Genomic DNA, 144,179 nt, shown 5'->3' on the forward strand with positions numbered 1-144,179 from the left:
TGATTTTATCAGGGTGGCTATTTTTTACAGATTCTTGCCTGGTCTTTAAACAACAGAATATTCACGGCAAGATTTAGGACAAAATTTAGAATTTATTGCAGGAATATAATCCAGCAAGGCTATAAAAGTAGTTGAATGCCTGTGAAAGTATAGTTCTTAAACTGAATTTACCAGAAGTACTCTGTCAGTGAGTAGGCAAGTAGGCCAACAAAACGTCTACAAGAAAGATTACAGAGACAGTGAAAGATGTCCAAAAACTGCTTGAAAATCTGAAAAATCCTGCCATTACTGTGTTAAAGTTTATGAACACTAGAGGTTCAGCTGAAGTGAGGATCTGACTGCAGTCTGGTCTTCTGATCTGAGTATAGCACAGGTTTATTTTATAATGTACTTTATTTTAGTCCTTAATGTATCTATTAAATGAACAAATGAACTATATTTCATCTAGTGTCACCTCTTTGTCTATGTTTTGTCTGAATCATGCTCTCATCAATGTTTGCTTATGCTTTTAAACAAATATTGTTGGCATCAATGGAAGCAAATCCAGAGGAAATGAGTTTTGATTTTTTTCCTGGTATAGACAAAGCTTCTAAAAGTGGAGAGACAGTTTCTTCAGGCAGCTAAATTTGTTAATGATGAACCTCATTCACAGCACTCTCTAAAATCATGTTATCTTAAGAAATGATGTAATTTCTTCTTTGAAGATTAAAAATAAGAACATAATATTACATATAATTACAAAAACAAAATATAAAATGACATAAATAAATCATTTATGCATTCATTCTCATTGCTGGACACAGGACCCACCATAGTTGCTCACAGAAGAACTTTGATGCCTATGACATTTTGACTAGCACATTGTAAATTACATTATTTGAATGGCAAAGACATCAAAAGGTAAAGGAAAATGGCTATTTATAATGTAGGGGAATATTACTATATTCAAAGCTGTGATTATGATGAAACTATCTGATTTTCCATATGAAATAGGCACAGTCATAAAGAGGTTTATGGCTATATTCTGAACAGCTACTCAGGTCTTATCTAATTGGAAAGATGCATTGTAGGCAAACGAAATGGCCCAGTGAAATGTGTTTAATACTTGTATTAAAAATTGCTTCAGACAGGAATAGAGAGATAGCATGTCTTAAATGAGTAAGTAAAAAAAGTTTCTGAGCTAATAAATTAGTGAAGAACATCTGACTTCAATACTAAATTTTACCATCTAAAGACGTAACTCATATTGTGTTTTCAGCCTTAATGGATTCACTAAAATGATTGATCTTTGGTAAGTAAATGCATATTTTAGAAATTATTTTTCATTTTATTCTTTCTTCATCCTCTGTTCTCATTTATATCTTCAGTATATTTGTCCATACTCAGAAAAGGATTCAAGGACCTGAAGGGAATTTTTATTTTAGGTGTAAGCATCTACGTTTCAATGTGTGACTCTTGACATCAGCCATTCAGCTTCTGTGTGACCTTGGTGGGGCCCAGATGATGTCAAGTGAGAGATTCCTGATGGTCCTGGTTCTGCTTTTATCCCTAGTACCTCTTCTGACCATGCCAATAAGTTCTGTACCTAGTCTTCCTAAACATCATCAGAAGTAGTACACATAGTACATGTTCTGCCCCCACTCTCATCCTAGCTAATCAGGCTGGTAAATATTTTTTGAGCATATGTAATGAAGAGTCTTTTGGCAACTTTCAGGTATGTCTGATTTCTCCTTTAAACCAGTCAGGCCTGCACTTCTCATTTAAAAAAAGAGCTTTAAAACATTAATTTCTGTTAAAGTTTCAAGGCCCTCTTCTGCCTAAATAAATCTAAATCTACCTTGCCTACCTCCAAAGAACGTATCCTGAACAGGTGCCTAAAAGCTAAGTACTTCAAAATACTTCAGTGTTTTGGACTGCAACTTTCTCAGGCATGATACAATGAATAACCACTATCCCAGACCATTTTCAGAATCATTGCATCTCTGGTACTATTTACATTTTAAACATGACCTACATTCTGTTTTAATGTGATGCCAGTGACAATTTAACAACCACCTGAGGATCTGTCCACTTTCCATTTTACATAATGACACACACACAAAAAGCTTTTGTCTAGTCCCAGCCACTATGTTGAATAACCTTTCACTGCACAGAATATGCAAGTGAGTCTACTCTGGTTTTATTTTCGCACAATAAGAAGTGTTGCCTGAATTCAACTGGAGTTTCTTGGCAATGTTACAAAATTTTGGGTAGTAACTGAACTCCTAAATAAAGAATTAGATATTGGAGAAATCAAGCATGAATTGTGGTAGACAGCTTCAAGCCAGAAACTAGAGACACTCCTCTTTCCTTTGGAGACACACTGTGGCAGAGTGTCTCTGATGGATATTACTGTGAATTTAATTTGCAAATTAGTTGTGCAGATCTGATCATGTAATATAATAAATATTTTCTTTCAATTAAACGCAAAAGTCTTAAAAAGCCACAAAGATCAGATACTCATAATTATTGCAGGTATGCTTGCAATTTCAATTTAATTTATTAACCAATTTCATGTTGAAATTGGAACCATTTAGCAGTGTGATTTTCAGTTTTCATATCTGTACAAGGCAGAGAGAATAGCTACCATTTATTACGGCTATCTATTTACTTCATTACTGTAGATGAGCTTGGATAAGAGAATATCAACAGAGCACTTCTACTATTAAAAAGGTTGCTTTTTAGTTTCCCTCCTACCACTTTATGTAATATAATATCTAAAAATGCTCACTTAGGCCATCTGTTCTTATTCCTATTTCCAGTACCTTTTTTTTTTTTTTTTTTTTCTGTTTCATTCCCTTAGTTTAACTCGTTTTAGCAGTACTGGAGCTCATTCTGTGACATTTTGCTACAGGGAAAATCCATGTTTATTTCCATTTAATAGACCCAATCAAACAATGAATATGCAAATTCTGGAAATAGCAAGACTTTTGAAAAAGAGAGCTGTGGAAAAAAAAAAAACCTGTCTACTTATAAATACAGAATCGAAACGTTAGAGAGCAGCTGTAATGAATGTTACGACGCAGAACAAGTATTATAATTAGCCTCTAGATACTACAAAGGAATATACGAGACACTGCCCAGATCAACAAATAGAATAAAGGAAATATGATTTAATTACACTAAAGAATGAATAGCGACAGAACTAAAACTCTGTGAAGTTTTACAGATTAATAGTTTTTTCACTGCCAAAAGAAGTGATGACAAATATTTGCATATATATGGATGGCACCTCAAGCAAAAAATGGGAGATTTTTCTATTTCAACATTTTGCTTTCTATGTTGGTGAGAAGGACAAGAATAAGAGGCAAAAAACCTGGCCTAAGCTTGGCAGGCATTACCTTTGGGATCCTGATGCCAAGAATTTCCCAGCTGCTTAAGCAAATTTCTGCCCATACTTTGAAGCAGTGTAAAAGAACCAGGGTCGGGCGTGTGATCTGACAGAACACATCTGAAAATTCAGTTAAACCATCCATAAACAAAATGGAAGGAAGTAACGAAGAAAAATGTATCAAATGTATAAATAACTCTGCGTCCTTGTGCAGTCATTTCTCTGTTTAAAAGAGCCTAAGTTACTTGTTTTCCCAAGATTTCCTTTCACAGACGCTGCAAAGAGATTTTTTTCCTCCTCCTTCTTTCTGCAGGACTGTGACTGCAATGTCCATTAGGGAGGATTATTTTGAGAAATAGTCTCCCCATCTGTTGTGTCTTTTAAACAACGTTAAGTAGTATTTTTCCTCCCTGGAAAAACTGTCCACATATTCCATTACCACTGTGCAGCAACAGCCTGGAATGAACACCTAGGAAGTGCAACTGAGTAGAGCAGTCTCAGAGAACAGTGTTTGTTTCACTGAAAGTAAGAATGGTCTCACATTCAGATAGAAAATTATGCTCATAAAAACAAAGAGTGCATCTATTAACGCACTATAACCTGTGGCTTAAATCCCTTCATAACTCAGCAATGCACTCTGCCTGCAAGAAATGCCACTTTTTGTTCTCCTCTCTGGTGGAGAAGAGTGGGAGCTGCAGCACAGGGGCACAGAGGTGCTCTTCCTCATTCTGCAGGCAGAAATTGTCTAAGAAGCGCAGGGGTAGCTGCATGGTTCCCTGCCTGGGTACTTCAAAGCCAAAGTCTGGGCAGTAGGTGAGCTTATCTACTTCCAAGAGTGGAAAGAAAGAAATTTCACATGTCAAAAAATATCTCCAGGCCAGTAGGATAATAAGCTTTAAAACAAGTTTAAATTTCTGAATTTTTGATTTTCTATATCTTCACTGAGGTCCGTGAATTTTCAGTTTTGAATCTAAACTTGTAAGCTTTCTCACACCTCTTTGTGTTTTTCATAGAATCTGTTTCATAGGCCCTGATGAATAATAGATAAATAAGTAAATCTTTTGCTGGTGGTTATGCAAACATACTACCTCAGAGGCATAAAAAGTTGCTTGTGCTATTCGTCAGTATTGCTCCGAAATTTTACAAAACTTAGTTAAGAAGCAACTCTGAAAAAAAACAACCATTTCATTTCCTTTTGAATTCTAGTTTAAATAATGGTGCAGGTGCCTACTGCTAAACATCCAGATATAACAGCAGCAGGTTAGCCTTTGTTCCTGGATTCACTCTGACATTACTGTTGTTGACATCACCTGACAAAGATGAAAGTGTACAGTCCATTAGTTTCTTGGCTCGTTCTTTGGGAAAAGTATGAAAAAATAAATTGGTATTTGCTGAATGAAAAAGATCAAAACTTTCAGGAAAATAAATCCTGGTTGATAGCTTCTGAGACACTATTCTAAAAAAGGAGTGTGTAACATTTAACCAATAATTAAAAAGTACTTGAAAGCCTCCTTCTAATAGTTTCTTGCAGTATCAATTCACTAGTGGATTCACTACTGTGTCAGAGGACAGTACACAATTTTCAAGTGGATAAATTTTCAGATTCTCCCAATGCAGCTCCCTAGGACCCCCAGCGAGGTGGCTCACAAGGCAGTGCCAGAGAAAAGGGTCATTAATCAAAGTGGGATAAAAAATAATTTACTACGAGCATAATTAAGGATTGGAATGAATAGCCCAGAGTGATTGTGAAATCTCTGTCCTCAAAGTTTTTCTAGACCTGGCCAGGCAAAATCTGGTTTAAATTCAGTCAGTGCTGACACTGCTTTTGAGTAGGAGGCTGGATGAGAGACCTCATGCTGTCCCTTCCACCCTGTCACCTGATTTTATGAGTACATCCCAACAATGTACCCAGGCCTCAGGTTTCAGCCTGACAATAAGTTACATTTTTCTATGACAAGTTCTTAGAGAGATTTTGTGTTCTCAGTCCCAATTCTGAGAGCTTTATAGCGCTGAAAAGAGCCAAATACTAAATTCCTACAATTTCTGTACTTCCTGTCACTGTATGGCCTCAAAGGATCTCCTGAAGCCTCATTTCATCTGAGAAAATAAACTGTGGTAGCCAGTAAAGGGCAAAGATGTGAGTATAAGTCTTCACAGTAGGGGGAATGTTTCTTTCAGTATATACTTGACTTACTAAGTGACATATATGGATGATATAGAATGACATGACTTCATTTTCCCTTGATGAGTCACTGTTTGAAATATATTAGGAAGTTTATATTTTGGGGCATTATGATTCTTGAAAACTTAAAACCATAGAGAAACATTGAAACAGAAACCTGTTAACATAGGTAAATCTAGGATCTATTCTGCAACTGAGATCATCACACAATCTATATTTCAGTGGAGAAGGGATGATTCAGATCTCATTTTTTTGTTATTATGTGGTCCATGTCATTTATAGGTGCAAAGGAAGACACTATAAGAAAATGATGCTGCTCTTCAATGTTTACAAAACATGAACACAAAAAAGACAAGCAGACAAACAAACAAGAAAGAGGAATAAAAGCCTTAAAGTCTTTCACAGTCCCAGCAATTTGAAGAGATTTTCAATTCAGTTACAGTTCTGAGCATGTTGTAAGAAATACAGACCAAATAACATGGAAAGTAATAAAGTTCATGTTTTTCTTAGGAATATTTTCCTGAAAGTCATTACTTAGCAGTGGACTTTCATGTCAGAAACTGAACTTGAGAGACAGAGATGAAAAGACGTTATAAACTATAGCATCCTTGGGAATCACTTTTTTTTTCCTTCATTTTCTTTTGATCTCCTAAGCAACACTTCGAATTTCCCATTATTTTTTCTTCATTTGCTTTTGAGCTCATATGCCTGATTTCTTATTACCTTTAATATGTGTGGTTTTCCTCATTATTTTTTTCTCATCTAAATCATGAAAAATTCATCCTTTATTTTTGTGGCATCATATGTTTTCATTGCCCTTTAACCTATTAAATGAATGAATTTCTGCCACTTCTTACAGATAAAAAGATACTTAGGAGACCACCCTTTTACTTTTGCGTATAAAAGCTTAACTGAACAATTCTCCATTTAATTTCAGCCCATTATTTAACTTATACATAACACTTATCTATCAGTCATAGAAAGCAACAACGAGGAGACCTCATATATATATTTGATGTCAGCAAACCCTTCCAGTGTTCTGGGATTCCTACCATAGGGAATTTTTTCTGAGTTATCCAAAGATAATTAATCTAAGAAGCTGTGAAAAATCTCTATCATCCTACAAAACAGAAATACCAGCTATTCTCTTCCTCATTCCACCAGTACATATTCAAAAATTTCACATAATTTATCTCAGACTGAATTGCATTTACCCTATTTTTTCACTTTTTTTTGGAAAACATTTTTCAAGACTTCTGGCCATTCTTTCTGAATGTCCTGAAAGTCATCATATTTTTTCAGATACATTTCTGGTTTTTTAAGGTCTAATCCTATTCCCTACCACGCCTATCTCCCTCCTGCCTCTGGTTTGACATCCTTACTGAATATACGAAGGATATTATTTGTACTATCATCCAGATGATTAACATATTTAGTAATAAAAAGTACAGAATAAACACCTGATGAATCCTACTCAGCACCCATCTTCATTTTAAAAGCAAACCACTGAAAATAACTGAGAACAAACTTCTAGAACTATCCCTAGTTTGCTTATGAGAATATCATACACAATATGAGAAGTCCAGAGTCAAAATGTGTATGCCTTGCCTGCTAGCACGTGTGGACTGTTTTCAGGTATCATTTCCAATGTGTATTTGCATCCACTGTATGGAATGTGATCCTTCAAAATGCCGAAACTTTGTTTATAGAGATCAAACGAGCTTACCCTGAAGAGAAAACAGGGTCATACTATGAGACTTCTTCAGCTTTATATAAAGGCAAAAACATGAACAAAAAATAAACCAACCTCGTAACTCAAACATAGACATGAAAAACAGATGTTGAATACTGTATTGATAACTATTTGTACTGTCGTGTATCCTTACTCTTGCATAATTAATATAACACTTTAGCACATATTTTTTCTGTTTTTTTCTTCTTAAAAGGACAGAATAGACTGTTTCCTTTCTTCAGAAAAAAAAATTCTTTATGGTGTACTACTTCCATTATTGTTTTGGAAGAAGATATCAAAAATCATTTATAATTATACAGAAAGGACATAACATTCTCTTGGCAAGGCTGCCTGTAAGACTTCCAGAGCATAGGCTGAAGAGACCTCAGTAGTCTGGATCTGTTTCTGATGTAGGCATTCCCACTCCACTCAACCTGCACAAAAACATATTTGTGCCCAAATGTGTTCTTACACAAATGGCAGGAAGTTTTTCCTCACGTTTGCTTGGGGACGAGATACTGCCTCGCTGATGGAAATAGACACTGAATATTGCACTCATAGGAAATAATGATACATCAAAATAGATTTTAAGATTATGTAAACTGTCTAAAGGAAATACCAAATCCGGCATGGAAATACAGAGCTTTTTGCTCTGTGTTAGTGAACACCAAGTAAAATGTCAAACCTACACTGTATGTCAGATCAGATTTTCTATACAAAGAGACGACAACCACAAAAAAAGTCAATGAGGCTGGGTCTGATAGAAAGAGTGGCATGTTCTGAATGTTTGCTATAATACAGACATTGGAGACTGGTGTCTTAAAATACTGATGAACAAAATCAAGTTTTGTATTTCTAAATCTCACCTTTTTACTTTTAGATCTCACTTTCCTGGTGTGAGAGAAAATCAGAAACAGCAAAAATATCTTTACTGAGAAAACAGTGATTACAATTGTGAAAACTGACATTCTGAGTTTGAAGTGTTTTCTGTTGAGTAGGACTTTTCTTGCATTAATGAAAAAAAAAGGCTTCACCTCCTTGTGCAAAGTAAGACCTGGACTTAGATAACCATGATGTTATAGACAGCAGTGAAACATGCTCTTAATTCTCATCAAAGTTTGTGAGACTTGAGCTTGAGCTTTATTCTAAGCACACATTTCAAGTTGCTTCCTGTGGCCTCTTGTCAGGAATTTGCAGGCTTTACTCTTCTGAAAAACATATATATTTGTGGAAAAACTGATAAAATAATTCTTTCTGAAAGGAGTAATCACTCTTAAGATAGCCAAGGTTTTTTTCTTGTGCAGAAACGTAGTATCTGGTGTTGATGTTGTTCTTGTTGCATTGGGGAAATTGGGGAAAACTAATAAATGAATGAACCGTGTTTTCCTGGTCTATGAGAACTTTTATTCTTCATCTGGGAATAAAAATAATATTGTAGATGTGCACCATTTAAATGAACAGATTTAGTATCCTCAATGGTGCTATTCTTTTTTGGTAAGAGTAAATAAGAAAAATTCTTAAATTTTTAATTATCCAAAAGCATAAAAAATCATGCTCTATAAGGAAAATTAAAAGATTGAATTGAACACCTAGAGAAAAAATGCAGGACTTTATTCCTCACTTTATCATTCACCTATACCTTAATATAAAATAGAGTGATGGTGAATGCGTCTAATAGAACGGCAAACTGGCCATTAGCAGTATGAAATAATTAATCCTGCCCATTGTGAGTATACACAAATGAAAATATATTTGCAAGCATATTGGTCCATCAAATGTGCTGTTTCTTAGATGATTTCAAGAATAACTGTTTGGTTTTATTCCAATATTCAAGTACCAGAACAAAGTTCTTGAAAAGTACCCTTTCAAAATTATTTCCTCAAATTTCTAATATGTCTTTCCCTTTGGTATTCAGTGCTGCTTCTGTACACATTGTATTTCTTCCTCTCTCATTGCTAAATAGAGAATATACGCAGTTACAAGTTTACTTATGCCATGCAGGTACTGAAAGATAACTTCCACAAGAAGTAGGCAACTAGGCTGTATGACCATTGATCATAATCATATTTGAAACAATTGAACTAAACTCATCCCACTGAAAGTACTTATTATGTGAACAGGGTTCCTTCATTCATCCATGTAAAGATTCTGGCATCATTCCAGAAGTGACAACAGCATTGCCTGTCTGCTATACATCACTCTTAACTCTCAGGAGTGAGAGGCCAACTCTAGCATTCTTGTTTCCCCTTCACCACGGTGCTTGACTACAGGAAGCAGAGACTGCCTTCCTGGGATGGTTTCAAAAGCCACTGGTCTTAAACTTAGAAATTTAGCACAAGATATGGGGAGAAAGCTACAGTTTGAACATAGGGTTTTGACCTAAGCTCTTTATATAGTATAAACACACTCAAAATACTGTGTGCAAGAAACCCTGCTAATACATATGAATATATATATCAATATATGGCTCCTGAGAATCATGCTTTTTTGAAACTCTTGTGGAGCAGAGACTTCTCTTAGACATTAATAAAACTGTTCAGAAAACAATTATTGTGTTCCTCAAAGTATCTTATGGTGATTTCTTCACATAAGAATTTAGTGTAGTGAAACTGGGTCATCCAGGTTATATTTCAGGATAAGAAAGCTTTCTCAGGTCAGTGGCAGGGAGATGGGGAATGCAGTTTGCTGAAAGAGTTTTATGATAAGAGAATCTTAGATGTTTACAGCACAAAATAGCATTTGTTAAGTCTGTTGCTGGCAGGAGCTTGTAAATCTAAGTACAGTGAGAGAGCTCTTAGCCAAAAACTTGTTTTCTTTACTGTTTTAGCACAAGATCAAAGCATATGAACAAACACAGTATTTTGGGTTTGTGTTTTGGTTGTATTTAGGCTACCAGCATTTCTTGTAAGTCAAATACTCAGAAAGTGATTGCTTGGAATAGAAACCTCATGAAACAGTTTAAATAAAAATCTTTCTGAAAAAATATTAACTTTGCACAAAAACTTGAAGTACCACTGTATACATATTTTAGAAAATAATTCCCAATTTTTTCTTGTTAAGCTCTAAAATAATTCCTTAAAAAGTAATTTCACAAGCAGCACAAGATTCTGATTTTTTAAAAAATGAATTAAGTTGAATCCTCTAAGAAGTTAGTTTCAGCTTGATGGTTTTATTTAAAGAATTATTATTTTTGCCTTTTTAGTTTTATTTTTTCTTTTATTCTGACAGCTCAAGTGAACCATCTTAATTCTAATAAATAGCACTGAAATAATGCTTAAATGATACCTTTTCAGTTAAATAACAATATCCACCTGGAGTCCTACTTTGCCAGTCTAGAATATCCATATTCTACACAATGATATGCAATTTGTCTGACTCATCCAATATTTACCATGGAATAGTAGCAATGAGATTCAATATTAAGAAGTGACTATTTTTAGTTATATAACAATAAATAATTAGATTTAAGTTACATTTGCCAAAATAGACAGATCTGTATTTGGATACATGATGCACTATAGTTTTGAATTCATCTACTTACTACTGATATGTATGTATAAATTAGTGTTGTTGCAATAATGTTCAGTTAGGCTTGATTAAAAAAACTCTTTGAAAGGCCCAGACTTCATGTCCATTAAGAAGTCAATAAACATCTCTAAACTACAATTTTAGTCTAGCACCGAGAGCACATTTTATTCAGTCCACCTCCATACCACTCCTTCACAAAATATCTGTATTTTGTGCACATGAATTAAAGGAAAACACACACACGCCCTTCCATATACAACCACAAAAACATATGTACATTAATAAATGTACAAAAACATGAGCTACCTTTCTCCTAGGAGTTTTGCAAGATTCATTTTTAGTTGTTTCCATTTTTTAATATACATTTATACCCCTATTGATGAGCAGAAAATATATTTGAAGATCGGCCATGGGAAAAGTGAGAGATTGTATCAAATCCTAGAACTCCACCTAAGAAATATTTTATATTGGATTATATTTTCCTCAGGAATTCAGTATTAATATATTTCCCCAAGAGTAGAATGTGCTAGGACAGTCTTGGAGGAAACCAAAATAGTATCAATGTTATTGTTACTACTATAAAATCTATATTTTTTTATATATATATAACTAGGTTATTTTATTTCTGAATAAAAATAATTTGAAATATTGCATGTATTTTTCTAAGCATCAAAACATCACTTAATATGTAATTAACAGTCTCCTAAATCATCACTAGACAATTTAGCTACCTAGACATTTCCTTCTTTTGTCTTTAGGAAACCATCCTGAACATGACCCATAAAAACCAGTTACCTCTTACCCAAATCTTATGCCATTTGAGAGATAGTGAACTTAGCATTTTATTTTTGTTTTTTGTCTAAAGCACACAAGGAGTTACAAGCTGAAACAGAAAACTTCCAGGTACGAACATGTGATAAAAGAAAAAATAAAAAGTAATCTTTTTTGTGGGTAACTTAGCAGTATATTGACATTGACAGTGTCCTTTTTTTATACCTTTTCTATCTTTTATAATACTTTTACTTTTGCATTTACTTTTTCACATATCTTTTGTCTTCTTTATTAATGTATGATGTAATATTTAATACACAAGAAAAAATAATTTTAGAGTAATGAAGAGCCATGGTTTTTGGGGGCTTAAAGATACAAACACCTTGGGAAATCAATGGGAGCTGAGAATGTCCTTGTACATGGACAAGCCATCTGCCAAAGTATAGTAAGATACTCCTGTGAATATTATTCTGGTCTGGTATAGAATGTATGTTTTTGGAACAATCACATCTGTGTTTAATTATTCTTCATGAGACATTTTTTCCATGAAAAAACTTGAAGTCATTTGTGGTAAAGATACCACATTTCTGCTCAGGGGCAAATTTCTATGTGGGTTTGGTTTACCACACAAAAGGTGTCAGGAAGGCATTTCATACTAGGCAGTGTCCTCATGTAAATTTGGTCCTTTGTGATAATTTATTATGATGGAATTCTAAAACATCACTGTCTGACCCCAGCTTGTGGTCACAAAAAGCAGAACCCTATGCTTCAAAGACAACATGTGTTCAAATATAAAACAGCCTATTGGATTTTTGTTTTCTGTGACAGTTAGATCTGCTATGGATAAACAAGTTTTTTCCCAGCAAAGGTTATCATCATAACTAGAGATTATAATATTGAAATGCATTAAGCATAAAACCTCGTTTTGCTTCCTCTTCCTTCAGGCCAAGGTTGCAGAGAACTGCAAAGACAATTTTGCATTTGAAAGTATTACAGCCAAAATTGTTATTGCTTGATTATTGGTGGATAAGTTTTATGTATCTAAATGATGTTAGCTCTGATATCTACTATCTAGGAGCACTGAAAATCCTGACTTGGCTTTTATGTGGTCCACTGCCTGTATCAGGCCGAAGACCCTAATTCCCACTACCTAAACTGGTGCCTAAATGTCAGTTGCACACATCTGAAAATAAAATTAAAGTACTTGCATCTGAGATGAAAAATTGATCATAGAAAAACTGATCATAAAATGATGATGCAAGTTTTAATATGCAGAACAATCTACACAATCTTCAGTGTATGCTTGTCCATCAAAACCCACTGATATCCAATTAACAATGTGAATAGAAGTTACAGCTAATAAAATACCTACAGGAATAATATTATCAATGGGCTATGTCTCTGTACATCTTAAGGAACTCTAAGCAGTCAAGGATTAGTATTACAGTACCTAACTCCCTTTGACACACCCTCTATGTGATGGGAAGCCTGAAAAAAACCTCTTAAGATTTGACACCAACAGTTTCTTCTTCTATTGTAGACCCCTTGCCTCTCTCAAGAATAATGAGCTGAACCTCTGGAGTGAAACTGCATAACAATATTGCAGGCAGTCCAGGAACTATTTTCAGACAAGGATGTGAAACATTTTGCTATGGGACCAATTTCAGTAAATAAAGTGCAATGTAAAGCTGATATTCCCTATATTACAGCAGACATAGTTGCTGTAGGTAAGACAATAACTATTTGCACAGTTCAAATTCTTAGCTATCAACAATTTTGATTTCCTCATCAAAATACACACAGCACTGTTAACCTTCAAAGGAATGTTTTGATAACTGATGAGATTACAGCATTAACATCACAGAAGTGTCATTTTCACATGTAATGAAGTGAACCACAAGCCAATATTTGAATATTCATACCTATGTGTGTGTACATATATATACTGAGAGAAAGACAGGGAGAGAATTCGGAATATTTTATATATTTCTGAAGTGACTGTATTCATGATTTGTTGAAGTGACTTAATTAAGAATAGGACCATTGACTGGAAATATTAAGAACCAGGTTCATAATTTGTTACTTTGTTTGGAAACACTGATAAAAATACAGTGAATGTTAGATATGGGCTTGACTTACCACAGAACTACCCAGGGGCCAAGATGTATTTCATTCAGATAATAACATCGATCTATCGCTTAGTGTTGTAGTTAAATACATCGTGTTTGGAAATGAAAAAAAATAGCTTGATAGCTGAAGGCTGGATCCATGTTTTTTGAGACTCTGGGACAGCAACTACTGTAACTATCTATTTTTGATGGATAAACTTCATTCTGCATTTGGACATTGGGAATTACCAGACTGCCTTGGGTATTGGCAAGTTTGAGCAGGATCCAAGTGTCCAATTTGGTTCAGACTAGACTCAGTCCAAAGAGAAAATTTGATGCTTTTATTCTATTAGAAGCATTTCACTTTCTCTCTATTTAAGTGTTCTTTAAAAGAATTATTTCTTTATTTCTCCCATGAGTTTTAGAAAGATGGGCTTTGAATTGAAACAGTGTGAGGTCACAACTCCCAGTTTCTGATGATTATGTTTGCACATCAATCTCCCATTTTATAAACAGCACTGAGGAGGCTTCATGCTGTCTATATTTGTTTTGGTTTTAGGCAGAAAAAGTTGGGGAGATAAAAAATTTGTTATTGTAGGTCATGGTCCAAGTACCTGTTTTAGACTGAGGTGCTTTTACTTTGGGAAATCATGAGATTCCCTGATTTTTTTACTTCACTAGTAGCTGCTAAATTGCATTTTTGGACAATGGAATTTGGGATTCTGGTTCCAAAATTTGGCAAGGTCCAGCTTTTATACCGATCTAGTGTTTCCCCTCTGGCCAGGAAGCATTTCCTGTGCCTGTATAGCCTGATTTTATTAGGGGGAGGGAAGATAAAAACCTTGCATATTCCCCCTAATCCTATCACACACTAAATCACCTCATTCATACGGACTCCACCAATGCTGCTTTCCCCATTTCCTGAGTTACTTAGCAACAACCATCCCTCCCTTTTCCACTCCCCCATCCATCCTTTCATTTTTTTTCCCTTTGCAATCACGATTTCCAGGCTGTTTAGAAAAATGAGGATGCTCAGCAGCATAGGGCAAGCTTTTCCTTCCAACCTCCCTTTTCATGCCTGCCAAATCCTTCTCGCCTCCAAAATGAAAATCCAGGCTGCCTGCATATGTGTAATCAAAGGTTAAAAAGCACCCCGGCTGACACCACGCATGTGTTAATCTGTGCTGCAGCAGAGTGCATCATTTCCACTTTGACCTCAGAGTTAATCTGCATTCAGGCAGAAGCTCCATTGCTTTATTCTTTCTTTTCTATTCTTTTCTCTCGTTTACTCTTTCTATTGCTTAATTGGATTTTGTTGCATGCGTGTGAACGGTTCTGTAAATGTATGCATGTGTATGTATTTCTTCTTTCCTTGACTGCTTTTATTCAGTGAGTGTCTGTGGCTTTGTTTTTTTTTTCTTTTCTCCCCATTATATTATTCCCCTAGATTTGGAAGCTGCTGCCTGCTGCCTGAGCTGACGTTTTCTGATTATATCTGCAAAGGGCTTGTGCAGATCTAATTTCTGTCCCCCTGCATATTAATTCCTGCAGCTGGGCGCAATGTATCATCCCACTGACGGGACCTGGTAGGGAGGGGGGAGAACCACTACCAAAAAAAAATTAAAGAAGGGGACGGATCCATCTGCAACCAAGAGGAAAGGGGAAAAAACTGGGGAGGGGGGGGGGGAGAAAAAGAGATGATTCCTCCAAATCCAACAAGCCTGGGGAGCACTGCATTCTTGAATCCTGCATTTTCTCTCAAAATGATGGTGTGGGCACTTCTGTTCCTCTCTCTCATCCAGTGGTAAGATGTGCTTTCTGATTCTGTTTCTGTTTGCGGGGCGGGGGGGGTGGGGGGAGAGAGGGAGGGCTGGGGGGTGAAGAATCTGTTTGCAAATTTGCAGAGCTGTGGTGAGAATGCCGAAGGTTTGGGTAGCGGCATTACATTCATCTATCTCCTAGCAGCTGAGATCTTACAATGTTTTATTTCTCTTACAATTGTTGTCGCTCTGAAATGGACAGGGAGGGTAAGCAGCGGGTGTGTATGATGGTGGTACATGCCGGGTGTTTCATAGAATTTATGCCATATTAGCAAAGCCTTTTATCTCTGAATTATTGTTTGCTACAGTGCATGGAGTTATAATACAGCTGTGTTTTGTGGGCAGAATGTCAGTGCATTCATGCTTGTTTTCACCTAAGCAGCCCCATCATGGCTGTGCCTGGGCTGTGGGCTCCGGAGCGCTGTACGTGTGTTCCGTCCGTGAGGAGCCGGTGCAAGGATTCGGGACCAAGGACAGGGATGCAGATCTCTGCACAACCCTCCCGAGGCAGGCAGCCAGGTGCTGCCTGCATCTCCCACTTACGGAAATGCTTTTAATACTGATAGAACAAGCAGTGGGATGTAATAGTGTTCGCTGATCATATGAGATGACTGTTTACAACAGCATTTACCCCCCACCCTGACACATGTACTGTTTGAAGACAACCTGTGCATGCTGCATATGTGTATTGTACACATAAATGTAAAGAAGTAAAAATCTTAGCAGAGGAAGGAGTTTATGTGTAGATGAGTAGAAAGTAGAGGGGGGAGTGAGTATTGCTGCAGTGCCAAGCATTACGCTGAACCAGACATTCTTGCAAAAAAATTGTGGACTGTGCATTTAACAGGTTAGATGAGAAAGTAGCATTGCATTGTGAAGTGCCTGGCCTTTCAAGTGGCAACAGACTTTTCCTCACAGCTGCATAAGCCATGTTGTCATTGATACATTAGAGAAGTTAGTGCCCACTCTTTTCTACTATTAATGCTGTATTCATACAGGCTCCTCATTCAAGTTTACCTTCTTTTTCTCCCCTCTTTTTACCTGGACACTACCATACTAAAAAGTGGGTTATTTCTGTTTGCCTTTCTATTTGCTTAAGAAAAATCAGACTTTGTAGCTGCAGTTGTAGGATTTTAGTTCTAAGTAAAATAAAAGGTCAAAATTATTAGCCAGGGAAAATAAAAGTTGCTGGCTTTTAGAGTAACTTTCCTCACACAAAAAGGACTTGGTGAAGAATTTCTGTGAAAAGAAATTTTAAACGGTTAAAAATGGACTAGAAAGTGAAATAAAGCTTGGTGAGCCTACCACGAGAGATACTTTGTCATTGGGAGTAAGATTACAGGTGTAAGGTATCTCTGATTCTTGCAGAATCATTTATGATTACTGTGTGAATACAGCAATGGAAAATGAGCTTTTGCAGTATTTCATGAACACAGGGTCTCAGATTATTTTGACATAAAACTTCCACTAAAATAATCCCAGATATTTATTTTAACACGCTTCCTTCTTTCCACTCATCTTTCAGAATAACATAGCCCGAGAGGAACTTTGCCAAAATTACTTCATAAGCTTTAAAAGAAACTCTTCATAATGTAAATTAAAGTTTTCTCAGCAAAAGGTTGTTTTCTGTTCATAGCCATCTGATAGCAAAGATGGTTTCCTCTGACAGCTTCCTGACCTCATGATTTTAAAGAATAAACAATATTCAGAGAAACAACATTGAAAAGCTACAAGTAAAGGGGAAAATTACCCTTAGTGCTTTACAAAAGTATTTTAAATTAGTCAACATTCAGACACAATTTGAATTCTAATAATCAGGACACTTTTCTCCCTCTGTTCTGGAAGAAACTTTACTATCAGTTTTGGAAACTCATGGACCAAGACACAGTTAGAAAAGTTGAACTTAGATACCATTTATTTATAGCCAGGATGAAAGGTTTTTTTGTTAAAAACTCAAACACTTCAGAAGGAAGGCAATATAATTGTATTATGTCACTTGCCTTGGACACTGAAATTCTGAAAGGCCGATGCAACTGAACACTAACATATGTGCTCCATATTATGCATGTGAATAAATGTGTTGACATCAATCAGAACACACACAAATGTTTAAGTATTTGCAGAATTTGATCAAAGTAACTGAACACATAAAAATTGATTACCAGTATTGTACAGAAGTTTTTCCCTTATTAATACAAAAAATTACTATATAGAGAAATTGTCGCAAAATTGTTGATATTTAGAAGATCAGAGAAAGTTAAAGCATCATTCAGGCATTAATGGCAGTAGCTAAAATTCTGGCATTGACTTCAGCAAACCATGATTTGAATGAACTCAGAACAAATGCCATATTCCAGCACTGCAGTATTTCACCTGTACAACAATTTTATGTGTTAGTTTTATTACATGCACAGAGTACATCCTTACAAATGTGCACACTAAAGTTTTAGGAAGTGCTTTCTTCCAATTTGTTTCTTGACATTCATAACTGTACTGCAAACTTCTTGCATGAAGTTCCACCACCACCTTATCACTCAGACTAGTATAACAGCATAGTGCAGTCCATCATATTGACTGAAGCTGTGTTTCAGTGCAAATGAGTCAAACTAAACTCCAAATTTCTGAAAATTGTGCATCAAAATCATGGGGTTTAGAAACACTTTAAAAATGTAAATAAAATAGTTTGATATTTGCACACTTCAATATGGGGTTTAATTGGAAATAAGTATTTGATTACACTTATTGAACATGTAATAGATAATTAACACGTTACATGTAATAGAGCTCACTCACCAACAAAGTTTCGGATAGATTTAAAGCTATACTCCACACACTATTTACATGTAAGTTTTATTAGTTATTTCTGCATAGTCCTTAGCTTTAACAAATTGTCATCAAAAATCATATGAACACAGTGCAAAGTAATGTCCAGATGTGAAATGTTGGACACTAGCTACTTTTACTTTTTCACTCGTTAGTGCCTAAATAGTGTCATGGCAATGTTTCTGTGCTGCAGCTAGATACCTAAAAATGAAAATTGTCAAGACTGATCAGAAGAAAGCATAAATAAAGCAATCATTTTAGCACCAAAATACTTCAGTGCATATGTCAATATATGTATTTTTACTAGTAAATTACTGAACATGGGAGTAAATAAAATTGTTTTGTTCTTGCAAAACACTAGCAATGTCAGTTGGGTTCCTGCACTGTGAGATAAGTGATATAGTAACAATGATTAAAAGAGGCATGAATATCACTGAGCTGAACAGTCATTTAGAATTACTGTAAAGGTTGCTAACATCAGTTTGGTATTAATTCTGTGGCTTTAGTTATTCGTACACTAGCTTCCAACAGTATCACACAGTGTGTAGCACTAATATTAAGTCAGAGGTCCCACTGAAGCCACTTGTAGCATTATTAGAATAAGATGTTGCTCAGCAAGAGACAATTTCTCAACTAACAAGAAATGGTTTCTTTTACAGAAGTGTCATGACAGAAGACATGAATCTAGGTGCTATTAAATGATGACTCTATCCTTGTCTATGATACTATGAAATCGAATAGTTAGTGCTGACTGGCCTATATACTACAGTGCTTGTTTCAGCAGAGCTGAAGCTGTGTGGACACAGGATCTGCACTCGACTTGAACATTTCAGGGGTAGAAAGGAGGGTGAGACTGCTTTTGAGTTTTTCATAGCCTGCTATCAGCTGTAATGCTGGGATACAAACTTGAAACAACTATTATTGTAATAAAAGGACTACTAAAACCACTGATCTAAAGTAGATTTGACCAATTAAGTAAAATTATCACCCTCTCATTACTAATGTCTTGATGGGGCAAAAAGATTACAGACAGTTTCCCTACTTGCAAGTATATAATGATTTGGAGACGTGTATTAAGCCCTTTAACTACTGCTTTAGACTATACCCACCTAATCAAAACCTGCATGCCAAAATTCATGCATTTCAAAATACTCTAATGAATGTGCAAAGTGATGTTAGAAAGTCTTTCAGAAAGTCTGAATCCTTAAAAATCCGAGAAGTGAAACTTCTTAATAAAAAAACTATAGAAACTAAGTACAGTAAAAATAGCTTAGGAAACGAATCTACTCTTTTAGAGTAGTATTTCCCATACGATTCATATTGTACGTCTTCTTCATGGCCATCCAAATCATGCTTTTGGGTCTTAAGTTTAAACTGTTCTTGATTAGTGCTGATCTGGAAAAAAGATCTCATTGATTTGGATTGTGGTCGCATTGTTTTCCTCTTTATGCTACATTTGCTCTGTTGGCATATGTCAAGAAATTCTGCAACAGTTGCACAACAATTTAAAAGGGAAGAAGACTCTGATAGGAGTGAACACATGAAGGGAAAAGAAACAAATGTCTGGTCAAAGGAAACTGAGTCTAAATATCAGTCCCAGTATAATTAAACTCTTATATACTTTCTCTGACACTTTCTCTCACCACTTTCTCCAACAAAGAACTGAATTTTGAATTGAAAGCATGAATTATTAAAGGATTAGATAAAGCATTAGACACAGGTGAGCAGTAACAGGTGCACTTGCATAATTATAGCAAGGTTGATTTTTTTTTTCATATTCTGCCTCTTATGCCTTTTTAGAGTATATCTGTACTGATCAGTACAGTACCTTGCAGAGACAGAATCACAGAGTGGTTTGAGTTGGAAGGGACCTTAAAGATCATCTAGTTCCACCCCCCTGCCATGGGCAGGGACACCTTCCACTAGCCCAGGTTGCTCACAGCCCCGTCCAACCCGGCCTTGAACCCTTCCAGGGAGGGGGCAGCCACAGCTTCTCTGAGCAACCAGAGAATGCGTTCAAGTAGGCTCTAAAGCAGAGGCAATTTTAAGGTCAGTACTTCTGACTGGCACTGTCCTGCAATGTGGAGATGCACTAGCTCATTTGAAGCTAGCTCAGTACCCTGCAGCCTTTCCCTTGTTACGTCCAGCCACTCTAGCTATAAAAGCTCGATATATTACTAGATTCAAAGATTCTATTAGGATGATAATTTGACTTTTTTTTTTAAACATTCAGCAGAATAACTAGAGTGTACTGTGGTTCTCTACTTCATTGGTACAGTCTGAACTGCTGCTTTACAACCTGCTGTACCTGCAGCCCCACTTAAAAGTCTCATACAGAAAAAAAGGTAGATCATGTGAGAGTGGCAGTGAAAAATACAATGCTAGCTGGGGGCTTGCTTAATACGAATTTGGGCTTAGAAAATATACACATTAAAAAAATTATTGACATAGGGATGTTAGAACTGAAGTTTATTTTTTTTTATTTTTCATGATTCATAGCCTATCTAGTGTTGTACCTTTTTTATGGACATTTATTGCAATATAAATTCCCTTTAACACAGACGGTAAGGCTTGATTGCCTATTTTCCCAGTTATGTCTGCTAAGAAATCAACACCCTATCCTATACCTAATGCTGAAAATCTCAGCAGTTTTAGGAATCTCCTCACATGATGGGCCTAGTTTTATCCTCTCAGTGATCTCTGACCCACTGAAGTCAGTCTGTTGCTGAAGGAAAAGCCAGAACCTATACAGTATTAATTCTTACAGGTAGTTATATGTTCATAAGTAAGAACTGGGAAATAACCCAAAGTTAAATTATAACTCAGTAAGAATCTTCAAGAAGTGTTTCTTACACTGCATAATGCTTTTACTTTTTGCAGAAAGCTCTCAACCTACATTCCAGCTAACTGATTTACAATACCTCTAAAGACTTTTTTTCTTCATTCCATCTTTTTTATTCGATATAGAAGATTAGCTTGAACTTTACACTCCACTTCAACCCACAGACTGTAATGTAAATTGATCTTAAGTGGCACACAGGTTTTGTCCTGAGCCCCTGGACATAAAGGAATTTCTCCACTCAAGAACAGAGCTTGTTTTCTGTGAATGGAAGTCCTGAACAAGAACTAGGGAGACTTTGTGGCAGTAAAAGAGACATGTTTTTTTATCTCTTTTTAGAAAAGATATGACAAGTGATGATAGAAATAGTTGTCCAGGTAACTTCACTGGAAGTAGTTGTATGCTTCTGGGTTCAAAGGTGGAGGTTGTTTACTTAGAACAAGATACATTCATTATATGATGCATAAAAAGACTGCAGAAAGTACCAGGAAAGAACCATAAATTGCAGAAAAAAAGTCCATCACCATAGTCAGGTAACTATATTTATTATTAGGTACGGAAGAGCCCGTTTCATAGAATGAGACTAAAACCAAACTTATTCAGCACTTACGAAATTAGGGACTACAATTGCCCCGAGTGAATATATCCAAAGCACAAAAAACAGGGTGAAGAGCTATTTTAGCTGAAGGGGAGATGAGAAAGGAACAGCATAAAGTGTAAAATTCTAAATGCACTAATTTTTCTAGACTTTAGACTCAATACAATGAGTGACTTCTGATGACTTAAAACTTAACATTCATTGCCTGCTTCCTTTTGATACTGGGTTATAGCCCAAATTGTCACGATGCTAATAAAAAGCATACCATGAGAGCCTGGATTCACCTAGTGTGCACACCTGTAGAGGCGTATTGTCTTTAAAGGCATTTTATTTAGGTGAGGTCCTGGCTCAGAAGAGCTCCGGTGCAGTAAGTAGGAGCTTTCCTGTTGTCTGAACTGGGTCCAGTTTCTATTTGTGATGTCCAGAAGTAACCTGCTTGTTTGATTCGTCCAATTAAGAAGAAATTCAGCTTTGCACTAAACCAGAAGGTGGAGAAAACGGCATTTCATTTTATCTTTGGAAACAAGAAAATAATATTACTTGCTTTTAAACTTGTCATATGAAGTGGTTAGAAATTCATTTATATCAGAATGTGTAACCATCTCCTTCAATGTGAGAAATTTACAAAAAACTATCTTTTTTTTTCATCCATATGAAAAAAGAGTGGGAAGAGGGAGATAGTGGGTACATATTTTCACAAGTCCCAGCACCTGCCAACTGGCTGAAACAAACTGAGGTAAAAGAGGGGCGAAGGTGGTAGGTTGAAGAAAGCTATTGAGAGAACAGTGAGGATTACATCTAGTGTGATTCGGGGGTATTTGTATAGTTGACAGGAAATTAATATGCGAGTCTTGTCAGACTGAATATTGGGTATTCAGTCTGACACACGGTGATATCCTCTTATTTATATAACTGGGTAATATTTTTAACACAGCTACTGTCAAAAAAGGGAGGCTTTAATGCTGCTGAAAACCACCAGTGACTGCATAAGCAGAAGAGAAATATAGCAAACACCTTCCCATGTAAATGACTACCTCAGCTGCATAATCTTTCTTCATGTGATGTCCTAAGCAACATGGAAAAAAGCTGACTACAGAAGCATTACTTCTTTTCTCTTATATAAAGGGCATAGAGCACCCAATGAAACTATCATTGTCTGCCTGAAAACCTATGAAAATGGTTTTCTTTCTAATCAGTGAGGTAATGCAAAGCCCAAAGATTTACATAGATTCAAAACGAAGAAAAATACTTCAAAGTCCATTAAACTCAGTGGTAACATTTCGTTACAGGAAATCTCTAGCTGCATGTTTCTCAAGCGGAGAGCTTTTATCAGGGAAGCATCATTATACTCTTGCCCTGATCTTTTGCTCTTAGCTTCCACTATTGACATCTGCCAGATGCAAAATATGTGGTACAATATATAGCTGATGTAACCCAGAGTAATCATTACATTATGATTACTGCAAAGTTATAGCAGATAATAGAACTTCAGTAATTTATACAAGAACCTCAAATCAACAAATGATTAAGGAGAAAATCACTAATGTGTAAGTCAGATTTTCTTGTCTACAGGATCAGTTCTATTTTTTCAGATTTAGTGGAAGGACATTTTCACACATATTCAGTAAAGTACAACACAATGCGTAGGCCTAGCTGTGAAATTTGGCCATTGTATATGAAACTAAATATTACTTTTACAAGATAGAACTTTCATCTGTTTGGAGACAGCCAGCAAAACATTAAAGAAATAGCATTTTTACAAAACCTAAGCCAACATATACAGATTATTACCAAAAATAAAACATCAATATACAGAAAAAAGCTGGTTTAAAAAAATGAAGGATAATAATGGGCATTTGGAAAGAACGGAACTAGAAGAAGATATCTACTTTTTATGCTTGCATTAGCTCTTTCCAAATGAAGCATGTAATCATGTATGAAATTGTATGTTTTACTGAATGTCATCCTGGACTTTGGTGTGAACTCTTACGGTGAGAGGCTAGCTTTTTTCTGAGCTATTTATCAACTTAAGCTTTTTGAATACTCCATATTCTACAGAAAAATACCTATGGTTCTATACATTGATGAGAAATGCATCTTAAAGAGGATCTCATGCATACCCCAAATAACATTCTGACAGAATTCCCTGGAAAACAGTGGGTGATATGAGAAAATGAATGTTTTCCTTCAGTAGTGATTCAACATTATATTGTGTAACACAAATAGCGTGTTTTGGTCATATGAAGCTTTTGTTAATCTGTAGTAAAATATCTTCAGATCTAAACAGAAATCTGCTTGCTGCAACAGATTGAGGATTATCTACAGAATTCCACTTTCATTTAATTCCCTTATTTTTCAAGAGAGAGAAAAAGATAGAAGGAGGAAGAATGAAAAAGACAACAATTAAGCACAATTAATATTAATGAGATCATGTTAGAAAGCTTTATGAAACTAATCAATATATTATTCAATATATTATTAAGTGATAATGCACTTCTGAGACCTACTGATCTATACAAATGTTTGATAAAGCTGGAAAAAGTGTGTCACCAAACCAGCATGAATTATACTCATAAGGTCAGATAAAGAGATCAGTCATCTCTTGGCCATCTTATGAAAGGGTGGTATAGGATGTACTCTGCTTTTCCTCTCCAAAAACTGATGAAGACACAAAAGACTTCATGCTGTAGATTAACACTAAAAAGGTTTCAATCAGGTATACAGCAGATACTGATTCAGGCAAAGGAGAACAGCTCATCAAGGAGCCTGCAATCATCTTTCCTCTTCAGCTATTCTGAACAACATCTCTGGTTTTCACTTTTACAGGCCTAAGAGCCATTCTTCCAAAGTTTAGGCATTCAAACTGCTTCCGTGTGTAGAAAAGTCATCACCTGATCCAAAAAAATCAGTAACAAAATTCTATATGCAGATCATTAGCTCATGCTTATTTGTGGTAATGGCCAATATTTTTGAAACAATTGTGAAACCATTGCCAAAACAGATATCACACCAAAGGCAAAGAAGCACACATATCTCAGTGAATGAAGAATGCCACCAAATAATTGATATACAATTAAAATTACAGTCAGCTTGACTTTCTATGGATGATATCACTGATAACTCTTAGAATTACTTAATACAGAGAGTAAGGACTTCAGCTATGAGCCCAGAAAGGCTGTACAGTTACTGTGAATAGGAGGCAGAACTGCAGAAGATATGGAAGCGAATTATGAAGGCTGGAATTATACAGCATTTTTAACATAGCGACAAGAAGCCTGCTATTACTTCAACAGGAAACCAGTGCAGGGATTCAGAAAGATGAGCTATTATGATCAAATTAACAAAGATGACAAATGCAGGGCAACTCTTTGCATGAAGTGAAGATAGCCTGCGTATACGTTTTGGAAGTTAGAGGCAAGGGAAATGTCACACTCAAATGAGAACAGAAGTGAAAAAGCTGGTAGTAGCTCCCAGTTATGAAGTAAAAGGAGAGAGAAGCAGACAAAGTAACTCCCTTACCACAATAAGTAACTGTGGTTGGAGGAGTGGTCATGCTGTAAGATGACATGGAAAAAAAGATGAGGTGTGTGGTCCTCGTAATAATATCTGCGCTGCCAAGAACTGTCTTAGCAGCTGAACTTGAAGACTGTAAAACCACCTTTTGGCTTCTATATACATAACTGAAATGATAAATTTTGTTCCCACAGCCTGTGAGGGCTGTGAACCCAAATATGTTAGAGTATTAAAATTTGATTTTGTAACATAGTAAAGGAATCACTATTTTCTTGGAAGGTACGGATTTGGAAGACGTCAAGGTTACCAGTGGTAAAACACTTGGAGTTTAGAATACAATCACAAATATTGCTGCTCTTTTAATGATCCAAAATAATTAACTAGTATCAAAGATGCATTGCACTGAATAAACATACTGGATATTTGTAAGCTCTTTGGGGCAAGGACAATCAACATTACATCAATAACATTTTTTTTTCCATTTTATTTCCCTAGTTTATAAAGGAAATGCTAAAAAACCCACTAAGCTGCTTTAAAGATTTAAAGCATGCACTTAAAATAACTTAAAACCTTAATAAAGTTCTAATGCAGCACATAAGATTAAAGTAACCACAAATCTTTAGGGCCAAATTCTTAACTTTTAAGTCCAGCATAACTAATAAGGCTCTGAACACCATATTTAAGAGGCAACGGTGAGCAACATGAAAATATTCTTCTCTGCCACTGGTTATTGTGATACAGATTTACAACGCTGTCTCCTTGATATTAAAAGGTTGTAAGATACCTCTATTTCACCCAGGTAAGGATGGTGTTTCTTTCTTCTCATAACATTCCACCACTGCCTCCAGAGAGACTTAACTTCTCATAAATTAAATTAAGCTATTCCAAATTATTTGCTATTATTATCCAACCACTTTTAACCACTTTCATACCCACTTAATATACTTTAACTACTTAATATCCAGTCAGTTTTACTCTGGGTATACTTCTTAATAAGGATTATTTCTATAATGAGTTCCAGAATTTACTATTCAGTCATCTAGGGATTATATGTGTGAAAACAAACTCTGTATGGATTTGATTTTAAGAGGGAATAGGAATAATTTTAGCCTTACAGATTTCAAAAAATGGATTTTATTTTAAGCTTTGAAATAAAATTAATCTTTGGGCAGAAACCAAGAATTTCAACTCACTTAGTAACTTTGAAAAAGTTCTGAGTATATGATGGCTTTTGGAGAGTATTAGAAGAGAAAATTGTTTGCAGTTTTAATTATATAATTTGTTAAGGAGGAAAAAAAAAGAGGAAACATACTATATCTGGATAATCAATTCTTCTGTAATGGTCCTCAAAGCACTGTCTCTTTCAATCTCTCTATAGTAGATAAGCAGCAGAGGTGATTAAATTCATTGCAGTATATATTCAGATTAAAAAATGAGAAACATTTGTTATCTGCAATTGTTACCTGCATATGCAATGTTCTGAGCTCCTCAATAAAATACTAATGAAAGGATTTAATGAAAAAACCCAGAGGCTTAATACTCAAATTATGCCCAGCCATAAATAGTATGTATTTTAAATACAACTTCTCATTTTAGTTTACCTGCAAGAATTCCAGACAGCATGTGAAGAGTGCATTTCTTTAGCAGAGACACATCTGCAATAACACCTTGGGAAACTGAGGCAGCTAAACTGGGGTTCAATTCTGCATGGAATCTAGCATTCAGGCCTTCATCAAGGAAAGCACTTTCACTTCTGTTCAAATGTTTACCAACATGGTTTTCTGCACCAGGATCAGAATACTGAGCACTTGGCAGTATGAAAAGCATAATCCTGGAAAATGACAGATATAAGATAAAAATCCCAATATTGCCAGCAAGTGTATTCCAGTTATGTCCTCTCTTCTAAATTATTTCACTGGTAATGTCTCCTGGAAAACTGTAGAGCTTGGAATAGCACCTGTTCTTTATTTATCAAATTATTTTGAGGTATATTTGCCACATTCCCCAGGGATTCAGGAGGATAAACTGCATGTAGAAGTTTTGCTTCAGTGGCTTCCAGTGCAATTTCTTCTCATCAATACTCTGCCATTTTGTGTAAATCTGTAGCTCACAAAAAGCTGCTGGAGCTGTAGCAAGGGAAACTGAAGATTAATTTATCCATGTGAGAAATATGCTGTGATTAGTAAAACCTCCTTATCCTCCCTTACCTTCCATTAATTTCAGGGGTTTGCCCTCTTTCCAAATTTTCAGGTCTCCATTCTCACCTGATGGTCCCATCTGGCATCTGCTCGAGTCATGAAAAGACTCTTCCTGTTTTTAAAAAGTTCCTGATTATGTAGTTTGGATAAGATCCACAAAGGACCAACAAAATCCATGAAGCATCATGGTGTCTTCTCTATAGCAACTAGGGTCTGAAACCATCTTCATTTTGCCATTTAGCTTATTCTTAGCTGCCATGATGCTTTGTGTGGCTGCCCTAAGTATCTTAATGGATTCTGCTTCAGTGCTCACAAAAGTACAATCTCCGTAAATGACACATGTAGCTGGTGCTCACACCTCTTAAACGGAGCCCCCACAGCTGGGAATGGACTAGCTCAAGATGACCTGTTCAGATGGTAGCAGCTGCCTATCACTACTAGGTCTTGTACTGATTCACCCTTAAAGCTTTGCTGACATGCCATGGTGGATGATTCATAGAGCTCTGAAAAAGGGCCAAGAAAACCTGCTGGGGATCTGGAAATTGTGGTCTGAATATGTGGATGTTTTGGTGTACATCTGAAACAGTCTCTGCAGCATGTTTAGTGGATCCTTTGACTTAGCCACAGTATAGAGCTGCAATGAAGATGAGGAGAAAAAAAACCTATCCTCTTAGATAAGCTTTTGAACTGAAGGAAGCATTTTTACCTATGTATGTCTTTCCGTACTTTGTACCACTCTCTGTAGTATCTTCTGCACTCTGTATTCCATTGCTAAACATATTTTGAAACTCTAGTTACATGAGTCTACATCTCCTAGACCTTAATGTGGTTTCTCCCTCTCCAGGAATTTCAGAAATAAATCGGTCATAGTTGTACCTTATAAACTTGGTTTCCAATGCAGTTTTTCAAAATAATGTTTTTGTAATATATTTATGGCCACATCTACTGATATTTCTGACCCTTGTAGCCAGTTCCACACATTAATCAAACCCACTCTTAGCTTCTGCTTGTACTCGGTTATAGTTCTGATTCTTGCCCTCTTTTTGAGTTATGAGGCATCCATCTTCATCTCTGAATACCATCTACTTATAAAATAAGTTTCTAGTAGCTTTCTCTTTAAAGGTTCCTTTCCTTTTACAAAGACAAACTTCTCTGATCATAGTAAGAACAATGACAGTTTATAAAATAAAATTATACTATATTGATGAGATAGTCAAAAAAGGTATGCCAAAATATTTCTGAAGGAAAAAGAAAAGTCTGGGAGATATATGTTTGTATGTGTGTGAAATACAAATTGCTCCTATTTTCCTGGTGTTTTGACTAGCATTAATAGTCACATTTAAATATAAGGCATGGGAAGATAGGCTTTGCAGTGATCATTATGCCTAGCCCACTCAAATGTCAAAAATTTCAGAGTTAGGTAGAATTTGCATGTTATGTGCTTTACATTTTACTTATTGGAGACTGATAGGCCAAAAAGAGAGAAATGACACTGACTGAACACATACACAGTTTTTTCTCATTAAAATAAAGTTACAGAGTCACCGTATTATTTATTAGTTAACACCATTAAAACAACTCACCATTTTTCAGAAAAAGATTTTGAAGGTCTTGCATTAAAAGCTGAATACACTTAACAGTGAGATTTTCTTCCTATGGAATAGATATCCAGAGTATGTATTTTACATCTTTTACTGTACTCCTGGCATTTCTTTCTGAAGTTATGTTCCAAAACATTTGTCATAGTAGGGCATAAATAGGAAAGGAAGATGTAGCAGCTTTGCATCCATATTTACCTTGGAAGGAACATTTGTGAACTGTAGCATGTAGCCCTGCAACACAACACTGCCATTGCTAATGACAAGCCATAATCTTTGCACTGAGCTTGCAAGGCCTCAGGACAGAGGGTTGTCAGGCCTGCTGGGTCTGAACTTTTCTTGACTTGCCCACAGCTTTGTTTTACTTAGTTTAGCTACTATGGCAATTTCACTAATTGACCAGGCATCTATGGCTAATTTGACTTTTTGTATGGTACACCCATAGTTTTATATAGACAATAGTAACAAGCAGTGAGTCTGTGAAGAATGAGTTATCTGCATAGTTATGTAATGCAGAGAAATACAAGCCTAGTATGACAGCAGGAGCCTTGAGAAGTGGATATGGGATGCAGTATAGAGGGGTACAGGCATGGGGTGACATTGCCATTGAATAACCCCGCCTGGGTGCACATTACAGCAGAGGTGCTGACGATCCTTATCCAGAAGCTAGGATGTTCATATGCCCCACAGAATTAAGGAGATGCTGACACGAAGCCATCCCAATAGTACCAACCACCAAGGAAAGTCCAACAGAATTCCACAACAAAACCAACATAGGCCATTTCATCAAAATAAATAAATAAATTCCATAGGGGAAATTCAGGCACACTTGTTGACAATTTTCCTACTCAGCTGACATAGAGACATTAGCTTGCCACTTACATTCTTAATGTATCACACATCTACCCTGTTATCAGAACTAAATTCTACATCCACCCCTGCACAGTCTGTTTTATGAGCATGAGTGCAAACAGCGTCTTGCATGATATGTTGGTTTATGTGGGAACACATGGGTTACTATTGGTTACCATGCATTAAAAATGAAGTTAAATCAGAAGCATTGTTTAAAAAAACCCAAGGAAAACCAGTTTAATTTTCACCATTTGCTTACACTCATTTTGTGAATGAGTTAGCTTCATAAGTTAAAGACATGTATCAAGCAACTATTTTCTGTTCATTCAGCTCTTTCAAGACACATTTCTTTCTAATAAACATTTCAGTAATGATACTTCCATGATCTGAAAGAAGCAAGAATTAAGAATATACTCAGAATAAATCTATACTTGTTTTAAGTTTATTTTTGACCGGCTCCCTAATCATTCAGGGTTTATCTGACCCACTTGGTTTACCAAAGATAGGGCCTAGAATGTTGCTGATAAGTACGATGGAAGTGTGATTCCCAGCCATGCAATGTCATTTCCTAAGGCATGGTTAGTGATTGTTTCTTCCTCCATAATGAGATGGCTTACCATCATGCCTAGTCTTCATCAAACACAAATAAAAAGGCACATTTATGTGCCTATTTATGTTGTAAAAATGGTTTACACTTACATGCAGAGATGATATAACTTGGCTTATCATAGCAAGTAGAAGGACACTAATCCTTTAACTGGGGTAAGCATTCAATGTTCCTGACTCCCAGCCCAACCCTAGGAATACCACATTATAGAGCTTTGCTGTGTACTGAGACGTAGAAGACAAGAACGAAAACATTCCCTGGCAGATTTAATTCTAATGAGGATTTATATTAGTTTAACTCAAATTTTAAAGCTCACATCTGTAAACAAATAAAGGTATTCTAAACCTCAAAAAAAGGCTCAGGAGGGTTACTCAATAAGCAAAACTGCTGACATTTCTAGCACCTCACATGTTTGTTTTTAAACATTGTCAGATAGTGATGTGAAGATGACTACATCATGAATGATTGACTGCAGAAGTGACTTCCTTCTGGGTGAAATTACCATGCTGACAAAATATAAAAAAAAAAATTGTGCAAGTATTTTGAAAAGCCATGAATATGAGTACCTCATAGGGTATTACAGAACAAGAATCTTTATGTCATTTTTCAAATCTAATTGAGCAATAGGATTGGGGTTTTTGAGCTAATGTTGTTTAAATAGAAGGCTGGAGGGCATCCATGTTTTCCTAATCTTACTCACTGAGAACAGAATTAAGCTTTTTGCTCCTCTTGTTAATTTATAGTGAGATTTTAGAGCAATCTTTTCTAAAAGTAATGTACCTTATTGGAGAAGAGAAATTACATATAATAGTAATAGATGACAATTCCATACAATAAAACACAGCCAGAAAAAATGAAGAGAACTCACACTAAAAAACACCTAGTTGGATCACATTTCAGTAATGGCTATTAACTCCTTCTCTTGAGCTCTCCCAGGTACAGTGGAAATCTATAGGAGCTGAGTAATAGCAACAGGCAAAAATCATGCCCCAAGTGCCTTAGATTTCATGTGCAGAGACGCATAGAACAGTTTTAAAAGAAATTTAAAGAGGAGAGAAGGGGCTGGGAGGGGAGGGGAAAGAAGTGAAGAGGATAGGAAGGTAAACCAAAAAATAAAACTTCGGAGGCTCACCTAATTCCAAGGTTACATCTTTTGCAATTAGATACAGCTAGAGAATTTCAGATAAAGTAGCAGATCAACTCAAGCTAACCTGGTGATGCAGAAGAATATGTGAACATATTTCTCCCTTTTCTGTTTGTTTCTATCTAATGCTTTCCTTTGCTTGCCACTAAAATGAGTAGCCATAACCACAGTAAAAAGAGATACATGAGTAGATTATATAATGTCCAGTAAACAAGATGTAAGGAAACATATTCATACAAGCTTCCAGCTCAAAAAAAATTTGAAATAATCATCTTAAGTTATGGAGGCTTATTTGAATCATCTGGTCACATCTTAGACTCCTCCAGAGTTCTCTTAAGTATAAATGTTGCACTTCAGGCTCAGGCTGTTCAAAATTATGATGTGTGCTTGTTTCTATAATTATCTCTCTTGTTCCTTACTGGCTATACAAATTTGTTTCACCCCTCTACATTTTGCTATCCTCCCTGGGGGCAGCATATATTTCATCTCCCTGCCCGCAAGTTTTATATTATGGTGTAATTCAGTTTTGGACAATTCCATCGGTCTGTTCTGATAGATCTGAAGATAGAAATCCCTTATTAACTTATTTAACCAATGTGCCTCAACTTTCTGCTGGAGAAATGGATTCTAGACTGGGTGCTACATTTCAGCTTTTGGTTCTTTGCTAGGTGCTAACACTGGTCCCTGATTCTGGTAATTTTGGTGACAATTGGCCATGAGCCCTTGTGTTGGTACTAGAAATATTTAAAAAGGGACAATAATCCTCATGCTCACTCATGACTTGAATCCAATCAGTTGTGCACTGCAAAAATGGCACGGCAATTTTTCAGTACAGTGAACTAGAAAACAGTAAATACTACAAACCACAAGTTTTACTGGTAGCACTCTCAATAAATGCACTCCAAAGGGCTTTTTTAAAAAGCATTTTCACAAACTTACAGGAAGGAAACAAAACTTAAACCAAGTTAAATTTTCAACTTTTCTGAGTAAACACTTTCTGAAGTAACATTCAGCTGAATCTGCAAATATGGAAAGGAGATGTTTTAACTATAACGGGCTAAAATTTATGATGTGATAAGGTGCCGTAGCTAATGTGAGTGCACGTCTTGGGAAAGATGTAGAATGCCTGGAAGATAAACAAGTCTGCTATGATTGACAGTTTTATAGCGACTAATGCAAAACCATCATCGCCATGTAACATTTTAGAAGTCTGTGAAGAGGTTTAAGATTTGGGCTGCTTTACTCAAAATGGCTGACAAGTACTAGTGAGGATACTCTGAGTTGCTGAATAACTAGAAGGCAGACTGTAAAATCCACAGCATGACAGTTAGGTGCTGCGTTGCCAGGTATCATCTCATTCAGTGGAAAACAGTGTAAATGTTCACAGGAATCTGACCGTCCTTTAAATCTCAATGTAGCGATAGTTTTCAGAAATGACTGATTGCTGGCAATCTAGGGCCTTCATGTACTGTAAAGACGACTGAAAAGTTATCTGCTGGGAGTACTCGTCTGTGCTACTCTAGTGATTTCTGGGTCTTGAATACCCATTTTGAGACTTGTGAGCTCAGTCCCTACTTAATCTTAGTGTTTCAGCTGTAGTGCTTTATTTATGAGAAGTGTAGTATTATTTTAATAATTTCTTTCTTGTACACTTCAGTACCTCTGTGACTTAGGAATGACAGAAAAACTCAGCTTTGTTTTGTTTTTAAGCAGTGATCACTTCATGACAAGTTTTTAAATACACAATTTGAATAATTCACGGACTGATAGCTGTAGCAGTAGCAGTTGCATAGGAAATAAACTATCTTCTACAGCTGACCTACCTAAAATCCAACCTACCCAAACCATGAAGTAGAGATAAAAACTATTCTTTCTCATGAACTTCCTCAGCCTCCCTCGCTACATGACTATGTCAAGTGGTCAAATTGCAGCTAATACTCCCTAGAGACCAAGTCTGAAAGAAGCTTTTCTGGAAACACTGTGAATCTAGTATTTCAGGCTCTTCTGGAACAAAGCTCCATCCAGGTACCAGAATTGCAGTCTCACCAGACCCAGAACTCTAGGTGGAGGGAGCAGGACAACAAGACACTTTCTTTGTGATTTCTTAGCACAAACTGCTCAATACAGTCTCCATTTCCTTTTATGGAACTTCTGATAACTGGGAACTTCTTTTCCTCTTTAAGCAAAGCATTATTCTTCGTTTCCATCTCTGATGTGGGAATTGACTTGGAATGAGATTAATTTTCACATTTCATGATTTGCAATCCTGAGAGAAGTGAAGGTTGGGTATTGTGATGAACATTTAGTAGTAAAAGAGAAAATAGGTATCATGGTCCTTGTCACAGCCTTAGGATTTAAACAATACAAATGGACAGAATAGAAACATGAACAGGGAGAGAGAATTCAGCACACAGCTTTGTGAAAACATTTTCTATTTCAACTGAGATAGCTTTACTTAAAATATGATTGGCAGTCAAGAAGAGAGAATATAGATACAGCTAGATTTCCACAGACACTGTAATCTCCTGCAAATACACTATTCTCTACATACTCATATGCCACATCTGCATACAGCATCTCTGTATCCACAGTGGGAACTTGGAATATGTCCTTCCCTCGCAGTGACCGAATTATCATAATGAATAATGTATGGCCTACAGATTAGGGTAATTTTTTATGCACATCAGAGAATGAATTTAGCTTGACTGTTCATTAAGTTAAACAGTGCTGTTAGGTAAAATAGAAAGCCTTGTTTCAGTCCTTCACTGAGAGGTAGAAAACATTGGTGCTTTAAGTGGAAGACTCACTTCCACTACTGTATGCATGAGTAGTTTAGTAAATCTTTGCTGTAGGCTCCACAGCTTCTATAGCCTACTTGGTATAAAAGATTAAATTGGTCATATTCTTTTGACAAATAAACTTAAGTTTTTAATTCAACTAATTAGTTGTTGGTTATTCAGTACTGCTATAGGTCTTTTTCTTCAGGGACTTTGTGGCTACTATGGTTCTGCTTGTAAACAGCTATACAGTAGCAGGCAAATTCCAGGGATAATTGACATGTGAAGTTTCCTAATAGAACAACTTGGAAATAGTTAAAATTCATTTTCTGTATTTAGAAAAGTTAAAGGATGGAGCCACAGCAGGTACAAATTGGCATATCTTATTTAAAGTCACCAGACTTACAGAGATTTTGACCAGCTGAATGTATGACCTCACATCTGAATGTTGAAAGACTGAACAGTCATGGGAAGTTTTTGCAACAGAGAAGAGTATCATTTACCTTCTACTACTTGTAACAAGTTGTGAAAATCATGTTCTTGTGGATTAGGAAATATGTACCTTATTTCAAAGGGATATCCTTTGTGAGCTATTACTCACTAGTGAAATAAAATGTGCTCAATCTGTCTCTCAGTTTAGACTGAAAAATTATCGCTGCTGTCTGTGATTTTAAATAATATATACTGTCTCTTTACCAACATATGGTATGTCATTCCAAGAAATGCTATGTATGATTATTCTGGAAGTTACATTAGAGTGTCTGATATAGAGATGTCATGGAACAGCAGAGATCATCAAAAGTTATAATGCTGACTTTATGTTAGCAATTAACTAAAAACACAGTAGTTTTGAATTAGAAAATCTACCCTTTATTTTGAATTTTGAACTAAAGAATTTAAGTCAAAGGGCTTGAAAGGATAATAATATAAGACAGCTAAATACCATCAATATAATTATTTGCTAAATTTTACTAAAGTGATGATTATTTTTACATAGGTATCAATCTTACTTGCACGGAAACGAAAGCAAAAAAGAAAATAAATCATACTGAATCTATTAAAAAGAGGAACGGATTCCTAAACTGTAATGAGGACTTCCATGGTTTTAGACTGCTAAGAGAACAGTGTATCTGCACATTAACGAAACCTTTGACTAATTGGCTTTTCTGTGTCTTCTAGATAAGGTTCAGAAAAGAAGATGGAAAAAAATTATTTTCCTAACAGATCAGTGATTTTTCAGCAGAGATATCCTCTGGGACTGATTGAACTAATCTTCTACAATTTCAGCATATTGCCAGTATAGAAATAATGCCTTTAGTGCTAAGGGGTCTGTAAAAGAGGCTATGCCAATGACATAGAACATCTTGTCACTAGTACTTTATCCCTTGGTTGGTGAACCCAGTTCTACCTGCAGTAGGTATCTCTGCCACAGAGGTTACACTTTCTCCATGAGTGATTAAATGTTGCCCAGATGGTACTGCAAAAAACTTATGGGTGATGTGTACTAGCAAAGATCTGGAGAATCTAGTTGTGAGTTTGTGTAATCTCTGTGCTGAAGTTACACCTCACCAGTGAGCTATATAAATGTTATAAATCAAGCAACAACTTCTTTAATGCAGAATTAGGATTAGTATGTGTATTTTACAGTGAGGAAGACAAGAAACATAAGTTAAAACTCTTTTTAGCCCCTGCCATGGTAAAAACTCCATTGGCAAAATGAGGTTTGTATGTAATGGTAGATTGAGATACCAGTTCGTAGATCTTTGCACATTTTATCAAAAAAATTTTAAAAATATGACTAAATCTTGTGCTGTCATCCACCCCACAAATATTCATGTAGTCCAAATTAATGCACTTCCTGGTCTAAATTAATAAATGATTATTAGCATGTAGTGATTTCTGCCCTCTGTCTAATTTGTGAAGAAGTATTTCAAGTAATATGACACATACAAAGAGCCCCCCTTGAATGTTCGGCACGCTCATGGTTATGTATACATGTACGTAATTAATTACAATCACAGCTGCCTCACGCAGGCTTAGGTGGCAAACTGAGCAGGGATTGGACCAGATGACCTCCAAAAGCATGTTCTAACTTTAATTACTTTACAACTTGAAGTTTCAAGATTAGGTTCTGACCCTCTTAAGCCATCTCTTTTCCAAACAAGGAAACTGAATTTATGTAGAGCAGTCTTGCACACATGGCATTAATGTCAGAAGTGAGAATATCTCAAACAGATTTTGTATTAGTGTATGAAGCATTAACTTTCAAAAAATTATACTGTAATCTGCAAGTAGGTAAATATGTGCTTCTTTGCATACCTATATTACTAGATTTGAAAACTTCTAGCAGTCATAAAAATAAAAACATATTTCAGTATGCATTTGGGTGTAATCTGGGCTTTATCAAATCTGTTCTGGACATTAAAAGCACTTGCAAAATTTAGGCCATATAATCAGAAGGATTGATCTCAAAGTTTTAAGGAGATGAAAAGGGTTTTGTCATTATAACTTTCATTAGTATTAATGGCGTTGCACAGCTAAAGCCCTGCTCATCTGGATAGAGATGCACCTCTGATTGTTCTGGCTAGTAAGCAGTTTTACACAGACAATTGGATACCCATGCTAACTTATGATCCACTTGGAATTCATATAAAAGCTGGAATTCAGTGGTCTTTTTCCCTAGTTCCATTGGCTGTGTTCCCTCTCCTCTCTCTCATACTAATCTCATAAAGCATTTGCTGTTTTTTGAGATTTAGAGTGCCAAAATGGCTTGAAATGGCAGATGAGCAAACAAATAGCTATTTCTTTCCTACAAATAATTACCAAGAGGAAATGGAAGTTTTAGTCACTGTGGGCTGCTGTTCAATAATGTCATTCTAGATTTGAGACACATCCTAGACAAACATACTTTTTCATCACTGTCAAGACTCTGCTAACTAGCTGTTTGACTTTTGAAGCTTTCTCATCACATTAGTATTAGGAACACATTATCTTTGTGAAAGAATGTATTTGATTTACATTTTCCATTCAGAAAAAATATTCTTTTTTGAGAATGGATATTTAATTGGTTATAAAACAGGAGTATGGCTTTTTATATATAAAGTTGGGTTTTTTCAGTCACTTTGCATAGACTGAAAACATATAAACTAGTGCCTTCTGTTTGCAAAGACTTTATTTAGAAGGATTTCCTTTCCTCCAGGAGGGAGAACCTCACTTCAGTTATGTTCCTTTGAATTACAGTTAGATCTTTGAACTCCAGACAGCTGAATAAACAAATTTTCCCCACCGATTTAATTATCCTGGCCTGTTTGTCAGTACCAGTAGAATACTATATAGCACACTGCCAATTAAAACTCCATTCCTGACTGCCAGCAAAACACTACAGGTTCAGGCCTGTGTAGCCAGAGGGAGGAGGTTGGATTGCCTGTTCTTGATCTGGGAAGCTGAAGCTCCCGGATGCGTGTGGCTGGCACAGGGTGGGTTAGGTGGTGCCTGGAGGCTGCAGTCAGGGGCACTCAGTACACGAAGTGAAGGCACAGATTAGCCTAGCTTCACTAGCAGCTTCCAAGCTCAATTCAGTATAATGCAAGACTGGCTCTCATGCGCATGCTACGCATTCCTAGTTATTACAGCCCTATGCGCAGGCTCAGGCAGCTTCAAATTTCACTGTACTTTCAGGACCTTCTGGGAAACAGTGTTATACAGAGAGGCATAGATGTGCTGTGGCTCTTTCCTGTTAGGCTGTGCCCATGGGGAAGAAAGAAGCTAAAACCTCTTTCATAGTTAAGTTGTATTTGTGCAGTTGGCTTACAGCTCCCAAATGCCCAACATGGGAAAGCCTCCAGGCCATCCACTCTTCGTAGGTATAAGCAGGGCGCAGCAGGATAGCACTGTAGGGAGGAGTGAGCAAGAACTGAGCTGAGCAAAAATCTGCTCTCTGAGACTCCGGGACTAGTCATCTGTTTACTATTGCACCCACGGCCATGGTCAGCTGTGACTGCTTTCAATCTTGTGTACCAAGCATGAGTTCCAGCCCCCGTGACAATCTACTTGTCTGTGTTCTTTCCTACTTCTGTACAGATTCTGGCTGAAATGGGAAAATAATGAAATTTTCTGCTTTTGACCCATTCGTATCCAAACTCCACCCATTGGCTTAAGACATTTGTAGTATCATTAAGATTTTTCATATCCAGCAGTGCTGAAACCTTGTCACAGAAGCAGGTCAGGAAAGAAGGGCACTGGCATATTATGCAAAAATTTACAGTTGCCTAGCACCATTCAGCTGACTAGCACTGACATTCTGAAATGAAAATATCTGATGATGTCATATTCTAAAGTAGTTTCTATGTTCTCCTCTAGAATGGGAGGCACAGATTTGAAGAAAACAAAACATCCATTGAGGCTAGTCTACACTTTACTGATTCCTAACTTGCCCTTTTTACTGTGCTAAGCAGGTTGAATTATACTAGATCTGCTGTCATACTGCTCAGTAGCAGAAAAAAATGGTAGACAGACCTTTTATCCTCTCTGGGTTCTAGTTAGCAAAAGTGAAAACGAAAACAACTGGCAAAAATTTGTGCTGAAGTTTCCAAATGCACAATAAGCTCAAGTTCATCAGAGTGGAGAAAAGCTGTGTGACAGTTTGTTTGAATGAATCTAATTATTGGTCTTGTCAGTAATGTGTTGCATCAAATCATTCTCTCAAAGAGAAATAACGCAACAACCCTGTGTACATACTAAGTGATATTTTGGTGGAGAGTTGCATAAGCTCAGCGACAATTAGATTTGTTTCATAACAGGTCCCACCTGAGTCAGAGAAAAAATCGGCATGCCAAAGGTGATAAGCACTGGTATTCCTTCAAATAGGCAGAGTATGATCTCAATTGTACTAAAAGGAAATGTTGCTAAAGTGAACTGTAACCTCAGCTGTTATGTGACATCTTTACTGTGAGTGTCCTTTTATAAAGCAGGCAATTTTTCAATGTTTTGTACAGAACTATTAAAACCTGAATTATGTGTGTATTGTCTCTGAAGAGGTTACTTACAAATTAGTGTTTTTCAAGGCTTTCCATTTCTTCATTTTTATTTCTTTAACAGTTCCACCCAAAAGGGAGATGATGATTATGAAGATTACACTTCAAATAAGACTTGGGTTTTGACTCCCAAAGTCCATGAGAGTGATGTCACTCTTATTTTAAATGGCTTGCTGGAAGGATATGACAACAAGTTGAGACCTGACATAGGAGGTATGTTTTTACACCATTTTTGATTAAGCAGTGAAAAGAGAGCATTTTCATACCGCATATACACAGGAAGCAGAATCCATTCAAAATAGTTTGTGAAAACAAACTACAATGTAGTAAAACACCAGTGGCATGAAAAGTAGTCACGATTTTGGAAGCTGACATAAATTAAGATTACTAAATCTGTTCTGAGGTATCTAATAAGACTGTTGTGATTTGATGAATCAGGCTGCTCGTAACGATGCACCTGCACAGGAAGTGTGGAATTTAACTTTTGGGAAATGAAAAAGCAAGTTCTTATCTTTTTTGTATATCTAAGTGAGGGTGTTAGAGAATCACAAATAACATATTGAAAAGGAAGGCCAAAATGAGGATAATGAAGTGTGATCCTTGTGTGATGTGACGGACACAGACAGAGCCTCTAACAGCAGCAGGTCTGCATTGACTGATGCAGCATGGGCCCTCACCTGCACAGCAGGGCCAGAAGTCACTGGGGCACAGAGGAAGAGGTTCACAAAAGATAACTGCAGTCACGTAAGGCCAACCTCCCTAGATTTCACCCACAGACAGTATAAGTATATAGACCCAAGCTGGGACTCATAACGGAAGTCTTATTTGACTGAATCACCTTTTATAGGAGCCTTTTATAGGAGCCTTCCTCTCCACTGATTATTGAGGGAGCTCGAAGAGACAGATCTCCCTGAGCTGCTGCAAGTCAGGTTGCAAAGGCCCATGTGTGCACAGAACAGACAGACAATACCTCTGTAGAAGAGGATATAGCAGTAGTGAGATTATAGAAAAACGTAAAGAGAATTCATGGATGAGGCAGGCAGAGGAAAGCAGAGAGCAGCAAGGTTAATGAAGGAAGCTGTTTCTATCGAGTTTATAGAGGCTTATAAACTAAGGAATTTTTCACAGTGAGGGATAACATGAGTATTTAACCTTCAGTGTATGTATATAGTGTAAATTAGCAGAGGAATTTGTTTTATTCTTCCAATCCAAGACTTTAGAGAACAGAAAAAAATTAAGCATTCATAAAAGCATCTGGGAAAAAAAAAAAAAACATGTTTTAGTCAAGGTGTATAAGATTAAGAAAGCTACAATAGAGTAATTTCAAAATAAATTAGTCTAACAACTGTTTTTCATTCCTGCTTTAGAGCCTTGAGTATTATTTTTGCTTTGGGCTCATGAATTGTTACTTACCTACAGCCATGTCTGCAGGCAACAGCAGTCATGTTGCAGTTGGCATCATAATGTAAAACGAGTGATGCAAGACATCACAAGAAGAATAAGTTTGCTTTCGTTGATAGCGTTTTGACAGATATGCTGCTGTGCCCTGACACAAAATACACACACTCTCAGTCAGATATGACTCACTCTAAGGTAACAACAGTGGTTTCAGTATTTGTTCTCATAGTGAATTTGTTCTGATAGAATAAATGATATAAGAGTTGGTCTCGGAGTGTCTCCAGCTAATTTCAAACTGGAGACATCGTTGCAAATTTGTATTTATCGTATATGCACATTTAACTGTGAGGTAACCATAGCCATACAAAAGAGGTACTATAATTTTTTGCTTGTGTTTGACTTTCATGTAGTTGATTTTGACCTTCACTCCTGTTACTGGTTCTTGTTTCTCTTACAGTTAAACCGACAGTAATTCACACTGACATGTACGTAAATAGCATTGGGCCTGTGAATGCTATCAATATGGTAAGTAAATGATTGCCAGTTTTTCTACAATGTTCACATTGTTACAAAGCCCCCATCATTTTTGACATTACAAAGCTTCCATTAGTTTTAATGTTGTGCTATACCTATATTAATTTTTAAATCTCGTTATTATTACTATGGAGGTGAGGACTATGTGAATCTCTACAAGACAGGGAAAATGAGCCCTCTGCTGAAGAAAATGTATTAACAATAGTTTTAACATATCCTCACACTTTTATGTGCTTGACTTTCAAGTGCTTTGTGACAGTTTAACTTGTATAATACTGAGCTTCCAGATTGCTAGAAAATTAGGAAAACCATTCACCAGTGATACTATCACTCTTGCCACCAATACAGAAAAGGAAAAAAAGCCTAGATCCTCTCTCCTCTCCTCTTTTCAAAGTTCCTACAGAAAAATTTATTTATATCTTTGTACAGGTGAGGGAAAGTGGTCTAGCCTTAGCACAATGTCTACTTCGTTCTTGTAGTTTTCATGTGCAGAAAGAAATCTCAGATTGCTCTTTTCCATCCTGTAATTCTCTTTGCAGCTTCTGGCTGCCCAGTGGTGCCAGGGAAAGTGAGGCCTCACAACTTCTGATATTAACTGGGGGGCACAGACAATTAAAACAGTCAAGTCAGCTCGAATTTTTCCTGTCCTAGATCCAGCGGAATAAGTAATTGTTCTCTGATCTGTTCAGGTGGGGGTTGAGGTGTAGGGACACAGAATTAGAAAGGTGCATATACCACTCAATTGCATCTTAGTTTTACGTTTCAGTGTGAAAATAACAGAAATTTTTTTTTAAACATACTATTTGATAAACCATGCCCTCAAAAATTGACAAAAAAATTTTTATCAGTTCCAGTATCATCTTCTGTAGTTCACATTTTTTTTCATATGAAATTAAGGAAAGCATATCAGGAGTTATGTCAAATGCTGGGTGCTATGTTTTCATCAGTATTTCTGGTTAACACAACAGGAATATACAATTGATATATTTTTCGCCCAAACGTGGTATGACAGACGTCTGAAGTTCAACAGCACTATAAAAGTGCTCAGATTAAACAGCAACATGGTTGGGAAGATCTGGATACCAGATACTTTTTTCCGAAATTCCAAGAAAGCTGATGCTCATTGGATAACAACTCCTAATAGGATGCTCAGGATCTGGAATGACGGCAGAGTGTTGTACACATTGAGGTATTTATACCTGACTTTAATTTCAGTTTCTCTAGAGAAAGCCAAAGAGAAAGGTCCTGTGAATTCAGGTCATTTGACATTAATCTGAAGGAAAAAACACTGGGTTTTCCTATTTACTTATGCATACAACTCTGAAAAAGGAAAATGTTTAGCAGATATTACTTGCATGCAATTTATTTTATAATGTAAAGAGTTTTATTTCTTCCTATAGATTGTACTGTCTTGCTCCACAATACTCACTTTCATATACTAAAATCAATATAAACGTTGTTATAGTAATTCATCTTCATTTTCACATATGTTTTATTGTTTGCTACTAGTTTGTCCTTTTTATTGGGTTAAACTGATGAATTCAAAATATCCTTGAATTAAGTAGATGGTATAAAAGGAGGTATTATATACATCAAAGGCCCCTTATTCTGAATTGATTACCATTTAACTAGATGTGGCTCTACCCTGCAAGAGCATTTTATTCCTCAAATATCTTTTGAAAATAAGGATTATCATTTCAGCATTGGTCATTTAGGGTTTAATCCAAAACCAACACATATGCCCTGTTCCACTAAAATTTTCATGAATCTGAACTTGATATGCTCATCTCCAGATTTCTCAGTCACGTGCATAGCTTTTCTTTCAAGATTACCTTTAAAAACTGTCTTTTCAATAATTAAGTTATGCATATGCCTACATTTAAGTGTAACATATGCAATATATGACAACTCAAATATATATTCCCAGTGACCATAAGATACTTCCAGATGTGAAAATCCTAAGTGCATTCTTCTTTTACTTTTTCTCACATGGGTTATAATATTTGGTTCTATGTAATATGTAGATAAAGACAGCATTTGTTCAAGAGAATTTATAACTCAAAATGAGAGTACAGAATCAAAGATGTTAGATATAAGACCATCTGAGTTTTAGACTGCATTTTTTTCAGTGTTGTTTCTGCTTTTGTTTTATTGGGTGGCAGAAATAAAATTTTGAAGAAAAGTACATTCATAATTTTAATGAGTGTACTTTTAATTTTAACTTTGGTTAAGACAACCTTTCAATGTTGCAACTGTCTGAATTACAAAAAGGAGTTTTATTTCATAGTTACTTTACATTCATTACACATTGCATCACCAGAAGAGATAAGAGAATAATCGAAATTGAAATCCAGTGCAAATCAAAGTCAGTCTGATAAAGAAGATCCTAGGTCCACTTTTGAAATGTTAAATTTGGACTTAGCTACACCACTCTGGATTTTGTTACCTTTCTCTTCAAACCCCTCAGTTTCTCTCATTAGAAAGAGATATTGACTGATAGAATTTAAAAACAGTTATCTGTTATTAATGTGTGCTTAGTTGTTCTAGCGAGTCACAGCAAGCACCAGTAAGGATTCAACCTGGATTAATCCAGAAGTGTGATAGCATCATCACAGATCTGGATTTCTGTCCTCAAAAGAAGAGGGCTCTGGAAGAGTTGGTTGATTTTCTCAGTCACCTCCCCCCAGGCTCAAGAACAGTCCATCCTGACCAGCGGGAAATCAAGCAAAGTTAGCAGGCAGGCTGCATGGATCAGCACAAAGCTCCTGACAAAACACAAATGTGAAAAGAAATTGTACTAGAGGTGGAAGCAGAGACAGGTGACCCAGCAGTAATACAGAGATGCTGTCTGAGCACTCAGGGACAGGGTTAGAAAAGTTCATCTGGATTCAAATCTGACTAGGGACATGAAAACAAGAAGGGTTTCTACAGATACATCCTCAGTAAAAGGAAGACTAGGGAAAATGTAGGTGTGCTGATGAATGGGAATGGGGACCTTGTCAGAAGGGACACCAAAAAGGCCAAGGTACACAGTGCCTTCTGTGCCTCAGTCTTTACTGGTAAAACGCTACTTTCAGCAATCCCAAGTGCCTGAGACCAGTAGGAAAGTGGAGCAAGGAAGGCTTACCTTTGGCAGAGGAGGATCAGGTATGGGCTAAATAAGTGGACATTGAGGTGGATTGAATATGCCTGAACTGCCAGGCTCAAAGGGTTAACATCAGTGGCATGAAAGACAACTGGACAGCAGTCACTAGTGGTGTATGCCCCAGTTTTGTACTAGCCCAATACAGTTTAACATCTTCACATCTTCATTAATAACTTGGATAATAGGACAGAGTGCACCCTCAGCATGTCTGCAGAAAATATAAAACTGGGAGGAGCGATTAATATATCATAGGGTTGCGCTACCACTCAGATGGACTTCAACATGCCTGAGAAATGGGCCAAGAGGAATCTCATGGCGTTCAACAAAGGAAAATGTCATCCTGAACCAGGGGAAGAATAAGCCCATGCAGCAGTACAGGGTGGGGGCCAGCCAGCTGAAAAGCACCTTGCAGAGAAAGAGCTGGTGTCACATCTCTGACACCTGGGGATCCTGGTGGACATTCATCACGAGCCAGCAAAGTGCCCCTGAAGCAAAGGCAAACATCCTGGATTACATTAGTAAGACTGTTGCCAGCAGGTCGATGGAGATGATCCTTCTCTTCTGTCCAGTACTAGTGAGACACATCTGGAGTGCTGGGTCCAGTGCTAGGCTGCCCCGTACAAGCGGGATATGAGCCTACTGAAGCAAGTGCTATGAAGGCCCACTAAGATGCTGAAGGGCTGGGAGCATCTGATGTGCAGAGAGAGGCTGAGGGAGCTGGTGCTTCAGCCCAGAGTAGAGAAGGTTCAGAGGATCTTATCAATGTGTGTAATGTGGGTGAGGGTAAAGAAGGCAGTGGATGGAAGGGGTAAAGAAGGCACAGACATAACCTTCTCAGTGGTATCCAGTGATAGGACAGGAGGCAATGGGCACAGGCTGAAGTACAGGAAATTCTGTTTAAAGATAAGAAGAAATTTTTTTACTGTGAGAATGGTCAAACAATGGAACAGGTTGCCCAGAAAACTCCATGCTTGGAGATGTTCAAACCCTGGGTTGTGCTTTGTGCTAGGGAATGAAATCTACTCAATTCCACAAGAGAAAACAAATAAAAACCAGCAGTAAATCTGAGCCTATCCCAAATTCAAACAGTGTTAAATATATTCACCAGAGAAAAGGCAATATTGAAGAAAGAACTTAGTCTTTTTTTTTTTTGATCCATATTATGATTATCTTGAAATGAAACTGAAGATGATGGAAATGAGAAGACAAAGGGCAGTAACAGCACACAGAATCAGCTCTCTTCTGTGTCACAAACAGAACTTCCCTTAGTTTCAAAGGAGATTAGATTTATTCCTAAATCCCTAATGCAGAAAAGTTTCCTTTTGACTTCATTAATTTGGTGGCTAGTGGTCACAGCATCCCTCTGCATCCCACAGTATGAGACTCAGGGAGTCATTTGCATGCAGCACCTATATGCAGGAGTCAGGGGACAACCCCAGCTCATAGGATTGCTCATTGGGACATCCAGGAATCAGCAAAGATCAGAAAACTACAGTTTTCCTAGAGACTTATGGAACAAATAAACATCAGTCTGCCTTTTTTTCCCCCCTCCTTTTCCTTTTTCCCTCTCTCACCACATCTTTTCCCTCCTTTCTAAAGTCCAAGCATCATGCAGCTCATGGCAGGGCTGGGGCAATGTATAGGCTAGCAACAATTAATGGACCAAATGAAAAGTGGTAGATATTTTAGCAGGCATATCAGGGGATACATCTCATCTAATTTTGGCTTTCTAAAAGTACATATCTCTACCTAATCTATAGCACCTGCACCACCTGAGTTATCGTGAAGGTTCTCCTGATACTCAGTGGAGAGAAACACCTTTCAGTACATTCTTCTGATTTAAATGTCTTATTTTGGAATGAAATTAAGTATATCCTCAGAGTGCCTTCCCACTAGCTATGAAGGTAGTCTAGATGGCTGTCTTGGATGCAGATGTCTAAATTTGGACTCCCATCCATCATTTCTGAAATAGAATTTTTGTCACATAAAATACATTTCCTTAGTGCATTATGGCATGTTGTGACACAGAGATTTGTCACTGGTCATGAGATGACCTGTATATCTACTTATGGATTTGCCAGTCATGAGTAATGTTGCCATTTCAGATGCATAGGAACAGAACTTTAATACCTTATTCTATTACACAGTCCAGAAAGTAAATGATCAGGGCCTATTTAACCAAAAAAGAAACGCTGCTTATCAGTAACCATGATGTCTTCCTATGCTTGGAATATCTAAATGAAGACATACATATCAATATTTTACTTTTGCTTTATCCATATATATATATATTATATTTGCATATTTCATAGTCAGGTTCCATATTAGTAAGATGTAGTTTTCAGGATAAGCTTCTCAAGTACGTTCTGTATATCCCCATCTCTTTCTCCTCAGGCTGACAATCGATGCTGAGTGTCAGCTACAGTTACACAACTTCCCAATGGATGCCCATTCCTGCCCCCTGGAATTTTCAAGCTGTAAGTAACATGCTTAGAAATATCCCTTTTCCGACCCACACTGAACCATTTATTATAAATTTATATTTACATACTTGGAGTCAGCAAGAGTTATGTTCTCAACTAGACATAGTCCAATGGTTTTCAGTTTTATTTTGAACTTATTTGCAAGTGCATGAATCATATACATTCACAAATATAATTGAAGAATGTTATATAAAAAAGGATTCAAGTTCTGGGACCTATGTGATTAATTTATGCTTATATCTTAGCATAACAGTAGAAATTTTTACTTTCAGCATCGAAGTGTCATGGCCTGATACCTTCCCCTGTGCATGGATGTTTTACTATTGCAATAGCTGGAGTGAAGAGTTTGACATTTTGCAGTCAGGTCAATGTGTGAATTCCAGGTCCAGCTGCAGACTTTTTGGCATAATTGAAAGATGGGCAAAACTGTATCCTATTGGGTCCACAAAAGTGTAAAACTAATTTTTGAAAAATTTATCTCAAGTGCTATTTTAATTTATAATAAATAAAATAAAATGTGACATTAAGTAAAAGGCGCTACTAAGTAACTTGAGAAAAACATACCTATAATTTACTTGTAATATGCTTCTCCAGTTTTTTCCAGAAATAGAAAATAGTATTTTAACTCCCCAAAGTACACTAAAAACCTAGCAATGACTATGAAACAAAGCATTCTGTATTTTCCATTGCAATAAGATGGCTACCCAAGAGAAGAGATCATTTACCAGTGGAAGCGCAGCTCAGTGGAGGTGGGGGACACCAGGTCCTGGAGGCTTTACCAGTTCTCCTTTACAGGATTAAGAAATACAACTGAGGTGGTGAAGACTACTTCAGGTAAGACAACTGATCTGTTTACTTTCAGATTCATTTAGGATTTTATTAACAGAAAGAAAGAAAGAAATATCCATTTAGAACTTAGTATTGGCACTTCACTGAACAATTATAGTCTTTTAAATACCTGTGGAACCATCCAGGCTTTAGTATTTCTGAAGAAGAACTCACAGGAAGAAAAATAAGTTGTCATCTACTGTCCATTCTTGTCCTCCAAGAAATACGTAGAACTGTCAGAAGAAAGCCACTACTACCTGGGGTGGGTGTAGAAAACAGCACAGCTAGCCACTAACTGATAATCTGATACTGATGTGAATACTTTTCAATCCCCTTCCAACTTCCAGAAGCAGAAAGTAAGAATGCACAGAAATGAAATTTGAAGGCCCAAACTCTTTACTACAGCACCTCCAAGTTTATTTTGTACCTTAAGACAGGTCACATTCAACTCTCATTAAGGATAAGAGTCTTACAAATCAGTCTCTCAAATGATTTTCCTGCACATTTCTATCTCCTTGGAAACAAGTAATGGAATTTAAAATGATAAATGAGAAAGTACCCGGCATTTAATAAATATAGCAATTTTAACCCTACTAACTAAGCAGAAAAATGCATTCTTCTAGACATATATATTGTTTTATTTCTCAGTGGAAAGAAAATCAGTGAATATAAAAAAGGATGTAAAGAGGAATTGCATATTAATATTCTTGTGTGTTCATAATATCCCTTGTCTTTGGTTTCTTACTTTCAAAAAAACCAGTGAAATGAAAGCAGTTTTTCTTTTCAGATTGCTTTTGATTTTTACATTATTTTATTTTTCTGGTAAATATATTGATTTAAATTCAGACATCTGTGTTAATTCTTCAGAAATATCTCCATTTTATTTTTAAAAGGTCAGCGTTGCTGTTATATTCAAAAGGAGAGTGAGATACGGTAGAGTTGAGAGGAGCCTGCTGTGCATTACACTGGAGCGCAAACAAAGAGGTCAAGAATTAATTTAAGTTCCAACTCCTGAATCACTGGACATTAAGCACCAATGACATGTTTAGTCTTATGAGCAGGGTAAAAATGGAATGAAGCCTTCCAGCTGTAGCCACATTTGTCTTATGGCATCTTCTGCCATTTTAGCTGAGGAAGATATTTAGTCAGCTATTCAAGAAAGCCTTGACCTTTCTCATTTTCCCAGGAAAATAAAAATACAGGTGCAAAAGAGGACAAGAGAGCAGCATGTGTGTGAGCCATAGCTGCTAATAACCACCATTATACATGACATGGTAGAATTGCTCTCAAAGCAAAAATATAAATAACGGCACATCTCACCTCAGACTACCCCTGCAACAGGCAAAACACAGAAGGCAGCAGTGTACTCAAGTGCAGTCTAAGGTTTCATCCTGCCCAGGTTGGAAACTAACTTTATTTCAGCCTTAATTCGAGTTTCTTTTTATTTGCTCTTTTTCTTTCCTTTTCTGCTTGAGCCCTTCTCTAATATTTTTCTTTTTCGCCAGAGATAGAAAGTAATAAAATCTTAACATGCTACAAGATTCATATCCACTGATTCAGCACATCTTGCACTGGTGAATCAAAAGCACTCCCTAATGTTCTGCTAATGTGAAGAAAGTGCATACTGGGAAACAAACAGTAAAACACAGAAAGCAAAAAGATACTTTCCAATGCAAAGAAAACGTTTACTTTTTCAGGGGATAGCCATTCAAGCTTGTAGTACTCACCTGGAGTACTACCATAATGTTGCATCAGTAGCTTTTAATATGACGACACACACCAGCCCTTTTAATTCGCTTTTAAAAAAAATAATTAGCATCTAGCATGCACTTTAAAGCAGCAAAGAGTCACTCTAGTCATCACTTGATTCCTAAGAAGAAATGCTCATGAAAGCTATTCAGCCTGCTGAGCTGCTTTCAAAGACCTGCTGAGTACAAAAAATTGGAAAAATGTCCTGTGTATATATTTCTTCTGCTGCAGTTATCTTATGTTTGATTTTCCTTGCTCCTCTTGTTTTTATGACCACAGATATGCAAGAAAATTAGATTTTATTTTGATCTAGATGCAGTATATAAATAATTAGAAGATGGAAAGAAAAAAAAAAAAACCAACAAAATAGGGATTGTAATGAATCTGGTCTATCTCCTACAAATATTTTGCTAAAGCTGGTGGAGCTTAAAGAGTGTTCATTGCTTCCCTAAGTACCCTATTAGCATGCTGGGAACTACATTAAGTCCAATACTCCTCAGCCAGACCCATAGTCTACCTAAAATTACTCTTACATGCACATGTTATCAATAGTTTTCCCAAAAGAAAATAAAAATATTCCAGACTTATAGATTTACTATCAACCTACATGCAGCCTGAGTACGCAAGTCAAATGTTTGAATGCCCATATACCCATGAGACTTTATGCAACTAATTGCAGTGCTGTGTATAATAGAATTTAGGTGCAAACTAATGACAGTAGAACTGCCAATGCTTTGGTGGGGATATGAACTGAGGTACAGTAGAGGAGGCAATGGAAAGATTAATGAGATGTTGGAAATAGTACTATACTATACTTCTAAGAACTCTTCCCCAAAATGAAATTTAGATTACTACAGAAAACAGAGAAATGTGAACACAAGAAGGGGGACTTAGAGACTATGAGATTGAATAGTTACAGAACACAAGGAACCTGGTAGTAGAGTTAAGGCATTTTAAACTGGAATAAACTTTCCATATCTGCATTTACTCCATTTCAAAACAAGCTCTTGTTTTCAGCTTCATGCCTCCCAGTGACTAACACATTCTAGTCCTTGAGGGCTATGCTTGCTTGGTGACTGGAGCAGAAAAGAGAATCAGAAAGGATGGCTGAGACTTGGTCATTACAAACTCCGTTACCCCTCTTTCTGTCATGCCATAGCTGAACTTTTGAGATGTGGGCTGTTACAGGCAGAGAAGAACAAGGACTGTTTGAGTGTAAGCTTCATAAAATCTGACGGACTTGCTGAAGTGACCACATTTATCTGCTGCTCCTCCTTTACATGCGCTGCAGAAATAGAAGATTAACTGAAAGGTTCAGATGTTGGAATTCTGTCCCTGATCAGTTAGCAAATCCCAATAACAGCAGAAAAAAGCAACTGGAATATTACAAACCATCCTGTTTCTCTTATCTGAAGTGACTCATCCTGAGTTGTCAGCTTGTTTCTCTCTAAACTGAGCATTCACATGTGACTCTAATTTTCTTTGAAAGTCACAGACAAGCAATAAGAAATGACTTAGCTAATGGAATCCACTGTCCATTACTAGTGGGGACTGTTAGGAAAAGTTAACTCTCAACCTGCTGCCCTGGGAACATTTCATTAAAATGACTAAAAAGTCTGTACATTCAATAATATATTATCTGTATATTTTTTTCCTTCTTTCACAACATCCTCTGCTGTGAAAACAGCAGTGGTTTAGTTTAGATTATTTGTGGTAAAGTGCATGTTAAGACATAATATCGTCTGAGTTATATAAACAGTTGACCTCAAACACTGACAAACTGAGATGGGTTTAAGATCTATTGTATTATTGAAGTACGTCCGTAATTACTGCTCAAACAGGGCATACCTCCATCATTTATTAAGAAACTACCATTTCTCTTGTGTGGCCTTTTTGCTTACAGTGTAAGGCCCCATCCACTGAATGATAGTGAGATTCTCCAATAAAAAAAGGATGAGCTAATGGAAAAGTCTAGAGAATAAAAATTCACCTACTTCTGAAATTTGGATGGATGCTGCCATGAGTAGTCCTTACAAAGAAAACATCAGAGTTACAAAATCCTACTTCAAACCTAATGCTCAGGTTTCATAGTAAAGCCAGTTGCTTTACTGACATGGTCAGGGTTCATATTATGCTTACAATGTCTTTAGTTATTTAAGAGTATGTGATTTATTAGACACATGGTCTATACATGGGACAAATGTGAAAGTAGCTGGCGAATGTGGCAGAAAGCAGACAGCATAAAAAGAAAAAGTTGTATCATACAATAAGCAGCAATAATAAAGAGAAGAAAACAAAAAATGACTGCTCTAGCACAGGACATACTTTCCCATCCTCCATATTCTCCATATTCATTTCATATTGCACAATACATTTAACTTGAATGTCAGTTCTTATTTTTTGCTTTAAAAAACACTCTATATGTAATTTCTGACCTTTTATATTCACTGTGGATTAAAAATAAGAAACAATTTAGGAGAGAAAATAGTCCAGCAAGTCCACCATTTGTGAATCATATCAGCAAATGCTGATGTTCTTCACTTTTTGGATGTCAAAATGAAAATATTATAGAACTTAGCTAGAATCACATTATAGAACAAAAGGTGTCTACTGCTTAGAAGGGACTTCAAGAAAGTTTTTCTAGGGAACTCTCTTAACTCAGATTTGACTAAGGAGAAAGATAGGCTTTAATATGTCTGATTGTTACTGCAATGCAACAGGTGATACAGAAGTATAAGATCTGCAAAATATAATGCACAAGTGAATGACACCAATCAGGAACACAGTCCACTTTGGGAACAGGAAAATTCCAAAATTTTTAGTTACTTTAAATAAAGATTGAAAGATTGTAGGAAGGAAATAATCAAATGCACAAATATCAAAAGATCAGTTAGTTGTGCAAAAAAATCCTGGGAGCTGAGTAGTCCACAAACACACAAGAACAGAGAACATGACACTGTTTGAAAAAAACCACCTTTTCTGGAATGCACTGCTCAGAGTGTTGTGTGTGAGCTTGGGAGGAATATTCACTGCTCTAGTCTGTAAAAAACTGATGTCAAATTGTTGCTACAATCTGTTTGATTAAAAAAAATTCATTTTTAAGTGCAACATTTTAAGAAAGACAGGGGAGTTCAGGAGAGTTAATAAGTAAAGGGTTTAAATAACATGACCTATGGAAATATTGCAAAGTATGGAACTAGTCTGGAAGAAAATATTGGTGATCAAAGGAGTAAAACAAACATACTGTTTTAAAACCATAACAATAATCAGCACTGGCACATAATACTTAGGGAGATTGTAGAAACCCTAAAAGCAGAGGTTTTATGAAATCCTACCTCAGACCAGGAGGAAAGTACTAGCTTATATCTTTAAATTCTTTCCATCAATAAGTTTCTATGAATTCTATAAAATTACTAGAAAAACTCTAGTTTTCTACTCACTATTCCAGTGTTTTTGAATGTAAAAAATACTGTACTATGCAAAACAGTTTGTGAATGTGTAATTATTCAGGACAGATGGAGCTTCTGTTATTCCCAGTTCATTTCTGTGACTGGGTAGTTCCTTTTTTAGACCAGACATTGTCTATTGCTTATTCACAGAGCCCATCCTGAATTTTTAATTAGATACAAAGGCATTATAAGAGTAATCAATAAATAGCAATTCAACAAGCTGCAGAGACTGGTGAGCCAATATCTGTAAATTCCTTTTTATTTTCTTCCTGTTCTGTGTTTTACAGAGCTAATCGGAGCTGTGCAGTAGAGACAGTGTATTGCTCATAATTGATAAACAGTGTCAAACTGGTAATTAAATATTTATCTTGCTATGCATCTATTAAACCACATAAATAGATCTGGGTCTGATTTCTGTTTTATCAGGAAAATGTGGTCAAGGCTATTATTTTGTGGAAGAGGACATATTTGCAGACTTTTAGAATTTATTTTAATGCTGTATCATAATGAATTGAACTGTTGGCAGGCATACAGTCCCCAGAGGTTTCATAACGCTCAAAAAACCCAGGAGTCTTCTCTCTGTGTTTCTTTATTAAGTCAAAATATTACATGACAGGTGCATATCATATTTGAAGATCTGTATTGGGAAATAGGCCTGACATTAAAAAATGGCCATAGGTGAATTGCTGCTGTGCCTAGAAATCCCTGACAGCTCCACACACAGCTCTAGGTCCTGGTATGGGTTGATTATAGCATATGGCATCATCAGGGAGATCCCTCTGAGAACTGAAAACATTCCCTGTCTGAAGATTTTGATCTAGTGAATAGGTACAAGATACTAGTACCTGCATTTTCTTTTGACAGAATTTATACATTGTATCCACTTTGCAGAGGAGTAAATGATGATCCAAGCTTTAAGTCAGAAACCCCAGACTACTATTAAAGTGTTCTGTGCATCTTTGTTGTTCTCTTTATGGTTGTGGAGGATATTTATCTCAATATCCTTGTTTTTTGAAAAGCTATATTAAATTATTACCTTAAACATACTTGCTAAAAGAATACTCTCTGTAGGAGAGTGAAACATTTAAAGCAGTAGGCAGACCCAGTGGAATGAAAGGCCTATTTTTATATTTGCTGCTTCAAAAGAAATCCTCAGCTCTAAGGTAATATCCTTAAGATCACCCTAAAATATCTTAATAGTAATACCTTAAGATTTTACTCCTAATATAAGTATTCTTGTCATCTGTCCAGACAGAGAGCACAAGGGAATATTTTTGCTTATAAATATTCCTTTTTTAAAAGTTTTATTTAAACTGTCCCTTATTAACTCACATGAACCACTGTTTAACCTTACTGTACCAAACATATCATTATTTGATAGAAAATACAGGAGGAGTCGAGTTGTTTAACTTTCATATGCTACAATTATGAAGGGTTACAGACAATTCTGTGAGCAGGAGGAGGATTTTTGTTATGCTGGTAGTTTACAACAGCTTGATATTGCTGTCGGGATAAAACCAGTCTAAGGTAACTACTCGTGTATATTTTTTTGAAGTATAATGAATAATAAAAATTTATCAATTATGAATAACAAAATTTTCTCAAATAATCCAGATCTGTTCAGTCATTCATCAAACCATAGCAATTAATGAACATTTGCTAGAGGTATAACTGTTGAAAAATTTGTTAATTGAAAATAATTAGTCTACATTTCAAGATCATGTCTTCAAAGAGTAAAGACATAGTACAATTCCCTCCCTCCCATACCTGTTGTATACTCCTTATTTTCTCATCCAAGTTGGTTAATTGTGTGATAAATGAATATTTATAGATGAATTCACATGACTGCATAAATTAACTAATTCAGCAAGTAAGCTTTTTGCTTCCTACATGTCATGCCAACATCCAGGATCTATGCACGTGAACTTTTTTAGAACTGCAAAATCAGAACATCTTAGAACCATTTATCCTTATATAATCCCTGTGAAGCAGGTAAAATGGCAGGGACAAGCTGAAGGCTTCCTGAGAAACTGGACAATGAGTTGCAGAGAAGAGGGACAGAGGCCTCTCCTGAAATGGCTGGGAGGGACTTGAGTCAACTGTCTTTGGGTCTCTTCTGTACTGGCTGCTTTAGCCCTTGGCAGCATCCCAAAAGACCTGAGAAAATCTGCACAGCTGCCTTCCCACTTTCCTTATTCATCCAAACACCTCTCTGTTCATCATCTGGTCTGTAGCTCTTTTTGAAATCACTATGGACCCATTCCTGTGACAGCAAAACAATAGGAAAATCCATGCCACCTTAACAGCATAGGCTGAGGAGCAGGGAATTAAACCAAGTGACATATCCAGCAAGAAAGCCTGTGGATCCAAGTATACATATAATTGATAGCTAGTTTTGGCCTGTTTTTCTGCTCAGTTATGACCACAATAAAAAGGATCTTTCCAGTTTATGTGACAAATGTAGTTGCACCCATGTGAAATACATTTTAATAATGTTGTTAGATGCTGTAAGACTCCTTGGAAAGAGCTTGACGGTAAGCAGTGAGAACCGACAAGCCACAGCAGTAGTGATAGAGCTGTGACTGAGGATTGAAGGGCCATCACCGCTTTGGTGTTAATGCAAAAAAGCATCCAGAACACAAAGAGTCCCTAGCTTTTCTCTTTCACAGTAATGGGCTAGGTCTTCGTGATTTAATGGGCAGGAAAAAAACCCCACTATTCCCTTGGAATCAATACATTTAAAATTCTTACAGATTGAAAGAATCTGTTCAGGTTTGTATCTGTATAGCTTCAGGTTTAGCCATTCAAGTTCACCTGCTTCTAACTAATCATATAAAGAATTGAAAGGCTCTTTGATGATTACTTTTTATCTTTTGAGAGGGGTTAAAGGCTTTCTTAAAATTCCAGTGACAGTAATTCGGTCCTTTTTACTCTCAGTTTTTTCTAGACTCAATGTCAGCTCAGTCACCCCAACAAAGTGAAATCATGACTTTCCCTGAAGAAAAGGGTTGTTGGGGCCTGAAACCTCTTTCAACCCTTCCCAGTGTGACTTCCCAATTGAACAAAGACTCTTGAGGGTCAAGTTTGTTTTTCTGAGTTTCTCTTTCTGAAGGTTTGCCATATCTGAAAACACAGCTTGCTACAGTTTAGTGAGCTTTAGAAAGGTCAGGTAAGGATAAAAAGGATTAATATACAAGTAACCAGAGAATAAGGGATAATGTGGAATCTTACAAGCATTTCTACTGAACCTAATGCAGGGTAACTGCAAAAGCACAGATGTTAAAGGTAACATTAGTCTTGTAATAAATATAGTTTTGTGGATATAACAGAACAGTGGCTTTAAGAAATAATATTTGTTCATTTAATAGCAAGAAAGTAATTAGATTTTTTGGAAGCTTAAATTATTGAAAAATAAAGAAAAAACATAATTTTGAATGTTTTTAATTTTATGATAAAATCACCAAATTAATAGTGATTCTATGTCTTAAAGCCTTTACTGCAAATAAATAAGCATATAATTTTCATGATGCCTCTAATGCCCCTATGAATATATTTTCATAAGTGCTGATGAGTCTTTGAGACACAAAGCATACTAACATCCCAACTCCCTTTTTAAATTCCTGCTTGGTAATGAAATCATCATACTCCATCCACTCTCTGACTTTCACAGAAACTCTTGCAATATCACAAGAGAAAATCACTGTAATTCCACTCTTTGCAACTGGAGCTAGATCTAATTATAATGAATTGTGGTGAGATATCTTTGGTTCAAAAGGATTAGACACAATGGCTTAGTAGTTAAAGAGCAATGTATATTCACAATTATTTTAGCATTAAAATAACTTTGAATATTAAGCATTTTTTCAGAAGAGTTTTCTTCATACTGAATAAGTATGCTTAAATTATTGATTTAATAAATAAATGTTTTAACATGCTGTTTAAATAATTAAACTTCAAGCAATCCTGTGATAAATTGGCAGGTTCCTGAGCACTTTAGCCTTTCAGCTGTAGAGTCACAAGGTAATCTCTGTAACTGATGGTCCATTTCCTCACTGATGTTTCACATTTTTTTCCCTTGGTTTTGCCTTACTCATCATCTTCCTGCTCCTTCAGTGGAGAAAAACAAATTCATTAAGGATGTTTGAATGTGATAACAGCTTAATATTCATGATATGTATAGTGTAGGGAAAGTTAATTTGAAATAAGTTTGGATTTGCCTGGGGCACATATATGTCCTAAATAATAAACATATGCCTCTAAGGCTGTTCTTACACAGTTAAATCCCATCAGTTTGCAAGTGCAATTTCTAGTTTCTCAATCTCATGTCATTACATAGCATTTTTAGTAACCTACTTATCTAAGATGCTGTTTTGTTGGGGGAGGTTGTCACTATATTTGAATAGATATAATTAAAAGGCAGAGTGGAAGTTAGACATACAAGTCTGCATAACAAGTGTATCCAAGTCAGGCAGCATTGATAGGAGCTAATATTCAAATCCAGCCAAATATTCCATGTAAAAAGCAAATGAAACTAACGTAACACCACTAGGTTTAAAGAGACCTTCCCAGTGAGCTTTGATTTTTCTTTTTTTTGTATCAAGGAACACAGGAGAAACAAAAAGAAAATAAGAGTAGGGTGTTAAATGAAAATGTAGGGTGTACAAACTTCTAAAACTCTCTCCAGTACCTAGTGATTATAAAATGTTTTACTTACATTTTTAGATATGTGTTATCTACAATTCCATAAAACCATCCTATAATGCTTACAACACATTCTCACAGAGGAATATAGTAGCATAATGTTAAGCACAGTAGTAATGTTCAAATATTTGTCATTATCATTTTATGTTTCACAAATATTAACTATCTCATTTTTACTATTAAAACAACTTCTTAATTGTAAATAGCGTGTTTTAACATTGCCTTTTTAAACAAGGCATAGTCGTCCTCATTTTGATGTACATTATAGAAACTATAAATATGCCACTTATCTCAAAAAGTGATACAGTCTATTAAGTGAGTTGTTACTCTCAACAAGACTGCATAATTAAGGCTAAAAAGCTGCAGGATAAAATTTATGTAATAATACTTTCTTGTATCATGCCCTACATAAGATAATTTAAAAATATTTTTCAAGATTTAATGAATAAAGTACCACAACACCCTTTGTGTGTCTTAATGCTAGTGACTAGAAATGACCATGAAACTAGTGAGCGAATTGCTATTTGTTCTTTCTTGTATATAGTTCTAAGAACTGAGAAAATGATCAAAAAACTTGATTATTGTAAATAATGTGTTCTTGTTGATTGTAGCTCTATTTCTTTCTCTTTTAATCTTGAAAATATGAGTTTGAAGAGGAAGTAGAGTTGTACTGTGTAGGTAATAATCAGTCATACAGGTTGCTTCTGTTCTGTGAGTGTATAGGTTAAAAAACCCCAAACAACTCTCTTCCCTTGCCCCTCTCCAAAAACCCTAAATGAGTTCACACCCTGTCCATTCAAATTACAGATAGCAGTAACTATTTGACCTTACTTAACATCCCTTCTGTCGTTGTGCAAAATACAAAAATATATAGTCAGTAAAGAACCTTTAGTGATTTCTTAGATTATTTTCTGCTGTTATCCAGCAACATTTATTTAAAAACAAAATAAAACAAGTTTGAATACTTCCAACCACCCTTGTAGTTCAAAATTTCCTTTCTTATATCACTATAGCAAACTGCTGGTCTGGAACAGAGCTATTAGATTGCTCCAGTTGCAAAATCATAAGGTGAAACAGCAATGTCTTGGAACTGAATAGCTTAAATTTGGCTGTACAAGTACAATAGCAATAACCAGGGCAATTCATGACAACATACTGTCACTCCAGCTACGTTTGCTCTAGCACTAAGGATTTGAGCTATACAATAAGAGTTCTCAAATAATTCTCATGATTGGTTGTCATCCTGGGAAAAGCAAGAATATTATTGAATATGGAGAAAAAAAATTACTTTTCTTTTTCCTATTATTATTTTTTTAATTTTATTTTTTTTAATAATAATTGTCAGAACCTGTATTACTAGATTTAGCAACACTGCAGAAAAAAAAGAAATAGCCATTCAAGTATAGGTATAGGAAGTATATGATATCCTTCAGTTCTGTTGACAAGAAAAGCAGAGAATTTCACCAAGAGAATTTATTACTAGTAATAGTGCAAATATTAAAAACCCATTATGGCTCTGTAAGTCAGAGAAGAAAAGTGAAAGAGGAAAAGATCAACCCTCCGTATAGTGGAATATGGAAACATGACATTTCTCTGAACTCATAAACTGGTTCACTTTATGTGCCAAGAGCAAATCCCACCAGTGCCCCAGAGAGGAAAGGCACCACAGTATCCTCCCACGGAGGGTATGGCAGTTTGTGTCAGAACATAGTCTTGTTGGTCATGGTAGCATTATTTCAGGGTCTTGTAATGACTAAGACTGTTGATGTTGAACTTCTTACCAGCCATTTGATCTAGGATGACCCAGCTGGCTTGTCATTAGATGTGGTAGTGCCTATTCTGTGCAGGAGGATGAATCATTTTATAACTGCAATAGTCACCACAGTTCAGATTATGTTCTGAAGCAAGTCAATATGAAAGCAACCAAAAGCAGACATTCCCCTGCTGAGTTTGCCAGCTTTGGTACCCACCTCTTCTTCATTATGTAGCTTTATAATTAACCATACCGCCTAAATATAAAGCTGTGCTGATGAGACTATTGACTTGGAAGGAAAAAAATTTCTACCTCTTGTCTCTTTCTCTCTGGACTACCTAGTGCCATGTCCTTAAAATCTAAAATGGATTTTTGTTTCCTGGAGTGATAAGAGATTTTCTCTAGGGAGAATTAAGTAAGTTCTGTGAGCAGAAGGGATGTTTTATTATGGTTTGCATCTCATGGAAGAATTCCCTACTGCCTAACGAACATGTAGATGCCAATATAAGCTTTTTCAGCAACTGAAGCATTCCTCACAGGTGTTCTCTAGGTCACTTCCCCGAAGTCTAACAAGAACCAAATTCATGCCTTAACCTTTACTGGGAGGAAGAGTGTATGAAGTGGCTGATGTTGTGGGAAGCAGTATGGTAGCATTACATGAAAGTCCCTCAAATCCCTCTACCTGTCTTTGACACTTTGCTACTTCTGTCTTAATAGTTATAACTGATCAATATTTTCAAAATTACAAACAATGAGGGCCTGAGGTAATATAACCTTTATTTCTCTTAGAGGAACAGGATGAAAAGCAATATGCTTCTCTGAAGTTTTAACAAAAGCTTAGACAGTACCAGTTTTGAGGTTTATAAAAAAGTGCTATTCATTATTTGTTTCATTTTTAGTTACATTTCAGAAACCACTGTAATTCCAACCTCCAGGTGGGACTTAAGCTCTACAAGCCAAAATGAGAATATTGGAAATTAATCTGAAATCAGGAAACAACAGACGTTCAGCCTAATACTTGCAGGTTTTACGCACAGTTCATATAAACAGTTTGGATTTGGTGTGTGGAATTAAAGAGATAGCAATTTTCTAATATATACTGAACTTTTATATGAAGATTCTCTAGCAGGCTTGAGAAAAAAAATTTTACATAGAAATGTTCTTAAAGTAATATTTGACTCCAGCACCTCTGAAAATGAGAAAATTCAGCCCAAGCTAAACCTCTTCATATATGGACCCTACACTTCAGGCTTGGTTAGTTAGATGAGGGAGCTTTATTCCACCTGGTACTAACTAAAATCAAAGATAAATGTATGATAACTGTTAATATGCCTATATGAATGCAGTGCCGCGGGTACTACCTGTGCACAAAACTTAAAATATGATCTAAAAATAAATTTAAAGGAAAAAGCCTTTCAGAAAAGGGCAATGAGGAATCTTATTTTTGATATGGCAAAGCTGTAATTCTGTAATTAACCTACTTGGGGAACGCAAACTTGAGGGATACAAACTCTTTTTACTTCTAAATTCTATGACAGTGGGATTTTAATCCAAGATCAGGGTTGCTAGCTCATGGCAATACAACTAAGCAACAAATTGTTTCATGTTGAGAGCTGCCCAGAGAACTTTTTTTACACCAGTGTTCACATTTTCAAACATTCACTTTGCTTAAAAAGGTGTTTACATAGAGTTGTTAGGATCAAGAAACAGGGAAGAAACTATATCAGTAAAACATGTATTTTTCAAAAACTACCATCAGTCATCTTCTTTTGAACTTATTCTACTTCTAGAAATAATAAAATGTTTAAGGTTCATCTGGCTGGGAACTGTTGGGATGCAATTTGAAAACACTGCTGTCATTTCCACAGTAAAAACTGAAAGTCATGACAAAAAACCAAACCTCCGACTTCTCTTTTTCACTCTACTGAAGTATTTTAAATTCTCTCTTGGCTCTGGCTACTCTTCTCTCCCACCTGCCGTATGTGCATGCGAATGGCGAAGTGCTTGCTAGGGCATGGGGCCAAGACAGCTGAAGGAGAAGGGAGGCCTGCTGCTGGGCATGGCGCCCTGCAGGAGGAGTGCTGCATTTGCCTGGTGGGAATGTTGGTTTCTTGAAGGAAACTGGATGGCATTTCCATATCCACATCCCTTCCAGGAAACTCATGAGCTCCTTCAAAGCAAATATTGTTTTGTTGGGTGTAAGATGTTATTGCTTGCAATTGCTTTGCCTCTTGGGTTTCGAGTATCCTTCTCTCTTATGGCATCTGAGGTAACATCATGACTGACCTTGTCTCATAGAGAATCTTTATAACAAGCTACACCTGAAAGAAATGAATGACCACTGCATCATTTCTGCATCAAACCTATCATCTCAACCCTGAAGTCTTTTATAATAGCAACCTCTACAGAAAGATAAATGCAAAAAGCACTGGATGATTCTTTTGAGCATATTAACCTTTTCTGGTGTCTAGCACCCGTTGCAGCCTTATGTCTCTGTGGAGTTACAAACACAGCAGCTGAACTTCTAAAAAAATATGTAGGAGACCTTATAGAGATCTAGCTTCCAGTGACTTCATATTACATCACCAATGTGTAGGGTACACTCCAGCCTACACGGTAAAGCTCAATCCACGGTTCCTTCACCACAGTCCTGTTGGACTCCAAATACATCCTGTGTATGCCACACTGTTTCAGCTCCAGAATTGCTAGTTCATTTTTAAAAGCTTTCCAGGACATGGCATTTTCAAATTTTAAGAGAGGAAAGTCTTAAAAAGACATAACCCGTGGGATTCGCAGAGTTATAACCTCATTTTTATGAAAAGATTAAGAGGTTGCACTTCCTGGCCTGAAAACATACAATGCAATGGTATTCACACTGCGACATGGAATGGAGGCTCCCGGGGGAACCTGTTTTGTAGTCGCTGTGAACATTGTCCTGAATATGTCTATTTGAGAAATAAATACTTCTTCAAAGGTCTCCTCTTGAAAAGGGGAAGCCATTTAAATACCTTGTAGGATTTGGACTAGGGTGATTACATACACCTAGAAGCTCTACCTTTGTTCCTGTGAAGCTGGTAACTGAAACTTCGAGATGGTATCTGTAGTCTTTAAAGAATTTTTTTTACATCCTAAGCTTGATCTGTTTGACTTCGAATGGCAATACTGGTTATAAATTATTCATAGCTGTCTCTTCTGAGACATGATCTTCAAACTAAGCATCCTCTTCACCTCTATTCTTTCCTTCAGGCCCGTTGCATGCAGGTCTGTGGCCAGCCTTACCCTTGCTCTTGGTATTATCATTTTAGAACATCTTCTCATTGGTTGCCATTTTTCATAGTTTCTCTCTCTCTTTCTCTCTCACTATCTCCAACATCTTTTACTTTCTTAACTCTACATTTATTTACTATTTTAACCATAACCTAGTTCCTTCTGCTTCAGTGACTTTATTTCTTCTTATTACCTGATTTTTAAAAATATTTTTTCCCCCTTCTAATAGCTAAAGAGATTCTGGGTTTGACAGCTTTTTTTTTTCTTTCCTCCACTTTCTACCTGATGCCAATAATATCCTCCTAGAAAGCTAAGATGTTAAAAATACACCCAAACACATTTGCCACCTCCTTTCTTAGCATATAAGTGTTCTATTAGAACTAGTTTCTTCCATTTCATTTCCTCACCAATGACACCTTAGACTATTTTGCAACACCTACTTTTGCCAGAGGATGTTTCTGCTGTTACATGTTAGCTGTGATTGTGAACAAGATTAATTTGCACATTGCTGAATGTTTGCACCTGGCTTCTGCAAGACAAAATGCTTAAGAAACCAGAAACAATTTGGAATCTGAACACAGAGCAGGTACTGTCCTCAGGCAAACAGATAGCAGGAGAATGAGGATACTGTTTACTTCTCAAACATTAGTCCACAATAGCCTTTTTTAGAGGAATGTCTCAAATTGGAAAGAAAATACATTTGTAATGTTTTTATTTTAAAATGTTCTAAGTAGTTATAAAAACCTACAAGAATGACTCGGAATATCTTAGTTTTAATAGGCGTACATGTGAACTCTGGGGCACTCTTTTCCAGGTAATTCGTCAATCTCTCACAGCAATATAATGGATATAATGGAACAAAATGTCTCTGAAATTCTTCCACATTTCTCATTGGAAAAAATACAGTTTTTAGAGGTAAATGGCTTGCCTAGATGTTATAGTTTTAAAGTATGCTTCTAACAAATTTTAGATGTTTACAAAATGTTGACAACAAAAAAGTTACTCTCAAACAAGTGAACCTAAATACAGATCCAGATTCTTCTCATGAAAATTATTCCAAGCTTTTGTGTGTAGAATTTATGATATTTTAGAAGCTTTTTAAAAGTCATGTATGTAATAATTTTGTAATGTACATGACTTCACATCATGTATAGTACATAAATAAATGATCTTTTATGAAGCTCAGTTCATGGAGAACTGTAACTCTAGAGCTCTAAATCCTAGTAGTCACCAACTATCTTGAGGCAGATGCATACTTTCCTGAAACATGTACATTAACGGGCGTAACCTGCTCCAATATATAGCCATTTACATGTACAGCAGGAGAAAAGTACAGCTCATGTGGGAGAGAATGTACTTGTGTGAGACAGCACGTACTGCTCAAAAAGTAGGTAGGCAGCAGATATATATTCACTGAGATAGAGAAGGCTGCTCTTCCCATGCCTTGAACAGACCATGCAAGATAAAGAAAAATGTTTTGGTTTTTTGAGCAATGTAGACCTCTGGAATAGCCAAACACAGCATATTTTTCAAGATTCCTATTTTTCAGATTAGAAAACAGATTTCGAGTCGCACTCATTCTCTTAGGTCAAAAGGTGCTCTTACAACTCGTCCAAACTGGGTTTACTCTGCTGTGGAGGAATTTTACAAGCCAAAATTCTGGTTAGGACCTATGAAACAAGCTTAAATACATACATGCAGACATGCATAAATTGGCAAAATATATGTTCTCCAGAACAACCAAACTCTAGGAATGTACTAACCATGTGTTATTTTAATTCCTGGTTTTATTTGTGAGAGTTAAATGCAACTGGACTCAACTTATTTGTAGAAGTTAAATGCAACTATCCCAGCTTCAATTCTAGGCAGTTATATATTAACAATGAGAGAAAAACAAGTACACTTTCACCCACGTTTAAAAAACCCTAACACAATCTACATAGACCTATCACTATTGTCACTGTAAAATATCTGGGGAAGAGACTCAAAACTGTAGTAGCTTTATCAGTTATAGGCATAGGTGGGAAGCTTCCTTGTACTTGATAATCTAAGAAACCAGTACTTCTGTCAGACAACTGTTTCTATGTGTCCATATCTCAAAAAAAAAAAAAAAAATCATTCCATTCATAAACAGTAACATGGCATTAGATGTAAGCAGAAAAGAAAAATTACTCATCCCATAAATGAGTAGTACTGATGCTGGGAACCCTGACAGCAGCTACATTTGGCTGCAGGTTCAGAAAGGTGTCAGACATTAGCAGAAGGAGCACAGAGCTCACTTTCCTAGTATACAAACGAATCATACATTGCTACATACAGAGTGAGATTACCATGGTAATCACTGTTATAATTTAAAAACCAGCATCGATGAACACTAAAACTTCACAAATAGTTACAAAATGTGTATTATTCTTCTCCCTTTCACTTTATGTATGATACACATACACAGATATGTTCAAGACTCATTCAAACAGCAACTCCTCCTCATTGGCGTAACTAATGTACATGTTCATCTGCTAATGCAGATGAATACTAGATATGCACTGGAATTCCTACACAAGTACTAGTAAATCTTAAACAAAAAGTTAGCATTAGAGTGCAGTTTAACAGGGTGTGTGAACATTCTCTCTTCCTACCTGTGTATCTGGGTAAACAACAGGTTTCTGAAGAGCTTAATATGTCAACAAGTAGAAGTGGAAAGCTGACTGGGAGGATTCCCTGCAGAATTCTGCAAGCTTTTCAACACTGAAAGCCTTTATGGCAAAACCATGAATTTTTAAGCAACAGAAATATCTTTTGCTATGTAATCTCATTTTAAGTCAATATTCAACAGAGGCAAGTAACAAGTTTAAAATGCACTTACGTATTGCTGCCAGCTGTGTCTGTTATTGATAAAAGAAACAGAAAATTGTGGACTGCCTCTCAATAGCATAATCACTACCTGGTTTATGCACTTACTTACATTTTAATTAACTACTAAATGAATGATTTGGTTACCCTTCAACTACATAAGGGTATCCTGTAAGAATCAGGAGTATCAGGAAGTTCAGAATTACCATAATCATTCCAGAACCCATATCATTCAGTGGTTAACCAGATCCTGAACATGGACAAGTGTTTCAGTGGAAGGTGCAGGGATCCAATCCTAGATGGCAGTGAAATAATCTAATGCTCATGCATGTGTCACCTTTAATATTCTTAATTTTTTTTGTAAGCCCCAGTGCATGAGGATTTTTATTCTTTTCCAGAATTCTATTTTCTGGGGTTTTTTTATCATCTATAGATGTCACCTTGTTTCCATGTTGTATAAAAAACTTTTTCAGAGCATACAGCCTGCTTTTTTCTGGCAACCCAGAAAGATGACAGGACATGAACAGGACAAAACTGAATAAAGTTTGGTTATTTTTTTGTATTTTAAGAAAAAAGAAGTTTGGAAAAATGAAGAAAGTTTCAGACCAATCCTTATAGCAGTGATTATGGGCTCTGATTTTAAACAGGAATATTTGTGAGTTTATTTTATATTGCTTCTTTGCATGACCATGCGTACATTGGTACTTTTTAGTAGTATCACCAAAACCAGAATAGTAATAAGAAAACATTTTCAAGTTTTCTTTTGTGTGAGAAGCCAAAAAAAATTATTATATAATAAGTATAAATATAAAGCCTACATATTATGTAATTACATACAATATAATCCTTTTTCAACCACTCCCATTAAATATTTCCGCGTAAGTTTAGAGCAGAATCTGGCAGATGTTGTTGAAGCACATAGTGTGCACGTGTTCCAAAGAACTTCCATGGGAGGAAAGATGGGTTTGAGAGAAGAGAAATAGCTGTCCTACAGCTCTACAGCTGTTCAGTGAGAGAGCTGGGACTAGACCCGAGATATCTTGCCTGCTGCTTCCGTGTTTTAATCAATGATCCACATTGCTTCTTTGAGATATTTTTGGGGCTATGTTGTTTTCCAACAAGCCAATTTACTTTTTACTATGTATCTTTGTCGGGTTCTTGTGCTCAGAGTCATCCTCTTTTATTACTGAGCTGCCCTAACTCTCTGAAGCCCATGACATTTGGTAGCTGATCACACTGAGCTCTGAAGAAAGTTGGGTTTGATGTGTACTACTTTTGCTCCTTGATGTTTTGCCTTCCAGGATCTCATACCCGGGTGAGTTTTAGTCTTTTCTTGGTTATTTAGATTGGTTTCCTGGGGGTTTGAAACTAAATATTCGCTGATGCAATCCTCTAAAATATTTAAAGGAAGCAAAAAATAAATAGAAGTCCTAAAAAAAAAAAAATAGTGCTGGAAGTCAAGCAATAAAGCATGTTGTATTCTTCCCAGCATCCCTTGGGCTCTTTGTTTATGGTACTGTCTTTCCAGTAATCTCCCTGTGCATTCAGTGGAAGCGAGATGCTGGTGTTCGAGTGGTACTTTCTTGTATAAATATTTCTTCTGCTGGGGGGTTCAGAAAGAATGAATCTATGAAATCTGTAGCTCCCCTGCAGAACATTGCCTCCATGCAGTCATGCTTTCTCCCCTCTGGAGAGGAAGTAGAAGAAAACATTAAGTTTTATTGCAGCCTCGGGTTATGTAATACTGTCTCCTGGCTCTGAAAATAACTGGAAACATCAAGATCAAAGATTAAATGTAGTGTATCCTCAAATTCCTCTTCTCTCAGAATGAAAGGCTTTCAGAGGAATTCGAGAATGACCTTTGCCATGCAAGATGATTTATAAAGATGTAAAAGCAAATATGAGAAGTGGTGTTTTATGAACTGCTAGTTCTCTGCAGTCATTTCAGCAACCAGGACTTGCACAAAGCTCGTTAAACAAAACTAATTTCAAGGGAGTTTTCTAACATGTCTGTAAGTCTGTTGTTATTTAGACCAAAAATATTAAATACTTTCTTTTCTTCTATTGTGGTGTTCAGCAAATAGGCCTGTATCTAATTTTCAACCACTTCTGAAATTTTAGGAAGCCTACGGTAGAGTACATAGATGGTGTGTGAGTCTCTTGTTCAGCCAGTGTGGGAGCAGTTCTGTCCACAGACTCATCCATTGACCACAAACAGAGCCATGATGTCTAGTATCAGATTAGCTGAGATGACACCATGAAGGGAATTGGTCCACCTAAGATCTGACTCCCTTTGGGAGTTGTCTGTCCCTTTTGATTGACCATTTCCTTTTAACTTTGTTATTTCAGGTACTTAATGTTAGCAATTTTTAACCTAGGCCTCAAAGTGCCACCTTTAACTTCATTCCCATTTTCCCATCTTATGTTTATTTTATTACCCCTGGAGTTGCCCACACTCCCTTTTTACACAAATCCTTTGCACAGTTGTCTAGGAAGTCCAAATATGTACACCCATGATACAGTATAAATACTGTACTTTACAACTCATGTAAAACAAAAACAGACACCATCTTGTGCGTTTTACCTTGATGCAAACGGCTGAAAATTTCAACATGATAAAATTTACATAGCTTGACAATTCTTCTTTTATGCCGCTTCATAATCCTGATAGTGTGTTCGATCTAAAGTACCAGGGATGTGGTGTATTTCATGCTTTGAAGTACGGAAACAAACCAGTTATTTCCAATTCTCCCTGTATGTAAGAGCAGGCAGGATTGGATGTTGCCAGAAAGCGGGTATACCATCTGGATTCCTTGAAATGAATGAAATATAATAAAACATATTTCTTATTTGCTTACATTGGTGATTTCACTGTATCTCAAAACCCTTGTTAGAATTATAATGATAATAGGTCAAATATTCAAAATTAATCAAGTCATTAAACATGATCGGAATCCTTAGCTATAGGTGCATCATTTTTTTGAACCAGACAGCTTTTCTTTAGGTATTCAGATAACAACCAGACATCCGAAAGAGCCAAGGACACAGGATTCCTGACTGCGTCAGGCACAGCAAGATTTCTAACAGAACAGCACCCCAACTGGTTGTGTTGCCAGGAAATTCTGGCTCTCTACCTTCTCATGTTACTTGAGATTTCTGTTATCCTCACATTTTCTTCTCTCTTTGTTCCAATTTTCTATCACAGTAAGTCAAACAGGTTATTTAGAAACCTAACCACTCCTAACCATTCAGAGAGGAGATGCTGAGCTTTCATCCTGGGTTGATGCATCTTAGGCAGGAGGGGAGTGGGAAAGGGAGCAGAAGGTTCTGTAATTTGCAGACTATTTGCACTGGAGCATAACGGTTTGCTCACAGCAGTTGAACCTATTATATCGTGCTGCTGTCATGTCTGAACACTAATCCTGCACACGAAAAATCCTTGCTAATGTCAGTGTGTAGTAGCTTAGCCGCCTTCAAGAACAAACAAAAAAGATCAGTTACTTGTAATTATGTCCCAAACTAGGAAAAAATCATATGTAAATATATAGGGTCAGTAACATTCATTTTCCCTTCGAACTTCTAGTATTCAGAGATGGAACCTTAGAAACAAACACACCTAAGTTTACCTTCAGTACATTTCCACATACTGATATTTTTCAGCAACAAAAAATTCTTAGGGTGGATCTTGCCTCTGTGAATTCAAACGGAAGGTGGGAACAACAGTAATAGATTTTAATTACTGTCTAGTGTCATTACATTCTTTCCTCCTATAATTAGAAACTAACGAGAAGCGGAACACATTCTGTCAAATGAACTGAAAAAACAGCACTTCAAATGGAATGAGTAGCCAAGAACCAAACAAAATCCAGAACTGTTGGGTATAAAGTCATGTCATACATAAAGAAATTTCATTTGATTAGATGACTGTAATGATTCATCTCATTTTGCACGTTTCATCAGCTGGGGTTGTCACTTCACACAAACATAAACTAATTCCAGTTTTCTTTTCCCTGCTCCCGAAGGAAATCAAGGTGTTTGATGTCAGACACATTCACACACAGACATAAACGTTACTCTTTAAAACCAGAAAAAAAAGATAAAATCTCCTCCCATTCCCTGCCCTCCACCCCACTGTTCAATGTGAATCCCAGTGATAATCTTATACAAATGGACTATAGCGCAAGTTTTGTCAAAGCCTTAATATTGTTTTACCTCATTACATAGTCAAGCTATAATCATGGTTTAGAAGAGGATATTTAGAATTGGGGTGAAATCAGTCACTACAGTTGCTGTGCTGTATCAGCAATGACCACTAATTACCCTGTTCCTTATGTAATGCCCAGGCAGAGCGAGTGCCAACAGTCAGGCGAAGAATGGCACCGCTTCCAAGTGCTCCAAGTTTGTTGCAAGCAAATATCTACAGTGCCATTGGCAGATTTTCTTTCTTTCTTTGCCCTAAAGGCAAAGCATTTTATTTCACATCATGACTTCCCTATGACACAATAATGGTATTTTGCTGCTAAACCTCAGAGGGAAAGAGATTGCAAACATTTTTGAAAAGGAAGAGTCTTAATTATTTCTTGAAACTGTCTGGCCCTTATACAGTCTAAAAATGAGTCAGTGAAAGAACAAAAAGCTGTGAAGGACAGAAACAATGAAAAGGGCATTTGGCAAAGGATGAGATAATGAGGAAGTCTCATGGTCAGATATCTAGATGACAGTGTTCTTTCTGATTTTGCCTTTTCCCAGACTTTTCACTTCTGGCTGTGGACACCAATAAATCTCATAAAATATCATCTTATGATCAGCATTGTGATCAAATTGTAGTCCTATCTTTATGAAAATTCACTCATGTGCCCAGTGATCAAATACTTTAGCTGAAATTCTTTCCCTGTGATATACATAAAAACATATTGCACTGGAGGAGCCAATATCATCTCTTCGTGTGATAAATGACCAATTTTATAACTACTATTTCATTAGTACTGAACTAGACAGATTTAAGAACTTTCTGATCTGCTGAAAGAAGAAAAAAACCCTATCAAGAATAGGTTACTTAAAAGTTTTCTACAAGAGAATAATTTGAATAGGTTAAATCTGAGCCCTCATAGAAAATTGTGGTTTTAGAGAAAATATTATGTTTTCCTCATACGACTGTAACAGTGCAAGACATCTCACTGAATCGCATTTCCAGGCTGACTCAATACCCTCACCAAGACAGTAAATGCCAGCAGAATTCCAAATATAGACCCTGTCAAGGCAAGAAGAAAGATGGGGGCAAATGCCAAATGAAGATGCATCAGGACAAATACATGACTATTTACATGATTTTTCATCCTAGATTAGAGCTGCACTGTTCAATGCAGTCCACAGTCTGACACTGGTCTGATTTGGGAGAAAGAGGTCTGATCCTAGTCTCCCGTTCTCCCCTTTTCATGCCTTTCTTGGGGGCAGTAATCTGCATCCAGGCACTGCTGAGCACAGCATACACCAGAGCTCTGGTACCACCACCTGTTTTGATAAGAAAGAGAAAAGGCTTTTTCCATATTTTACCTTTACTTTTTTTAATTTTTTTTTTTCTTTTAAATTTGCTTTTTACACTTGTAGCAGCTTTTGGGTAACCTGCTGCCCTCCAGTGTGCCAGAAGTGGATGAAGGGCACACAATATGAAGGAAATTGATTGTTTTACAGGCAACGCCCCACAAGCTTACCAACTATTTATTTATTATTTATTACTGCAGAATATCTCTATAAAAATGGCACCAAACCTGACTCTTTTTAAAAGAAGGATGCATTTAGGATCCTTTTGGTCCCATTTGCTATTACTTTTGTAGTCAGTACTGGTCCAGTAGGTTGGCATTTTAAGAGCTAGAAAGAATTAGAAGTTCATCTGGATTTGGGTATGCAGCTCCAGCCCAGAAATATAAGGCACTGAACTAATACATAGCAAGATGCAGTAATACCAGCTCTAAAAAATAACAGATGTTTTTCACATGTTCTAGAAATCTGAATATTGCAGATTTAGCCAATAAACCCTTTGGGTCTGGGATCATCTTGTTTTATGTGTGGGTACATCACAAAACCAAACTAGTCAATGATTAAAGCCTTTCAATTCTGTTAAAATATTTTAGATCTTTTTAAAAACATTTTTTTTTAAATTCATCATGAGTGTCCTTTTTAAAAAAATATTAAATTTTAAAATTATTAAAAATAAAAAACTATTAATTCAGAGTGAGAATTTACTTAGAGTACTGTCAACAATGAACTTACAACAAAGGTCCTACCTTAAAGGAGGTATTTATAGAAATCATATGTTATATTTTAATGGTATTTCCATGTACCATGACTAAAACCAAGGAAACACATCTTTTCCATTAAACTACTATTTACCTGTTCATTCTTTTAAAAAAACCAAACAACAGTGCTAGCTGTCATCCCTACCTAACAGAAAATGAGACTGTTGGCCATGCTAACAGTAAGAGAGTGAGAGAACAAGGATGTATCTATTAGTTATTTATGAGGAAAAGAAGATAAATTCTGCTGCCACAGTTGTTCTTCATTAACAATTTATGCAGTTTATACTCATTACTTGTAGCACAAAGGTGATGTTACTTTGGTAATATTTTTATCATACAAGAGCTAGTTTAGTTCTTAGAAGTGCTCCTCTATTAACAGAGCCATAAAACTCAGTTATGTCATTTGAGTGTTTGTATAAACACTCAATGGGGAGAATAATTAGAAATTTTTAAAGATTCGGTTTTCCACTGGCAGACTTGCAATTGTTTCTCATTTCTATTCTGAGGTGATAGTGCCCTCATGTGGCACGATTGTTTTTATTTGCTTTTTTCCTATGTATACCTCATCCAGAAAGACGAATTGGATAGGGTTTCCCATATATAAGCAAGTCATTTATTTATGTACTTGTTTATATGAGTTAATTTTGAGAAAAGGTTCCATTTCTATCTATATTTTCATATGGTTCTCTAAACAAAGCCTGTTAAAGTTCTTGCTCTTTTCTGCATGGTTTCTATGTAAAATTAGGAGAGAAAAACCCACTGGAAATGTGGCCAGCTGGTGCATGTCTGGGTCTGTATGAGCCATGTGGCTGCTACTGGCTGTGCTAACAAAATCGTGCCTATTAGTTACCATATAAACAGTGACCTACATTAATCCTAGTTGTTAGTCATTTATGAGTCCTTAAAGAACAAATGATGGCCTGAAATTTTGGGAAAGTTCAGCTCATACATTACTCTTCTGTCTTTATTTTTTTTTTTCTTGGCAGTTTCACAAATCCATCTAGTCGAGGAAAACTTCAAGATTTAAAAAGATATACTAAACATACTTGGTAGCGTTTTTCTGCCAATTATTAATATGAATATCATCAATATTCTCCTATATAATTTATTTTCTCCACGGATTTTTACATTTTAGGCATAAAAAGTGCTAAACTATAAACAATATCAGAATTACTAAAACACACATTGATTTTCATACTACTAAACACTGGCAAAAATATTTAAGGTAACCAAATACTCAAGGAAAATCCTGTCCAGAGCCTGGGAAGGAACACATCCAGTTCCTGGGGGAGAAGAGCTCCATGATAAGGCTCCCTGACACCATGGAGTCAGCATGAGGTGAGGAGATCATGTGCTGTATACTTTCAGTACACAGAGAAAATCTGGAGATTTTTAGGTAGTGGACTGTATGATGGAACAACCAAAGTTTGAGAAGAACAGAGTCACCTCTACTATCCATCTGGTTTTTGCTATGCCCTTCAGAGTGGTATGTAGCTTTGTAAGAAACAGAGATGGCACAAGGTTAGTCAGAATAAAGTCTTCTTATAAACTCTCAAAAACTTCTTACATCTATGGACACATGTCCATGCACCCATCGGTTGTTTTCCAAAACTTTTAAGTTAGCCATGAAAGATTTTCACAGAAGTACCAACATGTAAAAAGGCCAACCCTTCACCTAATTTCCCTGTTCAGAACCCCGTATCTTTAACAGAAACAAATCACTGAATTTTCTCCACTCCAAAACTATCTATGAGAATGAATTGAAATTACATATACAAATAACTTGATCAGGTGGCCAACATACAAGTTTTGAAGCTGTTCTGCAGTTCTTTTAATAATTTAAATCCAGCAATGTTTTAAACAGAAAACAGAATCTTATAATACTAAGTGTGAGACAATCTCATCTATAAGTGTTGCTACCTGAACTATAATTAACACACCAATTTCCTGTGATGTTAGAAAGCTGTTCTTTTCTCTAGCATTTGTACTAGCTTCCAAATCACTTCTGAGTACAAATTAGAGGCTTGTTTCCCCAGTACCTTACACTTTGCAGTCACTTAAACATGCATAAAGAGAGTACTAATGGGTATAATTTCCCATTCACTTCGCACAGGTATAAATGATTCCACAACCAGGAAGCAATGAAGGATCACACCCACTGTGCTGATTAAATCAGTTAAGTACAGCGTACATTCCCCCTGGCTATGCTTCCTGGCAAGCTAATTCCTTCTATTGAACCTCTGGGACTTAGGCCAGGATGTATGCACAGATGGTTCCTCAAATCAGGAATTCTCTTCCCCTACTGTCTAACAGAGCCTGAATCCTGGTATTCAAACTACTGTATCACACAAGTGTATGGTAGGAGGAGCGTCCCAATTTCCAAAGTTCGCATAGACTGCTTTGAGTCTGTGTAAATTAGGATGGCACAGGAGTATTAGAAATAAAACTTCTGTAAGGGCTTACTAAGGTCATGATCACTGGATACTGATGGTATGCATCTTGTTTTCACTCTAGAAGTGACTTAAGGCCCAATGCACTTTCTCTGTGTGCATCAGGGATTATTGCCAAGAGAAATCTTCAACTTCCCATTCTGAACGGGAATGAAGTAGCTCAAGTCAGAACCATGCCCTGCATCTTGTGATCTTCCAAACATAATTGGCAGGAATATGTATTTTGTAGAAAACATGATATGAGTATTTATACATGAGGATAAACATGACCTGGATAGCATTTTCCCAAGGGACTGCCTTCTGGTTTAAATACATGTCACTGAAGAAACTGATTACCTGGTTATTGTATCTTCAGACGAAGAAGACTGTATCTATCTATCTAGATATACAAACATAGATGAATACAGAGGAATAGGAGAAATACATATATTCATACAGAGAAAGAAATGAGGATGACTTGCTATGCTCTTCAATGTAGTAAGATTATTTTTACTAGGGAAATTTTTTAATTTATATTTAAGAGCTGAAAATTATACAGGTATTATTTTCTAGACATATGTAATAGTGAAATATACCTTAGAATGGGTGGCAGGACTGTAAAGTCTCTGGTGAAAGGCTAAATGATACAAAATCTTCTAATCAGGGTGCCAAATGTTAAGTACTTAATATGTTGTCTTACAAAGATACTGCCAGGTTGCATTATCATTCATTTCTGGACAAATCCAAAGGTATATTAGCCCTCTGAACAGCAATCTGTTGAAGGAAGTCTGAGAAGCTTTCTTGCTGCAGTAGACAATATTGGATACACAAGAGCCAGAGCACAGGGAAAGATGATGAAGTAATGATGAAAAGATTATCAATTTGCCAAGTGAGGGCCAATGAATGACATTGTGCTAAAGATCAAGTCTGTCCATTTTTTACTAAAATAATGTCTTAGTTTGACAGCTTCATGCAGGCATCACACCAGGAGTGAAAAGTAACCTCTGGCACAGAGATAATCTGAAAATAACAGCGACTATTTAAACTGGGCCCAGCTGAAGAGAAGTCCATGAATAGAGTCAGAAAAAAAAAAAAAAAAAGTGGATAAAAACAGGGCTGGGGCAAGATTCCATCGTGAAAGATGTGACTAATGCAAAGTACTGTCAAGTCCATGTTCCACAGAGGACTTAGATGCATTTTACGTTTTGGATGTATGTGTTATGACAACTGATGTTAGGTCCTAAATTGCACATCTTTGGTCTTGCATTAATTTGTATGCTCAGAGTACTTTTCTTATTCAAAATCTCAGAAGGCCTGCTGTTATAGCATTCCAACATCACTGATGTAAATGAGGCAAAACCAGCAAGACGCTTCTGGAGCATCCCACCACTTAGTCTTGTTTCCCTTAATGCTTTATTTACAATTGTTCATATTACTTCAAGGCTGGAAGAGATACTCAATACATTACAGAATTATTGGTTTGCCTTGTCTCGGCACTTCCTAATTTATATTTGTTATTCTGTTACCATAAAAGCCGTTTTGGCTTACAATTCTCACTCTTACCTTGAAAAAAATCATCCATACACCCCACTTCCCAAAATCCCAACCAAGCAAGGTACGAAATAAACAAAACATCTCTGTGGTATTAACATTATTCTTTTTTTTAGTAAGATTCTCTGAAATAGTGGAATTTACTCCACAATGCAACAGTGTCTGCAGCACCAGCAGGCTTTCAGATTAAAAAGCAACATGTAATTTAAAAGAATTTATGCATCCTTGAATGAGTCTTCAGACTGGTCAACTCCACACTGCCTGGCAAGTTAGAGTTGACACTGAAGTTTTTACTTCCTCTGATTCAACTTCTCCATTAGCAGAAACCTTAAATCCCATATAAACTATATACGGTCTCTTATTTCCTTGAGCTTTCAGTAAAATGTTTCCAATTCTGCAAGGCATGAGAAATAAGGTCTGTCAGAATAATTCTGTGGACGTTGTTTGTAAATATCAGGAGCTGATACCGTGTTTCCTAGGGATATCATTCTGAAGTGTTTGGGATTTTTTTTACACATATGCCCATTAGGAAATAAAGTCTTTGCATAAAGGAAGGTGCAATAACATTTGTGAGGGTTGAACAGAATCCAGAATAATTACATCACTTTTTAACTTTTTGGAATATGTCAGTAGAGATAGGTTATTTCTAAACATAATTGGTTAAGAAGCCCAGTATTTAAAAAAAAAAAAAAAAAAAAAAGCAGAGGGAATCGTGTGCAGTTAGATATAAAACACTTCCACCTGGAGTGTCTCCAGTTCATGTAGCAAATGCTCTGTGACAGGACACTGCTGTTGCCCTATGGAGAGGGACTGTCCTCCGAAGTGCATCTTTGAGATGACAGAGAATTCAGAGTAATGTTTCAGTGCTGCTGAATGAACTGAGGCTTTTACAAGTTAGCTAACATTTTAAAAGCTCTTATGCATTACATTTTGAACAAAAAATATTTTTATTTTAAAATAATGCATAAAATATTGTAAACATATTCTTGTAATATCTTACCATAGAAAAAAACCTCCTCTGGATTTATCTGGGTTTTTTTCTCAACACAAGTGCTGAGTTTTGGATCTGACTCTAATATGTAGTGCTGTCTTGTGTACTCGATTCAGGTATTTTCTGTTCTTATGAATAAAAGATCCTACAAGACAAGAGTGCTAGAACTACCAAAACAGTTGGGCAAAAAGACCTGTCCAAGTACAGGACAAAAAATATGGAGAAAATAGTTACCTAGGATCTGATGTATCTGTTCAGCCACTCCAAAAACGTCTATAGCAGCTTCAGAAAAAGAAGCAGTAGCAGAACGAAAACATCTGATTTTTTAAATTTCAACTCTGAGCTAATCTTTTATACCTTTTTATGTTGTCATCTATGTTTGGGTTTATGTTTCACTTCTTTCTTCTGGTAATTTTTTGTCTCATTAAAATAATATAAGAACACTGAGCATGAAAACAGCTCAGTAATACAGTTACTGCTTAAAGTAATCTCTACCATAGTATAGCAGGAAAAAAAAATTGAAATACTAATGCTATTAATAGCATATATGAAGCATGATTAAAAGTTTCCCAAAATTGACAAAATAATCACTTCTCAGGAAGTTAATACATGATCCAGAGATGAAGAATGAGTCGTACTACAATTTTATGACTTAAATTTTACAGTGTTCCTGATCAGTGGTGGGGTTTTTTTTGGTATATGAAGGACATACACATGTAATGCAAACTTATCTGTGAATTAAGGGGATAATCAGACTGTCATTATTATAACTGATTGTTCATATTCAGCCATATCTCCTTATAAATCACACGTATATAATTTGGTTTTTAAGTTTTTGGTTTAATTATAATTAAATTAAAAGCAGTTAATCCCTGGGATATGGACATTCACATTTAAAAAAAATATATATATAACAAAGAAGCACCAGCTGAAAAATGATCTCTGAAGTTTCTTCTGTGACCAGGTTCAAAGGGATTATTCTGGGGGAAATTAAAATTTTAATTATGCCTGAAAACAGAGAACTCAATGTTAACTAAAGGTACTGATCTAAGCAGAATACACATTAGCCACAGAGTCTCTTTGATAACACTGGAAAACTATCTCACTCTAAATTTGCAAATCTATTCTGTTTCAGTTTGAGACTTCTCTAGGCTGCATTTCACTGAATTGCAATGAAGTCTTTTGTAGCCTGGGGTTCTGTAGTTCTTTTGCAATCAAGATTTCCCAGGAGTGCTGTAATCTGAAGTAAAGATGAGAACTAGGTTTTTTTTAGTTTAGAAAAAGTACATCAAAAACTGAAGCTTTGCTGTATTCCTGAATCCAGCTGGAATTTACTTAATAGTTTGAGAGGGGAAAAAACCTGGAAAAAGAATCACAAAACTACTGAATGGAAATTATGTGTTATGCACACCAGAGTAACATAGAGCCTGGGTTTTTGGGGCACTTAGGAGATGTGGGTTCAAATCCTTTTAGAGGAGATAATACAACAGAAGATCTGCAGGCAAATAAAAAATTAATTATTGACACAGCGTAGCCCTGAAGAATAGTTGAGAACATGAATAATTTAGGAAGTACATCTGAAAGCATGCATTATTTGACAGCAGAGCTGAGAGCATGCTAACAGGGCCAGCATGGTGACTGGAGGTTTGCTGGACCACTACCACTCACTCAGTTGCTTAAGAGGACTGTACAGGCATTTACAAGTTACGAGGAATGACTTGGGTAGAAAGAAGCCTGGTGCACTATGCAAGGGAGGTTACCCTTGAAATCTTAAAATACAAGTTACCTAAGTGAACCTGCAAGACTGTTTATTTTCATAGTGTGGAAAATCCACCAGTTCTTGAGGTATACCAGTGTTGAAAATGTATGCATGTGTTTGCCATCAATATATCTGATGAATCAGTTTAATATTTAGACCCCAGACATAGAATAGGAAAACCCTAGCTATTACACAGAAATTCTATGTTGGGTTTTAAACATGTTATTCTATCTCAGTATGCTTTTCTTTTACAGGAGACTATGTAGTCATGTCTGTTTACTTTAACCTGAGCAGGAGAATGGGTTATTTCACCATTCAGACCTATATTCCCTGCACACTTATTGTTGTGTTGTCCTGGGTCTCCTTCTGGATTAATAAGGATGCAGTTCCAGCCAGAACATCACTGGGTGAGTTGGTTTTTCTTCCTGCTTTTATTTAAGCATTATGATGTTTAATTGACACCTCAATTTAATTGACACCTCAATGTAAATGTAAGAGGAGAGACATTTTCACATGAGCTCTCCTCATTTAGGCAGATGTAGTACTTTCCAAGGAATAACACAGACTAAACCATATTTGCATCTCTTCCTTTTTACTATTCCAGATCCTAAATCTGAGCATTGTAGATGTCTACAATAAAAGCTTCTGCATCATTCTGACAACAGCAGTACTTTTCATAATCAAGAGGATGGGGAACATTGCTTGATTAGAGGCAGGGATGCATTAGTTTAATTTGCTCTACTTCCACATCACAGTGACTAGCAATTCAAATTAAATAAATACCAAGAAGGAATCAATCTTTCTGACTGTCTTGAGCTGTAGTGGGAAAAAGAGGAGAATGTACCATCCTGACTTCTACTTCAGGGACCAACAATCAAATGTAGCCTTCAGGCCACAAAGTCAACTGAATTTGGTTGTATCTAAAATCCTACACATGAAAAGATGACATGCAATTAATCAGAATTAGCAATTTCTACACATTTAGCAACTGTTCCACAAATAAGAGAGAGACTAAATTAACCTTGCTTGTGCAAAGCAGCTGTAGCTATAAAAAATAGCAAAGTAGAAACATTCAACTAGAGAAAGTTAAATACATTTTCTACTTCTGCAATAAATCCACACAAGTGAGAATCGTTTAGTGTTTCCTCCTGCATTTTCATTTCTTCACAGAACTACAGCACAGAGTACTGGAGTGCAAAATGAGAGACAGCATTTTCATTCCAGAACTCCCTTGAAAGAAACACAGGAATAGAGAACCAGTGGCTCCCATGATAAAGTTTTAAGCTTTTCATTGCCTTTTTCATGTCCTCTCTAAAAAGAGGTTATAAAATCTGCTTTAAAAAAATTATAGAATTAATAAAGGCATTCAGCTGTAATTTTAAATTTTACTTAGATATGCAAAACAGATTGGTCCCTCTGTTGAGAATTAGTTTATTTGTACCACTGAGGAGGTAAAATCAGTGGTATGAAATTTGCTATATAAAATGTGATGGATTTTAACTGTTCTGATGCATTTTTAATGTTCTTCACATCATAGTACAGGGAATAATATTCTAAAAGGAAAAGAGATGGTGAGGGATGTCACAATACTTCTCAGTTATAGACTACAGTCACTTATGAAGGCCAGAAGAGATACTGCTGTGGCACAGTGAGAAATCTGACCTCACAGTGTTATAATTGTAAGGAGCCCTGAGAGACTCCCCCTTCCAGCTTTATATGAAGAAATCACTTAAATAACAAACAGCAGATATTTGTGTGGGATAATATGTTTTGCATACAACTAGAATGCATTTATATAATCACAGAATCATCTAGGTTGGAAAAGACCTTGAAGATCATCTAGTCCTACCATTAACCCAACACTGACAGTTCCCAACTACACCATGTCCCTCAGCGCTGTGTCAACCTGACTCTTAAACACCTCCAGGGATGGGGACTCCACCACTGCCCTGGGCAGCCCATTCCAACACCCAACAACCCATTCTGTAAAGAAATGCTTCCTAATATCCAGTCTAAACCTTCCCTGGTGCAACTTGAGGCCATTACCTCTTGTCCTATCACTTGTTACTTGGTTAAAGAGACTCATCCCCAGCTCTCTGCAACCTCCTTTCAGGTAGCTTTAGAGGGCGATGAGGTCTCCCCTCAGCCTCCTCTTCTCCAGACTAAACAACCCCAGTTCCCTCAGCCGCTCCTCATACGACATGTGCTCCAGACCCTTCACCAGCTTCATTGCCTTTCTCTGGACACGCTCGAGTAATTCAATGTCCTTTTTGTAGTGAGGGGCCCAAAACTGAACACAGTCATCGAGGTGCGGCCTCACCAGTGCCGAGTACAGGGGCAAGATCCCTTCCCTGTCCCTGCTGGCCACGCTATTTCTGACACAAGCCAGGATGCCATTGGCCTTCTTGGCCACCTGGGCACACTGCTGGCTCCTGTTCAGCTGGCTGTCAATCAATACCCCCAGGTCCCTCTCTGACTGGCAGCTCTCCAGCCACTCCTCCCCAGCCTGTAGCGCTGCTGGGGGTTGTTGTGGCCAAAGCGCAGAAATTTAGGCAAGAGGAAGGAAAGAGTTTCATTTCTTTATGTAGCACACGTACAAATCTACACACGTTTTGTCCTGAAGTTCCTGCTGGATTACATGCTTTCTTAAGAATTTTCATTAATTTCTACATCATATAATGGCTGCAGGTGTGTCTCTTACTGACATTGGTATCATTACCCTGCAACCAAAAATAAGAAAAACTTATCCCAACTACAAAAAGTTTCTTACTTTGAAGAATGGAGTAAAGCAATTCTTATTCTCCACCATGATTTTCTCACTCTGACACAAGTTCTCTTCTCTCTAGCTCGTTTAAGGGTTTGAGCACAGAAACCCTAAAACTAAATTTCTTAATTAAAAATAAAGGCTGTCTAGAAGTAAACCACAAAACTAAAAAACTAAATTAAGTTTCTTAGAATCAAAATCCATCTAACCAAAGTATTCTGCAGAACTGCACTTGCAGTGACCATGCAAAAACATTTCAAACCCTGTGTTAATCCTTGAAGCTCTCACTGAATCCATATTTCACTACTGGAATGTGCTGTTTAATATCTTTGCTATATGTCTGAACTCCAGGCATACTTCAAAATCAGTCAGAGAAGTAACTGGCAAAATCAGTTTGTCACCTGAAGTAATAATAATTCTGTTGTTTTCTATCTCTCTACCAGGTATTACAACTGTCCTGACGATGACCACCCTAAGTACAATTGCTCGTAAATCTCTTCCCAAAGTCTCCTATGTGACAGCAATGGATCTTTTTGTGTCAGTCTGCTTTATTTTTGTTTTCTCTGCACTGGTGGAATATGGAACTTTGCACTACTTTGTCAGCAACAGAAAGCCAAGCAAGGATAAAGACAAAAAGAAGAAAAATCCAGTATGTATCTTTTTACCAGCAAGGTCTAAAATTCAATTATATTTTCTGAGAGAGCATTTAAATCCCTCTTTATGTTTGTACTTTCAGACTTTGCTATTTACATATATACTCTTCCTTTGTATTAATATGTATGCAAACATTCACCTTGAGAATAAAAAGCTCATATATTACAGTTCCATGAATGCTAGAGAAACTAATTTCTTAGAAAAGGACCCTTTTAACCAAAGTGTTCTGCAAATCACAACTATCACCAAAACCATTATTTCTGTTGTAGATAGAACTCTTGCTGTGACCTGTATGGAAGAGCTGTGAGTTTCTCTGTCTTAGCTTTAGCAATATTCTCTGCCATTAACTTATGTCTGTATTATTGACATAACTCTGTTTTTCTTATTATGAGGACTACAGTTAAACTTTTATATTTAAACTATGGACTGTGCTTTTCCTAATTTCCCCTTAAGCATCTGTTTCCTTTTCATTGTTTCCTTATCTTCTTTTTCTTGTATTTCTTACCTCTTTTATCTACTTCTCTCCATTAGAAAGTCATTTGGCTAGCAGTTTACAATGTTACTTATGGATGCATGCTACGCAATAATAAAAAAATGTATATAATAACCATAATAAAAAGATCCTGGAAATACCCTCAGTAAGGGTCTGGGGTTTTGCCCAGAGAGGGGAAAAGTTTGTTTCTTATTTTGTCCAGGATATATTTCTCCTTGCCTTTTGCAACTGAGCTGAAAAGTCTGTTGTCTAGAATCTCTGAGGTGAAAGGAATTAGTGTAAAACCCTAGAGAGAAAAGTAGCCTAATTGTCTATAAAAGCCCCCAAATATGCCTATGAAAAATGTGATGAACAAGTGTTTTACATTAATAGAGAGTATTTTCAAATCCATTTCAGGCATCTAGGAAACAATTAAGTCACTTGGATCTGCTCTGTTAAAATCTACAAGGACTTTTGAAGATATTCTCTTTTAATTATAACATACGCCATAAAAAGATTCTAGAAAAAATAGTAATTGACCTTTTATTACACATTATTGCTATAATTTCAACTTTAAAAGCTGTTGAGAAGTAGACTTTAAAAAACCAAATAAAATAGATGTACTCTGTAATGGATAAACAGCCAGAAAAACATGTATAAGACTATAGAGTAAGAATTCTTACCTAACTTTAGGTATGCTAAAGTTGGATTTGATCATAGGCCTCTCTTTTGGTCAAAAGAAAGAAAGAGGCACTTCCAGAGAGTGATGCATCATGGCCTGTTTTAGGCCAAAATAAAAGGCTGTCTATGTGCATGTGTGTCCTTCCCAGTCAATTAAAGGAGCTAAGATTAACTACCTCAAAGATGTGCATATAAGGGCAGATTACTTGTTCTTTACATAACTTATCTGTAAGCGTGTGGGGAACTATAAATGGTTACCTGGATCCTAATCACAAAGTCTAAAAAAAAAACTTACAAATAGAGTGTTCAGGAACCAGTCTGCAGGTAAAAAGAATTTTTTCTAAAAAGTGTTTTTATAAACTGTGAATAGTCTCTTTCAAAACAGTTCAACGTAAAAGATTGGAATGCCCTGGGAATATGACAAGATGTAAATGGAGTTTGGTATCTTACGTCTTTGGCCCAGATGTAGTTACAAGACAGTAACAAGTCAAAAATGTGGGGGTTGTATATTACAGACAGTTGTTTAAATTGCTATTATCCCAACCTTTCAATAAATTTAGTTCTTTTTGACTATGTTTTAGAAACATATTTTTAATTTATATTATTTTTGTCTCTTTCTTTCTTTCCTTTCTTTAATTTAAAACAAAACCCTCTGACTCTCTTTTCTGTCTACAAAATGAAAGCTTCTTCGGATGTTTTCCTTCAAGGTATAATGTTTTTTGGAATAGAAATTCACTGCATGCGACTGCTGAATTTAACTATTAGAGCTTATATGAGAGTGGTGCTTTGTTGTTGGTTTTTTTTTAAATGATACATCTAAGCATTCTACTCAAGGTAACTTCCTAGTTAAGTAGAATGGTTACGTATTTCTAAACAATTTGTAGAGTTGATTCAGCAGCCCAAATACTGATTCACTATGGTTCTGAGCTTACTTAAGTTCAAGAGTGACCAGCATTATTGGATCACATGAATTAAGAGAGTTTAATGTTAAAACATTTCTGCTCCTCTCTTTTTCAATTTGCCATGGGATCCAATAGCACCAGCTACACCAGAAACCTGCAATACACCCTTTTAGAACTCAGCTCTGATCCTGCTTTTTTAACCTTTGTGATTTCACTCCAAATTATAAAACCAAATCTGGTTCTGATGTTGACCTGAACAAAATTCAGTATCATCATCAATTACTCAAATGTTGTTCCTTATGCAAAAAAGTCAGAGTTTTGAAAGGGTTTAAGATGCCTATGTATTTTAATGCTGTCACTGGATCAACACACTCTTAGCAAATTAGCAAATATATCTAGCTATGTGCCACATCTAAACCTTGTCTTCATTCAGAAATGCAGAGATTTTGTCCAAAAAACCCCAAACAAAACAAGGAAAAAAAGAAACAACATAAAGTAAAAGCCAAAGAAAGTTACATACTTATGGAATGAAATTATTTTACCCTAATAGCTATCAGCAGGAAATTTCAATACCTGTCATCCTAGTGTTCACCAAGTGCTCAAATGTGTTTCAAATGCTTAATTTGCTCAATTCATTCAAAATATATATGCATATATACATGTACAGCTACTATATAAAATCTGGAACATGTTGAAACTTCTAGTTGGTGAGCATTAGTAGATGGTGAACTGCATATATTCAAACAATTGGAAAGTCATAGAGATTCTCCTAACCTTATTCAAAAGACTTGGGTTTTGCCATTTTTCCTGTATATATATTTTCTCCTGTCTCAATGTGAACCAGCCTTATATTAAAATCCTGCATTTCCAATTGATTATTTCAGTTCCTTCCCCGTACAATACGCAAACTGACTTCAGATATCAAGCAGCTATATAAAATATAAAACACAAAAGAAATTCAAAATACCACCAATTATATTCCCGAATGTTTCCTTTAACCCTTTATGTTTACTTAGTTTGGCTTTAAAGCTAATTGTCCACCGCTGTTAACCTTATATTGATTTGTGCTGCTTTCCTGTAAAGTTAAAGTGTACGATGCAACTGGTTTTAATATGTTCAAGGTAATATTATCATTAGAACTCCTCAGCAATTTCCCATGTACTCCATGCAGAACCATCATTCACATGTTGACCATTAGTCTCTATGTCCCTGTTGGTCTGGTGATAATAACAGAGTCTCTCCCTCCTGACATCTTTTTCTTTTTTTGCCACTCCATCTTAGGCACCTACAATTGATATCCGGCCCCGATCAGCTACTATTCAAATGAACAATGCTACACACCTCCAAGAAAGGGATGAAGAATACGGGTATGAGTGTCTTGATGGCAAGGACTGTGCCAGTTTTTTTTGCTGCTTTGAGGATTGTCGAACGGGAGCATGGAGGCATGGAAGAATACATATCCGCATTGCCAAAATGGACTCCTATGCCCGCATCTTCTTCCCAACTGCCTTCTGTTTGTTTAACCTGGTGTATTGGGTATCATATCTTTACCTTTAAAAACAGAAGGAAATCAGTGACATGAGCCTTACTCACTGAATTTCTTAGAGAGATGGTTTCTTAAGTCCACTTGAAGTATTTACAATGCGCTTTATAGTGGTCTGAATTCTTTAGTGCCATAACCCGGTAAATATCAATCTTATCATTTGTCCAAAAATTGCCATCAGGTTATTGTGAATTAAATGTCCATTCAACATGCTGAAATAATTTGAAATAAAAATCATATAAAGAGGTAATATACAGCTATACCTGCTGGAATAGTGAGAAACAGAGCAGACAGGGCAAGGGGTGCATGACAACATCACTTAATAGTTGGTACTGCTATTTCAAAAAGGAGTGAGAGAGAGAAGGATTCCCAGGTAAAGTGCTGTACAGTTTGTTGACATTGGCTATAATTATGCTATAGCTTTATTCTTTGTGGGCTTTTCTTTTTGGAAGAGTCATCTCTCACTTTGAATAGGTATTATTAAGCTAGGAAAGGTAACTTCTACTCCCACCAGGATAAAAATAGACTTCTCCCTTTGCCATCCCTTTAAGAGCACATGTACAATGCTGTAAATATTTCAATACCTTGTAGTACATAAAGTCTAGTGCATGCATCTTTTGGGGGCCAAAATAAATGAAACAAAGGTACCATAAAGTTTGTCTTTTATTTTGTGTCTCTGGATGTGCTATTGTAATTGAAATGTGGACAATTCTTTTTTTTCCTTGAAAAATTAGCCCTTTCCTTCATGCATGGAAGATCCAAGCAGACAGCACTTTCATGTAAGACATTAGAGAAGCCTTAAGGATTCAAATAAATAACATGTAGACAAATCTGTATGACCAATATAATAGCTCATAAAGTATACTGTATGTGTCTGCTGCAGTTGTAGCCTTCATTTTCCATGGATAATGTTGCTATATTTCAACTGAATTTCCAGTAATTATACACTGCAAGATCAGCTTCTGAATTTAATTCATGTACTTCTATCGTTCTTTTCCCATGTTGAGCTCTACTTTTTCCTTACACAAGTGTTTGTGGCATTTTTTAAATTCTTTAATTCAGTCCAGGAAATAGCTTTTATTCTAAACAATATTTTTACATAAAATCTTCAGGTTAATTTTGAAACATTAGATTTTGTATTATATATACACACACAATTCTCTGCCCATTCATGTTCTTGATTAGCAATAGTTGTTGTCAGTGCTGCTTTTCACTTGGTGAGTACCTTTACTAAACCAAACCTTTACCATGGCTAGCACACAGTTTATAGATAGCCTTGAAAATAAAAGGGAACAAAGGGTGTCTTGGCTACTAAATCACATGTATGCAGTTTATGTGTATTTAAAACCTTCAACCCACCTGGGTGAATCTTGAAAACCATTTATTCACTGGTTTTCAGAACCTGTATGATGCTCAATTATGCAACCTTAAGCACATGTAAATATGACAGACCTTTTTTTTAATTGTCAAAGATGTAAAATGTCACCTCCAGGAAAATGGGCTTGCAGATTGAAAAGGGAGATACATAACCTATCATTACAGAATTATTAATAGCTAAAATGGAGGAAAAGGAAAGTTTTCCAATGTTTGTATAGTTTTGGAAATAAAAATGTATAAAAAAGGAATAACTCTTGATCATCAATCGCTCCTTGTCCAATGTATTTGAAAACATTTTAATAAAGGAATTGCACACACCTGTGGACTTTTTCAATAAAACTGCTGCACTCAATTCTAGTTTTCTTGTGATTAGTTTGATAAAAGCATGCTTCAAGGACTAGACTGCTTGACTAGTTTGATTCATGAGCTGCCTAAATATAAGTGATTATAATCCTCATAACCCTCTGAATTACCTCATTTTGTAGTCAAATGGCTCAACATTCAAGGATTGAGACTAAATCTTTAAAACCATTTTGAAGATTATGCTATTCTAAAAATAATAATAATTTTTTTTAAAATCATTGAATTGGGAGTATCCTAATGAGGAGAGAGAACCTTTGTCTACTTAAAATAGAGAGTGTCTCCACGCTGTGAATGAGTGTCAATCATCTTTCACATGGAAATGTGTTTCAGTTGGTGCCAGACAGATTGCTAACTTTTTTTTTTTAGTAGTGCTTAGTCATTTCACAGCTTTCTGTTAGTTTCTTGCAGTTAATAAGAGTGGTTTCAGTTTTTACCCTGATCTTTTCCCTGCTATCAAATAGGTTTTATACAGATCATTATGAATCTCAGCCCAAAACTGCCCTTTAATTCCCTCACTCCAAGTACATTTCAGTTAACATATTTAGATATTTTTTGTCAAGGTCTGTAAAATTAAGGATTTGGTGACACCAAGTATCTTACCCTAGTTCAGTCATCAGATTACATGTGCCTATGGAAAGCCTGCAATCACCCTCACAGTAAAGAATTTGCCTACTGTAGGAAGCAGAAGGCCATCTTGCACAAGTGAAGTATCTGATTGCTCTTCATTACTGCATCTCCACTGTAGGAGAAGATCAGGTTCAAGACCATCTAAAGAACCTGAAGGTGCACAAGTCCATGGAACCTGATGAGATGCACCCGCAGATGACACCAAAGCACAGTCTAGTGCTAACTAAACAAAAAGTATAGTGTTCCTCTGAATAGAGATTGTGTTAGCTATTCAGCACAGAATCAAAAGATGACCTTTGTATTGTAAAGCCAGACTGGGACCACAGCAAACTAAATAGCAAGCAAAATAGCATTTGGGTATGATGAGGTTTTAGAAGACAACTGCTCAGAAACCTATCTATATAGACATATTCACACATACATATTATATAAAATATATTAACATATTACTATACATATTAACTCTCCCGGTTGCGTTTTAGGGAAGAAACTCACTCCTGATGCAACAGAGTTTCTAAAATGTTTTCAAGTTCATCACATTGCAGATAGCTCTTACTGCTCTGGGATATGTCTGAGGATGTTCAGATGGTCGTTAAGAGTTTTGTCAAGTATACACTAGTGGCACAATTACCTACTTGCTATTTATATTGCAAGTAATATAGATGTCCTGAATGAGACGAGGCATTGTTGTCCCAGGGATTATGTCATATATATACCTATCAAAAGAGAACACCCTCAAAGCATTTATAAATCTCTATACCTTTATAACATTTACAAACCCCAGTTTGTAAATAGAGATAATAGTATTCAGAGAGATAATGTGGCTCAATAGGTTTCAATAGTTAGGCAGCCATACGAGACTATATTTTAACTAGCCAGTATTAAATAATTTTAGCCTCTGCACAATACAAAATAATAAAGCTCCTAAAGGTGCAATTCCCAGCATAGATTATATATACACAGAAAAAAAAGTAAAAAAAAAAAAAGAGGGCAAGTGGTCTTTTTTTAATCCACTCATTTCTACCTCATTTCCCCACAGTCACATAAATCTATCTAACATGAATGGACTGGTCAAATATACTATAAGTATCAGTTTCAATGACACACCTATAGCAGCAAATATTGGCATATATTGGAGGTTCAAATATTTGGACCTCCTTCCTCCCGTGTCCCCAAAGCCCTCCAGTCTAAAAACACAGGTAGGAAAAGGAAGAAGAATACTTACAGAACAGTCAAGCAAATGAATAACATGAGAAATGGAACAAGAGTTTTGTTAACTGCACAGATTTTAGCAGATTGCATTACTTTACATGGAACCAAAAAAAGAACTCAGAAAAATATAGTTTTAGATTATTTGCCTTATCACAAAATCTGTGTTTTGTAGGATCACAGTAGAGATGAGCTGTAAATTGGGATTTGAAAGAGGATAAGCAAGGATTTTTTTCAGGTTTGCTGAAGTGTTTCTCATGCTACAGAGGAAAGACAGGACTAGGTAACAAAGTCTTTGTGGGAGAGGCTGGTAGTTAAGGAATGAAACTAAGCCATGACTACAATACAGAGGCTGAAGTCAATATTGAACTGATTTGCTCTATCCAGCCTGCAACTGATAACTGAATTAGAGAAGCAAATAAAAGAATTTGTTGAATGATCTAAGAATTATGTACATTAATGGACTAAAGAGGCAGTCCAAAGCAACAAGCTAAGAAGAATAATTCAGAGGCAATATGATCCATAGAAAATATAGTAATTGTCAAGGCTAGAATAATGAAAGTTACAGGTCTCTGAACTGAATAGAGCAAATTTAGGGTTCAGGCTTCATCTACATGGATGAAGAACCAAATTTTGCTGATGCTGTGAAAGAAAGTTAATGTTATTTGGAAATAAATAGCTAGGTCCAAGGTAAGGATGTAGTGAAAAATAAAGCCTGTTCATGGGCTTTTGTAGCTAGAAGAATAAAGCCTGCTGTTTTAAGCTAAGGGATCCAAGGCAGAATCCAATAGTAAGCATGAACGCAAGAAGAAAAGTCAAAATACAAGGAAGCCATCTACATAAAACTTAACTACATCCCAGAGAAAAAGTGACATTTCAAAATGCAAGTGTTGTCTTTTAAACAAAATTTCAGTTGCTTTGCAAAGATAATTTAATTAAATCTCATGAAAAGCTTCACAGGTAAATCAGTTTATTATACCCATGAAAGATCTATTGTTGCATTTATAAAAATTAATAGCCAATGCACTTTCCCTCCTTATTTAGAAGGATTCTGTAGATGAAAAGATTCAGACTTCCTACTTACACATTACTGTGTTTTTCTTTTTGAAGTCAAGATTTACAATGAAAAACATATCTGTTGAATATGTAAAAGAAAGTTCATGACCTTTAAAAGATCCTGAACAACAGACGGGAACTAAAAGCTTTGCTTACAAGTCAGCAAACCCATTTGAATAATTCATTCCAGAATGTTGAATTAGTTCAGAAAAACATATAAAAAAAGGTTGCCTTTCTTGTAGGGGAAAAAAGCACAGTATGATAAAACTGGATAAAATTTGCTCATTTGGGCTTACATAAAATTCATATTATCAAAATGAGAAAATGGAAAATAAGAAATGAGAAAAGATTAATATAGCTTTAATTCAACCAGTATGAAAAACATAAGAAATATTGATCTTTCCACCAGACACATGCTTTTGCATACCAGCACACTGAAATCTATATCTGATGAGGTTTCTATCAACTATCACTCTCTTCAGAATTTCCAGGTATATGCTATAAGCCTAATTATAGATTCAGTCGTTTTGCTTAAGAAGCCTAACATTAATTTACCCACAGGAAGAAAACAAACAAACAAAACCCTCCTCCAAAAAAAGCTCCGAACCAAGATTTCTCATCTCATTCCTAAAATGAGACAGAAGCACATAGAGCATATCTGTCCAGTACATTTACAACATTTCTACAAAAACAGTAGATGAGGCTATAAACAGCTTGAAAGTCAGACAGACCTGCTAGAGAGGATTTAGCATAGTTGGATACTTTGCTGTATTAAAGAAGAAAAAAACACATGTAAATTAAAGAAGAAAAAACCCCATATAAATTAAAAACAAACATCTGCATGTTTGTATTGACAAAACAATGCATATTCATAAATTCTCAGAATTCCCTTCAGTGTTTCCCTTCAGACTAGAAGTGAAAGACTAGACTGACAATTTCAACGATTCTATAATCTCTCTATTCAGATTTCACAGGTTTTTCTGCTTCTCATTCTTGTTCTACCTATATCAGTGCTCTTTAATCTGCTGCCACAGTGAGATTTCTTGTTGAAAAATGCATTTTCTTTTTGCTCTTTCCAATTCCTTTACCCTCACTGAACATTTATGTGAATTTGATAGCTTTCCTGCTGATCTAGCAGCTCTGGATCTTTCTTGCATGTATAATGCTTCTGTCCCATAAATCACTATTCTCACATCTTCAGCCAAATTTGTGATTCCACTTCAACTCTGAAAAATTCTTGTAATTTGAAAACTATCACTTTTAAAGAAACTGCAGGTGAAGTTGTAAAGTTAATGGATTCAATACTAGGAAGCTAAAAAGAGATAAGACAGACCTGTTGTTAACCTCAAGCTTGCTTTTGTTTTACTTGTTTTCAGGACAGCTGATGCCAGCTCTTATTAAGGCCTGGTCTCTCTAGACTGAATTGCAATAGCAAGAGAGTATCCATATTTGCACAGTCTGCAAACCCTGACAACATCGAGGGGTGGCATAAATCTCACCAAAGCCATACCCTCCCCATATAGCAGCACTCCTGCTGGTGTTAAGCACCTGAGGATGACATGTTGATGCTCCTTGAATATTTCTGGAAAGCAAAGAGAATGGCCACACTCAAACAGCTGTCATTAATTCCTTCAAACCCTAAGTAACACTTCATGAGCATTTTTCAGCTGCCCTCCCTGGTTCCAGTAGCTTTGCCACTTTCCTGGGAGTCTTCAGCAGCTCTTTTGGAAAGATACACTAGCTGAGCATACCTTGGATGGTCCTTGGGAGAGTCTTAATGTCAGAGAATCACAGGTACCAGCTATACAGGGATGAGAGAAGGTTGTACTGTACAGGAAGGATGTACAGTAGAAAGTGAAGCTGTGTCAAAGAAACCACCCTGCCAACTCCTAATATGCATGGAGAGATTTGTTTCAAACTACTCTGTATGATCTGCCATAGTTGATCAGAACTTTCTCTGTTTGAAGGGCCATCTTGTTCTAGTACATTAGCCTGTGTTTTAATAAAATAACGTTTTCAGGCACTGGCAGCCTTTTCTGTCCTTTGGAACATTAATTTTAAAGAAAAGGTAAGGCTGTTTGTCCTTCCATCTGTCATTGACTTCATACCCTACCATTTGTGTGCAAAGAAAAAAACCCAAGAACCAAATATACCCAAGAGTAGGACTGAACAGAACTTGCAAAAAATTTATGAGATTCTTTTAACCAAAATCATAGCTTTCTTCTAAAATCCTCTAAAGAGCCTTCTCACCTGCCCATGGAGGAATTTAGATCATGGAAGAATGATGCTCATTAAGTGTGCTGCAGCTCATATAAGCAACCTTGTGTTCCACTAGCACATCCTGTCCATTGCCTTACTGAATTATTACTCAGGTGCCACTGGTGCCCTCTCCCTCATGTTTGCTGGTTCAGTGCTCCTAAACCAATGCAGTGACACAAGTTCTGGGCAGCATGTAAAAGAGTAATGTGGAAAAAGTAATATGATTAGAATGATATAGCATCAATGATAAACAGGAGAATTTATTAAAGATTCAGTGTTACTATTTAGTAATGGTTTTCGTAAACTTATGTTGGTTTCTATACATAATTTTAAGAATCATAAGCTTTTATTAATTACTTTACACCACTCTTATTTAGCTTCTGGCTGCTCCTTTTAGTAATGGTATCAGTTGGGACCAAAAATTGCCAAAGTGTAAATGATCATATGCATCTTCTCTGTAATTGTGTATTTTAGAGCTACTGTGAAATGAACAAAAACACAGGATGCCTGCCCAGTAAAATTGAAGTGGTTAGTTCTGCTCAAGATCTCTGAAGTTTGAGAATCATTTGATCCATTTTTCTTGTGTGTGTGATTTTGTCCTCTACAGGGAATTGAAGGATAAAACACTGATCTTTCTGAGAAGTCTTAAAATTCATCCCAAACCTGAAATAAAATATGCTATGGTAAAATTTCCTAGGGGATGGAGCTGGATACAAGCTTATTGTGTGAGCATAAAATTTAGTCTCCAGAGGTTATTTTTCCTACCTGTACAAAGAGGAACAACCAATAATGCTGAGCAGTTAATGCAGACACACGGGCTTTGATTATGTAAACAGGTTGAAGTTCACATCCCATGCACATTTGAGATAATTGTAAAAATTCTTCTGAGGATTTTGCCAAATAAATGCCAAGTATTGTGTTATTGCTCCTTGCACCTTCCTTCCCACTCTCCCTGGCACCTAGGCACAGAAGGAGTTAGCCCTCAGTACACTTGAATTCATATGTGGTGCAAAGGAAAAGTACAATGTGAGAAGATACTCCTTTTCAATGATGCCCTTATTTTCCCTTGTCTTTTAGGGGGGAAAAAAATGCATAGAACTGAAAAGTGGTATTTGGGGAGCTTTTAAAATAGAAAAACTTTAAATTAATTCTGCAATTAACTTCTCTAGGTAAAGAAAAATCATTGGCAGTCTAGTTCCTGTTCTTTATTTGTCTTACCAAAACTCTTAGAAAATTAAGCAGCTGGTAATTGAGTAAACTAATCTTGGTAGACTAAGACCATCATGACCAATCCTATGAGAAGTACACTAGATGCCTACATCATTTTGAGTACTAGTACTACTAAATGATTCTACCCTGTCTGAATAATTTGTCACAATTCTAATAAATGGATTGACATTCTGATGTTGCCTAGAAAATGTGTTCAATGAATATTTTGAAACAGAAGGGGAAAGTACCAGTTTTTCAGTTTTAGTAACAAAAATCTTATTAACTTTAAAGCTCTGTTTAGTTCATAGGTAGCCAGCAAAATACTAATCAAAATGCTAATCAAAATCATTCATGCTATAGTAGAACAGGATACATTTTATTCTAAACAGCAGCAGCCAGTTTCTAAAGATGCTCAACAATTATTATCAGTTACGAGGAATAACATGCTTTCCAAAGAGTTAAAATACAAAAGAAGCATTTACTTATTAAGAAAAAAATGAAAATAATTACATAGGAATTGAAAATAAAAAGAAAGCAGGCAAAAAAACTATATCTTTGACAATATGGTAAAATAATTGAATCTATAAATTAAAAAACCCACTAGCTACATTTTTTAAAGTTAACACACTTGAAAACGTCTACATTTTTCTCCCAAAATTTGAAATATATTACTATTCAAAAATCAGAACCATTGGAGAGTTATGTCATAGACGTCAATTAATACATCCCCACCTGAAGGTAAATTAGCATCTGTATTTAACTCTCTAGAGCTATATTTTTATTTACTTTTATCTTGTTCAGAAAGACACACCAGTCCTCTCTCTCAACCTTTCCTTAAACATAACTTTTTTTTAAAGTGAATCTCATTTTATCTGTCCCTTAGTATGCTTAGACAACCAAAACTTAAGCAGAGAAGTTAGAACACTAAAAAAATCATGTAACTTGGAGAGTTACTGCTTAGTCATCTATGTGAACTTCAGAATTTGTATTTTTACATTTTCTCCAGAGCTTTTATAGAGAAAACGCTGACATTTCATTGACATATATTGGAAAACTGGGGAAAAAATGGCCTTTAAATTGATAAAGGACGTAGTCACTTTCTACTACGTGCCCATTTTTGTAATCAGCCTAAGATCCCACGCGCCGATCTATATGAGCTTAGAGGTTCTAAAGAAATCCCTGCTGAGATCTTCCACACAAGCACACAACTGCAGAAGAATATTGTAACCTGTGTTAGCAAAAACGGTGCCCAAAACTACAGAACCATGTGTTTGTTGTGGCTTGTTGTATTTTGTCAGAGATTTTGCTGACTACACCCAAGCTCACAAGAGAAACATAGATTAGTATCAAAAGAAAAACACAAGAAACAGTTAAAAGGTTCTTTATAAGTTAATGAGCATTTTTTCCTCTTCTCAGATTTCTGGATAAGTACATACAGAATTATAAAATTTCAGTTGAGTGACACATTCTCTCTTTGACACATGTCCTTATATAAAGCTAAATATTAAAGTGCATAAAAAGGCAACAATATTCATTAGTGTGTGTCTCATACCTTTACAGTGTTTTCTTTACCACTTAACATTAAAAATACCATTTCAATGTACCCTCTTCTTAAGTAATCTTCAGTTTTATCATACTACCTATTTTTCAGTAAATTTTTAAAACAATAAAGTGTTCTCTTCTATGAGATTCATAAACACTACCCAAATATTCTTTGTGAAATATGCTACCTGGATATGTTCTGAGAGTAGGTGAAGCATTGCCTTGCATTTTCAAACTGTCTAGCAAACTGCCTAACCCCATTAAGGAAGGAAGCACTATGAATGTCACCTCAAGACAGCAGCAGCCCTACTTGTCTCAAGTGATTTTTGGTTTGGGTTTTTTTTGCAGGTTGGGGGATGACATATAAAGATACTCTGCATTATTCCTTCTCTTTCAAACCTAAAACGCCCCTTTACCTCATGTTAACAAAACCTAGAGCAACCTATAACCTACATCCAGGCTCATTCAGCTTATTTATTACTCTTAGAAAATTAATGATCTTAATTTTTGGCTGCTAGCAGGCAAGTATGATCTCACATGTCAGAACAACACACCCACAGGCAGTGAAAGTCCCAGGGTTTGGTCTCTATGACCCTGTAATGATTCCCTAATCATTGACTAATACTGTTACATAAAATTTTCTGTTTCAAGAAACAATAGTTAAAACCAGAATCCTCCTCTAAGCAATCACACTCAGCTAATAACACAAATTGTACCCTGAATTAACTTGTACAGGCAATCTTCTCAGAAACTCGTTTTGCTAACATAAAAACCAAGGATGTGTACTGTACAGCTGACCTGGAAATTTTTATTCACATTCCCTGAGTTTGCTCATTTTAAGACTGAAATGCATATTTGGAGGTAATGACGAATAGAAAATGTATTTCAGAAAGCTTTCTTCAAAGAAAAGTAAAAACATGAAATTAATGTAAACCCACTAGACAATGGGAGGATGACTCAGTTCCTATACCTTTTAAGACAAAATGACAAAAGAATCAGGGAGACAGAGGAATTGCAGCAATCCTGGACACCTGCACAGAACTTTCCTCCTATATTCCTATACAGACTCCATGATCCGCAAGCAAAAAGTAATGAAGTGGTTCACACCGACAAGCAAATCTTCCTAACAAGAATTTTTCTGATGGTACTGCTCTTGGGGGAAGTGGTAAATGCAATGGCCATTTGTCCAAGAGTCTTCTTGCTTCTCTTTTTCCATTCTTTTGGTTGATTCTTTTCCTCCTGGTCCTACTTTACAGACTCTGGATGAACTGAAAAGTTGGCTTGAGACACAACTTCCTTTCCTACAGATATTAAAATTGTAGGCAAGTGATATCAGATGGCTCTCAAGGAGCCCTTTAAGATTGCTTAATATGTAATTAAAAACCAACTTGCTAGTTTCCTAAATTGGAAAAAAAAAATCTAGTTGGTTTCCTGAACCATCACAATTCCACTTTTTTTACTGGTGCAGAAATCTTCACGGATGCTCTAAGTCTAGAACACTGAGTACCAACCATATAAGTGCTTGCATAGCTTCCCAATGCACAAAAATTAGTCTAAAATAAACCAAGGCATGTTACTCTTAGCTGAAAAAGGACCTGATTTCATGATGAGTTGAACAGCATAAAAGTCAGATGAGATATAAAGACACAACAACTAAATGTGATGAACATCAAAATAAATTGCCTTTATGTCAGATAGCTTCCAGTTAGAGTGTATTAAAATGTTGATATGCATTTCAAATTCTACTGAACTTACCCTTGAAATATCCACTGCTGTGTGTGCAGCATCAGAAGGATGAATATTCATTTGTGCTTATAGAACAGAGTTAGCAACAGACTGAAATATAAACATAGTACCACAGAATAGTTTGGGTTGGAAGGGACCTTAAAGACCATCTAGTTCCACCCCCCTGCCATGGGCAGGGACACCTTCCACTAGCCCAGGTTGCTCACAGCCCCGTCCAACCTGGCCTTGAACACTGCCAGGGAGGGAGCAGCCACAGCTTCTCTGGGCAACCTGTGCCAGTGTCCACCACCCTCACAGGGAAGAATTTCTTCCTTATATCTAATCTAAATCTACCCTCTTTCAGCTTAAAACCATTGCCCCTAGTCCTATCCCTATGCTCTCTAGTAAAGTGTCCCTCCCCATCTTTCCAGTAGCCCCTTTAAGTACTGGAAGGCTGCTATAAGGCCTCTCCAGAGCCTTCTCTTCTCCAGGCTGAACACCCCCAACTCTCTCAGCTTGTCCTCATAAGGGAGGTGCTCCAGCCTCCTGATCATCCTCATGGCCTCCTCTGGACCAACTCAAACAGGTCCATGTCCTTCTTATGACCTGCTGGTCACATTTCTCTTGATGCAGCCCAGGACATGGTTGGCCTTCTGGGCTGTGCGTGCACATTGCTGGCTCATAGTCAGTTTTCCATCCACTAATACCCTCAAGTCCTTCTCCGCAGGGCTGCTCTCAATCCACTCATCGCCCAGCCTGGATTTGTGCTTGGGATTGCCCTGACTCATGTGCAGGACGTTGCACTTGGCCTTGTTGAACTTCTTGAAGTTCACACCAGCCCACCTCTCCAGCCTGTCCAGGTCCCTCTGGATGGCACATCCCTTCCCTCCAGCGTGTCGACCGCACCACACAGCTTGGTGTCATCGGTGAACTTGCTGAGGGTGCACTCGATCCCACTGTCCATGTCACCAACAAAGATGTCAAACAGCGCTGGTCCCAACACTGGCCCCTGAGGACACCACTCATCACCCCCCTCCACTTGGACATTGAGCTGTTGACCACAACTCTTTGAGTGCAACCACCCAGCCAGTTCCTTATCCAGTGACTGGTCCATCCATCAAATCCATGTCTCTACAATTTAGAGACAAGGATGTCATGTGGGACAGTGTCACATGCTTTGCACAAGTCCAGGTAGAGGACATCAGTTGCTCTAGCCTTATCCACCAGTGCTGTAACCCCATCACAGAAGGCCACCAAATTTGTCAGGCACGACTGGCCCTTAGTGAGGCCACGCTAGCTGTCACCAATCACCTCCTTATTTTCCGTGTGCCCTAGCACACTTTCCAGGAGAATCTGCTCCACGATCTTGCTGGGCACAGAGGGGAGACTGGCCTGTAGTTCCCCGGGTCTTGCTTTTTTCCCTTTTTAAAATGGGGGTTATGTTTCCCCTTTTCCAGTCAGTGGGAACTTCACTGGACTGCCACGACTTCTCAAATATGACGGATAGTGGCTTAGCCAATTCATTCGCCAGTTCCCTCAGGACCTGCAGATGCATCTCATCAGGTTCCATGGACTTGTGCACCTTCAGATTCCTTAGATGGTCTCAAACATGATCCTCTCCTACAGTGGGCAGTTCTTCCTTCTCCCAATGCCCCCCTTTGCCTTCTGCACCTTGGACAGGGTGGCTGGAGCCCTTGGCAGTGAAGACTGAAGCAAAAAAGTTGTTGAGTACCTCAGTCTTCTCCATATGTCAGGTAACCTGGTCTCCTATTTCCTTCTGGAGAGGGCCCACATTTTCCCTAGTCTTCCTTTTATCACCAACATACCCATAGAAGCTTTTCTTGTTGCCCTTGACATGTCTGGCCTGCCTGTCCTTCCTAAGGAGCCTGTATCCTTCCATTCCAATGCTCCAGTCATAGAAGCCATCCCACCATGTCTTTGTGATGCCAATAATATTGTAGCCCTGCAGGTGTGCACACATCTCTATCTTCTCGTGTTTATTCCCCATTCTACACGTGTTTGCATAGAGGCATTTAAGTTGGACTCCCAATGAAGCTGACTTACTCTCTGGAATTCCTTTGTGCTGCTCTGCAGGTGCTCTCTTGCTGACCTGTTATCCCTCTCCAGACTCTGGGCATCTATTGCTGGTACTGGCATCAAGCTGGTAGGAGTGGGATGGATTAAGGTTCCCATCTACTGGCAAGTTTAGTTTAAAGCCATCTTCACTATATGCCTATCCTTCTTACATCACTGAAAATAAATTTGTTTAACGTTTGTACTATGTAGATTTCATATTGCTAATAGACACGTTCACAGAATCGTCTAGGTTGGAAAAGACCTTGAAGATCATCCAGTCCAACCATCAACCCAATATTAACAGTTCCCAACTACACCATATCCCTAAACACTATGTCAACCCGACTCTTAAATACCTCCAGGGATGGGGACTCCACCACCTCCCTGGGCAGCCCATTCCAACGCCCAACAACCCATTCTGTAAAGAAATGCTTCCTAATATCCAGTCTAAACCTTCCCTGGCGCAACTTGAGACCATTACCTCTTGTTCTATCACTTATTACTTGGTTAAAGAGACTCATCCCCAGCTCTCTGCAACCTCCTTTCAGGTAGCTTTAGAGGGCGATGAGGTCTCCCCTCAGCCTCCTCTTCTCCAGACTAAACACCCCCAGTTCCCTCAGCCGCTCCTCGTACGACCTGTGCTCCAGACCCTGCACCAGCTTCGTTGCCCTTCTCTGGACACGCTCGAGTAATTCAATGTCCTTTTTGTAGTGAGGGGCCCAAAACTGAACACAGTAATTGGGGTGTGGCCTCACCAGTGCGGAGTACAGGAGTAAGATCCCTTCCCTGTCCCTGCTGGCCACGCTATTTCTGATGCAAGCCAGGATCCTTCTTGGCCACCTGGGCACACTGCTGGCTCATGTTCAGCCAGCTGTCAATTAATTTCTCTGAAAACTACTGTATATTTAGCATCGGTTCAGTGGAGACATACACTGAGTATGTTCTTAGTCTGACTTTTGAAAGGGATTAAGCACATACACAACTGCATACCTGAACTGGAGTTATTCTATAAAATTTATCAGGCCTAAATTTCAGATTAAAGAAAAGTTAACAATTCTGGTGCAAAACACAGCATTTTTGCGATTACAACATCTATATAGACAGAGGAATACTATCATTACAGAGAAGAGGAAAAGAAAGAAAAGTTACAGGCAATGTGAAGCCTAAACCAGCACGCATACAAAGTTTATATCAAAAGATGTAAACTGAACGAGAATCCTTTGAGACCCAATCTATGCCTTAATCACAAATCTGTCCTTTCTATGCCATAAAATGAAAAATCTCTCCACCTGCCTGTCAGCCAGTGACAGCATTATAAGAGGATTAAAGATGAAAGGTTTTACAGAGGTTTCTAAACTGCAGATCTTACAGATTCTTTGCTTTCTCTCTCATGAAGATTTTATATTTGTTCTCGCTTTGTATTTCAGTTTTCCTAATCTAAAATGAAAGTCATTGAGACTGAAATGTATGTTTTGCTCTTTATGCACTGAACACACAGCAAAGAAAGCTGTCAGTGAAGATCAAACTGTGAAAAACAACAAACTGCTTAGAGAGAGCAAAGAGAAGGTGTGAAGAGGATTCTTGCATAAGAAATAGAAATAATTAAAGAGAGCAAAAAGAGTATGCAACCAAGCAAACCAGTCTATTATGCAAACACGGAAGTTTTCAGTTTAATTAAAAATACATGAAAAATCTTGTTATCCCTCACAGAGGAGCAGTTAATATTTTGTGCAAATGCTCCTGAATGAATGAGTGGTTTTTAACAGATTCTGCAACCCTTGTAATTTTCCCTGGGACTACTGATGGAGTGAAGAATAACGCAGTGTGAGTCCTAAAATTTTTCACAATTATAACAATTAGGCAGTGCAAATTCATTTCCCTTTTCTTGGTATCTTGAAGTCATACAGAACTCTAATAAAGCTTGTGAGAGGCGGGAAGAGAGGTAAACAAAACTTTGTTGTGGATAAAAGCATGTTAGGACACGCCATGTCTGAATGTGCAAATCTGGAGAGAAAGTACCTTAAAGGCAATGTGATACAGAGCCTTGCACCTCAAGTAACACATTTAAAAACTATGAGGAGCTCCTACATAAGTTAGACCATAACAGTGGTCTGTCACAATGCATGGAAACTCAAGAGTTCCCACTTCCACCACAAGTTATGCTCTTTACCAGACCTGCTAATAGTGTACTTCAACCCCACATGTACCCTAGGTCAGAATGGAATTATATTAAGTCTCACTAATAGTAGAAAAGAGATCAGGTTATATCATTTGTTCACCACCCAAAATCTCTGATCTGTTTTCTACTCAAAATCCCCCTGAAGCTTAGAAGATGTAGTGGAGCAGCAGCAGTTGTGTACTGTGGCTACCCAGTATAAAAGACGAGCTGTCTCAAACCAACTTTTTCTGTTTGTCTACAGTGATTTTAACTGTTTGGTTTCTAAATTGTAGGTCTTCTTGGTTGTTTCTCCACTTTACAGTATGGGCACTGAAAAACCCCATGGGTGTTGAGAGATGGCAAGACCATCTGCTTTGATTCTTCTGGATCCCATGGCTGTTGCCTGAGATTGGATGGAAAGTTTTGTCCTATTTCTTCCATGGGGATTTGGAAAAGATGTTGCACTATGGTATTCATCTGTTTGGGGTAACAGCCTCCTACAACCAGGAGGAAACCTCATGTTACCCACTGTTCCAAATACTGTTTCCTTTTGGAGAAATATGAAGCATCATTTTGACAACGATAGTTCCAAAGACCCCAAGATCATACTGTGGGGTTTTTTTTTTTTTTTACATCTTTGCCTCTCTTTATACTTCCACTACTCCCTGAAGCTTTGATATCAGTTTCTACATTACAGACATATTTGTTTTCAGTTTTCTCTTGAACAAAATGTCAGCAGGTCATAACCATTGCTCCATTGTATTGTAATGTAACAGTACACTCTAAATATAGAGCGGTCTGACTCTACACACCTTTCTACTCCAAGGTCTCTGGCTCAAGTAGTATCCTGAATCGTCATCCTGTATACTCTCTAACAGATAAACTTAAGATGTCTTCAGTTTATCACAGGCTAATTAGAGTCAAACTAAAAGACTACATATATCTGAAAGTTCTTAGCATAGACAGCAATCTGATATATTATTAGGAATAGAGAAATCTGCAAACCTTTTTCTAACTCCCCAGTTTGGAGGATTAGTTGATTGCTCTTTATCTGCTTCTCCTTTCTGAGTCTCCAATTCTGGTAGCCATTAGGAGTCTAAACTTCTGAGTCATTTAAATACACAAGTCCCTAAGGAAAAATATTAGTATAAATACATTTAACAGATTTTTCAGATTATAATAGGTTATATTTATATTACATTGGATTAATGATGCAACTAAACAGCATCAGTTGCCACTGTAAATATAAATTAATAAAATCATTTTATAAATGATTGTTAATTGTTAATTTTCAACATCCAGTACCATCAAGAAATTGTTGGGTGTTCTAACAGAAAACTTACACTAAAATATCTATATTGCTTATTCTGTCATTAGGAAACATTCTGCTCACTATTTAACTTCTCTAACTTTCTTGATTAACCTAGAATTCTGTGTGTATTGCACATTATTTGCTTGCTTTTAACTCTTAAATAAGTTAATTTAGTAAACTCATGACAGCTTATTTTTTTCTAGCTTCTCTAATCTTGATGTAGGCAACCTTATCTAAAAATCACAACTGAAAAAAAAATGAAAATCTCTTTCCTTAAATACACATTAAATAAATTCTGTGGCAACATTATGAATGGAATAGCCATACACAGACATTGTGGTAATGATTCATTTAACCTATTTACCCTTTTTCTCTCTGAAAACTATCTATATTTTATCATTTTTATACAAGTTGTGAATTTCAACCTATAGAGAACTCTCAAAATGTGTATTAGACTATTCAAGTATTCAGTCCTTGCACCGTGATCATCAAACTCAGATTGATTCTGTTCCTGATTGAGTGATCTGACCTTTGTAAACTATTTCTACTTGTTAAAATCATGTTTTCATTATACAAATCTTAGTACTGTATCAAAATTTGTGTTTAATCAGAATTCACACAAATCACATTTGCAAAAGAGATTATGAAGAGGCAGTACATGAGAGGCAAATACTGTGGATATAGTATTCTAGTGAAAAGTCAAAATATTTAGAAATTATTTTTCTGCCAGTACACATTCACTGCACTCAAGAAGCTCCAAATTTCCTTTTTCTGAAAAGGGAAATGTATATCATGTAGCCCTATTATTTCACTACTCTGAAGCCAGTGCCTCTTTCAGGGTAGTAGCCATTATGCCAGAGAAAGGAAGACAGTCAGTTGATACTTTACATCCCTCTCTACCCAGAAAAAAGTTGTTAATATTTGTGTTAGAAACTTCTGAAATACTGAAAGTTCTCTAGACTGGAGAACAGTATATCACAATACAGGAATACAATACCTATTAAATTCAGGCTTAGGACTTCATTATCCATCCCCAAACTGTAATTCAGCTATTGACTTTCCTAGTCCTTGTATTGTAAAAGCTGCTTGGAAACTTAAGAAAAAGAGGTATGGTTGTAGGAACTCTAAGTAGTCTTGAAACAAAAAACCCTCATTTTAACATTTAATTTTTAAAGAATAAGAAAAAAAAAACCAAAACAAAACACCCAAACATTTCCTAAAAGACAACAGGGAACCTTTTACAACTTTTGTAACAAAGCCATTTGTCCAAATCCCAAAGACGAATTTTTTTCTTATGACTATTCACGTTGAAAGTATGTTAATTGTATTCACAGCCAAATGCAACAGGTACATAAGTATTGCCTCTCTATGAGCTGTATATTATTTACAGTAGGTTCTTTTACATAATGCGTAATCTTAGAGCTCCAGTATGTGCAAGTATTAAATATTTTGTATACGTATTTTTATCTCTTTCAAAGCACTAGTGAAAATAAACAATTTTAAAAGATCATTTCAACTGTCTTCAGAACAAAAATTTGTATTGTTTCATTTTGAAAATGTTGATGCTTTTCTATTTTCTATATATTTTTAGTCACTTAAGCCAGAACAACGGGACACCATTTTTCTTCCTCTTGAAGAAATTGTTATCCCAAAATTATCCATTATTAATTTAGGAAAAGCATTGATCTCATTCATAGGCTCACTGTAGTCCATTCTGCTCTTAAAATCTGCTAATCTTGAATTAATTGGAAACACCACCAGCACCCCAAGGGAGTGATTTAGAGTGGAGAAGTGCAAGACATGGATTTACTGAGAATTCATAATTCATGGCCTCACAGTAGCAGCATTGACTTACAGCAAGATCATAAGGTTACTCAAGGATTTCACTCATCAGTAAGGAAAAGCTTATCCTGGGAAATTCTCTTCTCTGGTTCTATCTCTACCTATCTCTGAAAATTCTTTTTCTCACTGCAGAGACCTTTCAGCTGTTTATCAACATCATATTTTGAATCATCACACAGTAGAGGCACAGACTTACGCTATGTTAATGTGCTGCACTGCAAACAGTGGCAATTCTTGCACAAACAGGTTAGTTCCCTCAGTGAAACGCAGGTGGGAATCTCAGCAGGTAAGTGTAAATGCAGTGCAAGACAACAACATCTTGCAGCCATCCTAAAATGAGCTATCACCTTTCATAAAACTGAGCTCCCTCTAGAAACAAGCAGATTATAATGGATTATGACTTTTACAAGAATTTATGATTTAGAAACTTGCTTTCATTTCTGTTGATGGCAGAGCAAAAAGGAAAATGGTCATTTTCTCAGATGTGTCCCCATACTCCCAATCCCATGAAAGTGCATTGCAAGTCTGTCGTGGATGAAAGTGTTTGACACAGTGATGATTTAATAGCAATTTAGATTTATTAATGGTGTGAGGTGGATCAAAAGGTTGCATTTTAGCAACACTTTGACACATGAATGATCCATTTAAAGATCAACAACGTGATCTGGTAGAATATATTATGATTAAAATAGAAACTTAATTACAGATTTGAGAATGACAAGATTCACACTAACTTACTACAAGGTATTCTAAATCAAAATATCCATTTATATATATGTGTATATGTATATATTTATAAACACAAAACATACACACACATAAACAGCACAGAAATATTTGGATATTCAGTGAAATATCTAGACATCCACACTCATGACAGCAAATGTGCACAGTTAAGCACATAGATAAGTAAAGAGGTAGATGGAAGAGGCTAGCCTATAGTTTGGAGCAAGTTTGGAGCAAATGCTCACAGTGCATCAGTATTTCTCAATGCATGATCATTGAGATTCGAGAAGTCTGACTTCACCCTGGCCTTCCATAGGCTTTGTGGGCAGACAATCTTCAAACTTTGAGAAGTCTGAGCCTGAGAGGCGTGCCAGCTCAGGGGAGATGCTGGTGACAGCCCGCTGCGATCCAGGAGAGATCAAAGGGTCTTACTTAGAATCACTGTTTATAGGGTCCAGGATAATTTACTTTCATCAGATATTTTACATTTCAGTCTAACTTGGATAATGGAATATTCTGGTACTTCCTACCAGTGTGGAAACCCAGAACTTGCTAGATCTTAGTGTTCTGGTATGGCCCCCTTTGGGCCACAACCCAAGTATGGCTGTATTAAGTTGTCAGGGGATATTGATTGTTACTATTGTTCTTAAGCGATAAGAGATGGGGGCAGAAACCAAGTGTGCTAAGGGAGTGCCTTAACACTCTGGTCCACTGCCTTTCCTAATCCATTTGACCTGACATGTGGTCCACTCCCAAGCAATAGGGAAAATAGGAGTCAGGAGCATTAAGGGAGTGCCTTTACGTTCTGGTTCACTTCCTTTCCCTATTCGTCTTGAGTTGGCATGTGACCCAGAGCGGAAAACTCCACTAAGCACTGAGCAGCCCAAGAGAGGGTGAGGAGTTGCACCACCAGAGAATCTACAATAGGTCTTTCAAAGGTTTATTGCTGAAAACTTAATCAATAATTATACTCCTGTCTGAAGCTTTAGCCTCAGTGAACCAGAATTATGTTTAAACAAAAAACAAATTTTAGGGAGTAGCCAGTTCAGTCTTCTGTCTCCAAAATATTATCATATTATGTAAGTAAATACAACTGAAAACAAATCTACTATGCCTTTCTTCTCCATTTTCAAGCCAAAAATTATACTCAAAAAGATGTTAACCATATTCTCTCCTTAATTCCTACTACGCACAAAGCATTTTGCTGATGAAGAACATGCCTCTATAGTATCTCTGCTGAGCCAAAGTTGTCTCATGCAGTGTGAATATTTCAAACTTGAAGGCTACTTTTCACTAGAAAATAGAATAAAATAGGTCTAGCTGAATTGCAGAGTCTGGCTTCTAGACTTCTGAAAGATAATGGAGATACATGGTAAGTGCTGCTGCAGGCAAGTTGGCTTTATTCAAAATTGTAGTGAGACTAAATCAACACTATCGTTAGAAAAAGTAGGACTCAAAAGCATAAGACATTTAATTAACCTTTCATTCCGAAAGACTGATCCTCCATGTCAGTGTTCATGTAAGCTGGTCCTATAGAAATTGGCACTGCTACCATCTGCTCTGTGGACGAACAGCAAGCTTCACAGTCCTCACCTTTTGGGGGCAAAAAGCTCAGATACACATAGAAAAGTGGTTTTCAGAAAGCTTTACACTCTGGCTGTAGTCCAGGAAAATGGCTCTTTGTAATTAACTGTGTATGAATCCATTAGAGAGAGACTGAAAATCACAAGTTACTGTGCTGTCAGTGACCTAGAAAGGGCAGGAGAGTATTGACAGGTCTGCTGGTGCCTTGCCTGGAACTCATACTACAAAATGGACTGTAGTCAGAAAGACAAGTCACTGCAGTGTTTTTTGGAGACAGAATTGAAATTTTTTTTGCAGATGAAAGCTTAAGAAGACTATGTTCAAGCTACCTAATTTTGTCTTCATTTTTCATAGCTTCTGAGCCCCACAGTTTCTACTGCCTTCAGATTTGAAATCCAGGTCACTAAAAGTGACCCCGATAAGTTTTGGGCCAAGTGATCAGTAACAGGTAGGTATTAAAAATTATTACTGATGCAGGATAGAAGAAAGGGACCTGCTGGAGAAATTATCACTAATAAGCACTGCCAATAAAAACCTAAAAGATTCTGGAAAGTTGCCTAAAATACTTTTGTAATGGAATGGATATGAATGAAAAACTACTGGGTAAAAAGAATAGGGTGTCATTTTGGGGGGAAAAGAAAAGAAGCAATGAGAATATTTAAAGAAAAAAGTTTTAAAATCCCAGAAGATTGGGTTTGAACCATGTTGCCTTAACTGATTAAGTACAATGCCCTTACACATAAGCACAAACACACTAAAAATTATACATTGGTGACAAGAGGAAGGCTTGCAGGTCTAAATGGAAGCTCAGCAAAATAAACTGGATAAATAAAAACACAGTTTTCCTGTTTGCTTCTCCACAGTCAGAACTACTGCAAGTAACATAGCAAGTCAGTTTTCTAACTTGTTTTTCAAGTTCTCTTTTTAGTCATTTTACCCACAACCAGCACAATCAAATGAAACAGAGATTTAAAAGCAAGTCCTGTGGAGTATATATTTTTTAATGTTTAATGTTGAGGAGGAAGGCATATTTAGATGTCTCCCTCATTGCACTGCTACTGTTTCAGCATCTTCAATTCAAGCATCACTTCTTACTTCTACTTTCACAGGCAAAAATACTGTGGCATGACCCAAAAATGATGCCAAATTCAATTCCTTGACCAAAACTCTGATGATTTTACTTGAATTACCTTCTCAAAAAGTGTAGTCTGCTGCTCCTGAACCTCTTCCTACTACTTTCCTTGCCCTCTTATGTCTGATCTGGTTTTGAAGTCTCCTAAGAAAACAAATAAGAAAAAGATACCAGCTTCCCAACTCCAAGCCTTCATCCTTTATTACTGTTCCTGACACATGAAAAGATTTTATTCAGGTGAGAAACTATACAAGCTAGTCTAATTCTCAAAAGGTATTTTCAAAGAGATTCATTAAAACCAGAAATAAATAGAAAGTAAGTGGCAGCTGTGTAGGAGAAATGGCTGACAGAAAATATCAATTCTGAAACCACTCTAAGAGAAAGCATTCACTAAAGCAGTAACTGAATTCTGGAAAGAGCTGTCCATTCTCAAACATTTTCTTTTTTTGGACATTATCCGTTAGACTTTAATTCCCTTCTATGTTTGCCAGATTCTTGTTCCTCTGTGTGCCCAGACCTATTTTTCAAACCCCTTGTCAGGGATTTAGTTCCTTTGATGTGCCTGGCTTGCTTTCAGTCCAGACAACTCCACAGAAAGGCATTTTCCCAAGCTGTTATACTTAATTATCATAAAAGATAGCTTTTCTCTAGCCCACTCATACATCTTCCCACATAGTGCCAAGATGACCATAGCTGGTACAGTATATGGATAGACAGATGTAGCTGCCAACTTCAGAGCTGTTATGTTCACACTAAAATTCACTTACTGGCTAAGAGACATATCAGGAAAAAAGCCTAAGCATCAGTACTCCCATTGCTTCATAAATATCACTACCCATTCGGGAGAAAGAGAGTCTTTGGGAATACTAATTGTCTCCTTTTAAAACATTTACCTCTTCGTACAATATAACCTGTTCAGCAGCACGCTTTTGAAAACTTTCTCTGTGTGTTTGAACAAATATGTATTTTCATAACTCTGTAAAGCTATCCTTTGATATTAGATTACTCCTGCTGACAGATACCAAACCTCTGTTAAAGTTTATTAGAAACATGCCTCCTTTAAGACACAGAGAAAGCATTTCATTGTTTTGATAAAGAATAAAGCAAAGCAGGAAAATGGCTTAATGTCTTTCCCCTCATTTGGGCTGACCAGAACAATGACAACAAAATCAACATTAGATTCATAACATAGTAAAAAAAGTAAGGGAAGAAGGGATTCCTTCAAGTTATATAGTCTATTCCCCTGCTCCAAAGCAGGCTCAGCTATGCCTAACTACGAACTTCGAAGAAATTTTTATCTAATTTGTTCTTAAAGATTGGCACTGATGAAGAATCCAAAGACACTGCATTTTCATGCTTCATCTTTTCGGCCTTAAAAAAATTTTCTCTCATCATATCTGAAACTCCACTACCATATTTTAAGCTCATAACTTCTTGTGACTTGGTCATCTTAATCTTTAGGTTGAAAAAATTCCCTACTCTTTCATTTAGTTACTCCCAAAGGTAGGGGTGATTTTTTCAGTTTTTGTTTTTCTTGAGGTCTAAGATCTCTCCTAGAGCTCTGCACCTGCTCTGTGTCTTCCCTGATGGACAGTAGCTAAATGTGGGTACGGTCCTCTGACTGAGAGACTGACAGCTAGCTATAATACAGGCTAGGCTGCCTGGACACAGAAAAGACCAATTCCTTCCCTATCCCTTATCATAGGTCAAATTCCAAATCAGTTCTCAGAGGGCAGAGAACAAGAATAGTAGAAAAAGTAGAAAGGAAAAAGGATTAAAAAAAAGATTTACTTTCCTAACTACCAAGAGCAAACGAACAGCTTCTGCTTATCTCCTTTCATATCAAGCCAAAAGGCATGATCACTGGCAGCAGTTTGGCTGGCTGTCTCTCCTCCCTCCTGGCAGAGCATTTCCTGTAACTGTATTTAGTGCCTAACGATGGCAAAAAAAAAAGTTGCTAGCAGCCACCGCAGACTAATGTGGGGTTTGAAGTCCTAGTGCAAATTTTACTTTGATGTTTGCTGTTTTTCTACTGAACAAGCATAGTTAGCCAACATTTAACTTGTAAATTCTTAATCATTTTAAGAGCTGTTATGAACTATGGTCAGTTGCTTTTTCCTCTTTTCATTCTCAAGCTGCCTGTGATTTCCTCTATCAATTGAAATGTTTGATCCTATCCCTTAGCAAATGATTCTGAGTCATGAATCTCATTTGGAGTAGTTATCACAAGTGCTTCATGTTCAAAATATGTATATAAGCTGTTAATAAACTAAGTAATGCAATGTCATTTTTAAAATTTCTGATTAGGTACTTCATGTAAATAACCAATACTGCTTAAATTGAGAGTCTTCTCTCTGCTGAAAATTACATTTCAATTGCAAATGCATTTCTGTGGGCTTTTGCCTTAGCATTTAAATCTAATGAGTATACATTAAGTAAGTTTCTTATCTTGATCGTTAAAGTTAACAGAAAAAAGAAACAATAGGCAAGCATTAAAAATATGAGAAAGTATTTCTGGTTTTGTTTCTCTTTCAAGGTTAGTTCCCAGTTCTTATTCAGGATCACAAATGGTTAAAATCCAACCGTTTGTTTCTTAATGTTTAGTTAGTTTACTGGGAGGGCTAGGATGTCTCACTCCAGGTATGACAATGCCCTGAATCTCCTTGCAGGAACTGCATTTACACGTTGAGGGAAAGTTCTGGGCATCCTCTGCTAACAAAGTAACAGTGAAACAGGGAGTATTGTGGCAAATTCCCAGTTGCTAATACCAGGCTCAGTCACTGCCTTAAGTACCGACTCATCTCTGCCACTGATGACTTCTGTCCTGGAGGTAGATAAAAGTAATTCTAAAGAGTAATTATTTTGCCTCTGGAAAATGCCATGTGTCAGGCAATTTCCAGGGGAGAATGCTGTTAAATTACAGAAGTTGAGTCGGGACTTTAGTTTTCAATAATGAAGCATAAATATTTCTAGCAAGTAGCAACTAATATTAGTTTAAATGCCATCTGGTGCACCTTCACTATAGTTTTTGGTTATGAGAAAACATATAAACATATTTGGGAAGTCAAATCAAACTGAGTCCCCTGTCGCCCTGCCACAGTATAAACTATCCCGTTACGTGGGAGATTAAGATGAGTAAAGAGACTTGCTAGGAATCTCGTAGCAGTTTAAATGTGAACAGTACCAACAGTACTAATGAGGTGCTGAGTTTAGCAGTGCAGAGCAGCATTAGATAGCTGGTATTATTAAAAGCCATGTAACGATTAGAATAAATGTCTTTTCAATCTACTGTTTCATATCCTTCGTCTTTCGTTCTCTCTTAGTGCAATGGTATTGCATTTCTTCCTTCCCACTCCCTGCTCCGTTACCTTCAGCCCAATGACAAAGATGAGTTTTTCAGTCTTTCCTAATCTCTGAATTTTTGTTAATGCACTATAATGGGAACAGATACTTCTGTACTCTCCTCTAGAGGCTGGTACCACGGATGGACTTCAGAAGCTTCCTACCCTGGGTATTTGAAGGATTTGAGGAAATTTCTTTTCCTTTGGGAGGACCAATATGAAAATATTAATAGAAATCTCCATTTTCTATAAACCAAGCTTAATTAAATGTAATAAAATAAAGTATTTATAATATATATCATGGGCACTGGAATAAACCCAAGTAGATTCTATCACTAGTAGTACATTCAGCTATAGTACTAAGAAAAAAACATTTGAAAAGAGAAAATAGTAAGAGGAGCCTCCTGTTCCTGCACAGGTACTAACTATGGTATTACTGTAGCTTTTCCAGTTAAAAATGTATTTTTTTTAAATTTAGATAGTAACATCAGTATAATCCCTAATCTCAGATAGAATTCCATTATTATAACATGTCATGATTTATTCCCCTTACTCCTCTTGTTAGTCATAGCTGTTGGGTTTTATGCTTTTACTGTAGTGGTGCAACAGCCTCCCACTAAAATTATTGACTTCTATGTGATTTCTTGCCTACAGATGCTCATGGATCTGATTTCTATCTTAGCTTGCAGAAGCAGCATGGCATTACCTCTAAACCACAAAATTACTTATTTCTCCTACCTATGTAATGTATGTTACTGAGAGATTCCAATCCTTCTATCACAGTACTCTCTTTAGGATTCAGTTTGGGGTTTTTGTATTTTTCTTAGTCAGAAACCTACTTCCACTTGAAACCCAGGTGTATAGCAGCCCCATAGCATTCTTACTGCACATCATTGTGTTCTATTTATCCTCTTCACTTGCTCTGCTTTTTCCTTATACTCTGTAGCTTATGAATCACCTCGAGTTTTGAAAATGAGGAAGAAATGAGTTTCTATGTACTTCATAATAATAATCTTCAGTGCTCTGCTATGAAAATACCACTGTTACTGATACCCACCATGAAAAAAACACAGCCAACCTATTCATTCACCATGAAGTATTTACTGTGACACAAAGTAGGTAAGTTTCTAAATCTCTTTGTACATGGGAGGGTCCTGGTAAAGCAGCATTAGCATAACACTTACAAAATCAAGAAATATAACAACATTAAATTTTTTGGCACTCCTAGGTATAGCTATCTTCATAAAACACATGTTTTTTGGAACTGTTTTATAGTTAAGTAGATTTGTGCTGGTATTAAAGGACTTTTAGGAAAGCTGCCCTAAATAATATCTGCAGGATTCCATCACAATAAACCTTTAGTTACAAGATATGCGATGCAAAAACTTTAGATATGAAGTTATTTTCCTATACCTTGTTCTGACGCTTCTCTTGATCAGATCAAACCATAATAATAAGTGTTTTCATGTACTGTCCCCTATTTAATAAAAAATAGGATAGATTAGTGCTTCTTATATGTAGGTAGATTTTGTCCAAATCTACTTATTAGTCTACATTCACTTCACATCAAGACTCCTTGGATATTCTTTGTGTGTGTATTTACTTCTGAGCTGCCTTACAACAATCTAGCCCATTTGACCGAATAAGCCAGTACCCCATTGCTCAAAATCTTGTATTTTTCCTGTGTCATTTTGGAAAATAATATTAGGAAAGTAGTTATTGCATTTTATTTTTATTATTGTAGTCTATAAAACTTTTTACTTCCTCAGTATCATCACTTCTAGCTCATCATTTCTACCCGTGTTGCTTCCTCTCTCTCTGCTTTGCTGAACTTTGGGAAGAGTATTTGCTGAATACTGCAAAAAAAGAACAGTTCTTTCAAAGTACATGTAAATATATAATTATTGCTGGTTTAACAGCCAGTAGAGGTTGAACGCTACTTGTAGAATGGTTCTCCTACTTTTCCTTTTTTTCATCAACTTCATTACTGAGCTGCAGCTTTTACCCATATGACAAATGATGGTTTCCTTCATAGCTATAGTTCAGTCTGTTCCATAACCAGACCAGCAACTCAGACTGTAGTAGCAAGTAGAAGCAAATTCTTCATATTACTAACTAGGAACAGACAAACAACTCCTCTGTCACATAAAGAAATACTGTGTTTGGAAAATTGCTCAGTAAAATTCAAATGTCAGAATTCTCTTGCATTTTATGAATCACAACTCTTAAATACAGCATTTTGTTGAATCTCCGTGGTGCCATTCTTTCATAAAATAAGGAATAAAATATGCAAGAAAAAGCTGTGCGAGTAAAAAGAGATCTACCCTATGTTGGGCAGGAGCCAATGTTAATTTGTAATGAAAACTGGTATGTAGCTTCAATTGTTCCAATTTTCATTATTCTCTGTAAATTTCCATAGTTTGCACTTCAGCAAACTAAAGAAGTTTACAGAGCTTTGCATTCTTGTGAATAAAAATGTCAGAATGACACATACGTAATATGATAAGATGATAAAATTTGCTGTGAAGCTGTATTGAGAAATTTTCTAATTACCTAATTTCAAATATTATCAAAATATCCTGAGTTTACACGGATATTGAACAAAGCTACCAAAAAGAGCTACCGACTAATACTAAAACCTCCTCAACCTTTGAGTTAATAGACAACCCCTCTGAAAGACACTTTTTACAAACAAATATTCTATTGCTAAGTCCTTGAAGATGTCTCTGGACATTTTAGGAGTACGCTATGTAAAAAGCGGAAAATGAGCCTCAAAGGAGATAAGTTTCATGAGGCAACAGCAACCCTACTGATTCCAGGTGATCACCCGATTCTCACCTTAGTAGACTATTTAGTAATGTAAGGGTGTTTCTGGACCACTGTGAAATGTCATCCTCTCTGAGGCATTCTTTGTGAGGATGTACAATCTGTTTAGTTTTATGCTGTTTATTCAACATGATCTATTTAATAAAACTTCTGATCTGAATAACTAGCCAAATATTTGGAGTCTTGGAGTTTTTTTCTAAAAGAAAGGAATCTATATCCAGTGTTTAAAAACACAGTATCAAGTTCAACAGCATTCCTTGCTTGTTTTTCTTTACATGGTGCATAACAGAAAACAGCTCTGTTGCCATCCCAGTGCTGTACCTGAGGGACTGTTAAAGACTGTGCCTGTTCTGCTAGACCTACTGGAATAACACATGATGAGGTATGTTAATATCTTCCTTATTTGTCCTGTTTGTAAAAGAAATACTTGAGAATTTACAGGAGGCACATGAGTTTTTCTATATGAGCTGATTGTAACCTTCATAATTTTTCCCAATCATAAAAACTGTTTCTGTCTTTATCATCCTCTATATGTTCCAAATAACAAAAAAAAAAAAAAAAAAAAAAAAGGTAATTGTGATCTACGCTTACTAGACTGTTAGGCTACACCTGAGAAGTCTGGATTCCATTTTCAGGTGTCTAAGTGCACTGGGATTCCCTGGCAGTCTAAACAGATCTTGCTTCCAAAAGCTGCAGCATGGCTTGTGTGCTGTCAGGCTCTGAATGTCATAACTCCCCTAGTCATTGCCAACACAAGTCAATGTAATAGCACTTATTTCCACTCAGGATCCCCAGGAAGACCTGCATAATGTAGCTAACTGCATAATTGTGGTTTAACCCCAGGCAGCAACCAAGCACCACACAGCCACTCACTCGCTCCCCCTGCTGTGGGATGGGGGGTATAATTGGAAGGGTAAAAGAAAACTTGTGGGCTGAGATAAAGACAGCTTAATAGGTAAAGCAAAAAGCCACACGCACAAGAAAAGTTAAATAAGAAATTCATTCAATACATCCCACCAGCAGGCAGGCGTTCAGCCATCTCCAGGAAAGCAGGGCTCCATCACAGGTTAATGGCTACTTGGAAAGACAAATGCCATCACTCTGAACATTCCCCACTCTCCCTCTTCTTCCCTCAGCTTTTATTGCTGAGTGTGACACCACATGGCCTGGGACACCCCTTTGGTCAGTTGGGGTCAGCTGCCCCAGTTGTGTCCCCTCTCAATCTATTGTGCATCCCTAGCTTGCTGACTGGTAGGACAGTATTGGAAGCAGAAGAGGCCTTGACTCTATGTAAGCTCTGTTCAGCAGTAAATCCCTGTGTTATCAACACCGTTTCCAGAACAAATACAAATTCAAAATGCAGCCCCACACAAGCTACTATGAAGAAAATGGACTCTATCCCAGCCAAAGCCAACAGAGTAATCCACACTATTTCTGATCCAGAGGGGGCAGTGGTGCCAGAACACACTTCCTTAGCTGTTTTCTGAGGGTCCGTAACAAAGTCATTGTGCTTATGAACAGATAATATGTGGACATGCTAGATGAATGTTATGAGGTTACAAAATATCTCATGATTTAACAGTATGCAAATTAGTTACAGCTCTCAGATATTAGTGATGCCCTGAGTTCAAATATCTGGGTGCTCACTGCTTATAGAAACTGTCACTTGCAAGTCCTTTTAGAAGGAGTATGATATGTAAATTCACATTCAGATGAATCCGTCATAGATAATTAATTTGATAATGTTTTTCTCTTACTAAACTGTTTGGGGCAACTGCTCTAGAGGCTGTGGTTGCCTAAGAGAAACCTGGTTGCCAACAAGACTACCAACTGCAAACACATTTTAAAACACATTCAAATGACAAGTCAGTGCATCTTTACCCTCCTATTCTTCATGCTGTCTGTAAAAAGAGTGCCTTCTTAATCTGTATTTGGATTGATAAGGAAGGAAATTCTGGAATCAACACTCTTTGATACTAATCTTGAAATAGTTTTCCACCTCTATTAATTACATTAGAATAACCTAAGAGGTAATGTGCATTACAATATGTGAGAACATCTGTACACTATCATTTATAAACCATCTGGAAGTCAGAGCAACCTAGATAAGCACAATAAATTTCCAATTAGAGAGAAACTATTATAAAGTTTGCTGACCTTCGCAGTCATAAATCCTGTTGGGTCAGGACCATGCCTATTTTGTAATATATCTGTCACATGAAAACTCTACTGTGCAGTTTGAGACCATTTATATCCCAGTCCATTACTTCTGTAAATAATTTTTAGAATTTTACTCTAGACAAATACAAGATAATCTTGTTTTTAAAATAAAATACGGTTGAAAATACAGTTCCTCTTTGTAAAAGAGTAAGGATCTGTCTATATAAGTATATATACACACCACTTATACTGCCTAACAGAACTGCTATCAATACCAGATAACATGTACCTCTTCTTCCTCAGTTGCCTTACGGAGTGTAGTTTTGTTTTATTTTTGACATTGCAAGCTTTAAGGCTTTTTTTTAGTCTTCTGTGAACAAAGAAAAGCTTCAGTCACTTTCTAGCACCTTATACTAACACAACGTAAAAGATTATGTTTAAGGTATATTTTCTAGTTTAGTTTATACATCCATCAGTCTTAGTTCTGTGATGGCACAGATGGAATGGAGTTGGTCTAATCTATGCCTCGTGCAGTGCCCACAGCCATCACAAGTTGGAAAGTAATCTTACTGCAAGTCTTACCTGGAAGATTCATTTATGTTATAAGTAGGTTAAATTCAAACGTTTCACAATCAAATAAAAAAAATATTAAAAACCATTCCCGTTTAAGAAGAGAAGTAAAACAGACTCATCTAATTTGAAGTGGGTAAATCTGCCTGGAGATACTTCATACTAGCACACCAGAAAGCTACTTTGAAACTTATTTTCACTTTCTTTCTTTCTTTAAAAGTCTTTCACTAAATCTGTGGGCTAGTGCTACAGTCAGCACATTTTGATTTGATTGCAGAGCCAAGTTCTCATTTTCTCAGTAATGGGACTGAACTTCGGCACTACAAAAAAAAAAAAATCTCTCTTTGGTGCTTTTGTTTGCTTGCTTAAAGGAATATTTCTTGTAGTAAAGTTGTGTCCCAGATGATTACTAAAGAGGAAATGTTTTATAAAAATGTTGACGCCTTCCTGTGCACCACATTTCACCTTGAATTAAAAAAGAAAAAAAACCTGTTTAAAACTGATAGATGCTTTAGAATATTTTGATGCAGACTTTTTTTTTCCTCATCTACCTGTGCGTGGTCCAATTATCTCTAAAGCATGTAGAGACAAGGCTGCATACTTTCAGCTGTGAGGCTTCTTACAAATTAAAGTTATTTCATAATGTGCACAGGAGAATGCAGGTAACTGTTGCTCACAGATTATGCTATTCATAACAGGGCAGTGCAGTTCTTGCTAGTGTGTTTTCTCATCTATACATAGTTTACATTTTCAAATGTACTTGCTGCTATCAATGTTGTATCTCAGTATTTGACTATTTAGGTGAGTCATTAGTCATTCCAACCTGCCGTCCTACTTATTTGCAAGGCAGACTTCAGCTTATTCTGTCAAGAACTTCCAGATAAAAACATGCATCTACCATAAAATGAGAGAAAGTATGTACATAAAAATTACAGTCAATCTCTTAATTGGGACTCCAACTTCACACAGACATGATGTCAGCATCCATATACTATTTATTAACTTATAAAGTCAACCTCATTCAATTCTGGGCTGCTCTTTATGTCAAGTGACTTTACCACACATAACAAACTGCCATAAAGGATACAGACCAGGAAAACAAAACAAAAAATTCACAGGATTTGCCATAGTCTCTCTCAAATCTAACAACTATGACATTTTTGCAACACTGCAAATTCAAATTGGCAAGTGAATCATAGTACACAGTACTTCTTAAAAAGAAACGGAAACCAAAAACATTATAAAGAGAACATTGCAAACTGTGGGCCTGGGGAAATAGCTAGTTTTATAAAATACTTTTCACAGGTGTGAAATAAATACGATAGTTCATCAGTTGTGCTCTGGCATTCATCATCATAAGTATGCTCTTAGCATACTTCTGGGTTTGTATCAAAAGCAAGATTGATTACTTAATCACTGCATTCAGTAATGCCAATACCACCTTGGTCAGTCCTCACACACAACTGGACACTGTGATTTCACCAGATGACTTCTTCAAGCATTAAGAATGAAGAATGAGTTTTTCATGTCCACCTGAATTGTGTCTTTGTGGGGGTTTTCTGATATTTTTACCAGGAAAAAAGAAAAAACAAAGACGACATGCACAACAATTGTTACCACTCAAGACACGAAAAAAGGCAATTAGACACATCATAAGGGTTACCTGATAAGAAAACTAATTCTGTGGACATACTGGAAACTGGGAACAGCAGTCTGTTTTGAAAAGAGGAGTTCTGGGCACTTGATTTCTCTTAATGCCCTTATTCTCCTTTGCCATCTTATTCAAATATTCAGTATTGGCAGGCACATATGAGTACAACTGGTAGAGCCAGTGACTGGTGAAGCAGTGCACACTGGGAGCCAGTGAATGCCCGTTTTGCAGTCATTGCATCATAAAACAGCTGAGAAATATTTTCTAACAGGCACTAAAAGCAAATAAAGATTGTAACTTTTGGACATTTTCAAAGGAGAAAATCCAGTTGGTTTTCAGAAGACAAGCAATAATTTTAAAAAAATCTAACCCCAAACCCACTCTCCTGTTAGCTACTGAAGTTTAGAATGCATTGTTGGTTCTTCAAAGAGCCTCCAGTGATAACAAGCCACAGCTGTAGTGTTAAGCTATTAGCACTTTATCTGCATCAGAAAATTTGAACTTGTTTGGGAGCAAACACAGACAAGGCAGTTGAAAGGTCTAGTTTTAAATTTGTTGAGGGGAATTATCACAGACTATCAGAGTGCTTCCTTGAAAAATAAACTGTAGGCTCCCACACAAAAGAGAAGGTATGCAGAAGGTCTTAAGTCAGTTTTCTCACAGTTATGTGAGAAACTACAAAAAGGTCATAAACTGTGAACATAGTGAGGTTGTTAATACCCTGAATTAAATAGCCAGTTGAAAAGGTCAAGGTTAGAGTGAAAGGAGAGCAACAAATATGTAACGAAGGTTTGCCTTATGGCTTAGAAATAGTAGCAATCCCTTCTCTGTTGCCCATTCTTATGACTCTCCAGAATTACCCAAGACATCAAACTACATATTTTTCAAAGACACAGTGGAGAAATGAATTCAATACTGATTCATGGCTGCTTCAGTGCATCTCAAGAGTACAAACTGAACTGCCCGATTTAGCTTTGCAATCCAAGCTACAGTATTTCTTAAGTAAAAAATGCAGAGCATAGATATTTGCTAAAAGAATAGGCTGGAATACTGTATCAAGGAAAGAATTCTGGACAATTATGAAAGGCCTTTATTCTTGATTCCAAAGACAAGAATATATCATTAATTACTTAGTAATACCTTATTGTACATTGTGCACTGAGTAACAGGCCAGCAAATATTTAAATTTACCTATTTAAAGGAATTCTCATGGTGCTAAATTTTCTCTTTATGAAAGACCGTAAGATGATTTCAAACATATATTGATTCAAATACTATTACTTAAGACAGTGAATTTCAAAGTAGAATGAATATCAGATTAGCAGGTGCTGATATCTGGTCTCAGAGTGCCACTTAAACACTCATCAGAATGTGACTGCTTTCAGGAGCTGAATTTTTGCAATGAATAACAGCTATTTATAGACACAGAGCTATATTTGCCAGTTTAGGAGGCAGGAACCGGCAGGGGGTAAACACAAGAACAGTAATAGCATTGGTAACAAAATAAATATTGGAAGAAGTGCCAGTCATTCTGTTAGAGCAATTTAAGGACTGAGTTACAATCCTCAAAAAAAAGTTACTGTGTTCAGTGTGAATGCACAGCTCCCTCCCTTCTCAAAGGCAACACAGGTATCCAAACTTTAACTAAACACATTTCCTGACAGAGTAATTCCATTGAGTTAAAAATCTGGCCTTGTACTTTTGAACAGTTTCATAAAAGTACCAGGATCTGTAGTCCTCACTCTGTGTATGACCTTGCCTTTGTTTACACTGTTTTAGTGCCTATGCCTGAAGCATTATGTTTTGCCATCCGGATGCAAAAAAATTTCTACCTATAGTTGACTCTGAAAGGCAGTGTTTCAGTGGAGCACTGTTCACTCATAACCCTTTATTCATTTCTACCCTATAACTCTTTTCCTCAACAGCTTACTATAAACTTATGACATAGTCAGTATATCAATTGCTGGCCTCAAAACCTACTGAAAAGCATAACAACATAGATTGCATTAGGGTTCTTCTTAACTATTAGGTGAAGATAAGAAGGATGTTTTCCTGGTGGCCTAAAATTAAATCTGAATAACTAGCAATCTACCTTCCTGATGCTGGATGTTAAAGTAAGAATACTTGTGTGAACTTAGCTTTACATCTCCTTAATAAACACACTCATTCTGTTGTTTAAAAAAAATATTTTAAAAATTACCTTTTTGGTTCAAAAAGAATTTGAAGCTAAAATATAGAAAAAACACTTTTATGACAAAACCCAGAAAGTTAATATGGGAAATATATCAGTAAAACCAATAGCTGTAACAGGCAAGATTTTCTTGTGTAAGAAAGTTTAAACAAGCATGTACACTGAAGTACCTCTCTGTATGACAGTTGCTTTTTTGTGTACACCATTAACAGTTATTTTTCTTGCAGAGTTCAAAAGAATAATTATGTCACTTAAAGGTAATGGTAAATCCTCAAATTTGACAGATTCTTATCAAACCAAATCATATATTCAATTTTTTATATATTGAATTATTAAAGAATTCCTGCATTATTATCTCCTATCTTGCTTCCTGCAAGCCTGAAATGTTCTTTCAGGCACATTTATGTTCCAAAAAGTCTACTTTCAGTTCTTTCCAGGGCTCCACACAGCTGAGGTTTTTTGATCACAGCCTGCACAGAGACAGCTCAAGAAACAGGACCTAGATTCAGAATGGTTACTAGTAGATGGCAACATAACTATAGAAAGCACTTGCAAGTGATACTGTGGACTTTTAACTATTCAAATCCTGCTGGCAGAACCAGATCGAGAATTTTCATCAGAGCCTTTCTCCTTGCTCCTCCTGCTGTTGCCAGAAGAATCAGGGAGCAGTGCCCATTGCTCCTGATGCCACAGGAGAAAAGAAAGTGTTAGACAAAGGCAGCATCTCTGAGTCTGGCTCTGTCCTGCACCAGGACATAGGCAGCAGGCAGACACTGGAAAAGACTGCTGGAAAAGTCAGGTTCATTCTACATAGACAAAGTCAGGTGGAGAGCCATCATCCCCTCTGGCAGACTGCCACTCTCCACAGCCACTACCTTTGTCTAACCCTTTTTTTAAATCCTACGCTAGAAGTTGAGCTAAAGGTGTACGTTTTGAGAGGTCAAACAATTCAGTTTGCAAGAAAGTGTGTTTTCTACCTGATGGTTAAAGCTGAAAGGGCCATGTGATGATATTTTGTGTGTTCACTGAAATCTTTAGGAGCCATTATTCCCAATAAATGAGACAACACAAAGTGACTCTCTAGCCTCATGATAGTATGACTTAATTTAACATTATCTTGTTTTGTATTTTTTGTTAGAATTAGGCCACCATTCTTCCCCTTTTCCTCAGATGACTGAGACCTACATTTTCCTAAATTCATAGCAGCTTTTGAAAGAAAGATTTTCTGTGAAAGGAGTTAAATGGTCCATTTTTTTCCCAATTATTGTCAGTAAATTCCTGCTGTTCCAACATTAAATAAAATTTGGTATTAATGAATTCTGTCTGTAGGTGGCCGATTGCATTTGGTATCACACTTAAAAAGTCACAAGCAAACATGTCTATCCTTTAACCTCTCACCATCGTTTTCTACTCTAATCAACATATAAGTGATTGGTTCATTATAAAGCAACTACTAGGGCACTAATTGTTTCTCAGGCTGCTGAAGTTACTATAGCTTTTTCTTTATTCCAAATATTCAAACACATAGATCATTTTTTTTTCCCCTTTCACTCCCCCAGAATTGTAGAAATCTGATATTCTGGTAACTCTTCTGGAAGACTGAATGCAAGATTTTAGAAGGCTCTTCAACTATATCCAGTAACACTGAAACAGAACAGCTGAAGAGCTTGCAGTATAGCTGTCTCTTGGCAGTAATCATTTATTCCAGCTGAATGCTAACAGCAATCATTTACTCTAACTGAATGCTAACAATTCTTTCCTGAGACACAGTGCCATTATCCTTCTACCTACTGCCTGCAGCAAAGTCAATACAGTGCTTCTAAAAATAATAATACACCTTTCTTTTTTAAAAATTACATGCTGCAAGCTAGCTTAAAGTTGTACATTTTGTGAGGTCAAGGAATTTAGTATGAAGGGCTATGTATTCACACTCACATGCTTCTGTTCTGCAAGGTACTGAGCCTGAGTCAATAACCCTGAATCGAGCTCAGTGGCCTGTGTCACGGACAAAACCCATGGCTTTACTACATTACTCTGTTCTGTAAGTCTGCTTCTGCACTGAGACCTGACCGTGCTATTGCCTTTTGCCACAGTCTGATTACTGTAGGAAGATCTGCTCTCAAGGACAAGATTGCTATAAACTGCACCAATCTCTACCATCTGGTTGGTTGGGAACCAAGATCTCAAAGCCTAAATATATGCCAACTATACCAATGCATCAGAGTTTGGTTTGGTTTCTTTTACTTTAAAAAAAAAAAATCTTCAGATATAAATCTTCTCTTAGGTGAATTCCCAGCTTTTAAGCAGTAAATTCACCAGAATAAACATGTGAACTTCTCATGACTGTATCCATCTCACAGAACATTCTCAGTTTAAATGATGTACCACATTACTCATTTTTCATCTCAGATATTTCTGTCAATTCAGGAAATAAAGATATTATTGAAATATCTATTAGTCACCATCATTACCCAGGAAGATTCAAATTAGAGCTGTTCCATGGAAAGAGTCAGATCAATGAAGAAGCAAAGAAATCCATTCACATGATTAAGGTAGGATTTTATATAACTGGTGAAGAAGCATTTTACCCGACCTTCCAGTCTGAGTCACAGGTGCTGTAGTGCAGATATAACACATACAACAAGACCACCTATACATTCTGGTGCATTGCAAGTGACTCTTAACTGACCATCTTTTTTAGCAGGTAGAACAGGAGTTTTCTGTCAGAAAACAAGCCATTGTGCTGTGCTCTGCCCCTGCCCAAAGCTTAAGCAAAGTTTAGCTTGTATTTGCCATACCAATCAATCTATTTCTGCTATTGCCAGGTATAAATCTAATTTACATTCTGTATTACATGAGAGAGGAATACGTTCGTTCTTATGGCTTTCAAAAATACAGTATGTTCCAAACTGGGGTGGTGAATAGCTCATTGCCTAGTTAACCATCCGTGAACACTGGTATTTGACAGCATTCCAGGCAGTCAGGCATGCGCAATTCAGGGCTGTTTAGAAAAGATTTGGAATAACATTAAGCAAATAAATGCAGCACTTCATAAAACGTTAATGATTTTCATAAGTAATAGAAAACATCACATAGAACAAAACAATGGGTTTAAAATGCCCACAGAGAGATGCAATACCAGTTTCGTTTTCAAACTATGCTTTGGAGATTTATCTTAACAATGGTCAATAAAGTAAGAGGTTTGACAGGTGTCCAGGTTAGGGCAGCCTTTTTTCAAATTTTGTCTGACTGTGAGCCAGGTAGGCAATAGCCTGCTTCATAGACAAGTGTTTACTTGCAGGGGTTTTCCCTATAAATATGAGTTACTGGTCAATAACTGGAATAAGAGGTTCATATTCATGGATTAAGGTAAATAGACTTTATGGTATATTCTGATCTGATAAGAAATAATGGCATTTTCCCTTTCTTTTTGCTGGTTAAAGTTAGTTAAAGAAGTAACTTGTGTTAAACTACAGCATGATTAGCAATATCAGTTTAAAATCAGTTTCCTGGGAAGGAAAAAAAAGAGGATCGGTTAGAAAAAAATAGCTGTATCAGGTTACTGCAAACAAAACAACATAGCCTTGTTACTAGTACGCATACTGTTAAAATGACCAGTCTTACAGTTAATGATATGGAATATACAGGAGATGCATAATTCCTTCTCAATGGATTTTTTAATCTAAATTAAACAGACAATGGAGCTAAGATTTCTAACAGAGTAACTGAAAATCAGTTTAGATGTGTTAAAGGTGCTAACTCATTTATATTCTAGATCTACTGCAAAATTTCTCATAGCCTGGAGCCACTCCCCATCGCATCGTGCCCTACTCTAGCAATAAAGGAAGTTGTTATTCCCTACCTATGGGTTCCTATTGAAAAGTAATGCTTTATTTTGTTGGTTTCCTTCTTTGAGATTCTTGAACTCTCTGGTAACATACATCTAAGTAACCAGAAAATCGAGGGAATGGTTTCACAAGTGCAGCCAGTCTCCATTTACCTCAGAATATTATCATTTAGGGGGAAAAAAAAGGGGGGGGGGGGGGAACCCCAAACCAAAAACCTAACCAGCTGCTACTTTCATGTTCCTCATTCCCTGATGGTTAATAGACATACAGTGTGTTAAATCACTACAAGAAAATTAACTGCCTTTCACTGGTTACAGCATTTGCATCTGAGAAGGAATGGGGTGTTTCTCTATAAAGAGGGTAAGGTTTTACATGGAGACCTTGTTCTCCACTTAATGTTTTTGAGTTGCAGAAAGGAGTCCTACACAACTTACATTTGAATCAACGAGGAGAAAAGCATCTTTGTTTTTAAATTCCGGTATCATCTTTAATTTTTCTAATTTATTTTTCCAAGCAGAAGTTGTGCAACTCTGCAAAAAAGGCAACTGGAAAATAAGTAAATTGTAGAAAGTTCAGACTGTAGTCAAAATACAGTGAGAGCCACTAGAAGCAGGGCACTTTTCTCAAGAGCAGCTGGTGGTGTTTGTCTGTGTCTAAGAGCATTATCATCAGGACGTACTCCATGCCAGAGTTGCATAATACCTTTATGAATTCAGGCACCTTCCTCTATGCTCCTTATTAAAAATTGTTAAAAAACATGAGTCATTTCCTCATCAATATTCATTTGTCAAGCACAGTGTCCTATTTATTGTATCTGGTAACTAAGGATCTAAATGGTCAATAGGTGAGGAAGAGGTATGGTGAGTTGATAAGCTTGATCCTGTCCTGTTCATATGCATATCACCAGGCTGAGAGGCTACTTTTCGTACATGTTTCTTTTTTTAGGTCCTTATGTTTATTTACCACAAGGCTAATTCAGCACGCATTCAAATTAGTGAGCATGATTTTGTCAAGGCCAGTAGGTTTCAGACTGTGGCCTAAATGCTCAACTTCTTGTAATTGTTTACCCTATTAAAATCAGAGTTTAAATAGAAGCTCAGCATTTCAGACACTTGATCATTCCCCTCAAGGGTGGATCATCCACTTTTCCCATTGGCTAGCACTGACTCATTCCATATTTCTATCATTCCTATTTTTTTCCTTCCTTAAAAACATTAACTGAATGTGAATATTGTTTAGACGGAGGTTTTTAACTGCAGGAAAGTCCTCATGAAACTACACATCCTAGTTTTATGTGGATTTTTTTTCCTTTTGTTTGAATTTATTGCACTTACTGTTATGGTTCAAATTTAAGCCACTAAGTACCTGAAGCTGTTTCCTTTCTACAGTTCATTGCTACAGTAACATCTAACTTACCAACTGCTCTGCTTGCTAACACAATAAAGGTTTTGCCTAACAAAGAGAAAATTTGGTCCAATGTCTCTTGGCTATCTTAGATTTGTTTCAATCACTTGCAGGACCCTGTCCTCTGTTGTATAAACACATTCCCCAGGGTCTAAGTAATTTACATCCGTGTTGGTAATATTTTTATATTATTTGTAGTAAGTTCCCCCTACTGAAGTATTTGTGTTTCATGTTTTAAAGTGCTTTGCAACACAAATACCAGTTTCTCAGTATGAGTATTAAAACCAGTATGAGTACTAAGTTCAGTACAGAGCATTTCTAGCTCAGGTTTATTTGATTTGTTACCCAGCTGATATCTAAGTAATACAAATCCTTTCAAATCAGGTATGGTATCTCACAGCCTGAATTACTTTTACAGCTAGTGCAAGGTTATTCATTCTCATTTTGTTTAGCTTCTGGGATCTCGGGCAAACATATTGTTAGCGCTATTTAATTTCTGATACTGTGAACACTGATATTAATACTAAAACTCTCCTATTTCAGTGGTATAGTGTATTGTGAATATGTTTTTAAACAGATAACTGATTAGAATATACCTGAGGGGTTGGAAATCAATTTTTCAAGAAATAAGGGGGGTTAGTGGTTTTGTTAGTTTGGGGTTTTGGTTTGGGTTTTTTTGTGTTGTTTTTTTTTTTTTTTTTTATTTGATGAAGGAAAACCAAAGAAAAACCAAACAAAAAGGGCGATAAAACATTATCCAGTACAGTACACAATCTATATGAGCAACCAGTGGCCGAGACTTTAATCACAAGAATTAAAGACATGGAGAACAGTTTATTCAACACTGCAGAAGAAATGAAGCTTAGCAATAATCATGTCAACTTTAATGCAAAACTCCTCACACAGTACCTGTTTACCATAAAGAATTCTTCAGTGAAGGGCTTTTGTGGCTTTTTTTTTAATTGGAAGTAGAATTTAAAAATCATTATGTACCTCATATTATGAACAAAATAGAATCCTGTGATTTTTTTGCACACAGAAATACTGGACACATGGAAAGAAATTAAGAAACTGTCTGCTGAAGAGCATAAATCTATAAAATCGGGATATACATACCACATGCCAGACACTCAGCTACCAGAAAACATTGTAGAACTGTGGAAGACAACTCAACTACATTTACATCGGTGGAAAACTTTTTAAAGTGTTTTAAAATATTTTTAAAAGGTTGCACTGGAAATAGAGGGAAAATTCGCAGCTAACAACTATTATTTCTCCAAAATAAATCTATTTTCCCTCATTTCACCACCTTACTACAAACAGCTGTCTGAATATACCTTGTAGGATAATGAGTAGTATCCTTCCTGATTGTATGGTAGTACACAGGCAAGAGGGCCGACATTCTTTGTTCAAAGCAATACTAACAGATAAGGAATTTTCTAACTACTATCCCCCAAAAAAACCCCAAAGAAACCATGGAAAAATAGCCTTTCAGCTGCTTGCAAGCCAAAAAAATGACTCCAGCTTCCATGAAAAACATTGTCCTCAGAAACTCTTTAGAGAAAATTAAAATCTACACTTTGTAAAATTTACTTTCTATTCTGTATGGAAGCAACTTCTCTCCATCATCCCATTTTCTTTCTGCTTCTACTCACAGGTCCCCCTGGAATTAATAAATGTTGCCTACCAAAGGTGCATCTTAATTTGACTCCAGTTATCCTGAGTGAGAGGCATGGCATTCCAAATTTTAAGAAATTGTTTATCGGATCAAGATTACATCCACAAGATGTGATGCAAATCTATCTTTGGAAAGTCTCAGTAGATTCTGCAGCATGCTTCTGGCAATGGTTTTTTTTCCACTCACATATTTTAGTTTATGAAATGTATTTTGGGTCAAAACTTTTTAAAGAGATTTGTTGAATAGAATCTTTATTTCTAGGCATCTCCCCAAACCTCCACCTCGGATAAATTAGCTTAGCATTTGTCTGTGATGTCTCTGAGGTTTCCTGCAAGTTTCCTACCTAAGAGATAGAGAGGTATCAAAAAATAGTGTCACCCACTGGTGATGTTTAGCCTTCCACTTTATGACTGACTGTCTCTGAAGTATTTGCTCCAGTTCAAAACTGAAAATTTTCCTTCTTGCTCATATATTGTTTGATCACTTCTACTTGGGGTACACACATTATTCCAGTGAAGACATACAGCCATCAGAGGGGCAATTGCCTAAATATTATTCAGGCATTAGAAATCTAAAATGTGGAACCCATAGCAATGTAATAAGTTACTGCTGGAGCATAGTGAAAAGGGCAGATACCTTGAGGACAGAGACACAAAGGGAAAGCGAATGCAGAGTTACTTGTAAGCACAATGAAATATGCAGTCCAAAAAAATAAATGTCAAAGACAAAGTTACAGTGACTTGAACTTATTATTACATGTTCTTGAAATAAGTAAAGCTAGAAGGCACATGCTAAGGCTAGAATGCGTCACTGCTATCAAAAAGTATTAACTGCTTAGGCTTTCAAGTATGTAGTCCTGTAAGCACTGGCACAAAAAATTCTGTATTTCAATAATTTTTATCTTGTGACTGTCTTTTCAAAAGTGAATTGTTCTAATGCTGTAGTGGGAGTGCACTCTTGATTACACATCAAAGAGTCCGCACATTGTGAAAATCCCAGTCATGGCAGGTTTGATCACTGCTCATGTCAAGGTTTATCAGTCAGTATTTCTCATGCTTCGTTGTTTTACCTAGCAAAGGCATTTATAAAAAAATTCATTCTTTAAACCTCTCATCTCATACTCAGATGAAATTAGCTGGTTGCTTCACAATGTCTCTGATATGGATAATATGGATATACATGATTACAGTATATGTGCATTACATGCTTCAGAAGCAAGAGTAAAAATTATCCTAGGCCATAAGCAGCTGACAAAGCTCCTAAAGACACCCAGTGCTGCCCTCACTGTAAGTGAACCACCGCTAAATTTATCACCTTTTTAATGGACAGCTTCCTTGCCTGTAAAATAGCTGACAAGCTTCACTTCCGAATAGGGCAATACCTCAAGTTTAATTTTGGATCTTAGCAGTGCACATCTCATAGGTTATTTTTCTACTCATATAGTTGATTTTTTCCAGAATTATTTTTATGCTAATTGTGATATGTATCACCTTGAATCTCTTATTATAAAAGTACTGAATAATTTTTTCAAAAAATCAATAATTATAAATTTATAGATTTATAAGTAATTAACTGCAATTACAATTTAGGATCAAAGACTCCCCAAGCAGAAGTCATAAAAGTCACTGAGCATACTAATTGTCATCAGGTCATATTCCCAGTTATAGTACGTAAGCTTGGTGACAGCTCCCATCACTCTAATCCTGCCTACACTGATACGAAAAGGAAGTACCAGAAATGAAGTTTTCCAACTTAAAGTTATCCCACCCTCCAAATATTCATATTTATGTTTGAAATCTCATTTTTCTGAAAGGTGTTATAATTGATTTTGCTCCTGCCACGTTTATCACAACACGGCAGATTCCAGAGGAAGAATTTTTAATAGCTATCAAGAGATCATATTTTCATTGCTCATTTTACAGTCAAAGTATACTTTCATTTATGGCTGACCAGTTGAACTGAAAAAAAGACTAAGGAAAAGAACTGCTAGCTCCTCTCTTCCTGACCCGTGTCAAAGCAATTAAGCAGGTCTAATTCACCACAGTATCATCAATTACACATCTCCTAATGACTCAGATCTCCTGTTTACAACCTCAATGCTATAAATTTAAAAACACTTTTTTTTTTTAACTTTTCAAAAGATGAAAATTAATCTTTCTTAAAAAAAGGAAAACTGGATTATTTTTCTCAGCAACTTAAAATAAACACTGGCTAAAATATGCCAAAGCCTCAAACTTCTATTTTTTGGATACGGTAGTCTACAATAATAAAAGCTGTGAATTTGTAAAGACTACAAAAAAGAGTGATAATCAAACTAGAAGCATACAGAAGTGTGGACCTGCAAACTTAGAGGCCATTGTTTAAATGTTTGGCTCAATCCTTCCAGGTTGATCAATAGCAGATTCATTAGAAACTAAAGATTTGTCTCTAATGGAGCTAGACTTCATTCCAAAGAAATCATTGTAGTACCATTTAAAACATAAAAGGCATTTAGGGGAATTGCTCTGTATTACCTTTGGTATTTAAAATTATTCCACTTTTACATCCAATTGATTTGTAGCTTTTGTTAATGTAGGGGAACAAAGGCCACAAATCTAGGTACTAGTAAGCTTTTCCTTCTTTCTTTTTGATTGCCTTTTCCTGGTTAGAGCCTCATTACTTCAGCAAAGAAAACCAATTTTTGTCAAAACATTGTCAACCTAGACTAACAAATAGACTCTAAAATTTTTCTTGTTAATATGTCTTTATTTGCCCTACAAGAATAACAGCACTGTGCATAGTCTGATCTATGTAAAATAGACTGAAAGTTTCTTCTGATAATTAAATGGAAGCTAATAGCTTCCTAATTAAGCTTAACCTTCCCATCTCCAATAGAATTTTCATGATTTAATAACTAAATGAAACCAATTTTAGTGTACATTATCATGAAAATTTTACATACATAAATGTTGAAATTTTACAAAGAGAAGCTTGAATAAGCAAACATCATTTACCTACACCATGGGTTTTTTTCTTGAATACAAATTTGGTCTTTATTAAAAGCCTGCCATTTCTTATTGGGATGCATAGCCCTTCGGTTTTGATTTTAATTTTTGTAATACTTTCCCGAATGTCCTTTAATCCAGGATATGATTTAGTTAAATTTTATTAGCAGATAATACTGCACAGCAGTTTAATAAATACAGTTTTAAAGTGCATCAATTTAATTGTTTCTGAGATGGTGACACTTTCATAAACTTTGCAATTAGTGCAATATATTGTATAGGCTTGTAAGCTACTGAATTTTATTTGGTACTCTGCACTCTCTCCGACTGTTGAATTTGCTTTTCAGCCCTTAGTTTTTACCCCTCACAGATAACTTTTTTGTAAGTCTCTTGGTGTTTTTCATGCTTTTATTCCTGCTTCTATGACCTCTACTGGTATTTGCCTTGTATTGCACCACATATTTAGTTTACTGAATCAACTGACATTGTACAGGACATGGCAAACACTTAGATATTAGTTTTCTGTTATTGAGATTCTCTGTGTTAAAGGCTCCCTGCACCACACATCCCGTTGACTCGAATTTTCATTCATGAGGTGGCAAAACTGATGGCACCTCTCTATTCTTTATGATGATTCTGTATTACCTGTCCCTCAATTCTTAAGGAATTTTAACCATATAAGCACCACACATTAATAAAAATTAATCCTTCCATATCATCCTGACTCTTTTTACACTGGTGTAATGCAAAACTCTGATTTTGGCTTTCTAGCAGGTTTCTGAGGAGCTACCAATTATGTTCTGATCTCTCACTTTTTACTGCTCAGACTTGCTAAGCAAATACTAATGCTTCATATCCAGCAAAAGCCCACAGTGTTGCTATACTAAGGAGTAGGTAATCCTTGATGGTGTTTCATCAGTGGTAGAGCAAACCACTGATAAAACAGACAAAAAAAAGACTCCTTTATACAAGAGGAAGAATAGAACAGACAGACATTGCATGACCTTGAAGAAAAGCCAAAATTTAGAGACATAGGCTCTAAGACTTTGCCAGAAAGTAACTTGAAATAAGAAAAAGAAACTGCTGTCATCTGTATGAATCCTGTTTTTAAGAAGGCAACAACTGAATGATGTGCCTTTAAACTGTCTATTTGCCAGATCAATCATCTATTTACTCAGTCGTAAATATTGCTACTTATGCAAGAAGTTTTTTCAACTTAACTGACAGAAAAAGAAACTGAGTGTGTACAGGGAGATAGATGGCAGATACCGAAGCAAAAGGAAAGGCTAGAGACAAGGGAGAAGTGATTCACTGCAGAAAACTAGGATAACAGGATAGCACAGGGATATATGTACAGGCATAACGTAACACATTTCTGAAATGCAGTGCTAATATATAATTCGAAGATATTGTTCTGTTTACTTATTTAAATTTATAAAATCTTCTGGTATAAAAACACTTAGTCTATCAAAAGATTATTGAATAAGATTTGAAGAACACTAGGTTCTGTTCTATTACACATGTGCTTTAGTGAGCCGTTTACTTTCTTGGTGCTGTTCTCTACCCTGTTTCAAATCCACCCTTATGATTTCCAGTTGCCTGCTTTTCACCTAAACTGCAAAATATGGGGGAACATCTTCCATGTGGCTGTACCTCACCCTGAAACACACTAAAATTTTCCATGAGCAAAATTTGGGGGAGCTAAAACACTGAGTTTTTTAAAAATAAAATTAAGTTCTGCTTGAAGGCTGCCAATTAGCTCCATCTACAAGTTGTAATTATTCATCCACATGCAATTCTCTTTTTGCTCACTGATTTTCTATAGGATCTCTTAAAGCTCACTTCATGCAGGCTGTTTCTAAAATGGATGATACTAATATTGGCTTTTATTATTGAAACTCAATCTTGGTGTCAGATCTGCCTTGCCACTAAGTGACTCCTCAGTATCTTGTCCAGTTGGATTTGGCAGTATTTGAGGTGATATGAAACAGTAATAATAATCAGCAGTTTGAGAATCAAGTACATCAAGTTTAAAGGAAGATACTAACCATCATTTACTACAGCAAGAAAAATACAATCTCATTTGAAGGAATGGTTTGGCAATACTCTAAGAGTAATACGTAAAGAATAAATACTGTTTTAGTGCTTTAGTGCTTAGGTCACAAAGCCAATTTTGCTTTCTTAATATAAGTGATAAACACACCTGAAAAAATTGCTGTATGACACAAGCTTTGACATGTAGAGCATTCAGTCAGTGGAAATTAAAAGAGATCTCAGTTATCATGTATTAACAGTAGAAGTCACACAGAATTAATCCAGCAATAACCACAGTAAAAATATAAACATTCTGAAGCATTCAGAAAGCTACTTGAAAACAAACCAAAGTTGCTGGGTATGGATCCTCACTTAGATTAGCCTTTTTTCTTGCTTGAATTACAACTGTAGAATTTTCTAGTCTGTTCTGTCATGTACACACACACACACACACACACACATCTGCTGTGTGTCTGCTAACATATGGTGTTTCACTAATTAATTGCTAGCTATCAGCCAGGCTCCTACTGCTCATATCAAACGTGAGTACCCTCCAGAACGTTTCACGATAATGATCATTTCACAGATTCACTGCAGTAGCCACTGTATGGTCAGAAAGCAGTTTTCCATGAGAGAAATGCAGTAAGTATGTCATCACTTAAAATCTGGGCCTGTTGTTTTAATATTGCAGGTTCACTGTTATCTAACAGGAAAACATCAGAACAAGTGTATGTTAATCAATACCTGCAAATGGAAAAGCTGCAGTAGTTCAGCAACCTGGTTCCTCTGATGAAAGCAAAAGGACAGACAACACTGCAACAAATTAAGTCCAATAAAGTTTCAAGACAGCTTTTTAAAAGGGGTATGGTGTAGTGCTTGGGTTCTTTTTTTTCCTAGTAAATAAGCCACTGAAATGCCCATATTTTATTTATCATTAAAGTTATTTCTGCATGAGCTCTTAGGTAATGTACAATGTCAAGTGGGTCATCCAGTTCTCAATGTGAAGTAGATTTGGTGATGACATAGTAACTGACTTCAGCTGCTGGTGACCTTCTACTAGTGGGTTCATCTGACTGAGCAGCAGTTCCAGTTACTAAGTGACATGGCTGGGAACTCACGTGACAGAGCACAAATACCTTATTCCAGTCAAACGTGACATTAGTGTACTGGAGGAAGCGTGTCCCTCTTTATACCTTCTCAACCATGCATTTTTCAAATCAATATGTATTTCAAAAATACAATAGTAACAGTCTGAAACATTAGTGAAGGGAAGAAACAGTTGTGGACTCCATTCACTGGAATCAAAAGTGAAAGTTCTGTTTCCTAATGTATTTTTGGAGAACATGTGACTCTTGCTTATGCATTTAGGTGTTCATGGCATTTGAGGGCAATTTCACTTTTTCTGAATTGACCTTATAGGTGATACTGTGTCTGTACTAGTAGCTAAGAAAGGGTCCATGCACATGTCCAGGCATCTACATGCCTCTGCACATGCCCAGGGAACTGCATGTGGCCAGCTATCTCATTATATTCAGGCTTGCTTCAACATGAGACATCACATAAACCTACAGCTTCATCAAGATTTAATTTAACTTGGCATACAAGATTTTGCAGCTCTGTCTCATGTATAGAAGGATCTGTTTCAAACTGAGCAGGCAGTACAGGATTAATCTTCCTATATGCAAACATTTCAGATAATTGACAAAGTAGCCACTGACAAACAGGAAAAGAAATGCAACATATCACCTTGATAAGGGTCATCAGAAGTCAAGAATGTCAAGCCATTATTCTATCTAATACCATAGATTGATATGAAATAAAAGAAACGATTCAGAAGTACTTCAAAGGAAAACACAGAGTTTTAACGAACAAAGAAAAAAATAACTTGATAAGAAAGAATCTTCCTGCCTACATACTGACCTGTATCAATTCTTTGTACTGCTCAATCATAGGAAGTGTGGTATCTCAGACCTGAAGGGCAATGAATAGTAGGAAGTCATGACCACAGTACTGACACATTACGGAACTGTAAAACTGTGTGTTGGTGTAATCCAACCCAAAAAGAATGTCTGCAGATGCTGACACTGGCATTTGATGAAGTAATTATCCATTGACTTTGGAGCCCAAAAGTGCATGAAACTTGCCAGTCACAGGGTCAAAAGAGAAAGACTTTCCAAAACTGAGAATGAATTCCAAGATTAAGCCTACATAATTGAAGGATTTTTGTCCCTAGGGAAATACCATACTTTTCATGAGAAAAACTACTCAATTCTACTGTCTGATCTTCAACATCTCACTGACATGGTTATACAATAAAGTTAAATCATGAAAAAGCCTTGGCACCATTTTTTAATATAAAGTATTTTGCATTGTGCAAAACATTCTTTGTGTCTATATCTCGTTATGACAAATTCTAGCTAAATATAAACTTTACCTACTTGCAATTGAAGGTTTTATTAATAGAAACATTAACATGACTTTAATTGTAGTATCAAGGTTATAATTATGAATATTTTATGACTAAACAGTTTTCAGAGGGATAAAAAGATAACCAAAACTATTATTTAATGAAAAGCAGTGAATTACTGACAAGTAGAGAACTGTCTTTAGAATTGGAATACAGTTATTGAATATAATTAATAAGTCACAATAGTCTCAAAGAAGCTTTGAGACTTGTATTGTTTTCCTTTAAGTAATGTAAATCCTTTGGCAGCTAAGTAACAGAATACGCAGATAAGAACTGTGACAAAGAACTGTCACCTTAAGAAAGGGCTTAAGAATTGAATGGAGGTGCTGCTTAAACTGTAGGAAGGTGAGCATGCTCTTTTCCAAAGATCACATTTTGAGTCCAACTGCATTCAAAGACAGTATGTTAGGGAGGTTGAAGAAAGGAAGAAAGAAGAGAAACACCAGGCTACAAACTAAGGCCTATTCACTGTGGTAAAACAAGTGCTTGTGTCAGGAATTAACATGATGCTCACAATGAGAAGAACAAGTACCAATGAACTACAGTTCTTTCCATACCTGCTCATTAAGGCTGGGGTTTTCAAAGAAGCCTTGAGGTCATACAGTTCAATGCATACTCCCATTGTAAAACCCTTTTAGGTTGATCCATCAACCTCATTGGACTTCAGATTTTGACACTGATACCTTGAATAATCTGGCTGTTTGATCTTAGTTTGAGGATTAACACTTTCACTCATCTTCCCAGAATCTGCAAATTGTTCAACATGTACTAGGATTCATTAACACTACCAGACTAAATGCGAATTCAACCACACCAGTTTTAGAAAGAAACTTCTCAAACACTGTGTATGAAGCCTGTTTCCTAAGACTCCAAGGCAGCCATCTCCTAAAAAACCTGATTTTGAAAACTTAACGTTTGTTCCTGTTTTCTAGCTCCACCTATTGGCATCCCATTAAAAGGTTCTATCAAAAATCCTTTCTAGCCCTTGACAAGGAAGAGTGCTACCTTTTATGGTACAGTATGGGTAGCTGTTCTGAAACAGATGAGAGACAATATAAGATGAAAATAGATTGGTACTCTGTTTCTATGACTGGCTTGTTAACCCTTGATAATACAACCATGGTAATATAGGAGAACATACATGCACCATTGATAAAAAGCACTGGCTGCTATACACACAAATAGTAACAAACATTCAAGTACACTGCTTTGTTCTCAAAGGGAATTACAACAGAAAAATGGGGTTTTTTTACATTATTCATGTACTTAGTCTGGCAGATATCCAGGTCCATTGTTAATGGGGGAAAATTTCCTAATATTTTTAAAATTCCACTGAAAGATGGATGGCATATTAAAGACAAACAGTTATAAATGTGTTTGCTTTTTTTTTTTTTTTAATTTTTGGGTAGTATTTTAACAAATGTAGACCAACCTGTTAGGGAACAGTCAGTTTCAAGGAAAACAATGTCATCAACATCTCTTTTGCTAAATGGGCTAATTTTGGAGAAATGAAATACAAGTTGATTGTGTAGCAGCAGAAGCACACTTTCCAACTTTGTCTTTATAGATGGATACCAATCTTGCCTAAAAATTAATATACCAAGAAGAGAAAAGCTTTTTTTTTTTCTCTTCTATTTCAAGTAACCAGTTTCAGTGGAGATAGTGAGCAGTAGGTAAAGAAAGCCATATTATTCCCCTTGCTGAATATCAGAGGTTAAACTAAGGCAGTAAACTTCAGCTGGAGTTGCCTTGGGTTAAGAGGTTATTGAACAGAGAAGTGGACAGTCAGTCCCCTATTCCCATAACAATGACACGAAGAAGTGCCAGTGAAACAAGCTCACCCAAAAACATCCCGAAGGAGATAGCCCTACTAACCGCATAGCAAACCACTGAATTGGGAGGTGCAAATACAGACCAGGAAATATGCTTTGACAGGTACCACAGCCATCTGCCTAGTTATGGTTCTTTTTCGCTTGATGAGGATTTGGTTTGGTAGGTTGGTTTATCTGAAGCCTAGTTTCCAGCAGGACAGTAGTAGCATCACTTCTATTCATCCTCCCTTGTCAAACAGACATGGATACATGAGCAAAACCACTTAAAACCAAAATAATAAAAAAAAGAAAACCAAACTCACAGGTGCAGCATGACACTGCTGTACTCTCAGTAGAGCTTTACTCCATTTGTCCACTTACTTAGATTTAAATAATGAAAAAAAGACTATAAATTTTGTGGGCAAGCTGCCATTTGCATTTATACTATAGTAATGCCTCCAGAGGCAATGCAAAGTAACCATTCATGGAGGAACAATAATTCAGACAGAAGGCTCCTCTTCACTCACTATTGTTGCAGAGATGTATCTTCAAGTATCTCCAAAAAGCTTATCAAACTGATGGCTTTGGCATGCTGGCAATTACCAAATACTGTCTGTTTCAGACCAGGTAAGAGAAAGAGTTTCAGAGACTCACTGACTTTGTAAGAACAAATACCTTTCAAATCCATCTAATCTATAGCAAAGTGTTTCAATTATAATATCTCACCTAACTGAAACATGGCAAAAACTACAGCATAAGAAGAAAGGCTGTCTGAAATGAACTCAACAGAATGGGTGCTGAATTCCTCAAAAACCTGAAATTTGATGAGAAATGCATGTCCTTATGCTCCATCCAAAAAATCTAACTCATATAGCTGTACTTCCCTGCAAGAGTGCAGAATGAACAGAAGTCTAAAGCCTCACTAACCTTATTACCTAACTCTACATATTCACATCAGAAAACTACAGCACTCGTACTGTAGCCCCACAAATTGCCCTGCTAAAATATAAACAGCACGTTTTTCCAGTTCTGGCTTTGAGAACCTTCTAAGAGGAAGACTATATCAGATTTATTTGTTCAAGACCAGCAGCATGACAGTGCTGCAAGTACAAAGGCAGACAGATCAAGCCTAATATATTGTGTCCCATATTTAACGGAAAAAGGTGGTATGCACCCCTAAGGGCTATTGTGCTCCCAGTTGGAGCAGAGGCTCACAAACTGCAGTCCAAACATGTGTCCATGCTAAAAACACAGTGCAGGTGATCCTTCCCCAAAATGGAAAAAGAATCTTATTCCCCATACAGACAAAGTGAAGAATATTATCCTAAGGCAGAAATGGATGATGATTTACTACACAGGAAATGAGACAAAGCTCAATCGTGGAAGTCAGAAGACTGTCTTTGCAAGCAGTCCTTCTCTGTCCTTGGAAAAAACAAATGTCCTCATGGTATTTCAGTTCCCTTGTACGTAAACTAGGAAAACCACAATTCTGTCACAGGTATGGATTATCAGCTCTATGACACTAATATACACAGGCTGCTGTGAAATCCCCAAATGGAAAATTCTCCGTAAGTGCAGGGTATTGAATATAATACTTTTTTCAAATTACATATGAATTTCATATGTATTAAAGCAAGTGTTTTAGCATCTTTTCCAAAACTTGTTTATCTAGATAGGTTTGTAGCAAAAGATTACGTTCATTAGTTTCTGGAAAGGAATTATCCCTGCAAAATGTTCACTCATGCCCTCACCGAACAAGGTATATATGTTTTTGGTACTAATTTGACAAATAGCCCTTAAATACTGAGTGCCTTTTTTTTTTTTGACTGAAAAAAAAACAGGAAGATTTATATGCAGCTTCCTGAAAGATTATTTTTAGCAGCTTATAGAGGGAAGTGAAAGACCAGGATAAACCAGATTATTTTATTATAATCCCTATTACTTTCAGACTATATTGTGTTAATTTAGAAATACAATGACCACAATTAATAAGACCCCTTTTCACTTGCTTACGCTGTGATACCAGATAATACTATTAATCTGTTACTTGTTCAAGGGTTTGGGGGTTTTTTTATAGCAGGCCATTTCTCCAAGGAATCGGTCATTATTTATCAGTATTCCAGAAAATAAGCTGTTACCAAATAGATACCTGTGCAAAATAAGTTATGTTCAAGATGTTACAAATCCCTACAGCGATTCTATTGTGGTCTACTAAGAGAACAATATGGAGCCCATTAAGATAGCAACCTGTACTTTCAGTGCAACTATTTAGGTGAGCCAACACACCCACTAAGAGCACAAGCATATAATTAGTAATGATTAAGCAGCAGCAAAAAGATCTGGTAATAGCTGTAATATTTATATGTATATACCACTTCTAACCCCTCATACATCCTATTCACCCAAATGAACATAATTAAAATACAGAGAAGCATAGACACAAAATGAAAATGCTCACTAAAACGCAAGAATATAGGTCTCCCTACAACACCATGGCTCATAACACTGTGGAAAGACACAAAAGCATGCATAGTTGGAGCAGAGCTCTGATGAGATATCATGGTTTTCTTTCAACAGAGCAAGGGGTTTGTGTCAACAATGACTAAGTCTTTATAAAATTTAAAATAACGTTATCCAGCATTCCAGCTTAGTCAATAAAACATTGAAAAAGCAAGGATTTTGCTCAGACTGCAAAAGTGTCTGGCAGTTGTTAATTATTATTCTCACCTTTGCCATTTTGTGTGCATCAGCTACTTTCTCAGTTTCCTTGTACTAGATTTTAGCTTAAAGCTCAGAAGCAGATGTACTTTAGCAGATCTAACATGGACCTTCATGAGAATTTTGCAGGTCCTCCTGGATCAAACATGAAGAACTTCTACCTCTCTACCCATAGAAGGTGCTGCCTTCCTTAGTATCACAGATTTCAGTAACTCTCAGAATATTTACATATGCAAATCAGCAAGCACAAGTGCAGCATTTTTATATAGCTCAATCAGAATGTACTCTGGTATTTTCCTCAGTTAGGATACCTGATAATATCTGGCCCCTAAGACACCTGGTTTTGTTCTGAAACTTTCTTTTTCTTATCCTAGCAATAATCTCAGTCTTCTGTTTTCAGAGGTTTTCAGCTTGGGATGGAGTTCTTTCCCTGATTGATTTGGTACCTGAGTCTCTGCTGTTTCTGAAAGCCCAACTTCTACCTGTTTCTCAGGCAACACTGAGACTGTAATGGTAGTTATGCTGGGAAATTTTATGTAAACAGTTCTGAAGTTTAAGAAATAAATGTCTTACTGCCCTTGTAACCAAAAGTCTAAAACAATTCATAAATAACAAAGAGCCACTCTTCAGTTATTATCTAAATATAGCATTTTTCTCCATATTATTTTCTCATCCCATCCATTCTCTATTAACATACTTACTTTCAGAGTACTGGTATAAACAAAAAAATTACAAGTGCAAACGTTTGACTTGCAGGTCAGCCAAGTGTTGCAATGCACTTCCTGTGGCAGTCATTTCCAGAGCTCCACTGAAAGTCATCAAGGAGAGGGGCTCTAGATTTGAAAGCTCCATGCCCAGCAGTTCATCAATATCTTCTGCAAGCAGTGAAGGAAGCCTCCACTGGGTTTGCTGCAGTTGTCAGAACCCACAGAAAATGAAAGCTGGAGACAAATGTGATGTTTAACTTTGTACCTCATTCTTTCCTGGCAGTTATATAATCTTATTCTCACACCTCCAATTTCAGCAGGAATCATGTCAACAATAGAGAACTTTCTTTAGTTTTTATCTGACATTTTACAGCTGCTGAAGGGACATTGAATATTAGAAATTATACAGTGATAGTAAGAGAGCTCAGAAGACTAAAGTTGCATGGGAGATAGGATAAAAAAGTGTGAATGCAGCATATGACAATTCAGAAAACATAGAAGGCAGAAAGAAAAAAAATCTAAAGGAATATGAAAGATAGAAAGAAAAAAATATAACACTCAGCTCATCCAAAGTTTCCTGGTGCACCTGTTTCCTGACAGAAAATCCTGGGAAGCAAACTGTGCTAAAGCCATACTACCTGGTTATACTACTAGGCAACTCGATTCATATTTTAACACAAGTAAAAGGAGGGTATTGTAGATGTGTTTCAAACAATCTCTCAATTTTCATTTGTTTTCCAGGTTCCTGGCTTTCCACTTATCTCAGGGATTGGTGTCACAATGAGATCCAGTTAAAAAAAATTCCATATTAGAGAACAAATTTGTTGCCAATCATAATTGTCAAGAAAGGTTCAGTAAGTGGATTTTCTCCACTTTAAACAGTTGTGGCTTCTGAGTTTAAGCACATTGGGATATACATTACATGCCCACATCAAAAAAGTACCATTTATTTAACTACTCTAATGTGCAGACTGCATTTTGTACAGTTTCAGTGAGCCTGCTGGGCAAGTGCAATAGCATAGCTCACAAGTAGTGCATATTTGTGAACATTGCAGAGCAGAGCCTGTATGTACCCAAGAGCAGCTGTGACTGTTGGCAGAAAAGAAAATGATCAAACACACATATGGGGAGAGCTAAAAGCAAAAAGGCATTGCCAAAAAGCACAAGGCACTCTTGAAAGGTTTGTCATCTGAAAGGAACTCTGCTTCGAAACTACATTAGGCGAACCCAGACAAGTCATTAAAAGAGGGAGGGAAGGATAGAGCTCGTCAGAAACATCATCTATGAAACTACTATTTTACATAGATCAAATGGTTAAAAATAGATCAATTTTCAACTTGAAGCTTAAATGTCTTTGACTTTTTTTTTGCAAGAAGGTGGTTCCATTTTCTTAGTTTTGAAAGGGCTCTTGTAATAACATTTGCCAAAAATAGCACTACTTTTTTTCACCCTTTATTCATGTGTTTGAATTTTACTTCCATATCTAGAGAAATAAGAAAGGATGCACTCTATTTGTTTGCAAAATAAACAACCAACAAACATGTGGTGCCTTTGTCCTGTCAAATGATGTACAAATAACTTGACTTCTATTCACAGCTTGATTTGGGGTTATAAAACTTCATTAGTCCCTTCTAAGGACAGGAATTAACATCTCTTTATAAGACAATATTAATTTCAATCAAAACTGTAGAATGTTACTGTGCATAGAAAAGAGTGCAATGTTCATCTCACTTTTTACTGTTACCTCAGCTCCATCACAGAATGTGACTGCTGTCTCCATAGACAAATATCTAATGACCTGATGAAAATTGATAAATATGACTGTATAAGACAACAGTTCAAGATGTGAGGGACTTGGTATCATTAGTCACGTTATCAAACAGCAGTAAGATACTTTTTCCATAGTTTACTAGTACCTAACAACATTCACTTTTAGCTAAAAGGTTATTCTCGGTATTTGTATATTCAACTCTAGCCCCTACTTTTACCAGTCATGTGGGGAACAATGAATGAGAGAAGTTTCAAGGCTGAACTTTGAAAAGTTGCTGCCTTCTGCAAGTCACCAAGTGGCAGAACTGGGTCAAAAGTTTTCTTTTTTGTTTTTCTCAAGGAATGAAAAACCATTCTGAACCAGAAAACAGTACAGCTTTTCAAAGTAATCATATATTGAAAAATGAAATGGGGAGAAAGGAAGACTTGAGTTAACAAATGTTCTTACATTTCTCTTCTGAACCAAATTCATGTGGGAGAAAAGTGACAGAGCAATTTCACATCAAGAGCAATTTTTAAGCAGGCTACTACCTCCAGCTGTGATGACGGCCTTCTACAAATTGCAGGATTCTTTTGCAGTTGTAACTAGCCTCCAATTAGACTTCAGTCATTCCATAAAGGAAACCCAATCCATAGATTCCTCAATAAAAAACACTACACAGCTCTGTATCTGCAGGTCCATATGCTTTATCCTCTAGGTTTCACATCCATTTTCACCAGTTGCATTGAGAACTATCTTCATGATGAATGCAAGCATATGTATACTCTTTATCTGATGGCCATAAATTATTTCTATTAAAATTTTATTAAGCATTTTTACCTAATTTGTTAGGATTTCTAATTGAAGGTTAGAAACAGGAATTATTGGTAAGTAGTGTCTACAGCCTATGATGTTGCCTTAAAAATAAAACAAACAATATCCTATGAAAGCCCTTATCCCTACCTAGTTTTCTGTGGTGAAATACTTGATTTCTCAGCCTTCTGGACAATCTGAGCCAAACCTGTACCTTCATTGGAGACTTGTATTACTGTTTTTTCTATGTAATGTCCCTTCATCTCTCTAGTTCCTGTTCTCTTCAAAAGACCAAGGCTCTTTCCACCACCCAACTCCCACTTAGTAATTAGTGATTCCTCTCCCTCCCTGCCCTCTCTCTGAGAAAAGACAGACAACAAAGTCTGCAGAGTAACAGGAAATAATACATCAAGTAGATTCAAGAAGAAATATGCTAATTCTTCATTCCCAGTCTGCCCAGCTTTCCCATTCACTTCACCCTCACATTCTTCACTTCTTTGATACGTTAGTACAGAACATGTTTTAAAAAGAATTTACTGCTATTTGTTCACTGACAGAATGTAAGCAACACAGGCTGTACGATGTAAGGCTGCCCTGCAGAAATTAGTTAATTTCTATTCATACACAATTCTAATCAATTCTATTGATTAGAATTGAATTTTATTACTTGCTCTCCTCGTTCTCACTGGAGTTACAAATAAATCACCTATTGTAAAAACAAATGGACCAAGTGTCTTGGAAGTGGGGGCTGCAATATGTTTGGCACTATATCAAAAAAGAGTCTGCCATCAAGAAAAAAGAAGCGACATCTGTTTATAACAAAAACTGTGGTGAACACTGCCACAAGGTTGTCATACACTAGCCTAAACTGAATTTATTCCATTCATCATCTAACCATAACAGACCAGGGTAAAAGGGACTCAGCATACCTGAATATGACTGCATTTGGGTTTTGTTGTTGCTGCTGCTGTTTGTTTGTCAGTTTTTTTTAAATGAGGATTTTTATATTTTTAGTGGCAGCACTATGAAACCTAGAACACAATATACACATAGTTGTAACTTCTCTCTACAAAAACAATCTCTGCAAAACAGTTTGTGACAGAAGACAGGATATTACCATCGCATACAAAATTGTTATGGAGTCTTTCAGAACTAGGTCACTTCTAAATGAACCATGTGTAATATTCCAAGCCAGCACATTTTCTGAAATTTAAACTGCTGTCGTCTTATCTCAGTAAGTATAAATTAAGGAAGACAAGCTGGCAGAGGGTGAGAACTTAATCATAATTTTTAGCTGCTGTCAATTGCCAATAAAAACTCATAGCTGAAATCAAACT

General features: G+C 36.5%; 1 protein-coding gene across 2 annotated transcripts; it reads left to right on the forward strand.

Moving 5' to 3' along the window:
* The first annotated feature begins 15,385 nt into the window (after positions 1–15,385).
* On the forward strand, positions 15,386–87,421 carry GABRG2 (gamma-aminobutyric acid type A receptor subunit gamma2). 2 transcript variants are annotated; one of them, XM_074838985.1, is made up of 10 exons: positions 15,386–15,495; positions 39,558–39,706; positions 41,349–41,416; positions 42,394–42,614; positions 46,965–47,047; positions 47,750–47,887; positions 78,931–79,083; positions 81,884–82,089; positions 83,931–83,954; positions 85,431–87,421. In XM_074838985.1, exons 1-10 carry the CDS (start codon positions 15,389–15,391, stop codon positions 85,704–85,706), a joined length of 1,425 nt encoding a protein of 474 aa, XP_074695086.1. In that variant the 5' UTR covers positions 15,386–15,388; the 3' UTR covers positions 85,707–87,421. The 2 variants fall into 2 exon arrangements, with proteins under 2 accessions (XP_074695086.1, XP_074695087.1); XM_074838986.1 differs by lacking the exon at positions 83,931–83,954.
* Positions 87,422–144,179: the final 56,758 nt, after the last annotated feature.

The sequence above is a fragment of the Strix aluco genome, chromosome 13 (genome assembly GCF_031877795.1).
Source record: "Strix aluco isolate bStrAlu1 chromosome 13, bStrAlu1.hap1, whole genome shotgun sequence".
Classification (NCBI taxonomy): Eukaryota; Metazoa; Chordata; class Aves; order Strigiformes; family Strigidae; genus Strix; species Strix aluco.

Bases quoted from the DNA above. Each gene is read 5' to 3' on its own strand.
- GABRG2 (XM_074838985.1), top strand. From the start codon at position 15,389: ATGATTCCTCCAAATCCAACAAGCCTGGGGAGCACTGCATTCTTGAAT. The intron at 42,615-46,964 runs GTATTTATACCT...CTTTCTCCTCAG, and splicing joins AGAGTGTTGTACACATTGAG to GCTGACAATCGATGCTGAGT. The intron at 47,048-47,749 runs GTAAGTAACATG...CATTGCAATAAG, and splicing joins CCCCCTGGAATTTTCAAGCT to ATGGCTACCCAAGAGAAGAG.